We start from the raw sequence: 144,179 nt of genomic DNA, 5'->3' as shown, positions 1-144,179 counted from the left end.
CAACACCTAGCACAAACGCACTATTTTTCTGGTCGGGCGTCGCAGTATAGCACTCTACTCGTAAGCAATCAGTCATCTACAACCACATATTCTACAGGTGCAGCACGTTTGCTCTGTTTTCTGTATGTCTGTAACTCTGGATGTGTTACGGATGGCTCCCGCTCCTCACTGTTGATCTGACTTATAGTTCGAGTGTGGATCCGCCGAGCGTTATAACAAGAGTGATTTTGGGATGCGGATCCACAGCACATCACATGTGGTATAGGGATCCAAGGTGGATCAATCACGCGTTGCGGAGACGTGTTCTGTGGTGCAAATTGGATCCACCAGTGGAAAGATGCAGTAAAAATCAACCGGATGAAATTAGCGGAGCTTTTATAGTTCGTAATTTTTCTGTGATGAGTGGTACAGAATAACGATGATTGAATGTTTGAGTGATATACGGGAATAGATCCTGAGGGACTGCAGTACCTGTAAGATGTTGAGTCTTCCTAATTTTCACATTAAGAAACGTCACTGTAACTGTTCGTGTTGCCTTTCATACTACGTCATGTTGCAGGAGCAGGCTTCATTTGACTTTGACCTTACACACAGTTTACCATTGGGAGAGCTATGACAACATGTTACCATTTTCACCGAATGGTCAAAACGTGCTCATGTCGCATTAAATCAGCTCGTCTGTTTCCCAAGGTCTTAGATATAGTGCTCTCTGACATCCATACAGGTCAGACATAAACTGGAATGCCCGCATCTCGTGGTCGTGCGGTAGCGTTCTCGCTTCCCACGCCCGGGTTCCCGGGTTCGATTCCCGGCGGGGTCAGGGATTTGCTCTGCCTCGTGATGGCTGGGTGTTGTGTGCTGTCCTTAGGTTAGTTAGGTTTAAGTAGTTCTAAGTTCTAGGGGACTGATGACCATAGCTGTTAAGTCCCATAGTGCTCAGAGCCATTTGGACCATAAACTGGAATGATTACATGGCCTAAGCTGAAGGGAAGATGGGGCAGAGACTTAGGAGCAGTTACAAAATGCAGATGGACTGTATAAAAAACAGTGTTCCTCGAAAGGAACGTCCTGTTCCTGACATGGATCCCCAGTTGTCCTACTTGGCGAGTGTAATCCGACTGCTGAAAAAAAATATTGTTCGCCGTGCAAAGTGACCCTCATGACAATTTAATTAATTAGGCTGTCAAATTGATATCAATGACGTGCCACTTGGCGGATGGAAGGGATGGCTAGGGCAGCATGGAATGATTCTTGCAAGTGTTATTTTTTTTCGTTGCGGCGACATCTTTTAACAAAATTTTAATTTTCCATCTACACATGACGAGACAAGCTGTCAGGATTTGTTTCGTAAATACTAGTATGACATAGAATAGCACTGGGAAAAGGGGATCTGTCATAGTGTACAAAATAGCTACGTTCTCTTCAGTTACATCTTCTCGTTGTAGAACGTAAAATGATTTTTTTTCCTACATGTAAGCCAATGGCATGAAAGATCGTATTTCTAATGATATTTATGTGCATACGTTTATTTACAGACTCTGAACGCAAGAGATGTTCTCAGATCGTGTAATTTGTACAACAAGCTGGGAGAAATTGCTTAATATAGGTGTTTTTCTTTGGAGTTTAAATTCTTGCTTTTTCTTTACTCTGATGACGGTTTCGAAACAACAAGCACATTCTGTCGTGATCGGTAGTTCTCGCATCAAAACGGTTGAAGTGATTTTATTCCTGATTTTACCCAGAATGGGCATGTCTCTGCTGATTATTTGTGATCGATGGTGGTACACTTCGTTGGACGTCACGAAGTAATGAGATGCGGCTGCTGTTGTATGTAAAATCTGTACCGATTTTGCTCATAAAACAAAAAGGAAATGAGCCGGCCGGTGTGGCCGTGCGGTTCTAGGCGCTTCAGTCCAGAACTGGGCGACTGCTGCGGTCGCAGGTTCGAATTCTGCCTCGGGCATGGATGTGTGTGATGCCCTTAGGTTCGTTAGGTTTAAGTAGTTGTAAGTTCTAGGGGACTGATGACCTCAGATGCTAAGTCCCATAGTGCTCAGAGCCATTTGAACCATTTTAACCAATCCTTATATATGGTTTAGAGACATGTGTCCTTGGAGTCTTTCGCAGCAGCATGACTGCATAAAATCTTCTCGGTTTTCAAGCTGTGTCAATTCCAATAAAATTTTCGAGCTTTCGATGGCTAGTTTCGCCATCGTCGTCAGGAGTAAAGCTATTGACTGCTGTGGCTGTCTTTTCGTTCCTTTACTGCAATTTCAACTCTCCATCTAGCAGCAACATGGGCGCTGGTCTTCAGCTTAGAGATTTTACAATGGGACAGGAGGACATTTAAGACAATGAAAAGGAGAAACATGGTGGATCATAGATATAAACAAGGGAGAACATAATGGGAGCAAGTATACAAAAAAACGGCGTGACTGTAAAATTTTTACACCAAAATCATATGCTGTTAGAATTAAAAGACAGAGCCAGACACATGTCAAAGTACAGCAGGAACATGAAAAGTCTCATAACAGTTAAAACGGCCACAAGGTGGGTGGTGCACCACTGAAAAAAACTGATATCAAACTATATACTAGTCGAGCACATGATTGAGAACCATACCACTTGACACTTTAGCACTGCACAGTACAGAACACCGACACAGCACACATGATGATGAATAAGATCTGGGAGATATGTGAGAGAAGGAAATGTGGGGAGGGGGAAGGGGCGTTGCTAGAAGAGCATGAGAGAAGGCAGATGGGGGATGGGGTGTGGGTGCACCAAAAAGGCCGAGGAGGGTAATGATGGGAGAGAAAAACAGACAATGTGTGAATGCCAAGACGCAGGGGGGGGGGAAAGGAAGGTGGAAAACCTGCTCAGGGGAAGGAGAGGAGTTAGGGTTGTTTTTTTTTTTTTTTTACTTTATTGTGTTTTCATTCCCTGGCCCCATATTGGCAGGGGAGGCCTGTCAGTGGCACAGTCGACTGCTCTTCATCTTCAGCTGAGTGATAGTAAAAAACAAAAAGGTGAAACAATACACAAGACAGGTGATAAAAGGAGGACATAAGAAGAGAAATAAGGGGAGAGAAAGACTGATAAAACACACACTTACTCAGAAATGTTGATTTTTAGGACAGTTAAAGAAAGGTGTACAGAAAGAAAAGAACAGTTAGCAGTGTGTGTAGCACATAAAATTACACTGAAGTCACACACACAAGTTAAAAGTTGGCTGCAGTGAAAACACATCAGAACAACTACACTTTAAAAAATCACTGCATGGGACAGGGAACAGATGGCGAAGGGTAAAAACTGCCTGGAGGAACCTACCGAAGTAGGGGTGGCCAGAGGGGAGGGAAAAGAGGGAAGTGGAGGGGATATTGGGGGACTGGAGAGTGAGATGTGAAAAGAAAGGGAGTTGTGGGAGGGGCGCATCAAGTGGCAAGAGATGGGTGGGTAGGGTGATGGAAAGGAAAGGAAAGACAGGAGGGAGCACAGAGACACAGGGGGGCACAGGAAAAGGAGGGGGTGTAGTAGGTGAGAAAACCGCTCAGATAAGGGAAGAGGAGGGGGAGAGAGCCGTGAGGATTAGGAGGGAGGAAGGTGGGGTTAGAGTTCGTAGGAGGGGTAGAGATCAGAGCGAAGCTCATCATCCTGGCAGGGTAGGTCACAGATGATCTGCATTGGGACAGAAGGCAGATACAGAAGGCTAGGCAGAGCAACTGGCGTTCAAGGATTTGGAGGGCTTTATAGAATCTGAGAGGAGCGGAAATTCAAGCGACGCTGGCACAACAAATAATGGGGAGGATCAAACATTTTTAGTTGTGAAGGATGGTGGAAGGATGCAGTCCCCATGTCTGGCCGGACAGGAGTTATGTGGGGTGGAGTCTAATGTGGGCTTGGATCGTTAGGAGATGGTGAGTCTAGGAGAGGTGACTGCCAAGAGTGAGCCCAAAGTATTTCAGGATTTACCATCAAGATGGAGAAGGGTGGTAAGCTACCATTCTTAGATGTTTTAACTGAGCAGAAGGCAGGAGGCCGGTTCTGTCATTCAGTGTACAGAAAACCGATGCATGCTGATCGGTATTTGAACACCGGTAGTTTTCACCACCCTGTACACAAGAAAACTGTCCTGAAACACGTTAATATATAGAGCCAAAGATATTTCTGATGATGGCTACCTACAGTCTGCATTGCGGCACTTGAGGCATGTGTTCAGGGAGAAATTGCAATTGCTTTCCAGTGTCACAGAAGAAGGACGCCATGTGAATCGGCAGAAGAAGCCAAGTCAGCGGCTTTCCTGCCGTTCTGTGGGGCAACGAGCAGCAAGTTAGGACATGTACTGCAGAGACATGGATTGACATCAGTGTTGTCGCACAAATCGCACAGTTGCAGAGCGTTGTACCGAGCACAAGCGATGTACTAAACAAAGGAAATTGGACAAGTCGGCCGTATCTGAGCATTGCCTCGAAAACGCACACAAAATACAGTTTGAGAACACAAGAGTCTTGGCTCCTGTTTCAAGATACTGGGACACCATTATAAAAGAGGCGGCTGAGACTAGAATGAACAGCCCAACCCAACGTACCCCACAGCATAATCGTGCCCTAACCGGCCTGCACCTTGTGAGTGGAGCATGTTTCGTCTAGGTATTCACCTGAATGACGACATGTGAGGACCAGCCATCGACCTGGTGTAACAAGAAATGCGATTCATTCAATAAGCGACACGTTTTTATTGAACCACGGTGAAACCTCAGTGATTCTGTGTCCACTGCAGTCATAACTGACTGCGTCGTTGAGTCAACATAGGAACACGTACGTGTCGTGAGATGTGGAGCTTCATGTTCAACAATGGCCTTTGAACGATCTACACTCGTGCCTACCACAGATCGCAGCCTAACCTTGATTACACAGCATGGGATCCTCCCACCCGTACGTTTGTGATGAGACATGGTCCGTCCAACACCATATGGCGTACTCGTTATTTCACAATCCTACAACCACTTTCCATAGATGCTTCGCCGTTTCAGAGATTCTAGTTGCTTACCGCTGGGTCCTAACAATGTGCCCTTCATCAAAACCGCTTATATCAATTTCCGCATTTGCGGTCCATAACTTCGTTATACGAGGTGCATTCAAGTTCTAAGGCCTCCGATTTTTGTTTCTCTGGGCTGGAAAGAGATAGAAACATGCGCATTGTTTTAAAATGAGGCCGCGTTCATTGTCAATACGTCCCAGAGATAGCAGCACCATACGGCAGATGGAATTTTACCGCCAGCGGCGAGAATGAGAACTGTTTTAAATACTTAAAATGGCGACGTTTTCCTTACTTGAACAGCGTGCAATCATTCGTTTTCTGAATTTGCGTTGTGTGAAACCACTTGAAATTCATCGACAGTTGAAGGAGACATTTGGTGATGGAGTTATGGATATGTTGAAAGTGCGTTCGTGGGTGCGACAGTTTAATGAAGGCAGAACATCGTGTGACAACAAACCGAAATAACCTCCGACTCGCACAAGCCAGTCTGACGACATGATCGAGAAAGTGGAGAGAATTGTTTTGGGGGATCGCCGAATGACTGTTGAACAGATCGCCTCTAGAGTTGGCATTTCTGTGGGTTCTGTGCACACAATCCTGCATGACGACCTGAAAATGCGAAAAGTGTCATCCAGGTGGGTGCCACGAATGCTGACGGACGACCACATGGCTGCCCATGTGGCATGTTGCCAAGCAACGTTGACGCGCAATGACAGCATGAATAGGACTTTCTTTTCGTCGGTTGTGAGACGTGGATGCCATTTTTCAATCCAGAAACAAAGCGCCAGTCAGCTCAATGGAAGCACACAGATTCACCGCCACCAAAAAATTTCGGGTAACCGTCAGTGCTGAAAAAATGATGGTGTCTATGTTCTGGGACAGCGAGGGCGTAATCTTTACCCATTGCGTTCCAAAGGGCACTACGGTAACAGGTGCATCCTACGAAAATGTTTTGAAGAACAAATTCCTTCCTGCACTCCAACAAAAACGTCCAGGAAGGGCTGCGCGTGTGCTGTTTCACCAAGTCAACGCACCCGCACATCGAGCTAACGTTACGCAACAGTTTCTTCGTGATAACAAGTTTGAAGTGATTTCTCATGCTCCCTACTCACCTGACCTGGCTCCTAGTGACTTTTGGCTTTGTCCAACAATGAAAGACACTCTCTGTGGCCGCACATTCACCAGCCGTGCTGCTATTGCCTCAGCGATTTTCCAGTGGTCAAAACAGACTCCTAAAGAAGCCTTCGCCGCTGCCATGGAATCATGGCGTCAGCGTTGTGAAAAATGTGTACGTCTGCAGGACGATTACGTCGAGAAGTAACGCCAGTTTCATCGATTTCGGGTGAGTAGTTAATTAGAAAAAAAATCGGAGGCCTTAGAACTTGAATGCACCTCGTAATGACTGCCCATTCGTCTCTCTTCCGCTTACATTCTTTCCTCACTGCGCCACGAGCTCGCAGCATCACCAGGAGGCATTCAATCTCGCCGTGGGCAGTAGACATAATGTTTTGGCTCATCAGTGTATTGCTCCAACTCTTTGCAATGTACGGAACAATGTACTGTTTATACTTTTAAATCGGTTTTCAAAACAATTCTTCTTTCAAAATAGGAAATTTGCTGTAAGTTCTATGGGACCAAACTGCTGAGGTCATCGGTCCCTAGGCTTACACACTACCTAATCTAACTCAAACTAACTTACGATAAGGACAACACAAACACCAATGCCCAAGGGAGGACTCGAACCTACGACGGAGGCAGCCGCGCGAATCGTGGCAAGGCGCCTTAGACCGCACGGCTACTACGCGCGGCAATTCTTCTTTCCAACATCCCATCAATAAGTTTATTTGATTGTGGCACACTAAACAAAAATATGTTCTACAAATGAGAAGAGGGTAACGTTGTGTTATATTTTGGTCTGGCTTTTGGCAGATGAGTTCGTTGTGATTCCATGTTAGCACCACCTCTCAAATTACGTTCAGAATTGAAATATAAATTTTCTTTTTGAGACGTAGCGTCATTTGAAACTCGTGATGTGATTTCTTTGGGTACTTTGTGTCTGTAGTTCGTTGTAAGCCTCCCTTGATAAGACTACCCATACTCGGGAGAAAGGGGGAACTCTCCCGCCCGCTCCCTCTAGCTAGATCTCAGAAAAAGGAAAGAAAGTGGTGTTATAAAGTGTTTTTCTTTCAAGAAAATGTTTTAAAAGAGTCGGTATGGTTTTTAACAGGGCCAGAAATGGAACTTTTTATATCCATTTAAAAGTAGCCACTCATCATCCAAAATATTAAAGCACTCCGTCTTCAGGCCACAAGTGGCCCACCGGGACCATCTGACCGCCGTGTCATTCGCAGCTGAGGATGCGGATAGGAAGGGCGTGTGGTCAGCACACAGCTCTCCCGGTCGTTTTCTTTGACCGGAGCCGCTACTCTTCGGTCGAGTAGCTCCTCAATTGGCATCATGAGGCTGAGTGCACCCCGAAAAATGGCAACAGCGCATGGCGGCCCGGATGGTCACCCATCCAAGCGCCGGCCACGCCCGACAGCGCTTAACTTCGGTGATTTGACGGGAACCGGTGTATCCACTGCGGCAAGGCCGTTGCCTCAAAATATTAAAAATACTCAATATCTCCAGGTATACCCCCCCCCCTAGCCCCCCCTCCCCCCATCTTCAGTCTATTGTACTGGCGCCCTTGTCCCTTGGTTATGAATAGCAATACATGAGAAATATTTTTAAGTGGGTACAACGTTGCTTCAATACTTAAGGTTGATGTTGAAGGCAAAAAAATCTTTCAGTTATCTCTTGACATTTTCTCCATAAAAAATCGCCATTGCGCTACAATTACATGAGCTCTCATGTAGTCGAATCTAGTGCCTCTTCCGAAAATTTTCAGTCCGGAAGCTCGGTGGGACTGCACAGACCAGTCTCACAGGAAATTACTCCCTCTTTTAACTTCGGAAATCAGCAGCATTTAATAAACAGTTTCAGATTCTAGATTTAAAGTCTGTTGCTATCAGCCATTAGCAATCACTGAACTCTTACTTTGTTCATTCATCTTGTAGCACTAAAAAACACAACGAAATGCGTCGTTTTATTATATATTTATCTGATAGTGTCGGCAGTCTTCATATAATGGAGGAATGTATAGGTTCTGTTTGCTGCGTTGTTCTTTTGGATGCTGCTGTAGCGTACTTCCGCGTGTTAGCAGAGCCAGTGGGTAAAGAGCAGCGTTAACTGAACTGGGCCGCGGCGGTAGTGTAGCTGCAAAGGCCTTCCGCCTACAAAGCGATTTTATGTTGCATTATTTTGTTAAGCCGTAAAGCAAGTAAAGCAGTGATCAACCCGAAGGTTGCTTTAACACTGCAGTGCTTTATTGCACATTGTTCTGCTATAGGTAAGGTGCTCTTGCTCCTTCATCCGTCTTACACAACAGGAGACCTATAGATCAACATGTACTTCGAAACACGGTGCAACTTGACCTGACAGTCTGGAACGTAACGCACTGAGCCACCGGGGCACGCTAATGTAAAAATCATTAATAACTTATTTAGCAAATAGAATTTGAGCCGGCCGCGGTGGCCAAGCGGTTCTAGGCGCTTCAGTCCGGAACCGCGCGACTGCTACGGTCGCAGGTTCGAATCCTGCCTCGGGCATGAATGTGTGTGATGTTCTCACGTTAGTTAGATTTAAGTAGTTCTAAGTTCTAGGAGACTGACGACCTCAGATGTTAAGTCCCATAGTGCTCAGAGCCATTTGAAACATTTTTTTGAAATAGAACTTGCACTGAGCTAAGGAAGCAAACACTAGTACAAGAATTAAACAAACAAAATGAGGTGGCATCGTACGTCTTTCGTTATTTAAGCTACGAATAATGAATAACGGATAATAATTTGTATTCACAGAGAGGAATAATCCCTTTATCAAAAATGGTTCAAATTGCTCTGAGTACTATGGGACTTAACATGTGAGGTCATTAGTCCCCTAGAACTTAGAACTACTTAAACATAACTAACCTAAGGACATCATACACATCCATGGCCGAGGCAGGATTCAAACCTGCGACCGTAGCAGCAGCGCGGTTCCGGACTGAAGCGCCTAGAACCGCTTGGCCACAAAGGCCGGCTCCCTTTATCTGTCAATAATTTATTTGTGAATCAGTTCATTTGAATGATCTCTTTATTCAGATGATAATCTACGTAGCAATTTATTCGAATAATACCCATCTCTGATCAAACTAGATGCATTCTGGAAGATCGTTTCTGACAACATCAACGCTGCGCTCGCCTCATGTAAGCCATAAAGTCTGCTACTGCAAAGCACTAAATCTCCATCAGATAATCAGTGGAGTAAGAGAAAACTACAGAATGATGCATACAGTAAATCTGAACTATTTCAAAGGGTCATAATTTCCCTCCAAAAGATCTTAGTAACGGGAAAGCTGTTTTAATGATATCAGTAACTCTGGGAGAATCACAAATACTGCCCGTTTTTGGCAAGTTGATTGTTGTTTCTACGCATAACATCCTTTATCCTTCCCCCGACTCGTGTTAATTCGTTCGTAGCCCCGCCGGGAGCGTCTTGTGAAGTCTGTGGTGTGTAATTCAGGCTGCGTGACAACGAAGAGCAAATTAGTGATTCGTTCGTAGTCTTTAGTTGACAGAAACAGGCAAGACACACTTCCAGAGCGGGTTTTTAATGTGAAAACGTACTGGCAGAAACTCACTGGTCTCGATACAATGGACATTTCGGAGAGAAATCAGTGTGCACGATGTTCCAAAAAAGGCACCAATTTTATTGATTGTAAGAAAACTGGAGAAAAGTGGTGTACTAAAAGTGGCAAACGAAGACCATCATTGAGTGCAGTGGCTACTGAATATCAAGAACCTCGGGGAACTTTCCAAGGAAATTGTTGCTTCGATTGAGCCAGGGGACTGGCATTTCAAATGGCACATATCAGAGAGCTCCGAATAAATCGGCATTGCGACCATACAGAGTGTACATACAGAGTTCACACACATGCAGCATTGCAAGAAATAGATCATGAGAAAAGAATGCTTTACTGTCAGTGATTTCAGAGGTTTCTTATTCATCATCCCGGCGTTATCTACATAACTTGGTTTACAGATGAGACAAGGTTCCATCTGTCAGGTTACATCAACACCCAAAACAACAGATACTGAGCTAGTGTAAACCCCCTATCATCCACGAAACACCACCGCATGGAGAAAAGCTTGGAGTGTGATGCGTGGCATCAGCTTTCAGGCTTGTTGGCCGCATTTTCTTCGATACAATTGTAGACACTGCACTTTAAATATGGAAATAATCAGCATCCAGTTGCATAACAGAAATTTAATTTCTTAACCGGTTTCAGGCACTTACATTACACACTAGTGATGTCATTGAACAAATTTTAAGTTCTAATATTCAGTTTCTTTTTTTCAATGAATCAATATTTTATCCTATTATTAAAGATGGACTTCACAAGTTTCCAAGTCCACTTGTCATAATGTTCAATTGTAGTCACTTTCATGTACGCAAAAACGTATTTGGGTATCACCTAATTGGCGGTACATTCCTTATTATAATTAATGTGGTTGGAGATCTTGAGAGTCTTCATTGTGTTTTTCCGGTACGGATAAATGGCTCTTTGCGTCTGGCTTAATGTCAAGTTTACTATTTTATCCATCATCTTCAGCAACTGTAGTTGCTGAAGAAGGTGGATAAAATACCTATACTACAATACAGTTTTACCTATACTACAATACAGTTTATACGGGCATTTTCAATACATTTACGGAGAAGATGGATGACGTCTTGGGTAAAATATTCCAGAGGTAAAATCTTCGGCGGGGACTACTCATGTCGTCAGGAGAAACTGAATTGGAGTTCTTCGCATCGTAGCATGGAATGTTAGATTCCTTAATCGAGCAGGTAGGTTAGAAAATTTAAAACCGCAAACGGTTAGGTTTAAGTCAGATTTAGCGGGAATTAGTGAAGTTCGGTGGCAGCAGGAGGGGGGCTTCTGGTCAGGTGAATTCTGGCTTAATAACGAATAAAAAAATAGGCACGCGGATAAGCTACTATGAACAGCATAGACAGACCCACTATCACAGCAAAGACAGACACGAAGCCGACACCCACCACAGCAATACAAGTTTATATGCCAACTAGCTCTGCAGGTGATGAAGAAATTTAAGAAATTTATGATGGTTTAAGGGAAATTATTCAGATAGTCAAGGGAAATAAAAATTTAATAGTGATGGGTGGCTGGAAAAGGAAGAGAAGGGGTAGGGGTGAGAAAGGAAGAGAAGGAAAAATTGTACGTGAATATGAAATGGGGGAAAGGAATGTAAGAAGAAGCCGCCTGGTAGAATTTTGCACAGAGCATAATCTAGCAAGTGGTTTATGAATCATGAAAAAAATGGTGTATACGTGGAAGAGACCTAGAGATAACCGAAGGTTTGATTATATGATGGTAAGACAGATTTTTCGGTACCAGATTTTAAATTGTAAGACATTTTCAGGGGCAGATGTGTACCATGACCACAATTTGTTCGTGATGAAATGTAGATTGAAACTAAAGAATTTGCACAAAAGCGGGAAATTACGGCGATGAGACCTGGATAAGTTGAAAGAACCAGAGGTTGTTGAGAATTTTAGAGTAAGTACTGGGCAACGATTGACAAGAACAGGGGAAAGGAATACGGTAGAAGACGAATGGGTAGCTTTAAGAGATGAAATGGTGAAGGCAGCAGAGTATGAAATATGTAAAAAGAACAAGACCTAGCAGAAATCCTTGGAAAAAACAGAAGATATTGAATTTAATTGATGAAAGGAGAAAATGTAAAAATGGAGTAAATGAAGCAGGCGAAATGGAGTATAAATCTCAAAAAAAAAAAAAAAAAATGATATTGACAGGAAGTGCAAAATAGCTAAGCAGAAATTACTAGAGGACAAATGTAAGGACACAGAAACATATATCACGAAGAGAAAGATAGATACTGGCTACAGCAAAACTAAAGAGAGCTTTCGAGAAAAGGGAAGCAGCTGGAGCTGTATGAATATTAAGGGTTTAGATGGAAAACTAGTCCTAACCGAAGAAGGGAAAACTGAAATGTGGAAGGAGTATTTACAGGATACGTAGAACGGACATGAGATTGCAGGCAATATTAGAGGAATGTGAAGAGGACATAGATCAAGAGGAGGTGGAAGACATGCTACTGCGAGAAGAATTTGACAGAGTAATGAAAGACTTAAGTGGAAACAAGGCCCTGGGAGTAAACAACATTCCGTCAGACCTAGTGATAGACTTGGGAGAGCCAGCCACGAAAAAACTCTTCCACAGACTTAAAGAAGAATATAATAATTCCAATCCCAAAGGAAGCAGATGTCAAAACTACCGAAGAGGTGTGAAAATTACAGAACTCTCAGTTTAATGAATCACGGCTGCAAAATTCCTTACAGACGAATGGAAAAACTGGTAGAAGCCGACCTCGGGGAAGATCAGTTTGGATTCCGTAGAAATGTTGGAACAGGTGAGACAATACTCACCCTACGACTTATCTTAGAAGAAAGATTAAGGAACGGCAAACCTACGTTTCTAGCATTTGTAGACTTAGAGAAAGCTTTTGACAATGTTGACTGGAATACTCTCTTTTAAATTCTGAAGGTGGCAGGGGTAAAATACAGGGAGCGAAAGGCTATTTACAATTTGTACAGAAAGCAGATGGCAGTTGTAAGAGTCGAGGGACATGAAAGGGAAGCAGTGGTTGGGAAGGGAGTGAGACAGGATTGTAGCCTCTCCCCGATGCTATTCAATCTGTATATTGAGCAAGTAGTAAAGGAAACAAAAGAAAAGTTCGGAGTAGGTATTAAAATCCCTGGAGAAGAAATAAAAACTTTGACGTTCGCCGATGACATTGTAATTCTGTCAGAGACAGCAAAGGACATGGAAGAGCAGTTCAACGGAATGTACAGTGGCTTGAAAGGAGAGTATAAGATGAACATCAACAAAAACAAAACAAGGATAATGGAATGTAGTCGAATTAAGTCAGGTGATGCTGAGGGAATTAGATTAGGAAATGAGACACTTAAAGTAGTAAAGGGGTTTTGCTATTTGGGGAGCAAAGTAACTGATGATGATCGAAGTAGAGAGGATATAAAATGTAGACTGGCAATGGCAAAGAAAGCGTTTCTTAAGAAGAGAAATTTTTTAACGTTGTGTATAGATTTAAGTGTCAGGAAGTATTTACTAAAAATACTTTCTGAAACTATTTGTATGGAGTGTAGCCATGTACGGATGGACGATAAATAGTTTGGACAGGAACAGAACAGAAGCTTTTTAAACGTGGTGCTACAGAAGAATGCTGAAGATTAGATGGGTTGATCACTTAAGTAGCGAGGAGATACCGATTAGAATTGTCTAGAAAAGAAATTTGTGGTACAACCTGATGGAAGAACGGATCGATTGGTAGGACACATGAAACCTCCCGTTAGAAAAATTATACAAGACTGTCCTTAAACTGACACATAATATTTTTAGCTCAACGCAATCTGACTTTCAAAAATCGCTACAAAAAAATGGCCCTGACTAACATTAACCTATACATTTCACAAATCGCTTACCTCACAAAAATCTTGGTTACTCGAACTACTGCAATACAGCGAGCGCCACTACTGCCAGCTAAATAAAAGATTCAAACTACGGAAGGCACTAACTACTGATAGGGATAGTTAGCGAATGAAAGATTTTAATAGAGAACAAACAATGTATTTACCTTAATATCATAATATATATAGCAGTTCATGACATCCAGTCTTACAAATTTCAAAACTCCGCCATTTCTTTCCCCACATCCACCACTGCTGGCGGCTCACCTCCAACTGCGCAACGCTACGCGCTGTTCACATCCAGCTGCCCAACACTACAATGGCAGACAACAATGCAAACTAGCCACAGACTGCACACAGCACAGCCAGTGACTTTCATACAGAGCGCTAGCACACAGCACAGCCAGTGATTTTCATACAGAGCGCTACATAACGTTGCCAATAAGAAAACATAAACAGCCTACTTACATGGCCCCCATGCTCCCCACAAAAAAATTTTACTAATTGTTTTGGGCAGTGGCCAATAATGATTTGATAAAATTTTTCATAATTACAATAACAAAGATATCAAATGCACACACTTATTGATACATTGTTCGCCAAAAGCTAAAATTTTCTCACAGTCCATAAAGACAGTCTTGATCATTCATCACAGTAAAATTGCAGTGTTTTTCTCAAAGTCTGAGCAGTAAAAGAAAATGCACACAGAAGTAGTGGATTTCCATGCAGTCTTGAAGAAGTAGTGTTGTCCTTCCAACGGAAAGACAGTGCTGACTCTCGACATGCAGACAGGTAATGGGCCACAACAGAGCAAACCCACAGCAGAGTCATTTGACGTTTTGAGGAATATTGGTAGGTAGGTCATCACAGAGTAGATCCACTGTAGTCCTGGTAGAGATTACGGTATTGGTGGGCCACCAGAGGTGCAGACCCACTGTAGTCCTGGTAGAGATTACGGTATTGGTGGGCCACCAGAGGTGCAGACCCACTGTAGTCCTGGTAGAGCTTGTGGTACTGGTGGGCCACCAGAGGTGCAGACCCACTGCAGTCCTTATAGAAATAATGGTACTGGTGAGTCAGCAAAGGTGTAGACCCACTGTAGTCCTCGTAGAAATAATGGTATTGGTGGGTCATTAAAGACGCAGACCCACTGTAGTCCTTGTAGAGATGGTCAGCAGCCATCTGTTGTGACTGTGCAGGTACACAATCACCATTGAAGAGTCTTGCGGATAATATAGCAAGTCCATAACCACCACTTGTGCACTCACAAAGTTTTTGGAATTGTCCTTAAAACCAGCAATGATTTTTATCCAGTCCCATGCTGAATTATTAACACACGTGCAAAAACTAACAGTCCCTACTTCTTACATATTGTCCATATACTATGACCAACCTCCCCCCATGAACCATGGACCTTGTCGTTGGTGGGGAGGCTTGCGAGCCTCAATGATACAGATAGCTGTAGCGTAGGTGCAGCCACAACGGAGGGGTATCTGTTGAGAGGCCAGAAAAATGTATGGTTCCTGAAGAGGGGCAGCAGCCTTTTCAGTAGTCGCAGGGGCAACAGTCTGGATGATTGATTGATTTGGCCTTGTAACACTAACCAAAATGGCCTTGCTGTTCTGGTACTACGAACGGCTGAAAGCAAGGGGAAACTACAGCCGTAATTTGTCCCGAGGGCATGCAGCTTTACTGTATGATTAATTGATGATGGCGTCCCCTTGGGTACAATATTCTGGAGGTAAAATAGTCCCCCATTCGGATCTCCGGGCGGGGACTACTCAAGAGGACGTCGTTATCAGGAGAAAGAAAACTGGCATTCTACGGATTGGAGTGTGGAATGTCAGATCCCTTAATCAGGCAGGTAGGTTAGAAAATTTAAAGAGGGAAATGGATAGGTTAAAGTTAGATATAGTGAGAATTAGTGAAGTTCGGTGGCAGGAGGAACAAGACTTTTGGTCAGGTGAGTACAGGGTTATAAATACAAAATCAAATAGGGGTAATGCAGGAGTAGGTTTAATAATGAATAAAAAAAGTAGGTGTACGGGTAAGCTACTACAAACAGCATAGTGAATGCATTATTGTGGCCAAGATAGACACGAAGTCCACGCCTACTACAGTAGTACAAGTTTATACGCCAACTAGCTCTGCAGATGACGAAGAAATTGATGAAATGTATGATGAGATAAAAGAAATTATTCAAGTAGTGAAGGGAGACGAAAAGTCAATAGTCATGGGTGACTGGAATTCGTCAGTAGGAAAAGGGAGAGAAGGAAACATAGTGGGTGAATATGGATTGGGGGGAAGGAATGAAAGAGGAAGCCGCCTTGTAGAATTTTGCACAGAGCATAACTTAATCATAGCTAACACTTGGTTCAAGAATCATAAAAGAAGGTTGTATACCTGGAAGAATCCTGGAGATACTAAAAGGTATCAGATAGATTATATAATGGTAAGACAGAGATTTAGGAACCAAGTTTTAAATTGTAAGACATTTCCTGGGGCAGATGTGGATTCTGACCACAATCTATTGGTTATGAACTGCAGATTGAAACTGAACAAACTGCAAAAAGGGGGGAATTTAAGGAGATGGGACCTGAATAAACTGAAAGAACCAGATGTTGTAGAGAGTTTCAGGGAGAGCATAAAGGAACAATTGACAGGAATGGGGGAAGGAAATACAGTAGAAGAAGAATGGGTAGCTCTGAGGGATGAAGTAGTGAAGGCAGCAGAGGATCAAGTAGGTAAAAAGACAAGGGCTAATAGAAATCCTTGGGTAACAGAAGAAATATTGAATTTAATTGATGAAAGGAGAAAATATAAAAACGCAGTAAATGAAGCAGGCAAAAAGGAATACAAACGCCTCAAAAATAATATCAACAGGAAGTGTAAAACGGCTAAGCAGGGATGGCTAGAGGACAAATGTAAGGATGTAGAGGCTTACCTCACTAGTGGTAAGATAGATACTGCCTACAGGAAAATTAAAGAGACCTTTGGAGAAAGGAGAACCACTTGCATGAATATCAAGAGCTCAGATGGAAACCCAGTTCTAAGCAAAGAAGGGAAAGCAGAAAGGTGGAAGGAGTGTATAGAGGTCCTATATAAGGGCGATGTACTTGAGGACAATATTATGGAAATGGAAGAGGATGTAGATGAAGATGAAATGGGAGATATGATATTGCGTGAAGAGTTTGACAGAGCACTGAAAGACCTGAGTCGAAACTAGGCCCCCAGAGTAGACAACATTCCATTAGAACTACTGACAACCTTGGGAGAGCCAGTCCTGACAAAACTCTACCATATGGTGAGCAAGATGTATGGGACAGGCGAAATACCCTCAGACTTCAAGAAGAATATGATAATTCCAATCCCAAAGAAAGCAGGTGTTGACAGATGTGAAAATTACCGAACTATCAGTTTAATAAGTCACAGCTGCAAAATACTAACGCGAATCCTTTACAGACGAATGGAAAAACTGATAGAAGCCGACCTGGGGGAAGATCAGTTTGGATTCCGTAGAAATGTTGGAACACGTGAGGCAATACTGACCCTACGACTTATCTTAGAAGAAAGATTAAGGAAGGGCAAACCTACGTTTCTAGCATTTGTAGACTAAGAGAAAGCTTTTGACAATGTTGACTGGAATACTCTCTTTCAAATTATGAAGGTGTCAGGGGTAAAACACAGAGATCGAAAGGCTATTTACAATTTGTACAGAAAGCAGATGGCAGTTATAAGAGTCGAGGGACATGAAAGGGAAGCAGTGGTTGGGAAGGGAGTGAGACAGGGTTGTAGCCTCTCCCCGATGTTATTCAATCTGTATATTGAGCAAGCAATAAAGGAAACAAAAGAAAAGTTTGGAGTAGGTATTAAAATCCATGGAAAAGAAATAAAAACTTTGAGGTTCGCCGATGACATTGTAATTCTGTCAGAGACAGCAAAGGACTTGGAAGAGCAATTGAATGGAATGGACAGTGTCTTGAAAGGAGGGTATAAGATGAACATCAACAAAAGCAAAACGAGGATAATGCAATGTAGTCGAATTAAGTCAGGTGATGCTGAGGGAATTAGATTAGGAAATGAGACGCTTAAAGTAGTAAAGAAGTTTTGCTATTTGGGGAGCAAAATAACTGATGATGTTCGAAGTAGAGAGGATATAAAATGTAGACTGGCAATGGCAAGGAAAGCGTTTCTTAAGAAGAAAAATTTGTTAACATCGAGTATATATTTAAGCATCAGGAAGTGGTTTCTCAAAGTATTTGTATGGAGTGTAGCCATGTATGGAAGTGAAACGTGGACGATAAATAGCTTAGACAAGAAGATAATAGAAGCTTTCGAAATGTGGTGCTACAGAAGAATGCTGAAGATTAGATGGGTTGATCACATAACTAACGAGGAGGTATTGAATAGAATTGGGGAGAGGAGGAGCTTGTGGCACAACTTGACTAGAAGAAGGGATCGGTTGGTAAGACATGTTCTGAGACATCGAGGAATCACCAATTTAGTATTGGAGGGCAGCGTGGAGGGTAAAAATCGTAGAGGGAGACCAAGAGATGAATACACTAAGCAGATTCAGAAGGATGTAGGTTGCAGTAGGTACTGGCAGATGAAGAAGCTTGCACAGGATAGAGTAGCATGGAGAGCTGCATCAATCCAGTCTCAGGACTGAAGACCACAACAACAACAACTATGACCAACAGAAACGTGTGCAGTGAAATGGAACTTACAAGTTAATAATATGATGAACTGGTGTCAATTACAATTTTACAATATAAAAATACAATTACAAAGGTATAAAATACATCATTAAAGAACATAACAATACAGATAACATTTGCAGTACAAGCTTTACAAAAGAATCGAAATAACATATACGTCAGTGTTACAGGAATTATGACATGAGTACATACGTAAAAGATCAGAATAACTTTTGAAACATCAACTTCACACATGAGCATTAAAACAAAACAGAATAAATAATGTCTAAACATCTTTACAAAGAAAATAACATATTATCAGAAAAATTCTACAACATAACTCTTATTAGGTAAACATATTAAGACAGGAAAAACACAAATTCACATAGTGTAATAACACAAAAATACAGGACAGGGTTTGTTTTCAGTGTGACATTTGGTACTGCAGTCCACCCCAAAACTTCATTCCATATACCTTTCCTCTTATTTCAACATTTGTTTCCACCAAAAAAATTCTATCCAAGCACTCTTTCTGTATTTCAATGTTCACACATTTCTTACCTCATTATTTATTTACCATTATCTTACCTCATCATTTATTTCCAAGAGAATCCCACCTAAACCTGTTGTCTGTAAACCCTACTTTTTTGGTTCATATCCTCTTTCAAAATTCTTTTTTTGACCAAACCATTTTCTTATAGCTTCTCAATGCATTTCTTCCAATTCATCACAGTTAGTTTCTTATATAGTCTACCCCCTCTTAAGCTAACTTAAATCTACTGAGCTCAGATGCTAAACTAAGGGATGAGGCAATGCAGCAGCATAAAACAATTAATACAAACAGCAATAAAAAAATGGAAATTGTCAAAGCAAGCTGCAGTAAATCTAAATTACCAAGCAATGCAACATTACAACTAATATGAGCCAATGTGCAGCAACAAGAAAAATAAATCAGTAGTAAAACTAGGTTAACAGAGCAATACAAAGTGAAATTTAGCAGCACTATGCCTGGCAAATAGCAGCAGCAAATGTAATAACTTATACCTAAATATGACAAAGCTCAAGCAAAAAAAAAATATTACAGTATAAATGGCCATGTTTAATATCTATATCACATCTTAACACTAGGGTGATGCATCACCGTAACTTACACTACTAAATAAGTTACCCAGTCATAGCCAAAAATTATGTATGCAATTCCTGTGAAGGGAAATGTCTTTTTGTGCTCCCTCGTTTTTTTTAAGTAGATTATAAAATGGTTATTTACTGTATCTGTAGGCATAAAATATCTATATTAGTACATCTATTAAATTTAATTTTAACCAATGTTGCAGTGCAGCTAGAAACTAGATATTAAACAAAATAGGCAAAGCAAGGCGTGAAACATCATTCACTAGCCATATGGCATTTCATAATGCAGTAAACAATCTTTCAACTTGCAAGGCAACAGATGTGAAACGTTTCTCATCATTTCATTAGGCATTTTAGTAAACATCATAAATTACGAGCTCCACAGTATAATCATATGTTTTCAAGTTTGAGCGTGTCATATTTGTGATGCTTTCTACAAAGAAATGTCAATAGCGAGGATAATAGCCCCCTTTTTTCTCCACCTGTGCCTGTGCCTGTGAAAGGCACACACTAATGGCTTATTTCCAGGTGACTGTCGTGCAGCTGCCCACGTAATGCGTCGTGCCCACGACGCATGACGTGAAGGTCACATAACTTTCTTACTGAAATATTTACGACACCAGTTTGCATTACAGTGACAGTCTCATATAAAAAATTTCACAGGTCGAGAATTTGCGTTGCAAATGTGTAGAAACAAAATCCTATGAATATAACAGTGTTCAAAAAGTTTTCGTTGGCATTGTGATACATTCGCACATTTACACACATTTCATAACTCTTAGAGTACGATTCTTGGTTTCCAACATCCTTTTGCACAAATCAGAGTCCCTAACCACTACTCATTATTCATATACGTATTCGTTGACACTTCTTCAATATTTCATCAAAATAAATACGTAGCATTATCAAATTCCTCATTTATGGTAGCATCATCTTATTGATCATAAACATATCTCAACAGCATAATACACATCGTCATCATAAAAATAACATCATAACACCTCAGTCAAATCTCAAAAACGTCGTAGCTTTCAGCTATAATGTCAAAACCCAAAAAAAAAATTTTCTGCTCATTTCAATAGTGTCATCTACCTCAAACGTACTTTAAAATCATGCTCCCTTACCAAATATATCATTCAAAGCTCTCATAATATCACAATGGTTCCGAAAAAATATGAGCAGTTCACAAAGTACAGACAAAATACAATTTCGTAAGTGTGAAGTTACCCAAATGTGTAATTGCGTAAACATGTGTCCCTGATGTAGTAAAAAAAATGTTTGTCTCTCAGTTAAATGATCAGATAGCTGTGTAATTTGTGTGTTAGAGAAATATGGTACCGATGTGTAAAGTTGTATAAACAAATACCATATTAGCTAGGGCTCCTTGTGCTTGCCAAACACATGGTACGCAAAGTAGGCGTGTACCCCCTGAGGATTCATGTGATTATACCCTCAGGTGTTACAGATTACAGCAATGGAATGAAATGTGTCACGGAAAACCTTTGTATCATTGTACTTCAAATATCTTTAAAAATAAATGATTTAAGTACAAAATTAATCACTCAAATACGTGTACTGTAGCGCTAAACTGTGCGTCTTGTTGTAAGATAATCTCTGTGTAAGTGTCGTAGTTATCGTCCTCCGAAAGCTAAGTTCTGCAGAAGCCAATGTACTTCGTTATGATAAACAAAAGTGAAATGCTTTGCGTATAGATATCTTAGTTATTACATTTATTGCCATGATGAAGAAAGTACTGTGCTGTAACGTATTGTTGTGCTATGGAAAAGGCAGTCTCATTGTAGCTATACCACAAAAGTTACTACTAAAACATGTTTTACTTTCCAGAATAATACAAAAAAACTGCAGATATAAAACAGAAATACCTCAAAAGCAACATTGTAAATTGTCACTCATTAGTAGCGTCGTGATAAAATCGTGTAGCTGTCACATAAACTAACCACTGTGTCATCTGGTATCTCACAGAAAGTACTTTAAATCGAGAATATATTTTCAAGTAAACCAAAATGTTGCATTAAAATCTCATTAGCAGTATATGTTCTAAGTATGTTATAGTCGTTACGTAATCATGCAACTAACAAGGAAGAATGTACACACACAATAACACTGTGACGTCTGTTCACTATAACAATGCATTCGTAATTTCTGTTTAAATAAGTTCTCTTGGTTCTTGATTGGATATTTAACTTGATACATTGTTGCATGGTAACAGTTTCTAAGTCTGACAAATCATACTAGTAATGTAAAGTGAAAAGTTATATGGCAAAGACAAAGTTAAAAAGCAGATTATGTTTCAATAAACGGTTCTACATGTGAAATGTGGTGTAAACCTTTACTCTTCCTAGTATGCAGAGTTTCAACTTCAACGCAATTATCATGTTGTATACGTCGGTAAGGAATGCTAAAATTTTTCTCAAGGCTAGCGTCTATTTTATTTCTCCCTGAGCCAGCCGGCGCACGTGGCTGCCTGCGGTGCGAGTCATTGTCTGTCTCTTTGTTGGCGCGCGCCGTTATTGGGATTAGGAGACCTAACTTCTACAAATTCACCTTGACGAGAAGGTCCTGCCCTGTTTGAAGCTCGCCAGTTCTGATGGAATTCAGATCTGTCGTTTTGTCGGTAGTTTACATAGTTTCTTGTTTGTCGGTCATGTGGTGGAGAATTTCTCCCTGAATCGTAACTGCGTGGTGGACCGTTGCGTCTGAAGTTATTCTGTCTCCTTTGATAATAATTATTTTGGTTCCCATATTGTCTGTTTCTCTGATTGTCTCTGTGATAGTCATTACCGCGGAGAGGTGATCTTTCCCTGCAATTATTACTACTCTGCCAACGGTTGCCAAACCGGTGGTGTCTGTTTTGGTCACGATTTATGACGTAAGAATAGCTTTGTCGTGTATTATTTCTGTCATCGCGGAATTGTGACAGATGTGACCTGTAATTGTTGTGCTCTTGTTTTCGCATTCTGCGATTGTCAGTGTCAATTTCCAGTTCTTGTAACAGTCCCTGAAAAGCTTCAATGTCATCTTTGCAACGTCCTGCCAAAATAATACGTCGTAAATGTTCAGGTAGTTTGATTAAGCAAATGCATATGAGTTCTGAGGGGCTGTACGGGTTTGACAGGTACTGATTCTTGGTCAACATGTCTTCAAAATATTTCGCAAGACTGGAAAATTCAGATTGTTCGAAATGTTTCATCATTATGATGCTATGTTTTACTCGGTCTTGTATAGCTTGAGACCAATATGCTGAGGGGAAGGCATGATAAAATTCTCCTTCACTGTGGCAATCGCAAATGACCGATCGCATTCTTACAGCTGGTTCATTCTCTAAATAGCCACACATAAATTCTAATCTGTGCTCTACTGACCAGTTGGGAGGAAAGCAATGAGAGAATTGATGGAGCCACGCTTGTGGATGAATGTCGTTGCCAGAATTCTTAAATGTTTTAAATTTACGTGTAGTAATGAACAGCTTATAGTCAAAATCATCATGTCGGCGAGTCGCATATCGGTCATTGTTACGTCGTTTCGGCGGTTCCATTTCAAAATTCGTTGCACCTTGCCAATTTCTTTCATAATTTCCGAAATGCGCTGTGTTATTATTTTGTGGCTGTTCCGTATTTCTATGTCCCTCTTCCTGTATTAGAGCGCGAGTGTCCTCTGAAATACGTAACTCTTGTATTACCTGCGTCAGCTGATCTTGTACTTCCCGGATTTCTCTTTGGTGTTGCGTATTAATTTGATTCTGATTTTGTTTGAATTTCCTAATTTGTTCGCACTCTTCTGTGTCATTAAAGACTACCAGTTTTGTGTCATTCAGATTATCATCTACCTTCGTAGATAAATTATTTAGCTGATCTGAAAGTTCAACTACTTTCTCTGATAATGAAGTAATTTCCTCCATGATTCTTTCTGAACCAATTTTCAGAGTATCTACTGTGTCCTTTAAGTTTTCCTGAGTTTTGGCAAGTTGCGTAACCGAATCGGTAGATGAAACTGAGTCAATTTTAGCTTGCAAGGTCTCATGATTTTCATGAAAAATAGTTTGCAGTTTTTTTATGGCTGCTTCGTGATTCTGTAAGGCATTTTCATGCCGCGAAAAAATAGGTTGAAAATGCTCACAAATTTGTGTTTTTACGTCATTACAGACCTTTTGAGATTTCGATTCAATGTTATGTAACTCAGTAGTTAAATCTTCACGTGTTTGTTCAAGCGTAGTGTCTAACTTCCGAAGATTTTGTTCCATTGTGTCTAACATTTGAAGCTTTTGCTGTGTTTGTCTCTGATTTTGTTCCATTGTGTCTAACTGTTGCTGTGTTTGTCTCTGATTCTGTTTCATTTGTTGCATTAATTGCAATAATAATGTATTAGTGTCTGGAATCTGTTCCTCTATGCTTTTCGGCAGTGCATTTGCACCGGCAATATTAACATTTTGACAAGCAGAAAATGTGTTTTGACTTATTTGAGGAAACGGTGAGGACCCAAAACCTGAATCTGTAGTATTTGCAAGATTGTGTCCTGTCATTTCGGATTCCTGAGGCGAGCTGTTGCCGACCGATCGATCGATAATGCATCCCTGTTCACTAATTGTTTCACTGCCTACACCATTATTAGCAGCCCGCTCCATTCCCCTATGCACAATTACCAAATTACTACTTCGGACATTAGTTAATTCATTACTCGGCGGCACTAACACACTGCTTTCGTCTTCACTGTCATTTCTCAGTTTACTTTGGAGCCTAGTATTACGTTTTTCACACGCCATTATTGTCACAATATTTCCCACGACAACACAGAGAAGCACCATTTGAAGAGCAAAATAAGAAAACACATTAACATAGCACTGAAAATAATATCTAGTTAATTGTAAGCACAGCTGCAAAATACTTGGTGCAAATCTACATGCATGCCAAAACTGTTTTACTGTACAACAATGAAAGACTGCAACTACAAAGGAGATTCTCTCTACAATTAAGCGCTAGCAATAAACAAAAGCTACACTAATTAAATAAACTACAAGAAAAAATCAGAAGATTCCAGTGAGGTATCCTCGGCTAAGGGTCGACTCATGAAACGTCCCCTTAGAAAAATTATACAAGACTGTCCTTAAACTGACACACAATATTTTTAGCGCAACGCAATCTGACTTTCAAAAATCCCTACAGAAAAATGGCCCTGACTAACATTAACCTATACGTTTCACAAATCGCTTACCTCACAAAAATCTTGGTTACTCGAACTACTGCAATACAGCGAGCGCCACTACTGCCAGCTAAATAAAAGATTCAAACTACGGAAGGCACTAACTACTGATAGGGATAGTTAGCAAATGAAAGATTTTAATAGAGAACAAACAATGTATTTACCTTAATATCATAATATATATATAGCAGTTCATGACATCCAGTCTTACAAATTTCAAAACTCCGCCATTTCTTTCCCCACATCCACCACTGCTGGCGGCTCACCTCCAACTGCGCAACGCTACGCGCTGTTCACATCCAGCTGCCCAACACTACAATGGCAGACAACAATGCAAACTAGCCACAGACTGCACACAGCACAGCCAGTGATTTTCATACAGAGCGCTAGCACACAGCACAGCCAGTAATTTTCATACGGAGCGCTACGTAACGTTGCCAATAAGAAAACATAAACAGCCTACTTACAGACATTCTGAGAGATCGGGTGATCACCAGTTTAGTACTGGAGGGAAGTGTGGGGGGTAAAAACGGTAGAGGAAGACTAGTAGATGAATACAGTAAGCATATTTAGTAGGATGGAGACTGCAGTAGCTATTCGGAAATGAAGAGACTTGAACAGGATAGAGTAGCATGGACAGCTGCAGCAAACCAGTATTTGGACTGAAGACCACAACGACGACAACATTCCCAACAAGATGGACCAACGTGTCACACGTCCGACGCTTCCATACAACTTATATCCAGTTTTTTGGTGATCGAATAATCTCAAAAAAGTTTGTGGCCCTCGAGATCACCTCACCTAACCACCCTCCCCCCTCCCAGATTTCTTCTTGTGGGTTATCTTAAAAGTGGAGTGTACAAGAATAGACCATATAGACCATGGAGAACTGCAGAACTCCGTGAGGGCATTCCTGACGAAATAAGCAACACTGGCGAGGATAAGCTTCACAGAACATCGTTGAATAGGATAAACAAGTACAATTGTGCATCGATGCTGATGTAGGGCGCTTCCAACATTTCTTATATATATGTATGTACTTATGTACGTTACCTCCAAATTGTGTATTATTATCTCCCAAAATCGCAACAGTGTCGCATAATTGGTTCAGATGTTATGACTCATTAAAGTACTTCATACAGATCGCACTGCATAATTCTGGTGAAGTCAAATTCCTTTTTGGGCTTCATTATCGAAGGGTCCATGGGGATATTTTATTGGTTGGTTTTTGGGGACCAGACTGCGACGGTCATCGGTCCCTGTAGATTTTATTAATCATATACTAAGTATCAGTTGAATAATGTACGGAATCACATTATTTCCGCTTTCAGCTTCAGCTGTCAGCTTGGAAAAAACTGTACAACAAATACCACAGTGAGCAGCTGCCCATCGGACATCTGAGAATGAATTTTGCACTTCCTATGTCGCTGGGGCCGCCTGCGTCGTCGGATGGTGCTCATAGCGTTGCTACCACGAGCATGATGCATGCACAAAATGTATTTTCCTTTTTTAGTCTTCAGTCTTCTGTCTGGTTTGATGCAATCTGCCACAAATTCTCTTCCTGTGCCAAACTTTTCATTTCTTAGTAGCATTTCCACCCTACATTCACAATTATTTGTTGGATGTATTCTCAACTGTCTTCCTCTACAGTTTTAGCATCTATAGCTCCCTCTGGGACCGTGGATGTCATTCTCTTATGTTGTAACACATGTCCTATCATCCAGTAGTAGAGGATCACTAGGCATTTTGGCTCAGATTCTGACATCAGCACTTTTTTGGCGTCAGGATTCCAAGAATTGTGACATCATTGTAGCCAGATACGTGCACCAAAGCCATGACACTATCACTCCAGGATTTCTGACATTATCACATGCCCAAGCCTGTCACATCATCACTTCCAGAATTCTGACACTATTGCATCACTGCACTGTGAAGGCCACCCATAGCGTGTGCTCTCCAGGCTCTAGTCACACAGCAGCCTTGATGGGTACAATTCATGTGTGCACGGTGCCTATGATACTCGATACATGCATCTCAAAAACAGCACTCCCCCCCCCATGCCAGAGGAGCTAGTCTGGGACCAGAGACCGGGTCCCAATCCATTTTTGCTTGTCAGCAATCATGGCTGAAGAACAGACAAGCGAATTATGTGCACCTGCGAGGGTATCTATGCTTTCTGTTGCCTTCCCACAACGGGGCTTGTGGCAGACCAAAGAAAGGATAAGTGAAAGGCATGATAGGATAAGGCAGTTCCTGGAGATCAGTGTTAAAAATGGCAAAATAAGCCAGGCTGCGATCCTAACAGTAAAGAATGAACTAGCCTCCTTGGCTATCACCCATGCAAAGCTCGAGGGGTGGGTTGAGGAACTAGAAAAAGGAAATGAAAGGCTGTGCAAGCAGCCAACCAAATCACGGACTGTTGTAGTTGCTCAAGCTGCACCAAGAACTCAAACCACCAGAGAGACAACAGTTAAGGTGTCGTAAAGACCAGACACAGTCGTCTTCCTGAGACCCTTGCTTCATCAAAACACAAAAAAAATTCAAGGAATATTCACAACAATTATCAATCCAGTTAAAGAAAAAATAAAAGTTAATAAAGTTAATGCAACCAAAAACGTTGTGATAGTAGACTTAGCAACAGAGGAGGATAAAAATAGTCAGCAATCAAAAATTATATAAAGCTGTCAAACGTAAACATCCCAAAAAGAAAAACCCACTTGTTATCTTGTGTGATATTCCAGTTACAATAGACCATAATGAGCTATGTGACACCATAAGACCCCAAAATTTTGATGACATTAGTACTGAAGAGTTCAAAAATGAATTCAAATTACGATTTAAAACCGGACTTAGAGAGAGAGATGTAGTTCAACATATAGCCGAAGTATCCGTTAAAATGTGGAAAAAAACTCATGACTATGGGCAAGATCTAGATTGATTTCCATGCCCTAAATGTGTGGGACTACTTGGTAGTACCTCAATGTCACAACTGTGGAGATTTAGATCATATTCGTAAGTACTGTGGTCAGAAGCTGGCTTGCTCCAGGTGTGGAACAGAACATCACATAAAGAGAAGCTGCATCATACCAGGAATTTGTATTCCCTGTACTAAGAGGGGTAAAAAGACATGAAATGCTACGGCAAGAAATTGACCCACATATACGATGCTGGAGCAGAGATTGATATCAAGGACTGATTATGGCTGAGGCCACAATGGCATACAGGATGCCAAAACGAAGACCCCCATGCAAGAGGTGAAGGGATGTGGAAAGGGCAGCAAGGTTCAAACAATCTCTAACCTCAGCTGCAGGGAGTAAATCACGAAGGATGGAAATGGTGGACGCTTGTGTCCAGACGGACCCTTGGGAACAAGCGGCCACTCCCTCTCCCTACTGCTGGGGGCCGAGATTGCCAGAAAAGTGGGCAACACAAGATAGGCATCCTGTTGTAGTGGGCTGACTGGTGTTTGTACAAGAAAACTCTGCACCAGAACAACCAGTACAAGTTACCACAGTCAGCAGTACAAATGATAACACAATCCTAGGCCAACTACTAGTCAGACAATTGGAGATTGATCTTATGAGAATCTATCTAAATCTCGAACATTCCATGCACTTGTCCCACCTGGAGGAGCCAGCTGTCCTGACCACAGCACTATGGCACGTGGTGTGTGTAGAGTACAAGTATGGGCGTAAAGTCACCTTCTTGGCCACAGAGGCTGTTGGCAGAATATAGTTGAAGACTATGAATCTCCTCACAGACTTTGACGCCCTGTGTGATCTTGTGAAGAAGGTTTCTGAAAGACGAAATGAAACATTCGATATAGATGAAATTTACACTCAGTCCTATCTAACGGAAGAATAGCTTTCCATTGCAGAACGACCTTACTGGAATCATATGTCCATACATATTTCCCACGACGAACAGCAATACAGATAGGACTGCTAAATGCACTTGACAGTAGGCTGCTCATACAGGAGCTTTGGAGGGTGCTGGAGGAGACAAGCCTTGACGTGCTCTATCTACAGGAGCCATACTCTCTTGCAGAGAAGATAGCATTTCCCACTGTAAATTGGGAAGTAGTAGGCTTTGGGGATGCCTCCATCATAGTAGTTCACAAAGCGTTAAGAATCATGGTGCTTTGACACTGTAATGTTGTAAAGCTCCATTCGCCAGTAGGCATCATATATCTGGTTAATATGTGCTTCCAGTATGGACCCAACATAGAAGTATACCTTGACCAACTCGTGCAGGTATCGACAGCGCTGAGGGGGTGGCAGACATGACAGCTAAGTCCCCCCAATGGCACAGTGGCATGCGGGATGAAATAGACGGAAAAATGGAGGTCCTTACAGTTTCTTATCGCTAATAGGCCAGGAACTCCCCCCTCACCTGTCCTGGCGGAGAGGCTGAGGGCACGAACATCGACATCACGTTAATGTCAGCAAGTATTGCTGGCAATATTCGAAATTTGATGGTCATAGATAGGGTCACCACAAGTGACCACAACCTAATCACTTCCATGCTGTCTGGCTGACAGTGCTGCTGGGACATAGGGTGGGAAGCGCAGCTCAACTATAGTGGAACATACCGGGAGCACCTTGCATGAGAGTTTGACGCCCTGATATGGCCGGAAGGTGACGAAGACGTCAACAGACACACCGAAGAACTGGTGAGTGCACTCACCAGAGCGATGAAGGCAGCTGTACCAACAAGGAGGAGAGCTGTAGTGGTCGCTCCGTCGCCATGGTCTGCAGAACTAGGACAGATGCGTCAAAATGGCGAGGGGGTACTACCAGCTAAGTGTCGTATGGAAAAACAAAAAAAAAAAAGAAAAAAACTGTTCGTTTCCAATCCACACACAGCGGTTTCACCTCTCCATACCTGTACGGAGATCAAATCATGACCAGCAGCGTGCAATAAACGCCACATTGTGACACCTGCTTTACAGTCAGGGCATGAGCTACTCTCTGTGAAGCAAACATTGGACCAAATCCACTAGCGAAGGTGTGGCATGACTGGTTCCTACTGCGCGCAGTGTGGTCATGTGTGTAAGTTGGCAGCCTTGCGCAGAGCGCCGTGTCTGTCGGCGCCGACCCGCCGCAGCCGCGGGCCGCTGTCCGCCGCTCAGGGCAGTCGCTAGATGTCTGTTGTGAACGCAGCGGACTGTCTCCGGCCCCACCAACACCGAACAACGCGGCGTGCTTTCCCGCCAACGTTCGCCCACAGCTGTCGCAGTTGACAGGTGAGGGTTACATTCTCACGTTCGACCATAAACATAATAGACTGGCGCTGACGTCATTTTCGTGGCTCCAACATCTCTGGGCTAAAGTCACGTGAATGTTGGCAAAACATGGTTGTTTCGTGTTGCGCTTATGGCTGTACTCAGCGTTTTGTCGGGGGAAATGGCATTACATTTCACGTGTGTTTCTATGACAGTGCAGATGCGTTTATTGGAATCTGCTGAAGTGACTTTTATATGTTTTTTACACTTGAAATAGAGGATCACGTAAATTAAAGTGTTGAAATTGATGCCTGTAAAGTCAGACTCATATTACATTTTGAAAAATATCTGTGATAATTCGGTTACAAAAGTAAGTACAACTGTTTCTCGTTCCTACTCATAGGTTCCCTAAGGATGAAAACCGAAGGCAGCTTTGGATACAGGCCCTGAAACGGAAAAACTTTAAGTCATCTGCACATGCGCGCCTTTTTGTATATACAAGTGAGATTACAATAAGGTAAGAGCACCTATAGTCGACACATGAAGAGAATTTTTTTCTACCTCCTAATACTATTAAACAAAGTGTATGTTCCAAAATTATTTTCTGAAACTTCAAAGTCTAACCTTTCATCTAAAAATCATTTTTTTTTAACTGATAGTTTAAACTTTTCTAAAAATAGTGGGAACTGAACCTTTGAAGTGCACCGAAAATTGATACTCTAAAATGAACCTGCTCCTAAAGTCGACAATTTTGGCACCTCTGGTTGACATAATTCCCGTATCCCATTTTCTTTTATAAGTGACTAGAGCTCAAAACGCGGCGAATCCAATATTTAAAGTTTTGACACGAGCCCACTCTTACTGTTTAAAAGAATTTTAACTACATTTTACTTTAAGTGATAGTTTATAGTAATTTCGTCCCGCTGCCCACCAGAGGGGCGTTCAATGTATTTGTTAGATTTTATAAATGGTACTGTGAACAAATCCAGGTCAAATGTAGTTCTGACATAATTTTTCGCAAATAAAAAATTAATTTTTGTTGGAAGCGTTTGGCAGTAAATTGAGAAATGTGGGTAAAATACGATACAAACATAGGATGGCAGACTGCTGATTTGGAATCCCGCCACGTTTTGCCAACAGTCATGTGGTTTATGTTGGAGCCACACCAGCCCTATAGCGTCTGCACTGCAAGGCCAGTCTACTAGTATCTATGGTCGAAGATTCTCACGCTGATAACTGACAATCGCTATGACGCCACAAAGCGCGGCGAATTTAGAAGGTAAAAGAACATCTTACAGTCTGCCCAAAATTACTTTAGCATTGATACTTCGGCAGGAGCATCTGGATGCCCGGAACAGAGTTGCCATGTCCGGCAAGGAACATACGCGTAATCTTACATTTCATTCAACTCGCGCGAACAAGTGAATTATTCTAACTGCGTCAATGTGTTCTGGGTGAGTTACACCAAGTTTTGATTTTAGTTTTATTCACGACAATAAATTAAGATGATATGGGGACAGCTTACGAAAGTGCATTTTCTCACGACGTTACCGGATTTTCAGCATATGGGAAACTTCTTTGTTACTGAAGTTAGGTGAATAGATTATGGGAATAAAATCTTTAGAATACACAATCTTTTCATATGTTCGAATGATAATTTGAGTTAACTATGACGCACAAGTCTGCTCACGAAAGGTCGCTGTAGGTTTGTAATGAAATATTTTTTCTTACCCGCCTACTTAAATCTAACACAACAAAAGATGAGATTAAGCGTGGTTATTACGGAGGAAAAACTTATCTTACACTGATCGATTTATATTGTTTAGTAAGAACAAAAGCTATACAAATAACAGGGCCTCTGTATTACAGCAGTCATATCGTAAACAGTAATACAAATTTTCTGTGATACACACTGAATTCCTGAGATAAACTTCCTTTAGAATTAGTTGTTATTAAAGCCTTATTATTAAAATTTCAAAACATATGACGACGTAATTTTCTTATGTAGGTACTTACACACGTAAACTTCGAAAGCCAAACATGTAGCTGGATCCGCCTGTGGTCCATTGCTACGAGGATAGCGAAAAAACTCCACTGATATCACTCTCGTCGCTATGACAGACTCTCGAAGAGCCACTGTCTCAGTCGCTGTTGACAGTTAATGAATTTACTACCTCCTCCATCGAATTTTCCAAAAAAATCTTCATTTACCATCCTCTTTCCATGATGCTCAGCGTTTGTTTAGCGGCTTTCTTCCAATCATCAGCGGTGACTTTCCAGACAACTTCTCTTGTGAACGTTTCGACTGTACAGACGGCAAAATTTATTATTATGCCTAGCAATGTTATCTTTTATTTGGGCCCTTAATAAATCTGTTAGGTTGAAATGGCAGTGATAGGGTGGTAGCCTAACTACAGAATGTTCATGTTTTTTTGCCAGTTCGTCGATTTCATATAGTTAGAACTGTGGTTTATGGAGAGATAGTTTTTCCAAGGCTCCACTTTCAAAGACACTATGAAGCTGAAGCCAATCACTCGTGCCCCCTTTCGGTTTGCCATTGTAGGAATGGTAAGGAGATTTCTCTAGAACAACTGTTGAAGGTTTCCCAAGGTTTGGCATTAGTGAACCTACGAATCACTTTGTAATTGAACCTTGGATCATTCCTTCGTGATAACCTCCAGTTTGCTTTGGTTTAAGAAGCACGAGACTGTTTGGGAAAAAACCTTGGAAGGTTCCTGCATGAAGAAGAAGAATGAGTCTACCCCCACCTCCTGCACCCCCTTGCCACAAGGCAGTGGCATTGTTGCTGTAGCTGTCTCCTCTGCCGAGGTCCGCTTGAAAACGCGACCAGAATTGTCCTACGTTTCGTCAGGCTACAACATTTCGTCGATATTTATGCTACAGACGTCCCTTAAAAGTTGGGATCGCCATGCAGCTGTATCAGCTGTATCCTCCCTCTCCATCAACAATTCACGACCATTGTGAAAGCCAAGGTTGTGCAGAACTGTGGACAAGGATCTGCGACTGCCTTGAACAAGTCCTGTTTCTAAGTGTGGCCAGTAACTTCCTGAGCGTTGGATGTTCCTTGTACGATAATAATGATAAACATGACGACCAGTCGCATCCTCTGCAAACAAATCGATATTTGTCATCCTGTTATTGGAGCGACGCTTTTCCGCAGGGGTGAGAAGTTTCGGTGGTTCTTCAGCTTCCTTTTCATTGTCAAACATTCAAACATATCCTTCCCAATCTTCACACAAGTGTTTTTTTTTTTTTCTATTCGAAGCTGCAGCAATTCGTTTGATCACTTTTGTAACGGAGAGCAGCGGGCCACCGTTTTTTCATTCTCAAAGTAGACACGTAACGCGCAAACCAATTCTCTTGACTGCTCTTACATGCCAATGTCCTGGCCAAGAAAACGGCTTCGAGCTTTTTCACTTAGAATTTTCGACGAACTTCACATTGACATTGTTCAGTACCACACGACGAATAAAGGAAACGACGAATAACAGAAACCACTGACAACCGGAACAACGAATAACTGTAACAACGAACAAAAGAATATATCCTACAACTGTAAAAACGAATAATCAGAAAAACACAGGGTCCAACAATCACACAGGACAGCAAGCTGGTCGCACTGCAAGCAAGAAGTGTTGTAGTGTGGGGTATAGGTTTGGCAATTTCGGGAATTTGCTGTAGCTTTAGATAGCGTGGTACTGGCGGAAAGTGGCCCTGTTCTGCTGCATTGGCTTCGCCCCCCCCGCCCTTCCAACGACTTTCGTCCTTGCTGTCAATCATGTAGTAATTTGGACATGCTATAGTACCCACTTCTAACCACTGTTTGTCTACCCGACTACCCGATATGCTTCACACTCGTCTTGAAAGTAATTAGCACGAGTTGAGGAAACGTCAGACCTGCTATCATTTTATGACAGTCATGAAGTCTTAGGGTACTCACTCTAGTCTAAACTTCCTCATTTCGACCAAGCTTGAACTTCCAGCTGGTCAGTTACCTCTTACCTTATTGGCAGTAAACAGACCTGTGTAACTAAAATATTGAAATATTCTCTCACAATATATCATCTGCTTTATGCCTAAATCAGTATAGTCTACGAAATCGTCTTGAGAGATTCAGCAACGGTTAGATTAGATTAGATTAGATTAGATTAATACTAGTTCCATGGATCATGAATACGATATTTCGTAATGATGTGGAACGAGTCGAATTTTCCAATACATGACATAATTAGGTTAATTTAACAACATACTTAAGTTAATATAACAACTTTATTTTTTGTGTTTTTTTTTGTTTTTCTTTATTTTTTATTTTATTTTGTTTTTTTATTTTTTTTTCTTAATTTATATCTAAAAATTCCTCTATGGAGTAGGAGGAGTTGTCATTCAGAAATTCTTTTAATTTCTTCTTAAATACTTGTTGGTTATCTGTAAGACTTTTGACACTATTTGGTAAGTGACCAAAGACTTTAGTGCCAGTATAATTCACCCCTTTCTGTGCCAAAGTTAGATTTAATCTTGAATAGTGAAGATCGTCCTTTCTCCTAGTGTTGTAGTTATGCACACTGCTATTACTTTTGAATTGGGTTTGGTTGTTAATAACAAATTTCATAAGAGAGTATATATACTGAGAAGCTACTGTGAATATCCCTAGATCCTTAAATAAATGTCTGCAGGATGATCTTGGGTGGACTCTAGCTATTATTCTGATTACACGCTTTTGTGCAATAAATACTTTATTCCTCAGCGATGAATTACCCCAAAATATGATGCCATATGAAAGCAATGAGTGAAAATAGGCGTAGTAAGCTAATTTACTAAGATGTTTATCACCAAAATTTGCAATGACCCTTATTGCATAAGTAGCTGAACTCAAACGTTTCAGCAGATCATCAATGTGTTTCTTCCAATTTGATCTCTCATCAATGGACATACCTAAAAATTTGGAATATTCTACCTTAGCTATATGCTTCTGATTAAGGTCTATATTTATTAATGGCGTCATACCTTTCACTGTACGGAACTGTATGTACTGTGTCTTATCAAAATTCAGTGAGAGTCCGTTTACAAGGAACCACTTAGTAATTTTCTGAAAGACAGTATTGACAATTTCATCAGTTAATTCTTGTTTCTCAGGTGTGATTACTATACTTGTATCATCAGCGAAGAGAACTAACTTTGCCTCTTCATGAATATAGAATGGCAAGTCATTAATATATAATAAGAACAACAAAGGACCCAAGACTGACCCTTGTGGAACCCCATTCTTGATAGTTCCCCAGTTTGAGGAATGTGCTGATCTTTGCATGTTACGAGAACTACTTATTTCAACTTTCTGCACTCTTCCAGTTAGGTACGAATTAAACCATTTGTGCACTGTCCCACTCATGCCACAATACTTGAGCTTGTCTAGCAGAATTTCATGATTTACACAATCAAAAGCCTTTGAGAGATCACAAAAAATCCCAATGGATGGTGTTCGGTTATTCAGATCATTCAAAATTTGACTGGTGAAAGCATATATGGCATTTTCTGTTGAAAAACCTTTCTGGAAACCAAACTGACATTTTGTTAGTACTTCATTTTTACAGATATGTGAAGCTACTCTTGAATACATTACTTTCTCAAAAATTTTGGATAAAGCTGTTAGAAGGGAGATTGGACGGTAATTGTTGACATCAGATCTATCCCCCTTTTTATGCAAAGGTATAACAATAGCATATTTCAGTCTATCAGGGAAAATGCCCTGTTCCAGAGAGCTATTACACAGGTGGCTGAGAATCTTACTTATCTGTTGAGAACAAGCTTTTAGTATTTTGCTGGAAATGCCATCAATTCCATGTGAGTTTTTGCTTTTAAGCAAGTTTATTATTTTCCTAATTTCAGAGGGAGAAGTGGGTGAGATTTCAATTGTATCAAATTGCATAGGTATGGCCTCTTCCATTAACAACCTAGCATCTTCTAATGAACACCTGGATCCTACTATATCCACAACATTTAGAAAATGATTATTAAAAATATTTTCAACTTCTGACTTTTTGTTCGTAAAGTTTTCATTCAATTTGATGGTACTACTGTCTTCCTCTGCTCTTGGTTGACCTGTTTCTCTTTTAATAATATTCCAAATTGTTTTAATTTTATTATCAGAGTTGCTGATTTCAGACATGATACACATATTCCTGGATTTTTTTAATAACTTTTCTTAATATAACATAGTAGTTTTTATAATTTTTGATGGTTTCTGGGTCACTACTCTTTCTTGCTGTCAGATACATTTCCCTTTTCCGGTTACAAGATATTTTTATGCCCTTAGTAAGCCATGGTTTGTTACAAGGTTTCTTACGAGTATATTTAACTATTTTCTTGGGGAAGCAGTTTTCAAATGCATTTACAAAAATGTCATGAAATAAATTATATTTTAAATTGGCATCAGGTTCACGGTACACCTCATCCCAGTCTAACTGCTGTAGGCTTTCCCTGAAATTTGCAATTGTTAAATCGTTGACTGAACGTACTACTTTGGAGGACTGTTTAGTATTGCTGAATGGAGCTATGTCATGTATTGTAACTAGCTGTGCACCATGATCAGAAAGACCATTCTCAACAGGCTGAGCATTTATCTGGTTAAACTTATCTTGGTCTATAAAGAAGTTATCTATCAGTGAGCTGCTATCCTTTATTGAAATGAAAGACAATTCTAATTTATTGCTCCATTTCAGCTGCACAGTTTCAGTTAGATTATGTTTCGATCGCTCTGAATTATTTGTGATGTAAAGCAAAAACTAAATACGTACCATATAATATTTTCCGATAAGTAGAAAGGAAAAAAAATTGAACATAAAAATAGATTTTACCTAAGTTGTTGCGTCAGCAACTCGTCTTGTCTAAGCAGAACCACATATCATAGGGGCCCTATGTTTCGCAACTCAGGTCAGTGTTTTAAATAGGTATATATTGGAGGTAGGGGTGATGGTGTGGCAGGGGGGGGAGGGAGATAGTGGAAGATGGATGATTGAGGGGAAGGGGAACAAAAGCACGGTAGGGATGACGGGGATGTAATGAGTTTAACAAGAGGAGTCGTGTTAAAGTTATAGAACATATTTAAAAAATTCTCCTTGAAATACTAGCAGTGTAGGGCAATGCGTATGTACAATGCAAATGGCATAAAATAGTGAAATTACAAAATGGAGGGAGGGGATCTGTGAGTGAGCAAGGAAGGCAAAGGAGGGAACGGGAAGGAATGGATGGTGGCAGGAAAGCTATGCGTTTAATAAGAGAGGCCCTTGTACAAAAAATTGCTAAGTCCATTATGTAAAAAACCTTCTGTTTAAAAAACAGAGATACTCCCGTAAAACTGTAGAAGGTGGATAAAATAATAGTTTACAAAAGTCGAATTAAAGTAATGAAAACTGAATTTGTATCTTAAGATAGTCAAAGTGAGATTGAAACTATAAATTCATAAGGTCTTTCTCAGAAAATGTAAAAAATATGCATAAAAATTGTTTCGTTAAAATATTAAAATATGTTTTCTAAGTGGCTGCAAATCATGTAACTGAGGTGGGACTGGCGTAACAGCACGGTAGTCACATAATGGGATGTGGAAAGCCACCTAAAAACCACAACCAGGCAGGTGGGCACACCGACCCTCGTTAATCCGCTGGGCGGATTCGCCCTGGTGCCAGTGCACCTTCCCTCACTGGAAACGTTGCTTTAACACGCAGGACTATCCAGGCGGGCGAATTGAACACCTTGGCTGATGGATACAAATGTACAAGGGCTATCCAGAAATTGACAGACGTTTAGAAATAAAAATTTAACAATATGTAAAAACCAAATTTCATTATATGCATGTCAAAGGTACACTCAAAAGCTGTCTTTTTTTTTTTTTTTTTTTTTTTTTTTACTTCATCGCCATTCAAACTGAGGCACTTATCATACCATCGCACAAGTATTGCAATACCATCACTAGAAATCTGTCGCCTGTGATTGCTACCACTGGTTTGTACCTGCGTGTGGTTCGGAGGCCGAGCGGTTCTAGGCGCTACAGTCTGGAACCGCGTGACCGCTACGGTCGCAGGTTCGAATCCTGCCTCGGGCATGGACGTGTGTGATGTCCTTAGGTTACTTAGGTTTAAGTAGTTCTAAGTTCTAGGGCACTGATGACCACTGCAGTTACATCCCATAGTGCTCAGAGCCATTTGAACCATTTTGTGGTTCGGAGTCAGTATCAAAACATTGTGAGCGAGCCATGTCTTCGTTACTGGGAAGAGGCGGTAACCGCTCGGCGCCAAACCCGCGCTGTGTGGTGAATGATCAGACGCCTCCCATCCAAAATTCTGCAGGAGTTCTCGGGTACGATTGCCTGTGTATGAACAATCGTAATCGTGAAAAATGCAACTTTTGTGCTAAGTTATCCCTGACACTTGTTTTCTATCGCCCACCTTAATTTTGTCAGTGTTTGGCAATACATCTCTGAGTTAATTCTTTTGCCACGTTCAAGGATGTTAAGGAGAATGACGGTTGCCCGCATTTCATCGACTGCCTGTTTGTTCCACAACTGACACGCTTCTCCCAAGTCTCAAGTCTCGTCCCCAGTTACGATACGATTGATAATTTTGTTACCGTTCTTCTCTTTTTTTGTGGTCTTCGGTAAGGGTTTTGGGAGCCCATGTAGCACAAAATTTGCGAAAACCAAGCTTCTCCGCCACGATTTCATGCAGCAAACGCCGCGAAATTTTGGAAAAATGTTGCGAAAGTGACGTAATCGTGAAACGACGATTTTCACGAATTTTATCGTTGATTTTCATCACTAGTTCGTCAGTCACAAGGCTAGACCCACCACGGTGGTCCTCAACGTGACATTTTTAAAATCAGTCCACTGTTGCCTCACTCGGCTTTCACCCATTATTCCTCTTCTTTACACTTCACAAAAGTCGCGATAAATTTCAATTGGTTTGCACTGTTTTGCCAACAAAAACATAGTCTCAAAACACACCCCACAGTTGGTGGCTTACCTGTTGCAACGCAGATATTAACAAGTGACAGGAAGCGAAGTAGCAGAAACAGAGACCACACACTGCCACTGCTGGATGCACACTGACAATGAGTGCAGGAACGTTACGGCACTAAGCTGGCGGCTGTAGCTGCGCCCGCCGTAGCGACAGACCAAAACGTTTGTTGCTTTCTGATCAGCCCTCGTACAGTCTCATTCTTGGCCATTAAAATCATTCTTATTTCGTTGACCTGCGAAATTAAACGTAAAATGCATTGCTCAGGCTGTGACTCGATTGCTAAATCAAATTTATAAAACGGTTAAAAGCCCAGTTTCCTATAGGCACCACTTCCTCTGCCTCTGGCACTGATTTGTATGTGTGAAAAATGTCAAGTTTTGCCTTTAAACCGTAGGTCACCCTGAAGTTATCAGTTGGATATTGGAGAAAGGAAAATGAATATCCCAACGACCTTGCCCAGTAAATCGGTTTGTTATTTAAAGTAAATTCCAGATCCTTTAGTTAACACTGCTTCCTTTATGTACATGTAAGTACAACGGCTAGATAATGGTGTTTGTTTGTGCGCACTGACGCAAAAAATTTGTGCGACATAAACGAAAGTTGGCAGGCGTGTTTCTATGTCTGAAAGACGAAGTCTATTCAAATCTCACCCCAGTCGCATAAGAGTGGCGCTAGTATCGCCACAATGACGATGCAGATCATGTTTGCTTTAAAAACATCCTGTAACGGTCGTGAGCGTTAGTTGCCGTTGAGATTGGACGTGGTTAGTTGATGTTAGTCAAGAATAACTTTAAAGTGGCAAAGACGCCATCATCAATACCTCACGGAGTTTGAACGAGGTCATGGAATAGGCCTACGAGAAGATGGATCTTCCTTCTGTGAATCTGCACAAAGACTTGGCAGGAATGTAGGCACTGTACATGATTGCTGGCAATGGTGGTCACGAGAATGTACAGCCACAACAAAGCCAGGTTCCGGACAGCCACATGGCATGGGAAGACCTCGGTGTGTGGTGTACAGCTCTGGCGCGCAGTACTGCACCTGCAGCAGCAGTGTGAGCAACAGATGGCACCACAGTTGTCGGACGTCCGCCCTTTGTATCTACATAGCGAGTGTACTAATATGTGCAAACTTATCTAACCCAGTATTGCCAATTTAGCGACTTTGTCGCTAGAAATGGCGACTTTTGCCTTCGTCTTAGCGACAAAAAAAACTTTTTAGCCACAAAAATTATGTAGCGACTTATCTGGCGACTTTTGGAGTACGGACGACTTTTGAAGTACAAATCAAAACTATTTTGGGCCAGTATTTTCACAAACAAAACTAAGATTTTAACTATAGAATGGGTACTAAGATCTACTAAGTTAAATTAAGTTCTTAGCAGATCATGTAGCATTGTTCAGGATTTAGTAAACCTGAATGTGAGAATCGCCTACAGAGTAAGAAAACCCTGACTATAGAACAATTCATTATTCATTACCCACTAGCCTGTTATCGTCGACAGTGTATCGATCCATAATTCTTCAACTTTTGAACTCCCTTTATTTTTCGAATTGACAAAAAACATACGTAATATTAAGTATAATAAAATACATTTCTGTCGAGCAACCTCTAATTTTTCGAAATGTTAACTCGCAGTCAAATTATTACCACATGCACAGTGGTAGCACAATAACAATTCGCTGGGGTTATCTCAGACATTATTACGTTTTAAACAATGAACAATAGAACTGATATCGAGTTACCGAGTGAGTAGATTGTTTCATGACCTCTAGTTCACCTGAGTTTTAATGTATTTTCAGTGATTATAAATTGGTGAAACTTATGTTGTGGTGGCTTATATAATGGATTTACTGCAGAAGAAGAGGCAGTACGCTCAAAAATATCGGGATGCGTGGGAAGCAGAACCTGAATTCAATGGGTGGCTGAAACCAGTCGTTGGAGACTTATCAAGGCAAGATGTCAAGTATGTGCCACAGAGTTTTATACTAAATTGTGTGATATTAGAAAGCATTCGAAAACTATTAAGCATAAACAAAAAATTTATTTAAAAAAAAACACAAACCACTTTACCTGTGAAAATTGTTCCGAAAACTACAGTCAGAATAGCAAGCACAGCGGAAGGCGCCATTTCTTTATTTATTGCTGAACATTGTTCTATTTTATCTGTAGATCATTTAGGAATACTGTGCAAGAAGGTGTTTTCCGCTGATGACGGCGCTAAAAACATGCAATTACATCGTACAAAGTGCACTAACATTATAACTGAAGTTTTGGCTCCATATTTTACACAATCATTGGTTGAAGATATAGGTAACCAAAAATACAGTGTACTAATAGATGAATCCACAGATGTATCAATATCTAAAATGCTACGTTTCGTTATACGGTTCTATAGTGTAAACAACCAAACCATTAGATCAGCATTTCTCAAACTCACTGTAGTAGAAACAGCAGATGCAAGAAATCTGGCTGCTGTTCTTGTGAATTCTTTGAAAGATGTCAAATTTCCATTCGCTAATACGGTAGGGGTTGGCACAGATAATGCTTCTGCAATGGTTGGAATAAACAATGGGCTTTTCGAACAACTCAAGAGAGAATATGGTTTGAAGCATTTGGTATTGATCCGTTGCATTTGTCACTCTCTTCAGCTTCCAGTTTCGCACGCCTCAGTGAATACCATACCCAGAAACAGAGTTTCTTGTGCGGGAAACCTACAATTGGTTCTCCATTTCACCCAAAAGACAAGAGGAATATAAAAAGGATTATGAGATAATAAATTGTCAAAAACTTCAAGATAATTGTTACACTGCCGATCTTTTGTACAAGATGTATTGTGACGACTCAAATCATCTTTACATGTTTTACCTTAAACGTGCCTTAAAAGACGTACAAATAGCAATAAAAGCTTTTGAAGGAGAAGACAATGACCCCACTAAATTACTAGATACACTTGTATTTCTCATGCAGTCACTCGGACAAAACATAGTATTTCCAACAGTTGATTTGTTGACAACACCAGTTCCAAGCGAATGCATGTACGCAAAACCGAACCTTGGCTTTATGAACAGAAATTGTCTGAGTCAGGTTTGTCTGAAGAAAATATATTTGAAGAAGAGACGCATTCAGTTTAGTCTGAAACTCATAAAAGAAATTCGACAAAGACTGCCAAGTAACGTTACGATCCTGAAAAAAATGTCAATTCTGAATGTTGAAGAAACACTAAAAGTGAATAAAAATAATGCTGTAGCGGATGTAGCCAAAGAATTGGGTTTTAGTGGCGATTTCATAGACGGTATGCTGCAAGAATGGCACAATATCAACTTCATTAGGTGGAATAACACTACTAACACAGTTCGATTTTGGAGTGAGGTTTTGCAGTATAAAAATGCCGCAGGGGAGAATCCTTTTTCTTTGATTTCACAGCTAGCAATGACTGTTCTATGCCTACCGCATTCAAATGCAGAAGTGGAAGGAATATTCAGTTCTATGAACATTATAAAAACTAAACAACGTAACAGATTACCGTTAAAGACAATTAATGGTTTGATAATATTGAGAGACCAGTTGAAGAAACAAAATAAAGATTGTGCATCTTTTGACATACCGTCAGACGTATTGGAGCTTATTGGAACGAACAAAAGTTACTCTTTTGCGACAAAACCAGTCGAACTTCAACATCATCTTTTGAGTGACGTGCAACCCTCTACATCAACTACAGTTCTGTCAGAGCATGAAACAGAAGAGTTATTAGATCTTCTGAGTGACGACGATGAATAGCTCACATACCGGTATGTATATGCTTTGTAACCTAATTTGAGTTCTTGCTTTTTTTTGTTACAAATATAGTTGTATATTTCTAGTATATTTGACTACTGTGATTGAAACAACAATTTATGTGTTGCGTCAATTATGATAACATGTTTAGTTAAACGTTAGCGTATTTTATATGTCTGTTGTTGCAAGTGATGCATCATTTAATTAAGACAATGTAGCAATTACGTATGAGACAATTTTTATTAATATTCCATTACTCCTCCCCCCCACCCCCCACTGGCTTATTGCACCATTCACAGCACGAAATTTTCAGTACAACCCTAGTAAAATCAGTTTTAGCGACTTTCTAGCGACTTTTGATATTGAATCTAGCGACTCAGGTTTTTTAGAGTTGGCAACACTGATCTAACCACTGAGCGCACAAATGGACAAAACATCTTAACAGTCTTCTCAAGCCCAGGGTGTCAAACAGACATTCTAAATAAAAATGAGCCTGGCCCTGTAGGGCAGCTAATATCAGGTGCGGATCGTAACAAACATCATTAGAAATACTGCTGTCACGTACCTAGAATGTATGAATTAATAAAAATGAAAGTTTGCAGTCTATTCTAGAAAGACAACACAGCTATTCCCTTTTTTCTTCTACATATAATTTATCAACTGCTGCTTTCAGGCGTCAAGTGATAAACATCAAATCATGTTCAATTACTTTTGACACTCAGTAACAAAATATTTAATTCTTGGACATATTGAAATGACGATTATTAAAATTGTTATCTCTACACAAGAAAAATTTTTACCACAAGAAAGAATGATTTTTAAAAATCCTCATTTTCTCATTAAAATCTACGTTGTCGCAGCTGGTCAACGCACTGAGTTAATGGAGAACAAATTTACTTATTGAACCAATGAAAAAACTCTCATGTACTCATATACTCAACGGTAGGTTAGTACCCTAGCTGTTGATATTCAATGGTCAAAGTGTACACAAGTTGGAGTGAGCAAAATCTAGACTCAACATTTACTGTAGCCTAATGCGTGAGGGTACATAACCAAGTGGTATCTGAAATGGCGTTGTCTCCGTGTTGGATCTGAAACGCTAATTGCCTACTCTGGTCTTGACTGAATTCACTCAGTTGCAACTTTCCTGCATTCTATAGAAGGGTAATCTTTCCCTAGTCGAAATAATGGCTATTGCACACTCGCTATGTGTTGCAGAGACATGCACAGTTTCTTTGCCCGCAAATACTCCTGCAAGAATATTTAAGTACCACTTTGCTACCTGTCGCTATGATACGTGAAGCATATCTTCTGCACTTTGAAGAAAGCAAAACTCTCAATGCCCTCACTTATTTCCACACACTTGTGCACTCCATCGCAAGATGAGAGAGAGAGATAGAAAATTTAGGTCACAAAATGCTTTTATATAATGAGGATCTCCCCACTGTGTCGACGGTTCAATCATGTGTCCGGCTATCCTGATTTAGGTTTTCTGTGATTTCCCTAAATCGCTCCAGGAAATGCTGGGGTGGTTTCTTTGAAAGGGCACGGCCGACTTCCTTCCCTATCCTTCCCTAATCCGATGAGACCGATGGCCTTGCTGTTTGGTCTCGTCCCACAAACAGACCAACCCAACCCACTGTGTCAAGTCTGCATCGCCAAGTATGGCTTCAGCCAATCACCATCTCACTAGAGGTGAATACATTTTTATTTTTCTTGCTGCGTCGCAGCCTAGACCTGTTAATGACGTGCAGCCATTTACCCTTGGTCCTGGCCTTGCCTTATTTACGTTAAAAGCAATAATGTATTGCTCTGGCCATCTCCCTTCAGCGCTGAAGTTCGCCATTCTCTTGGTAAATGAGAGTTTTACGATATCATTAACCACCTGCTAGGTTTGTCTCCAAAATGCATTTCACTTTAACTTGTTTGTTCATGCCAGTCCATATTGGTAGAGATTGTTTCGTTAGTTTTTGGTACATGAGATTAACTGAGCTGCAATTGCCTTTTGTTAATATTATAACGTAATTATTATTTTCTGAGGATCTCATACTGTATCGTCCTGTTGTTATGGATCAGGCTCATGTAAGATCTGTAAGATCCAGATACCTTGCACGTGCTGTCCCTTCCACATTAATTTTGCTCTGCTGTGATCAATGGTTGAGGCATTGCTCATCGCAGTGCAAAATTATAAATTCAAGTAATTTAATTATTGTCCAGCTTCTTGTCTAACTTTTGCTAGATGATATCGCTTTAACATTACATTTTGATTTGAAATGTATTGCTTTACATGGCATTTTCTATTTAGATGATTATTATGTGGCTTTCTAGTCCTTTATAGATAGTTATGTGAGTAATCTTACAACATTTTTCTCTAGTACTTGTGGGTAAATTCTATTAAAATGGTTCATCTACCCTTTAGATTCTCTCTTTACAATAACTTCAGGCATTCCACAACCCTCAAACATTCATGATATTAATGACAGTGAAAGATGAGTGAAGTTAAGGAAGCATTCGTTTCTCTTATATCTACTCTCAACACTTAAATGGTACATCAATACTGAAAATTGTCGTGATAAAGAAACATTTATGTAGTTATGTGGACATTATATATTCAAAATAGTTAATATTTTTGCATATTTCCATACACATTAACACAAACTTTATATTCATTGACATTATTTATCATTAAAAAACATATGTTTCCAAAATATCTACAATACACTAATTCTTATTAACATATATTTAGATTGAATGGACAGTTACAAATTACAAATGAAATGCAAAATATAAACTGTGGTACATTTATAAATATACTTTAACAGTCTACAAATCGAATTGCATAATACATATGAAACAGAAATTACAAATTCTCAGTGGTACTGGTGCGACTGAATATTTACAAGCATCTCAGCTCCTTACAGAAGTGATTATCTTTTGTACTCTAAAATATTACTATGAATTTGTCACACTCATCACTTTCTTTCTTAACGCACTTTACACTTTAAAATTTTGGCTGGGTTTGCTTCCCAATGCTGCTGTCGATCAGTGGCGGTTGATGCTGCTAATCAGTTGTAGACTCTCCATGATGTTGGTGATGACTATCGACGTATACAGTTCTGAGTGTTCGAGCACGAATGCCTTTACATGGTCGATTCCATGTTGCACTGTTTTAATGACAAACTGCTCGTCCAAGGAAATGCGACAATGTGACAACATAGTGGCATAGTCCTTTATTGGTGTAGTTGCCATCGAGGGTGATACGGGTAGCCCTTCAATGGTTGTTGCATTTTGATGTCCCCATTATGCGTACTATATTTGATGATTTGACTGTCTTTGGTTGGTTTGATAGTTAGAATGAAATAACTGCTATGGTTTTGTTGAATATTGCTTTCTGTTGCTTCTGACAAATCTCATACTGGTTTAAGATATATGATTTAGAAAGGATTCTTGCTGTCTTCTGACCTCGTCTTGGGACCCTTTCTTCTCTTCATTACTTGCTGTGTCTTCATGTCTTCTTTCTTGGAACTTGGAACTTCTCGGGCATAGGGGTAGTATATGTTATTCAACAAACGTTATTTGGAAGGACTACCAGTTATGTTGTTAAGAGATATGGTCAAGTCTGAATAGGTAATAGTGGAAGTGATGTATCTGTTTTCAGTTATCAGCTTCTCCTTCTGGAATACTGAGAGAAATATTCTGAGTATATTTTTCCAGGTAGTTGTACTAATGAGCTGTTACAGGCGGTCTGCTATTGTGCATCACTGCTAATGGGTTCGCTTGGCCTTCCTCGCAGGTGTGCGGCCTTTGTGTCCCTCGCTGCTACTGGGTTTTCCCATCCCCTCGCTATTAGGGTGAGGCATGGGACAATATTCTTCAGAATACACCTGGCTTGGTCAACTCTCACATTCAGACCATAGCTACCCGTCGACGTTCTGCTTCTGTCATCAGCTTGGCTTCCTTCCCCAGATGATTGTAGTGGTGTTGTTTGTGTGCCTTCTTTGTTTCATTTGTTTTACAATGACTTTTGCTTAATGTTACTACTTACAAGTTTCTTTATCTAAATTTACTATGAGCTTTACATTTGAACATTTACATGAATAATACAAAATGAACGTTTAAATAGCTTTTTTTTCAGTACCTTACATAAGAAATTAAAATATCTCTGACACATTAAGTTACTTCATTTTATAAAGGTTCCTTTACTTCTTGAATGAGCATGGATTGATGATGCGTAGGTTAGTTAATTAGTACACCATGCAATTTGTTTTCTTTTTTTTTCTAACCTACTTTGATGACTTAAATGATTAATATTACTGTAATTATTTTTAATGTTTACATGTTTGTTGCTCATCCAGTCTGCCTCTTGAGATCTGCTGCTACCTGAAACATATCTACATTTCTTTGCTGTATCATCTGTGATCCATTTATATTTCAGTTTTCTTGGCTATTTGCCGTATGACTGCTGTAAAAATTATCATTCATTATAAGCCTTAAGGTGGCTGATGTGATGTAGTAGACCTATATTTTTTCCCATTCTTTGGTTCACCAATTCTACCACATTTGCATGGATCCCTTACAATATGAATAAAATTATTGGCAAACCTGTTTTCCTTTGTTAGATAATAAGTGAGTTCTAACAAGAACCAACCATCGCATAGTGAATACCCGTGTGGACACACCTTTGTCTGCTCTAAGCTTCCTTTTTGTAGGTGATCGTTCAATGTTCCCAAGTGCTAATTTTATTATCTGCTGGTGTGATGGTCTTCTGGACGGGAGGAACTATACAACTTCTCTTACCTTATCCACTGGTCTTTTCTTTTTGAGCAATGTGACTCGTGGTGTTCGTGTAATACTATGCGGTATTTTGTTAATAATAGTCTGTAAATGATGTAAATTGGCATTTTGATGCACTTCAGTAAGTTTTATAGCTTGATCATACTTTTTATTAGTTCCAAAAACACCTTACACTTTTAGAAATTCTGTCATTTTTAAAGGCTATAAACCATAACGCAAAAGTGCTATCAGGTGTTATGAAAATATATTACAGACATAGCATATATCACAGACATAGCATAGTGAGTGGAATATGGATTTCTAGCTTACCACTGCTACTTCAATCATATAAAATTGTTCATTAGATACACTGTATCTTGTCAAGATTCTCAGTCACTGGGCTATGACTGCAGACGACCGACGCGAGGACCTCTGCTAACAGTACGATATCGCCTGCAGCGCCTCTGTAAGGCTTGTGACCATTTCGGTTGGACTCTAGACGACTGGAAAACCGAGCCCTGGCTGGCTAGATGAGTCTTGATTTCAGATGGTAAGAGCTGATGGTAGGTTCGAGTGTGGCGCAGACCCCATTAACTCCTTGACCCAAGCTGTAAACAAGTCTCTGTGTAAGCTGGTGGTGGCTTCATAATAGTGTGGACTTGGTCCTGTGGTCCAGCTAAAATGGGAATGGCTGGGAATGCTACTTGGAGACCATTTTTAGGCATTCTGCGACGGTATTTTTACAGATGATAATGCGCAATGTCACTGGGATACAGTTTTTCATGATTGTTTTGAAGATCATTCTGGACAGTTGGAGCCAATGATCTGGCCAGCCACATGGCCCGACATGAATCCCATTGAACTTTTATGGGACATAATCTAGAGGTCAATTCGTGCACACAATCCTGCACCGTCAGCACTTTCAGAATTACACAGAGGTCTATGGGAGCAGAATGGCTCATTATTTCTGCAGGGGTTTCCAACGAGGTGTTGAATCTATGACACGTCGAGCGTCTGGACTACGCCGGAAAAAAAGGAGGTCCAACACGATATAAGAAGGTATCCCAGGACTTTCGTCACATCAATGTCGTTGGACTTTTCTATCCCTTCGTGGTGCAACACCTGACTCGTGCTTCACTCGTTTGAGGAACGTAATGAAGAAAAATATGTTTAATTCTGTGGCCTCCAATTTCAATAATAGCAATACGTTTTTAACATATTGAACTCAGTGAGTCAGTAATTAAAGTGTGGGTTATTACGGAAGTGTTTAATATGAATGGTAATGTGAAATCAAGCATCTGGTCTTATTGTTGCTTTCGAGTGGTTGCCAATGTCTAAAATTCTCTCATACTCCTATAAGCAGAAATTTTTTGAAGTATCAGCATCAACAATTACACACCAGGAAACGTCACTCATCCAGAAAACGGCTTTTAGGACTTCCTGTACATAATGGTTTTGCCAAATTATGCTTCAGACTGGGTACTTGTGGGACAGAAATTTTTTCTAAGGCTGAGTACACACCCATAGTACCCAACTTTCACAATTACCGCCTTTTTCTTCGTAATAAGACTTTCGTGTCTCTCGTTCCACAGGTACCGCTGCCAACCGTACGTGCTGTTAGTTTTACCTCTGCCAAATGAAGGAACTCCAATTGCCACTGCTCGTGCGGCAGTCCGTTTCAAGAACTCTCAAATATCTATTTATACGTAGAACGTATACTGCTTTGCTGCTGTGTACTGTGATCTTCATTACTTGGTCGGCTGCTCGTTTCCCCAAGCACACAATGTGGCTGGAAGAGCGACGCATCGTACCTAAGCGAGGGGCTGCCAATATATTCTTCATAGAGACAACGTGTGCATTTCAGGTAAGTACCTCCATTTGTAAATGAGGGAAGTTTGTACATCCGTGATCCTCTACAGATTGCCAAATCTGATCGTACATTGCCGTTGATAAACGTAAGCCATCTACGCTTCTGAGAGGAAATTAAGAGGGACAGTCAAATGAAAACCGAACGACCGTCACAATGGGACCGTGGAATGTTTCCATTCAAAAGTAATCACCACACGTGTTCAAACATTTGCCACTGGGAGACGAGAAGATCGGTTGCTGTTTCGAAGACAGAAGGCGGCCACCGGCAGATCCACAACCGCACGCACTCTCGCACTTCTTCGTCCCACTGCAACCGACTCCCAAGTAAGTTTTTCTTCAGGTCGCTGAAGGTGTAAAAATCACACGGTGAACGATGGATGTACGGAGGATGTTGCAGTGTTCTCCAACTAAACTTCTTAAGCGTATCCTTCGTCCGACTGGCATTGTGGGGGCGGGAGTTATGGTGGAATAGGGTGATTCGTTCGACAGCATACAGACAGCCGGAGGGCAAACGGCAAAGCCAACAATGGAAGCAACCCACATTTGCCCACCAAAGAACTCAAAACCTTTTCACGCGTGTTCCTTTACGGTCACGATGGCCTTCTCCTTCGATTTCAGGGGCCCTCTGCTCGTTGAGACCCTCGAGTGTGCACCACAATCAATGCGCAGCACCATGAGGACTTGCAGAAAATGCGACGCGCATTAAAATCAACACAGGGGAAGCATCCTGTTGCACGATCACGCGTCCCTCCTCTCTCTCTTCGCCAGTCGGATGAAGGCAACGCTTCAGTGACTTGGTTGGCAAACACTGCAACATCCTCCGTACAGGCTGGATCTTTCACCATGTGATTTTCACAGCTTTGGTGACCCGAAGAAAGATAAGCGTTGACGAAGGCTTCAGTCAAATGAGCAACTGCAAGAACTGGTGCGGTTGTGGATTCGTCAGCAGCCAACCTTATTCCACGAAACAGAAATTCATCGTATCGTCTCCCAGCGGGATAAATTCTTAACATGCGTGGGGACTATTTTGAATGGAACTGTTCCATGGTCCCATTGTGGGTATTCGGTTTTCAGTTGACTGCTCCTAATGCTTTGTTAACATTCTCACTCAAGCTGTCAGTCCAGTCACATTCGACTGTAACGGAAATTCAGATTTTGGCATTATTGTACACGATATAAGTATAGGAATAAATAATACTAGTTCTCTTAGTGGTATGACAAAACATCAAACATTTTAAAATACTAACAGTTTGTTCTACGTGGCTTCATTTCACTGATTAGTATGAATGCGGTGAATAGCCCAAGTTTCATATAAAAACATTCTTCTAGTCTGTACAAGCTGATTGCCATTAAGTTTTGATAGCATTCAATAAAGACAAATTGTCGTTTTTACCAGAAGAACAGAAATTTTAACCCTTACCTATTGACACAACGAAATAAAACAGGTAAAGGAGAATACAACGTTAAATATTTGGGACTACGAATAGATCCTCCCAATTCAGAAAAGCAACATCAAACACTTAACGAAGCCTGGCAGTTCGATTATATTTGTAGTACACGTGATTGCCGGCATTGTTGAATTAAAAAAGGAGATAATTTATTCAGCATTTCTCCATGATATACTAAGTTACAGAATCGAATTTTTTTGGAAGCTATACTTGAATACAACATTTGCAGTGCATACATGCTTGTTGCATGAATAGCATCTGGTTAGCCACCTAGTCCGTGATTCATGGGAGTTCAGTCCCCGGACTTTGGGAGAGGTGGAGGGAAGAGGACAGAGACGCCGTGGCACGACTTCAAGGATGAAGCTCTTAGAAAATACGATAGCAACAGGATCTAATACGACGACAGGTGAAAGCTGGAATGAATCCACTTCTTCCGTGCTCCGCTGGAGGACGAGGAAGAGGTGATGAACAAGCATATGGTGTTACAGCCGCACAACAGCTTGATATTTTCACGTGTTTTCATTGACACGGATATTTCTTTCCATTTCAACAATAATTTAAATGATGACGAGCAAGGCAGAGCAATGTCTTACAATAATTCAAGTGTTTAACATTAAAACTGCAACCAACTGATTCCGGGTTGCACATGTCAGCAATATGTTTGAAGTGTTCTTTCGCTACAGTAATCTTAAAAGCGTGAACTGAACAACGTCAATTTCCGGGCATTCTTAAATCAGAGATTTCCGACTAAAAAAATTAATTTTAACATTTTCATGTGACATTGTTTCACAAATCTTGAAGTTATTCTATTGCAATGCACGTAGTTGACTGCACATCGTCCGCAGCTCGTGGTCGTGCGGTAGCGTTCTCGCTTCCCGGGTTCGGTTCCCGGCGGGGTCAGGGATTTTCTCTGCCTCGTGATGACTGGGTGTTGTGTGATGTCCTTAGGTTAGTTAGGTTTAAGTAGTTCTAAGTTCTAGGGGACTGATGACCATAGCTTTTAAGCCCCATAGTGCTCAGAGCCATTTGAACCATTTTTTGACTGCATATCTTTGGTGTCTTTAAGCAAAACAAGAGTGGAATACATAAAATTTGAGTCGTATGATTCAAGAAATAAAAAAAAAAAATACGAACCTATAAGGAGAGACGATGGCAGGACATCTGTTAAGACATGGCGGAATAACTTCCATGCTACTAGAGGAAAAAAAAAAAAAACTGTTCTGACAAGTTAAAAGTTTCAAGTATTATTATTCACATGCCTTGTGAAAGTAAGATGAACACGTCAGGAAATTACAGTTAAGGGGAAAGACATCTAATGCGACCGTTGATAATTTCGATGCATTGTGAAGTTCATATGGACTTTCAAAAGGAATGACTACGAAGTGACATGCAGAGGTGCAGTTACTCGTATAATTCATCAACACCTGTATAAACAGTTTCCAGCAACTACACTAGCACAGGCTATAGTAATCATAAATATGTGGCCTGTTGACTCTAGGGAAGCATCGTGTGGGTCAGAGTCTTGTTTAATTAAAGCGAGCTCGGGGAAATTTTTGCCCCTCTCTATTCTCCATTATTTATAGAATAATTTTTATTCCGCACACATTCACAGGCAGTAGAGCTGCAGAACTTGTGACGAGGGCGATCTCGAAAGTTGTCGTGGTAGTGGGAATTTATCTTGCTGGAGTTGGAAGCTCCTGTTGTAACACTTTTTCTTCGCCGCTCGTTTGTGCTAGCCCTGTTCGCTATTGTAGTTGGATCGACGAATTTCTGGCTTCATAGAGAAGGGGGCTTTTGTTTGTCCTGAAGATAATGCACCTGTCTTACCCTAATCCTCCTAAATTTTATGGTGACTGTTTAAGCTTTCTATAAAAAAAATATTGTCTGTGGGTGAGAAAGCTGAATATATTGATTTCAAAAACCTTCTCCTCATGTAACGCGTACTTCAGATATCATGTTTAATTGCTGAGCAAAACTGACTGTTGGCTGACTCCGTGTTGCGCATGTGAACAGTATCGAGAAACAAAATTTTAAACTTAAATAAAAAAAAAAAAAAAAAAAGGTCAATCCATCTAAATTCCAAGGGAAACTAATTGTGTGCTCAATGAACATTATATAACTAAAACTCAGTACCTAATTACATTATGAATGTTGCATGATATGAAATGCATTAAACACTGTTGCAGAAGCAAAGAAACAAACGTGCCAAATTGAAACGGTTCAAAATAGTTCAAATGGCTCTGAGCACTATGGGACTTAACATCTGAGGTCATCAGTCCCCTAGAACTTAGAACTACTTAAACCTACTAACCTAAGGACATCACACACATCCATGCCCGAGGCAGGATTCGAACCTGCGATCGTAGAGGTAGCGCGGTTCCAGACTGAAGTGCCTAGAACCGCTCGGCCATACCGGCCGGCCAAATTTAAACGGACGCAAAATCTCAAAGACTGGCGATCTTTTACAGAAGCTCGAAATTTAGCACGGACTTTAATGCGAGATGCTCATAATAGTTTCCCCAACGAAACCTTTCTCGAAACCTGGCAGAAAATCCAAATCGATTCTGGTCGTATATGAAGTACGCTAGCGGAAAGATACAATCAATCCCTTCTCTGCGCTATAGCGATGGAAATACTATCAACGACAGTGCTGCCAAAGCAGAGTTACTAAACACAGCCTTCCGAACGTAGAGGTAGATACCCTTGGAATAGTGAAGCAACATAAATCACTTAACATAAGCAAGTCTTCCGGTCCAGACTGTATACCATTTAGGCATTGCAGCGTATGCTGACACAATAGATCCGTACTTGATAACTGTATCCAAACGTTCGCTCAACGAAAGATCCGTACCCAAGATTGGAAAGCTGCACAGGTCACACCAATTTTCAAGAAAGGTAGTAGGAGTAATCCACTAAATTACAGGCCCACATCGTTAACGTCGATGTGCATCAGGGTTTTGAAACATATATTGTGTTCGAACATTATGAGTACCTAGAAGAGAACGGTCTATTGACACAAAGTCAACACGGATTTATAAAATATCTTTCTTGTGAAACACAACTAGCTCTTTACACACATGAAGTGTTGAGTGCTGTTAACAAAGGACTTCAAATTGATTCCGTATTACTAGATTTACGGAAGGTTTTTGACACTGTACCTCACCAGCGGCTTTCTGCTGAAATTGCGTGCTTATGGAATATCGTCTTAGTTATGCAACTGGATTCTTGTCAGAGAGGTCATAGTTCTTAGTAATTGACAGAAAGTCATCGAGTAAAACAGAAGTGATTTCTGGCGTTCCCCAAGGTAGTGTTATAGGCCCTTTGCTGTCGCTCTTCTACACTAGCGTTTGTGGAAATCGCAACACCAAGAAGAAATGCGTGAATTCAATTAATTTAATACCACAGGTTAGGTACATGACAAGTACCAAATGATTACCTTTTCAAATCTGTACACATCCTTTGAGACCTGCTATTCAGCTTGTCGTGTGGCCACACATGCGCTCCAATTAGATCTGCTACACGCCGTGGCATTGAATCAATAAGGTTCTGAATACGTTCCTGAGAGATTTCCCTCCACGCAGTTTGTATCCAAGCCCACAAATCCGTGACACCAGATACTGGAGGATCGTGACGCTCCATGTGCCGACCAACCATATCCCAGACATGTTCAATGGGCGACATGTCTGGCGAACGTGCATGTCAGGGAAGCAATGGTACCCGTCCCTCTTCGAAGAAGGCCTGTACGTCCCTCGCAATATGTGGCCGAGCATTGTCTTGTTGAAATGTGGCCTGTGGAGATGCCTGAAGCAGGAGGAGTACATCAGGCTCCACAACCTCCGTTAGGTACAAGGTGCTGGTCAAAGTTCCCGCAATACGTACGAGGCGAGATCGGTTTTTGTAAACAGTGGCGCCCCAAACCATCACATCTGGGGTTTGTCCGCTATGCCGCTCCACAATGCAGCCTCTAGGTTGCACTCATCACGGTACCGCTGGACACGTATGCGGCAATCACTCTAAGCCACGTTGAAACAGGACTCATACGAAAAGATTACACGTTGCTACTCAGCACCCCAGTGACGGTGTTCACGTGCCAATTGCAGTCGGAGGAGCTTGTGGTTTCTGGACAATGGAAGCCGACGTAATGCCATGCATACAACCAGTCCAACCTACAGCAGACGGCGACGAACCGTCGATGCAGGCAAGCTCACACCTGACGCAGTGGTTCAGCGACGAGCCAATACTGTGGATGAAGCTGTACGGCTCGTAGTGTCCATGAGAGCAAGATGACGGTCATCCCGCGCTGTGGTCATGTTCCGTGGTCCAGTTCCCGCTCATCGCTGTGTACGACCTTCCTCTATCCACTGCTTCCACACACGCATCACTGTCGTAGCAGCATGCCCTGTGCGAGCTGAAATGTCACGGTATGACAACCCCATTTACCAGGGATAGATCATTCTGCCCCGTTCGAACTCGCTCACACTCCGTTATGGCTCCCTTCGATGTAGGCGAGGCATACTGGCACTCGCTATACTGTTTCCACCTTGGGTTACAGCTCTGCACTGACTACACTAGGCCCAGCACCGACCCTGTCGGACCGACACGAGAGGTCTCTGCTCGGCCTACGTGTACTCCATCTCGCTCCAAAACGTATCACGTATTGCTTGCACACCCGTCACCACTTCCACCAAGTGTGGTGCTGTTCGGGTAATTCCTTCTCGGTGTTGCACTTTTCAAAAATGGCAGTGTATATAAACGGTTTAGGAGATAATCTGAGTAATCGTCTTAGGTTGTTTGCAGATGATGCTGTCATTTATCGAATAGTAAAGTCATCAGAAGATTAAAATAAATCGTAAAACGATTTAGAAAATTATCTGTATGGTGCGAAAATTGGCAGTTGACTCTAAATAACGAAAAGTGTAACGTCATCCACCTATTACCACCTCCATAAACACCACCTCCTCCCCCATACCCAGTGTGCCTTCCGACCCTCCTTCTCCACCAAAGACTAACTCCTTAATCTCGTCCACCTTCTCTCCCAACTTAAATCCTGTCGCTCCGCCATTTTTGTTTCCCTCGACCCCCAAAATCCCTACGACAGCGTATGGCGTCTGGCGTCCCAGTCTCCTCTTTAAACTCCAAACATACTCCCTGCCTATCAATTTTGTCTGTCTGGTCGCTTCCTTCCGCTCACGCCGACCTTACTATGTAACCCTCCACTGCACCAACTCCCATATCTTTTATCCCACTGCTGGCGTCCCCAGGGCTCCATGCTCTCACCTCTATCTCTTGTACACAGCCGATATGCCAAGCCACCCCCACCTGCCCACTTCCTCCAACATGCTGATGACACCGCCTTCCTGGCTCTCTATCCTACCATTCAATGGTCCCAAGGCACCCTCCAAACCCACCTTGACCAGTTCACCATTTGGTGTAAGCAGCGGTTCATTCATGTCAACCCCTCCAAAACCCAGGCAATCAGGCCACCCCACCCACTCTTTGTCTCCATGATTTATAGCTAACCATTTACGGCCATCCCACCCAGCTCACACCCACCCTGGGATACCCTGGCCCCACCCTCGACCATCACCTCACCTGGGCCCCTCATCTCCTGACCATCCAGCAGAAAGCCCATTTCTGCCTCTGCCTCCTGAAACACCTGTCTGGCTGGACAAGGGGATTACATCTTTCCACCATCCTCAACACCTACAAATCCTTCATCCATCCTATCCTCTGTTATACCAACATTGCCTGTGGATCTCCACCCCCTCCCCACGCTTTTATAAGGCCTTCCAAATCCTAGAATGCCATACGCTCTGCCTTGCCATCCATATCCACTTTGCTTCCCCCACACAACTCCTGTATTACCTCATCCCCTTCCCTCACCTCCTCCTTTTCCTCCAACACCTCTACATCCTTTACACTGTCACAAGCTTGATCCCTCCCAACCCCCCCAACCCAGTGTTGTGCCTCTGTCGCTGTATCCCTCCCTCTCTCCACCTCCACACCCTCCATCTCCTTCATCAGCGCAATTTCCAGCACCCCTTCCCAGATGTTGAACTTCACCATGACGTCTACCCTTCCTACCAACTGTAGCCTGGCCTTGTTCCCTCCCCAGGGACTCCCTTTGCCTCTCCCCTACTTCTCCCAAAGCAGATTTTCCTCCTCCTGCCCGTGAGTCCCTCCACCCTCTCCTCGACTGTTTTTCTCTCCTGTCCCTTCCTTCCCCAGCCCCCCTTTCGCGTGCCTCCTACCTAATCCCCCTTTCTTTCCCCCCCCCCCTTCTCGCCTCCTTTTCCCTTCTTCCTTGTCCCCCACTCTTGGCAGATCCTCCCAGGTTTTTATTCATTCTCAAGTGTGCTGCGTTAGTGGTGTGTTCAGTGCCGTTATCCAGAGTTATCAAGTCATGTGGTTTTAATTGTCTGCTCGACCTGTATATACACTCCTGGAAATTAAAATAAGAACACCGTGAATTCATTGTCCCAGAAAGGGGAAACTTTATTGACACATTCCTGGGGTCAGATACATCACATGATCACACTGACAGAACCACAGGCACATAGACACAGGCAACAGAGCATGCACAATGTCGGCACTAGTACAGTGTATATCCACCTTTCGCAGCAATGCAGGCTGCTATTCTCCCATGGAGACGATAGTAGAGATGCTGGATGTAGTCCTGTGGAACGGCTTGCCATGCCATTTCCACCTGGCGCCTCAGTTGGACCAGCGTTCGTGCTGGACGTGCAGACCGCGTGAGACGACGCTTCATCCAGTCCAAAACATGCTCAATGGGGGACAGATCCGGAGATCTTGCTGGCCATGGCAGTTGACGTACACCTTCTAGAGCACGTTGGGTGGCACGGGATACATGCGGACGTGCATTGTCCTGTTGGAACAGCAAGTTCCCTTGCCGGTCTAGGAATGGTAGAACGATGGGTTTGATGACGGTTTGGATGTACCGTGCACTATTCAGTGTCCCCTCGACGATCACCAGTGCTGTACGGCCAGTGTAGGAGATCGCTCCCCACACCATGATGCCGAGTGTTGGCCCTGTGTGCCTCGGTCGTATGCAGTCCTGATTGTGGCGCTCACCTGCACGGCGCCAAACACGCATACGACCATCATTGGCACCAAGGCAGAAGCGACTCTCATCGCTGAAGACGACACGTCTCCATTCGTCCCTCCATTCACGCCTGTCGCGACACCACTGGAGGCGGGCTGCACGATGTTGGGGCGTGAGCGGAAGACGGCCTAACGGTGTGCGGGACCGTAGCCCAGCTTCATGGAGACGGTTGCGAATGGTCCTCGCCGATACCCCAGGAGCAACAGTGTCCCTAATTTGCTGGGAAGTGGCGGTGCGGTCCCCTACGGCACTGCGTAGGATCCTACGGTCTTGGCGTGCATCCGTGCGTCGCTGCGGTCCGGTCCCAGGTCGACGGGCACGTGCACCTTCCGCCGACCACTGGCGACAACATCGATGTACTGTGGAGAGCTCACGCCCCACGTGTTGAGCAATTCGGCGGTACGTCCACCCGGCCTCCCGCATGCCCACTATACGCCCTCGCTCAAAGTCCGTCAACTGCACATACGGTTCACGTCCACGCTGTCGCGGCATGCTACCAGTGTTAAAGACTGCGATGGAGCTCCGTATGCCACGGCAAACTGACTGACACTGACGGCGGCGGTGCACAAATGCTGCGCAGCTAACGCCATTCGACGGCCAACACCGCGGTTCCTGGTGTGTCCGCTGTGCCGTGCGTGTGATCATTGCTTGTACAGCCCTCTCGCAGTGTCCGGAGCAAGTATGGTGGGTCTGACACACCGGTGTCAATGTGTTCTTTTTTCCATTTCCAGGAGTGTAGTCCATGTTTGTTCCGTGCTAAGCCATATGTCACGTAGCTGTTTTAATCGTTCTGCGACTTTTTATGCTCCAGCCGTACTTTTCCTGGTGCCTTTTAATCCATACAGTGTTTTTTTCTTGTGTAAAATGCTTTTTTAGATTTTTACCTCAATTTCACAGTCGAAGCTTTTTGTATGCTTTCTTCTGTTATGTTCCGCCTTTTTTTCTATGTTCCGCCGTATTTTTCTTCTTTACATTGTTTTAAATATCTTCCTTTCTACTTGTGATGTGTCTCAGCTGATGAGCAGCGCCTATGCTGCTGCTACCCCTCCCCTGATGGGGAATTGCAAGTACAGTAAAGGGAAACAAAAATCATCCATATGAGTGCTAAAAGGAATCCGTTAAACTTGGGTTGCACGATAAATCAGTCAAATCAAAAAGGGGAGAGAGTCTCACTGAAATGTTACAGGATTTCGAGTGGACATCATGAAAACAAAGGAGTTTTTCGTTGCGGCAGAATCTTCTCCCGGCCGGCCACTGTGACCGAGCAGTTCTAGGCGCACCAGTCCGGAACCACGCTCGTGCTACAGTCGCAGGTTCGAATCCTGCCTCGGGCATGGATGTGTGTGATGTCCTTAGGTTAGTTAGGTTTAAGTAGTTCTAAGTCTAGGGGACTGATGATCTCAGATGATAAGTCCCATAGTGCTTAGAGCCATTTTTGAATCTCCTCTGAATGCGAAAATATTTTGTTGACGCGGACCTACATACAGGGAAACGATCACCATAATAAAATAAGGGGAATGAGAGCTCGCACCGAAATACAGATGTGTTCGTTTTTATTCGCGCAGTGTAAGAGTTGGAACAATAGGGAATTATTGTGAAGTTGGTTCGATGAACCCTCTGTCTAGCACTTAAATGTGATTTGCGGAGCAATCATGTAGATGTAGATCAATGTTTGACTTGGAATATTCTCAAAAATAAATTACTACTTTACTCGGAAGAAAATAACTATTTGAAATTACCAACACTGTTTACCGAAAATTAATCTGCTTGCTAGCACGATAGCTGACATTCCTGACTACACACCGTTTGCTCAAGAACACAAGATGCGCACTACCCTGAAATAAAAGTGACTTTCCTCTTGCTCAGCATGCTGTTTTTATGCCTGGCTTACTGATGTTCTCGAAAGCAAATACATTTCAGCAGATGCGGCAGCTACAGGAAAATAAACTACGACTGCTCACTGTTGGCACTCTTATTGCTTGTTAGAAACGATCTGTGACTTCGTGTTGCGTAAGGTACAAATCACTTGACAAAAAGTTTACTGGGAAAAAGACTGCACAACATAGGAAGACTAACAATTACAAAATTCTCTCATCACAAAGAAACTACAAACATACCTTTCCAATTCCTCCTTCTCCATCAATATAAAGAACAAGAAAGTATTATAAGTGAGATTTTATCTCCATAATAAATCGTTCCACATAATTTCTCCCAGATTCACAAATAACAGATCTCTTTCTCTGAAAAACTCAACTGTTCGCTATTGTGCTTCAATAAGAAAGTGTCAGCATTGCACAACTGACTGGGAAACTAGTCAACTGCAAATAAAACGGAACGCAGAGACCAGGATCTTATTCACTACTCCCACAGTGCGCTCTTTCATCTTTACCCCAGTGCAATAAAGGTGAATTATTAGCTGAAAACATATGAGAATCATACATGATTTTTAAGGAACTTTGTGGCAGACGGGGGCGGTTGGAGGGGCGGGAAATGGTCAACGAAAATTCCTACGTCCCGCCTCTGTTTCTGATTGGCTCGTGAAATTGGTAGTCGATCAGCTGTTCCAATCAATTGTTTGGGTCTCGGAATCCTTCTGATAGTCGTTGGATGGCTAAAGAGTATTAATTACCGACTTTGGGGAGTGATAAGACTAACTTACTCTCGTAACTCAAAGTAAGGCTGATGACGCCTATTTAAACTAGTTTTTGATACAGAGCAGTGCAGAAAATTATTTCAAGCCCGACAACCAACGATTCCAATTGCACCCTCGGAACAACACGACGAGCAATTTGTCTTGCCTCGGACGCCGCTCATCGCCAGGAAATTGTGGATCCACACCGCGGCCGTTACTGTGACTTCGCATTGATCTGAGGCACGGGCGAAAGAAATGCTTCACCGTAGGCGTTTCACTCCTCGTTTGCTAAATATTTTCGCGTTTTTAAAAAACTGCCTTCTATAAAACAACTTATTCTTTTTCCTGTTCCTCACCGAAACTGTTTTCACCACCAATGTATTATCCTCAGTAGGTATATTTTGATTTCTTAACAAGAATAATTGGAAATACGGAATTCTACAAATTTAGTTGTTTTTATGTGTTTTTAATTGTAAATAGGAATTCTAGACATTGAGTTGCTTTTATGGGTTGACAGAATTTATGTTCCCCGTCTTATTGGATATCTTAAGTGTGTCTACTCACCGAAACTGTTTTCACCACCAATGTATTATCCTCAGTAGGTATATTTTGATTTCTTAACAAGAATAATTGGAAATACGGAATTCTACAAATTTAGTTGTTTTTATGTGTTTTTAATTGTAAATAGGAATTCTAGACATTGAGTTGCTTTTATGGGTTGACAGAATTTATGTTCCCCGTCTTATTGGATATCTTAAGTGTGTCTACTTGTAGTTTGTAATTATGTACACTGTTTAATACACTTTTTTTCACTTCACTCTCCCCTGGTATCACATAGTTTCGAAAAACAATACGAGATCTATAAAAACTTATGTTCCCACATTTTTCAACAGCTACTTTGTTGTTGCCACTCACTTGAAGATGACACGTAGCATTTTCGAGTAAAGAATAAACGAAATGCATCATATTTTGTTTTAAAAATCCACACGAGAATTTTATTGTAGGATGTGAGGTCCACCAATTATGCAAAACACCGTTTTTCTCAGTACCTAAACATGTTTCGGCACCACTGTACCATCATCAGGGGGTTTTCGTTTTTATTTATTTTGCAATGTGAACTATTTTGTTAAATGATTATAAAATTATGTGCATTTTTAGTTGCAGATGACAAGCTAGCTCTAGTAATTGACACAAAAGTGATCCAGAGAATTCATGCACACCAAATGTAAAGGTATTTACAAAACGAAACGATCTGTTGTTTGAACTAAAAATTCACATAATTTTATAATCATTTAACAAAAATGTTTACATCGCAGAATAAATAAAAACGAAAACTCCCTGATTATGGCACAGTGGTGCCGAAACATGTTTAGGTACTGAGAAAAATGGTGTTTTGTATAACTGGTGGACCTCACATCCAACAATTTTAACTGCAAACGCGGGCAATACAAGGAGCTGCAAATCAAAAGACGAGAATTTTATGTTTTTCGACATAATCTCCTTCGACCTTAGTACATTTCACGCAGTCGTATTCGACTGACTGTTCCATGTCTCACATATTCTCAGTCGGGCACTCACAACTGTTACTCCGATTGTTCATAATGAATAAAATCCACCGCAATTGTAATTTCCAAGTTCCTTTATTTGGATAAAGGATTTCAGGACAAACGCCATTTTAGGTGCTAATTTACTGCGAATGACGAAATGTACAAGTCACTTGGAAACATTATCAGATTTATCCAGTAGTTTGAGAGAGCCTGTGTGGGTGAGGCACCGAAAAATGTGGGGTCAGCCAGTGAGACTCGAGACAAACAGTCTCTGGCAGCCGCATGTCGAATTCACCCAGCATGACCTGTATACCTGCTACAGTTGTGCTTATCCACGTTTCACTGTTACATGAAATATAAAGCCGAGTAATCGAGCTCAGCTGCATTCAATCCGCCTCACACAAAACAAGTTGAAACGCGCAGCACGAGCGTTTGCCACGTTACAATAGTGCACAACTATCAGACCGCTCAGGTTGGCAGCAGTCGGATGGTAAGGACACGAAATGTCGAGGACAGAGCCGATTTGTAACAAGCACTATTTTGGATGTCTTCGGCTAACTGTTCGTGAAATAAATAATCCACAAAGAGAAGTTTACTTACTTCAGCCGGCCGGTGTGGCCGTGCGGTTAAAGGCGCTTCAGTCTGGAACCGCGTGACCGCTACGGTCGCAGGTTCGAATCCTGCCTCGGCCATGGATGTGTGTGATGTCCTTAGGTTGGTTAGGTTTAATTAGTTCTAAGTTCTAGGCGACTGATGACCTCAGAAGTTAAGTCGCATAGTACTCAGAGCCATTTGAACCATTTGAACTCACTTCACATCGTCTTGCAGACTCGTAAGCGATACTTAATAATTGAAAAGAATTTTCGACAAGAAACTTTTAACATAGAATACATTGACATCTGAGGTTAGGTTGCGTTCAAAAACGAGTAGTCATTTTGTGTTTCAGTTACTAAGCCGATCGATTCTAAGCAAAATTACGGTCAAATTTTGTGGTCTTTTGACGATTTACTTAAGATCAGTCGTACACAAGATCGGACTGCCTGCAATAAACTACAATACGTTACTATAAATTACAGATGTAAACCTAGGTACGGGGTACCCTGCGCCGTGCACCGTATGGTGGCTTGCGGAGTATGTATGTAGGCGTAGATGTAACGAAGCGAATGTTAAGTCACTCGTGAAATATTGTCGTTTGACAGACACGTTCAACTGACTTGAACTTTCCCATAAAAAAACGTCAAGTCGGTGTGTACTCACATTTCCCGAAACCGTCTATCGTGAGTGTTGGTGTCCACACACAACAGACGTACTGCAAAGTTAAATTATAATAACAATGGGTACACCTGCTCATGGCGAACCACAAATATCCTATATTTCAACATCATGTCATTCAGCCTCACTGCGACTGGTCGGATATGATTTTCTCGTCCACGACGCATAGCCCGTTAGTGCATTCCGAGGCAATCTTGTCCCAATAGTAACAACTATTTAATCGTAACTGCTGCCTTCACCAATATTTCATTCGCACTGTCAAAGGAAGAGTGGTATTGATACTGGCAGCGAACAGTGAAATGACTGTATGCTTACAATTTCATAGGGCAGACGCCTCAATTGTCCATTATTAAGAGTAGGGTTGCCAGTTTAAATTGATAAAATCGCCAAACATTGCTTGGCGAAAGGATTTGCAGAGCTGAGGACTATGAGTGAACACAATAAAACACCTAGAAAAACATAAAAGTTATATTTATTATTGCTAGTTACAGCTCTCAACAAATTTTTGTGAGCCTTAACTTTTTGGTAATAGCACGTTGCAAACTTCAAATTGCAATGAATGAATAATTCTACTTTTCCCGTATCGACATTCAGGTTCCTCTGCTGTGACCTTCCGGATGGTGGTTTTAAAATTTAGACTTCTTAAAACGCTATTTTAACTCTTTTCTGAGCATTTTGATTTTTAAGGGTAAAACATAAAACTCTCAAGTGAATAAAAATCTTTTATGCATGTTTTATTAAGTTAAGCATTATTCCTCAATTTACGATATGTTGCAAAAAAAAATACAATAAGGTAAACACACGTAAATTTGAACTACAGCGTATTGAACCATACAAAAGTCTTAAAAGCTTTGGCTTAAACTTCATATTATTGTCCAATGTTTTCAGAGGATTTAGTTGTGCATCCCTTCTCTCTCTCTTTTCTTGTAGTTGGTTTCCATAGCGGAGTGCCGCCCATGAAGTAGCTAGGATTCTAAGTGCTTTGGAGAGTCAAAACGAGTCAGTGGTGGGCCCTTACACTTCAAAAAAAGTAGTGAAGATACAGGTTTTGTTAACAAAGGGGCTCCGCCGTCAATAATGATCAGATCACATTCAATAGATGACACTAGGACTGTCTTGATGATAGTTGTAAACGGAATCTAATTTCTGGTTTTCTGTCGTCTTACGTACTGATACGAAGTACTGATGCGAACCGTCACAAACCAAGCACTGACTGCAAGTAAGGCTGACAGTTACTGCACTATATAGACACGAGCACAATTAAGTTATTTCGTCTAATCGTTTAAGAGAACTGGACTGGAAGAGTGCTACAACTCCACAGAAGATGACGAAGAGTCAATTTTCCACCAGGCAGTATATGATTGGGTCACTCCACAACAAATGCACACTATTTTTTTTAAATCCATCTTTTATTCTACTTGTCTGAAAGTTTTACAGTGTGTAGATACATCCTTTAGGAACAATATTTTCATTTCTCCACATAATTTCCACTCCTCCCAACTGCCTTATGCCATCTTGGAACCAGCGCCTGTATACCCGCACGGTAAAATTTTGGACCAACCTGTTGGCGCCACTGTTTGCAGCGTGCATAAGGGAGTCATCATCTTCAAACCTTGTTCCACGAAGAGAGTCTTTCAGTTTTCCAAAGTGATGATAGTCACTTGGAGCCAAGTCAGGACTGTAAGATGGGTATTTCAGTGTTGTCCATCCGAGTTTTGTGATCGCTTCCATGGTTTTTTGACTGACATGTGGCCGTGCATTGTCATGCAACAGCAAAACATCCTGATTTTGAAGATGTGGTCGAACACGACTCTGTCGAGCTTGAAGGTTCTTCAGTGTCGTCACATATGCATCAGAATTTATGGTGGTTCCACTTGGCATGATGTCCACAAGCAAGAGTCCTTCGGAATCGAAAAACACCGTAGCCATAACTTTTCCAGCAGAAGGTGTGGTTTTAATTTTTTTTTTTTTCTTGGGGGAATTTGCATGATGCCCCTCCATGGATTGCCTCTTCATCTCTGGTGAAAAACGATGGGGCCATGTTTCATCACCCGTCACAATTCTTTCAAGAAATTCATCTCCACCATTCTCATACTGTTCCAAAAGTTCGTTGCATACCGTTTTTCTTGTTTCTTTGTGAGCCACTGTCAACATCCTGGGAACCCACCTGGCTCAAACCTTTTTTAACGCCAACACTTTGAGTATTCTGCAAACACTTGCTTCCCCTATCCCAATGTAGCGTGACAATTAGTTCACTATGATGCATGTATCAGCAGTCACCAATTCGTTAACTCTATGCACATTGTCTGGAGTGTGTGCAGCACGAGGCCTGCCGCTGCGAGAACAATCCTCAATATTGCCGTGCCCGCTTTCATCACGTAACCTGCTTACCCACCGACTAACTGTACTGAAATCGACGGCAGCATCTCCATACACGTTTTTGAACCTCTTGTGGAGGTTTCTCACTGTCTTGTTTTCACAGCACAGGAATTCTATGACAGCACGTTGCTTCTGACGAACGCGAAGTGTAGCTGCCATTTTGAAGACACGCTGTGACGGTACCACTCATGGGAAAGGTTGAACTAAGTTTGGAAACAAGCGCGAAGGATGTATCTACACACTGCAAGACTATCACACATGCCGACTGAAAACTGTATTTTTACGAAACCTCGTAGATCAGTATGCAGATATCTACGTAGATTCTGTCCGTCTCATTTCTTGCTTCAGTATTATTAGTACCTAATAGCCGGCCGCTGTGGTCTAGCGGTTCTAGGCGCTCAGTCCGGAACCGCGCGACTGCTACGGTCGCAGGTTCGAATCCTGCCTCGGGCATGGATGTGTGTGATGTCCTTAGGTTAGTTAGGTTTAAGTAGTTCTAAGTTCTAGGGGACTGATGACCACAGATGTTAAGTCCCATAGTGCTCAGAGCCATTTAGTACCTAATATCTGTGTTCTGTGTGGTGTTAACACGTTACGTGGAGAATTAACACCTTCGAAGTGTAGCTGTATATTGTGTCGCCAATAATTTATAAGGCGTGCTGCAGAAGGGTCAGTATAATGTGCATAACCTTGTGGAATCGTGTGTGGTTGCTTCTTGTGACGTAGTAGGGTGGACAGAGTGGGTACTCGCTCTCCAGTTTTCAGACGCGCAAAGGAGGGACGTGTCTGACAACATTCTGACAATATGCCACCCTCCACCCAATTATATCCCAAAAACACACTTTATCCCTTGATACCGCTCAACTGCACGTCGATGCCGTATCCATGTTTAACAATCTTTACAGTGCGGAAGCGCTCTAACGGAAGCTCTAACGGAACCGCTCTAACATGGATGAAAAGGTTCTAGAGCAGAATCACGATTTTTTTGGGGGGGAGGTGGGATTTCATGTGCAAAAAGTACGTTTTTTGAGAGTTGTTTGATGCGTGACAATTCTATGTTTCAAACACGTGCGAATCGCTTCAAATTTTGTAAGAAGTTAGATAAGTACATGTAATTAATGGCCGTCACATTGTTTTGTGAAAGTTTTATCCTTTCCACCGACAGAAGCAACGTGTTTCGAAAGACAATATCAGAAACCTATATCGGATCAGAGTCAACAAAAATATACATCGGTTGCCAAGTATGGCGGAATAATGTCAGAATTACGGTATAGTAAAATTTCGGAACCGACATGAAAACTGCTCGTATCATAGCATAAAAAGCAAATATGTCCTGGGCAGAGTAATGGACGTAAAAGGAACTAGTTTCAAAGACATTTAAATGAAAGCATCTTAACATATTTGCGCTTTTTTTAGGAGGTAATCCTAATCCCCAGTTCAGTGAGCTCTCTTAACTGCAAAGTACTGGCACAACTGCGTCTTGTAATGTATAGGCTGAAGTCACTGATTCTGTGCCAAAAATGCGGATGGTTCACCAGCCACAGTAAACAGTATATACGCCGTAACGCCAAGAAACTGGTATAGGCCTGACTATTCGAATACAGAGATATGTAAACAGGCAGAATATGGCGCTCCAGCAAGCGTCTGGCGCAGTTCTTACGTTGCTGTTGCTAGGATGGCAGTTTATCAAGATTTAAGTAAGTTTGAGCGTCGTGTTATAGTCGGTACGCGTGCAATGGGACGCAGCATATCCGGGGTAATGATGAAGTGGGGATTGTCCCGTACGACCATTTCAAGAGTGTACCAGGAATATCAGAAATCCGGTAAAACATCAAATCTCCGACATCACTGCGCCCGGAAAAAGATCCCGCTAGAACGGGACCAACGACGCTTGAAGAGAATCGTTCAGCGTGCAAGCTTCAGCAAATTGCTGCAGATTTCAATTCTGGGCCATCAACAAGTGTCAGCGTGCGAGCCATTCAACGAAAATCATCGATATGGGCTTTCGGAGCCGAAGACCCACCCTCGTAGCTTTGATGACTGCACGACACAAAGCTTTACGCCATGCCTGGCTGGACACGTCAACACCGACACTGGGCTGTTGATGACTGGAAACATGTTGGCTGGTCGGACTAGTCTCGTTTCAAATTGTATCGAGTGGATGGACGTGTACGGGTATGCAGAGAACCTCATAAATCCATGGACTCTGAATGTCAGCAGGGAACTGTTCAAGATGGTGGAGGCTCTGTAATAATGTGGGGCATGTGCAGCTGGAGTGATATGGGACCCTTGATACGCCTAGAAACGACTCTGACAAGTGACACGTGCTCAAGCATCCTGTCTTATCACCTGCATCCATTCACGTCCATTGTGCATTCCGACGGACTCGGGCAATTCCAGTACGACAATGCGACATCGCAAACCAGAATTGCTAGGTTCTAGGAACACTCTTATGAGTTTAAATATTTCCGCTGGCCACCAAACTCCCCAGACATTATTGAGTGTATCCGGTTGCCTTGCAGCGTGCCGTTTAGAAGAGATCTCCGTCCATTCGTACTCATCCTTATTTATGGACAACCCTGAATCATTCATGGCAACAGTTCCTTCCAGCATTACTTCAGACATTTGTCAAGTCCATGCCACGTCGTGTTGCGACAGTTCTGCGTACTCGCGGGTGCCCTACACAATATTAGGCACCTGTACCAGTTTTTTTGGCTCTTCAGCGCAATATCATCTGAATTAAAAGCATATATATAATAGTTAAAAAAGTTTTTCTGAGGGACAAAATACAACGAAGAGCTAGTTCCCTTCTTTTACCTCCATAAATCTGCCCAGAACATATTTCGTGCTATGAGAGGAGCGTTGTTCATTCTGGTAAACATTAACTTTATGCCATTAAAACTATATTTTTAGTAATAATCTCCGATTTTTCAATTCCCTGGAGCGTGCAAACAGTTGATCATAGAGAAAAATGAAAAAAAAACCTTTTTGTATCAGATATAACGTACTTCAGTTTTGCATTGGGACACGTTTTCGCTAGAAGCCGTTGTTTTGATGTTATTAAAGGGAAACGTAGAAAAGTGAACTTAAAATGCATCGCCACCCAAGTGCTCATTCATGTTGGTCAGGATTTTTAGTATGTTATTCGTGGCACTGTCCGCTATCACTAAAGCAAAATTTACGACTGTAGTACTTATTTTTCCTATTCGTCTTTTGCTGACTTCGTTGACTGGGCCAATAGGATAAGCGGCATAGACAAGTCTGCAGAAAAAAGAATTAGTAAGACTAGTCGATAGGGACGGAGGTTACAAGCTCAGTACGGTGCGGAATCCCGTGACAGTGACTGCACAGTGATAACGCGTCCAGCGTATGACGTCACGCGACTTGGGTCATACATGTCCACTTGCGCGCTCTGCTAGCCCCGCCATGGTACTCCGCCGTCCCTTGTCTGGGAGAGTGGGCGGTCGTCTCTCATAGAAATGAGAGGATTTACGCAGTGTCTGGCCATTTCTCCAGAAGATGACGTGTTCCGGAATTTCATTGCTGCCACACCGCTAGAAGTTCGAAAGCTTTTCTACTTTCCGGCGATTTGCGTTCCGTGCAGTAGCTTGGTGCCTCGTACTGTATATTGTCGTAGATCTATTGTTCTCTCATTGATACGTATCTATTCAGAATTCTGTGTATTACGTATCCAAGGTTGCAGTGACTCGTTCCACGGCAGAGTCTTTGTGCTTCAGATGCTTCCAGGGAAAGTGAGGGTAAAAATGTCTTGCAATACATAAAGGAAGAAAAAATAAGATGACCAACGATATGTTAGCCAGGTGGCAGCGCCGAAACGAAAAAAAATCTTCACGTATTTGCCATACCTCAGTAGATTTTTTTTCTGTCCAACGAATCCATAATGGATTAGCGTGGCACAAGTAAACAGTGGAGGATGTGTATTTTATGGCTAAAATCCGTCGACTGTATATCAATGTTTCAAGGTTTTAAGTCAGATATGTATTTTGAAGCAAAAGCTGCGTCATTGGGATTTCTAAGATTCAAATCAGTCTTTCCGCCATGGTCTGAAGAAGGAATCGGACACTCTAGTATCGATACTAAAAAATATGCTCGCTCGTAAAAGTAATGTACAGTGCTATAAAACATTTGCATACTGTGAGAAACCGTTCACTGATGACCCATTGCAAAATCCCTCCAAGTAATCTAAATTCCATTGCGCATAAATTGTCAACAAACATATGTATGAATACAATGACAACAAACGTTCTACGTGACCAAATGTTTTCTTTTAAGGTAAATCTAGTCTATAGACCTGATACATAGAAGAAAATAGTCTACGGTTAAAGACGAAAAACTGCATAAATCATAGTGAAAGTGGTCGTACATAATTTTTTGTAATCAGTTAATTTTTGAAGGAGCAAAAGAAGATAAGCTAATGTAAGAGTAACCCCTAATTACTCGACAACACTGAGAACTCTGATATCTGTTTTTTGGATAATATGTGCTTTCGCAGCACAGTTTTATGGCTAAAATTTTTAAAGATTCTACAATATCCAGTTTTTGGCTTTCGTTTTGTACATGTAGGAGCTATGAGTCGTTTTGAATAATGTCGGCAATGTGCTGAGTTTCAAGCAAGTGGGCAGTTACTACAGATTTGTTTGACTTTTGGAAGTAAAACGCTGCAAGGTATTTTTTAAACCTGATTCTAACACTCCTTCCACTTCGACCTGTGCATAAATGGTCGTAGTTGTGGCAATTCATCTTACACATTCCAAAATGTGCTAACTTGCCCGATTCTTTTGGTTTGTTTAGTGTCCGAAATGATAGATTTTTATGTAACAAAAATTTATACTGAATTTTTTGAAAATGATTGCTATTTTACATGGCAGGTCATTGTTGTAAACATTGTGCAACTCTTTTACACAATTTTTGATAAAGGGAATGTATTTTGTGTGAAGCGTACCCATTACTTTTTGCATTTGATAACAGTGTTTATTTCACATTTAAAATCTATTAAACATGACTATAATTCGATAACTCTCTATATCATGGATCTGAAAAAAGCAAGTTTATTTGAATTGGGATGGCGTCGTGTGTTATTTGTAACAGCTTGTGTGCTGGTAGGTTTCCTGTATGCATCAACGCACTATCTATTAACTCTGTTCCTAATATTGGGGCAGAAGGAATTAATTGTCTATTTATATTCATATCCTATAAATTTAATGTTCTCATATTGGGAACTGAACAACTTGCATATATTTTCAATGTCTGTCCCTTGTGAAAGCATTACTGTGTCATCCATATATCTACGGTAATACATAATACTTTTAGTCAGAGGATAGATAAAAGAACTTAAGGTTATAGGTCTCTAATGAAACAACATGCTATGCTAACAAGCTGGATAAGCTACAGACCATGGCTAGACCATTAGTTCCACTTACGTTCAACCATTAAATTTAAAATAATTATGTTTTAGTTCTAATTCTGAGAGATCAAGTAGTTCTGTAATTTCAGCACCAGATTTTTTTTAATGCTTGTAGGCATTTTAATTTATAATTTATGTAGTGACAGTAGGAAGTATTTGTAGAATGGTGAAGGCTCTAATGACGATAAAAAAAACTGACACTATCCCATTTCAAAATAAACTCTTACTGCTGGCATACAATCTTGAATGGCGGCACAATGAATTTCACATATATTACGATAATATCGATGGTATCGTTTGTTTTTGGTGTAGCAGCAAAGGCACAATATGAAAATGTGACCTGGAACCAGGGAATAATTGTGAAACTGAATTTTTCCATAGGGCATAACTGATGAGTGTGTTATTTAACAAATTTCACCGTATTCAAAGATAGATTACATTTACAGCTTATTTACTATCAGATCTGAAAAACGGATGTTCTGCTAACGACGACCTAGTAGTTCATGACTGAATATGAATTTAGATCGTCAACGAGATACACCTCCGCGTTACGTTTGGAAACAAAGTATTAGTGTAACAATTATAACTAATAAGGCCCTGTCCTGCAGAATGCTGAAGAAGTACGGGCACAGAGATATTCGGACATCAAGGTTCGCTGAGATATGCGGGCACCACCTGTGTCAGGTTATTTGGGCATCTATCTCTCGATAGGAGGGAAGACCTTCCTTGAACTGGCGGTGTGTTCAACTCTCCGCCTTCAAGCCGTCGTGTCCATCTCTTTCCCTACACCGCCAGTACATAAGCCACCTCCACATGATCAGTGTTTATTAACAATAAACATAATATATTGACACCATCAGTAGCTATATCAGTTTTTTTTTCATTTGGACACTCGACTTAGGTAAAGCAAGACGTCGAAGAACGATTAAGCGTTTGCAGCCATTTTACTAACTGTGACAGTAAAAAACAAGCAAAGCGAAAAAATGGATACGTCAATGGTTGAAAAAAGAGAGACGTATTTCATGTTCATTAGCTCACTGAAATCCGATGTCTCTCGCGGCTTAAGAAAGATTTTTAGTGATGTCACGGGAAACAGCAAACAAAAATGTTAATTAGAGAGAAAATTTCAATTGACAAAACGTTAGGAGTAACTAAAATTCCTGGTGACAGGACGGTCTTTTGAATGATGTTTAGTGCTATAATATCAGCAAGCATAAGCAGTATAATTGCATCAAAAGCTGCAGAGCACTTATATCTGTCGTGCAATAATGTCTTTAGTTACTTAATGAAAAGTAAAGAAATTTCTTTTATGTTTTGTGATTATTATTTCACATGTGCGAAGAATAATGCTACTGTAGAGAAATACGAAAACACAAAAAGTAGGGATAAAGGTTTGAAGCGTATATAGATTTTGATCAGCACATAATTAAGTATAGCTATAGGTGTGTGCCCAGATTCCTCAACCATTTGTGATAATTTTTTGAGACAATCATGCATTTTGTAGACTAGTAGTTATTATATAAATATAGAGGTACCAGTTTTTCGTAGCTGCAGTGTCAAATAATGCTCTGATTTAAATCGACAAGATAAATTCGTGTTTTAATATTTAAAATGACAGGAATATCTCAAAGAATAATTTGTAAACCACAGTTCGAAGTGAAACGTAATTAATATTGTATAAACTTAAGCTATCTAAGAATCTTGCATTTAAATAAATTCAATCCATTTAGTCTAAGGAATTAGATTTGTATTTTATATTAAATGTCTAGTACAAAGACATGCATGGATGCATTTACTGCTATTTCAGGTGTATTTTAATCCCAAACAATACTTTCTCCTCGTCTGCAGACCAGAAAACATGGACTATTATTTGAATTATTTACTTTATTCATATTAAATACCACAATGTCCTGCCCCTTCCTCGGAAAGAAAGTAAGCACAGAGATCCGTGTTTCCGCCAGCATGACGCTCACACAACTTTTGAAGCAGGTGAGAGGGGAGAAGCGACATTGTACCTTCTTCTACGGACTTGGTAAATCCTTCCGCGAACTGGTTGTGTCCGCAAAACTTTGGTGTAATGCCTCATTTTCAGTTATCCTAACGAATTTCCTTAATCTTAAGCAAAATAGACCGGTTGTCTTATCACTTGTCCTCGCCTTCTAGAGTTGGAAAATTTTAGTCGGTCCTGTCACCTAAGTGCCTTTTTCAGACGAACAAGGACATACGAGAACTTTATGTCAATCTTCGTCAAATATTAACGCGAATAATACTGCATTCTATCTGCTTTTTGTGTCATTGTTTACCAATCTGATACTGCAGTTTTTCCTTCAACATTTTACATTGCGCTGTACCTGTGTGCAGAGGGTGTACCCATAATGAGGAGACGCTATACACAGCATTAGCGAACAAGCGGTAAATAACGTGAAGAAATCTGATCCAATCTGTTTTCATGGTAAACATGTTATGTTAATCAGAAATGCAAAGAAAAGGAATGAGTTTTGGGTACTTGGTTCGTTATAAGCAACTGTATGATGAACTAACTGTAAATAAATCAAAGGAAACTGATGGAATTCCATTTAAGATCAGTGATTTGAGCCTCTTACGTTTTGAGGAGTAAATAACCGTTGAACTGGAAAACTGGCCATTTTAAACCCAAAAATGTCGTTCTGCGGTTAATAACTGGGAAGTTAAAATTTTACTAACCAAAACAAATTATTTGAAGAGCCTGATTTCTAATAATATGGTTCCTGGACTCTATAGTAGTTTTATTTCAATAAACTTCGTTAGTTGGGTTTGCAGATTAACGACTTTAACGTCTTTTTCTTTTGTAGATCTATTTAGATTTATAGTTCATATTTTAATTCCTCGCAGCAAGTTTTTAAAACGATATTTTTCCATTTTGCAGTAAATTCTAACAAACAAAGAATTAACATTACTCTTCGCTCAATTTTAATCCTTCTTCTTATCATTTAATATGTACCGCCTGACAGAAATTAAATGCTAATTGACATTTAACTTGGATAGTAACAGTTACTGAAATCAGTATGATAATTAGAAACTCATTTCCCTTTAATTTTAATGCGTCAAATAGAACTACACGTTTCAGCGCTATTTAGCACGCGGGACGTGTGGCTGGCGCTACAACCTATAGTTCTGTTTGACTCCCAAGGATTGTGTGTCTTTTAATTCTTTGTTTCTCTCGCTGATTTTGACGATGATTATATCCTATCATACGTGGATTACCATGCGCTGTACGGGCTCGTCGTCTGACTGCATTTTGGAGATGCGTTAGTGATGATGCATGGTTCGAATCGGATACCCATCTGTTGCTTAATCAAAAGTTCTATCGACAGATGACATGTTTTTAACCGCACTTATACCTTGGAATTTGTGGCACACGAACTATTAGTGTTATGTTTCTTGAAGATATACCTCCAGGGAATGAAACCGGTCATCGTACATGAAAACACAATAAAGATCTATTGCCGATTTGAACTTTCACTCAGTTTTAATATTGACTGCTTTACCATGTCTTGTTTTAAATTCTTTGATTGTCCTTCAAGTTATGTATAAGTTTTTTAGCTGTGGCTGCCCGACCTGTAAGGTTATTTGTACTTCAAGAACTCTTACTGCTTTTAATAGAACAACTTACTTCGAGTGCTCCACGGGAGACACTGTCAGAATGATATCAGATTGAATCTCCCAAATAAGATGATGCTAAGCCTACCATTTTTTCCCATTAAAATACGAGACAACTGAAAAGGCTGTGATCAACTGATCAATAATTTCTGAAATACTGTGGTAACAGAACTGTAGAGCCAGGACATCAGAAGACCACTTCCTGTCACCAGGTTTGTTGGAGCTACTTTGAGTCAGAGGGTACGTGGTTGAGGGCCACAACACCACCAGTTCACATTTTTCTTGAAAGCCGCAATTGGAGGCTCGTCCGGGATTTGTGTCCTGCAAAGTGGTAATTCCTTTGCTCTCTGTTATTCAGCGTACTATGCGAAGTGTAAAAGCCTTTGCAAGACTAGTAGAGATACCTGTAGAGTGAACCTGCCACAAAACACAGCGTGAGATCGGTTTTTTTCCCTAGTAGGTTTCTGGAAATAGTGAAATTACGCAGTAATTTTCACAATTAACACATGCCGTCGATAGAGGTCCTAACCTATCGCGTTGAAGGCAATTTGCGTGGGGGCTCAGAGTCTAAGTAAGTTGAGTGCAGGGAACAGTAGCGGTTAGCCCGTTTAATGGACAGCGGTATCGGATGAAACATGCAGTAACGGGCGACAGCTACGGTTACATCAGGCGACTTCTCCAGTGGCGGACGCAGATCATCAAGAGTACGACGGCAGATTCTTCGAGTACTCCAGGGCAGCCTTCAATGCTGACTTACACTAAAACTGATGGCATCACCATGGCAGAGGGAACCATCTCAGATCAGATAAGTGCCTGGGAAAATAGAGAGATAGTGTTTGACTCTGAAGTTCAGGCTCCACTTATAGATCTCGCGAATATAAAACAGTCACCTGAAAACGGAAGTGAGCCGGTTAGTCCGAAATCAGAGCGCGAAAGTGTGACTAGTAGGTACTCAGGCAAGGGAAATGAATGTGGGGGAAATATGATGTATCAGCTAATGCAAATGATCCATGGAATGGCAAATAATATCAGTACAATTCGAACAGCTTTGGGTACAATGCGAACTGAAATAGGTTCTGCTGTGAAAGATGAAGTTGAAAAAATTATGGGTAACCTTGAAAAAGCAACTGATGATAAATTAAAATGTGTCCAAGTGACAGACGAAGTTGTAATAGTAAAATTTAAAATCGGATCAGTGGAAAAAGATCTTGGGAAAAAAATGGATGAGATACAGACAGAACTTGGGGGCAAGGTAAGCGACTGTGTAAAAGCTCATAATATCAATATAAATTTAGCAATTAGTGACATTGCCAATCGTGTGAAGGAGAGAAAGAAGTGGGAAAAATTAAAGATAGCATAGAGCCCAGTATCACTAGTGAAAATGAATTTAAAAGACAAATGCAACAGATAAAAAGTGGTATAAATTCGTTAGCCTCCCAACAGGCCACGGCGTTTATCAATATCCCTTGGGCAAATACCGGATCTGTGAAATGTTACACAAATGACGGAAGATATCACCCACTAAATATCTTGGCTGCATGTAGGACGCTTCTGTTCAAAGCACGTTGGACGAAGCAAAAATAAAATATGTTAAACGGCATTTGGAGGGAGGCCCACAGTCTTGGGCGAATGTTAAATGTAGTTCGTGCAAATCGTATGAAGAATTAGAAAAGAGTTTTTTGAATAAATTTTGGATCGAGGATCCAAAATGAATTCTTGAACAGACCGAGTTACAGGTACGGTAATGGGACGATGAGAGGTTTTTGCAAGCGCGAACTTGGCAGGTTTATGCATGTGAAAAATCCGTTGGGGGTTTTAGCGGAAATCACCAGGTTAAAAAGGCGATTACCCGAAGATTTGCAGTGTGATCTTGCCCATAGTCCATGTGGTTCCGTGGACGAATTTCTTGAATTTGTAGAAAAATTAGAGAGGGCTTTGAAGTTTAAACCTCAGAGCAAACCGGGTGGTAGTAATCCAAATGGGAATCCAAATAATCACCACCAAAATTATAGTCATGAGAGAAATGAAAGGAATTCTCCGGGAGATAGTAGCTAGAATGAGTAGAATGGTCGGAGAACGAGCAGGAGTGATAACTTCCGTGGACGGGATCCGAGTAAAGAATGCAGATTTGAGGGGAGTAATTCGGGTGAAGTGCAGTTGCATAACAACCGGTCGGGAAACATGTTTGCAACATCTCAGGTCTGAGGATGGCGATCTAAACAGGCGATGAAAAGGACCGGAGATAATGGTAATGGTAGAAATGTTGATAGGTTTGGAGAAAGGCAAAAAACTTGTAATATGGAGTATGCGAAAGAGGAAGGCTATATATACGTCGCTGTTTCAATAAAGGCGAGCGCGAACGGCGGAAGCATACATATGTGAGACATTTAAGTAAAGGTAATGGGAATAAATTTGCGGGGAATGATGTAAGTTATGAATGTGTAATGAATGAGTGAGTGATTGGTGACGAATGGAAAGATTCAGTGGTTCAAAAAGAAGTTGAAGAGGAGAGGAATTTTGTGAAAGTAAATTGTGTGGAGAGTTCTGAAGAGGTATTAGCAAATAGTAGAAATTGCAGTAAGGAAGGTGTTGTAGTAACAAGTATTTGTTGAGTCGGTGAAAAGCGTAGATGTTAGTGAAGGCGGCGTAGCTTTGGTCTCACCAGCTGCAAGTGAGGGTGATACTAGTAGACTGGCCTTGCTGTGCAGAAGCTATAGGGCTGGTGTGGCTCCAACATAAACCATGTGACTGTTGGCAAAACGTGGTGGGATTTCAAATGAGCGATCTGCCATCCTGTGTTTGTATCGTATTTTACCCACATTTCCCAATTGACTGCCAAACGATTCCAACAAAAATTACTTTTTTATTTGCGAAAAATTATGTCAGAACTACATTTGACCTTGATTTGTTCACAGTACCATTTATAAAATCTAAAAAATATATCGAACGCCCCTCTGGTGGGCAGCGGGGCTAAATTACTATAAACTATCAGTTAAAGTAAAATGTCGTTAAAATTCTTTTAAACAGTAAGTGGGCTCGTGTCAAAACTTTAAATATTGGATTCGCCGCGTTTTGAGCTCTAGTCACTTATAAAAGAAAATGGGATATGGGAATTATGTCAACTATAGGTCCCAAAATTGTCAACTTTAGGAGCAGGTCCATTTTAGAGTATCAATTTTAGGTGCACTTCAAAGGTTCAGTTCCTACTATTTTTACAAAAGTTTAAACTATCAGTTTTAAAAAAATGATATTTTAGATGAAAGGTGAGACTCTGAAGTTTCAGAAAATAATTTTGGAACCTACATTTATTTAATAGTATTACAAGGCAGAAAAAAATGCTCTTCATGTGTCGACTATAGGTGCTCTTACCTTATTATAATCTCACTTGTACACTCCTGGAAATGGAAAAAAGAACACATTGACACCGGTGTGTCAGACCCACCATACTTGTTCCGGACACTGCGAGAGGGCTGTACAAGCAATGATCACACGCACGGCACAGCGGACACACCAGGAACCGCGGTGTTGGCCGTCGAATGGCGCTAGCTGCGCAGCATTTGTGCACCGCCGCCGTCAGTGTCAGCCAGTTTGCCGTGGCATACGGAGCTCCATCGCAGTCTTTAACACTGGTAGCATGCCGCGACAGCGTGGACGTGAACCGTATGTGCAGTTGACGGACTTTGAGCGAGGGCGTATAGTGGGCATGCGGGAGGCCGGGTGGACGTACCGCCGAATTGCTCAACACGTGGGGCGTGAGGTTTCCACAGTACATCGATGTTGTCGCCAGTGGTCGGCGGAAGGTGCACGTGCCCGTCGACCTGGGACCGGACCGCAGCGACGCACGGATGCACGCCAAGACCGTAGGATCCTACGCAGTGCCGTAGGGGACCGCACCGCCACTTCCCAGCAAATTAGGGACACTGTTGCTCCTGGGGTATCGGCGAGGACCATTCGCAACCGTCTCCATGAAGCTGGGCTACGGTACCGCACACCGTTAGGCCGTCTTCCGCTCACGCCCCAACATCGTGCAGCCAGCCTCCAGTGGTGTCGCGACAGGCGTGAATGGAGGGACGAATGGAGACGTGTCGTCTTCAGCGATGAGAGTCGCTTCTGCCTTGGTGCCAATGATGGTCGTATGCGTGTTTGGCGCCGTGCAGGTGAGCGCCACAATCAGGACTGCATACGACCGAGGCACACAGGACCAACACCCGGCATCATGGTGTGGGGAGCGATCTCCTACACTGGCCGTACACCACTGGTGATCGTCGAGGGGACACTGAATAGTGCACGGTACATCCAAACCGTCATCGAACCCATCGTTCTACCATTCCTAGACCGGCAAGGGAACTTGCTGTTCCAACAGGACAATGCACGTCTGCATGTATCCCGTGCCACCCAACGTGCTCTAGAAGGTGTAAGTCAACTACCCTGGCCAGCAAGATCTCCGGATCTGTCCCCCATTGAGCATGTTTGGGACTGGATGAAGCGTCGTCTCACGCAGTCTGCACGTCCAGCACGAACGCTGGTCCAACTGAGGCGCCAGGTGGAAATGGCATGGCAAGCCGTTCCACAGGACTACATCCAGCATCTCTACGATCGTCTCCATGGGAGAATAGCAGTCTGCATTGCTGCGAAAGGTGGATATACACTGTACTAGTGCCGACATTGTGCATGCTCTGTTGCCTGTGTCTATGTGCCTGTGGTTCTGTCAGTGTGATCATGTGATGTATCTGACCCCAGGAATGTGTCAATAAAGTTTCCCCTTCCTGGGACAATGAATTCCCGGTGTTCTTATTTCAATTTCCAGGAGTGTATATACAAAAAGGCGCGTATGTGCAGATGGCTTAAAGTTTTTCCATTTCAGGGCCTGTATCCAAAGCTGTCTTCGGTTTTCATCCTTAGGGAACCTATGAGTAGGAACGAGAAACACTTATACTTACTTCTGTAACCGAATTATCACAGATACTTTCCAAAATGTAATATGAGTCTGACTTTACAGGCATCACTTTCAACACTTTAATTTACGTGATACTATATTTCAAGTGTAAAATACATATAAAAGTCACTTCAGCAGATTTCAATAAACGCATCTGCATTATCATAGAAACACACGTGAAATGTAATGCCATTTCCCCCGACCAAACGCTGAGTACAGCCATAAGCGCAACACGAAACAACCATGTTTTGCCAACATTCACGTGACTTTAGCCCAGAGATGTTGGAGCCACGAAAATGACGTCAGGGCCAGTCTATTATATTTATGGTCGAAGGTTTCGGCGGAAAGCGTCCATGTTACTAATGGAGGCTTAGCATTGGTCTCGCCAGCAGTGGAAGTTAAGAATGTATCTCCGGAGGTACATGATTTCTGTTTCAAGGAACACAGTAACGGTAATTCATGTAATGATGTAAAATCTACTGCTATTGATACTTCGAAGAAAGGAATTTACGCGTTTCTAGTCACAAAGGAAGGTGAAACGAAACATATTCATGAATGTGTTGATCTAAAACGTTTGTCAGAGTGTGAATGTGAGAATGTATGGAAAGTAGAATCGGTGTTAATCTGGATGAAAAGTGTGTAGAAATGGCAGTGTGCGCTGATTTTCGTCCGATCACAGCGGAACGTAGGAAGTTTGGAAGTCCCAAAATTGTACGACAATGTAGCAGCAATTTGTGTAATGTAGCGGTGGAGGAGAAAGTTGTGCACGACTCACGTAAAGTTAATTTGTCAACGGAGGAAAGTAATGTTTCTGATGTGAATTTATGTAGTGATTTGAATGGTGTATCAGCAGATAAGGTTGCTGAGATGAATATTTATGGTGATGATGGCTTAGGCATCGAGGTATTATTTCAGGAAGATAAATTGTTTAACAGTGAATTGATGTTAATTTTGATGAAGCTGCAATTGTCGATATTTTGGAAGGGAAAAACAGTAAAGTTTTGCATGCCGTGGGTAGTGAATCGGCGAAATGTGTGGAAGAATTAACAGAAAATTTTGAGAGGCCTGAAGTAAATGGTGTGGATGGAGACGATTTGTGTAATGCAGTTCGTACAAATTGGTATATGAAGGAGGAGCGTGATTCTAGTGAGACTGATTGGCGTTGGTACGGTAGAACGCTAAGGTCGTTGATGTCGATATGTGGAAACGAGAGGAGTATAAAATCGCTAAGGGTATATAGAGAAAGGGCGTAAGTGGAAAGCTGTTCTAATCTGTAATTAGTGGTAGTAATTTTGGAGGGATAATTTATATGTTTTACTTGGGGATTCATGAGTAATTTGTTAGTTTTTTGCGGCACTGTACATGTGCAAAAGGGGGAAGGTTAGGCACTGAGGGTGCGTGGAGGTCAGTGACCTCGTGGATTTAAGTAAAGTATGTATTTATTTATCCTGTGTATAAGAGTGTGGCAAAGAATTTAGTGGTCAATTTGAAGGGTATTAAAACGGTAATTGTAAGTGCACGCAATTTTAGGTGCGTGTAGGTAGGAAGGATTGATTAAAGTCAATTAAATAGAACTTATGGGGATTTGAGCTTAATGAGATTCAGTCGACTGTCTTGTGATTTTGTTCCTAAAGTATCGTTTTCCGCTGGAGGGAATCTTTTGCGAGAATCCTGGTTGGTTTTGGGAAATGGTTTGTCTAGGGGTTTGTACTTTTGGTTTTCGTTGTAGATAGATTTGTCACGATAAACGGTGGAACTCGGAATTCTGAGGCAGACACGATTTTTGCGAGGCATTTGGTCAAAAGGCTGATGTGAGTTGATCAATACTTCGTGCTAAAATCCGTGTGAGCGTGCGTAGTGCGACGGGAAACTTAGCGCAAGAAGGCGCCTTAGCGCCGAGTGAGTGGCACAAGAAGTGCTTAGAAAATCGCACGAAAGTAAAAGTGCATTTAAAAAAATTTAATTCTTGCCCAAAAAATTATTTATGCATAACTGAAATGTGGGCATTTATTTTATATGCTGTATCGTTCATAAGTTGTGCTAGTTGAAGTTCATTGGGAAATTCATGCTAGATTATCCATAACTAAAATGAAGGCATTTATTTAATATGCCGTTTCGTTCATAATTTGTGTTCGTTTAAGTTATTTCGAAATTCATGCTGCTCCCACACCACCACAAAAATCTTGAAAATACTATTGGCCTGGCGTTTTAATCACTTAATTCTGTTCTTTGAAATTTGTTTTATATGTCCACTACTGGCCATTAAAATTGCTACACCACGAAGATGACGTGCTACAGACGCGAAATTTAACCGACAGGAAGATGATGCTGTGATATGCAAATGAGTAGCTTTTCAGAGCATTCACACAAGGTTGGCGCCGGTGGCGACACCCACAACGTGCTGACATGAGGAAAGTTTCCAACCTATTTCTCATACACAGATAGCAGTCGAGCGGCGTTGCCTGGTGAAACGTTGTTGTGATACCTCGTGTAAGGAAGAGAAATGCGTACCATCACGTTTCCGACTTTGATAAAGGTCGGATTGTAGCCTATCGCGATTGCGGTTTATCGTATCGCGACATTGCTGCTCGCGTTGGTCGAGATCCAATGACTGTTAGCAGAATATGGAATCGGTGGGTTCAGTAGGGTAATACGGAACGCCGTGCTGGATCCCAACGGCCTCGTATCACTAGCAGTCGAGATGACAGGCAGCATGGCAGTAACGGATCGTGCAGCCACGTCTCGATCCCTCAGTCAACAGATGGGGACGTTTGGAAGACAATAACCATTTGCACGAACAGTTCGACGACGTTTGCAGCAGCATCGACTATCAGCTCAGAGACCATGGCTGCGGTTAAGCTTGACGCTGCATCACAGACAGGAGCGCCTGCGATGGTGTACTCAACGGCTAACCTGGGTGCACGAATGGCAAAACATCATTTTTTCCGATGAATCCAGTTTCTGTTTACAGCATCATGATGGTCGCATCCGTGTTTGGCGACATCGCGGCGAACTCACATTGGAATCGTGTATTCGTCATCGCCATACTGGCGTATCACCCGGCGTGATGGTATGGGGTGCCATTGGTTACACGTCTCGGTCATCTCTTGTTCGCATTGACGGCACTTTGAACAGTTGACGTTACATTTCAGATGCGTTACGACCCGTGGCTCTACCCTTCATTCGATCCCTGCGAAACCCTACATTTCAGCACGATAATGCAAGACCACATGTTGCAGGCCCTGTACGGGCATTTCTGGATGCAGAAAATGTTCGACTGCTGCCCTGGCCAGCACATTCTCCAGATATCTCACCAATTGAAAACATCTGGTCAATGGTGGCCGACCAATTGGCTCGTCACAATACGCCAGTCACTACTCTTGATGATCTGTGGTATCGTGTTGAAGCTACATGGGCCACTGTACCTGTACACGCCATCCAAGCTCTGTTTGACTCAATGCCCAGGCGTATCAAGGCCGTTATTACGGCCAGAGGAGTAATATGCAGAATCTATGCACCCAAGTGCGTGAAAATGTAATCACATGTCAGTTCTAGTATTATATATTTGTCCAATGAATACCCGTTTATCATCTGCATTTCTTCTTGTTGTAGCAATTTCAATGGCGAGTAGTGTACTTGTATGAACTGAAGGGTGCTGGCAAGCCAGAATGTTCAGAAGTGGAGGTGTGTGAGATAATGGGCGAGTTGCAGCGCCCTGGAAATACTCTTTAAGTTCAGAGTTGGCGTGGCCGCGCGAAGCCCTCTTGGGGGGGCCCGCGGCTCGGCGGCAGCCACGTGGTGCCGAGCGTTAGCCGGGGTCCAGGGAGCGCATGGCTGGGAATTCCATGCTGACGCTGTGACAAGGACTGTACTTTGTGTCGATGAAGGAGATTTGTATGCCGGTAGTGCCAAAGACTGCGGACTTTGTGAAACATTACAGGCAGACATTTCACGGTTCATATAGAAATTAATAGCAGCCAGATAAATCATGATATCTCAAAAGAAACATAGGTACATTACCATTATTTGCACTACGCTTCTGATGGGTAGTCAGATTTTCAATACCTTTATTAGTTTAAAGTTTAGTATCTGACAATAAATTATACAAGTAACACCCAGCAAGGAATTTCTAAAATCTAAGCGGCTCATCCGATTTTGTCAGTCGACGTGTCTTTCTAAAGCTGTTAGTGTAGACCTAAATTGGTATAAATTACGGGCATGTAACTTGAGTAGTACATGAATTATTGGAGGTCAAAGTGGCTTATTACTATCGATCGCGTCAGGCCACAAGCACTCCACAGTTACACGAAAAAACTGTAGCAGCAAGCTTATAAATATATTTATTCATCTATGTCTTTGTTTATATCCGATATATACTATGCATGAAGAAATTGGTTAAATATTTGCTGTGTTTTAGAAAACACAGAGACATTAGGCTACTGGCCTACCTTTTGCTTGCTATTTCTTCGATATATGCTTATTTGATTTGTTTATTTATTTAATAATGTGTGCTAGAGCGTCTTTATGGTCCAGCCATGGGGATATTTATTTAATTTCAAGTTATTTAAATGTAAATTCAGTACTTCGTATGTGTTTCAAAATGTTTGTGAGTACATTGGCTTGGAGGCACGGAGGGACTGCTGTAGCCAATCACAGCGCTCGTTACTATAGGAGGCGACTACCGAAGTGAATGGAGGGGCAGTTTGGACCGGTGAAGAGCGAGCGACGGTCGCGCATGAGATATGGAGGTGCTGGACGCGATGGCGCGACTGACGCACGGTTGCAGGAAGACTTGGACAGTGGGGCAGTTTGCGCGTGGTCACGTGAGATAGAAATACTTCGGAGTGCCGACTTGTGATATTTCTGTGGTTTCTACAGCGAAGACGTAGTATGCGTTTAGAAGTGAAATCTCGCGAGTTATATTGTTGTTCATAACTAATTACGTAGACTAGGAATCTATTGTTTCCCTGTTATTCGGCTTACATTTTATTTAATTACTAGACCATCGACACCAATAAGTGTTTTGCAGAAATATACCGCATTCTTAAAAGTACTTCTACTATCGTATTCATCATTTAAAGTCGTTTAGATAGCACCTGCAGATTTTATTTAATTGCAATATTTCATTTATAAATTACTATGTTTCAATAAACATTCGCAATTGCCGAGTGATAGGAACGTTTGACCATTCGATTCATGTGTATATTCATATGGTACCCTGTAGGCTCAGTAGTATTTGGCTTGTAATGCGGCAACTACGTATCCCAGCCCCTAGACAAAGAAACCAGCCAATACTTTTAATATTTCAACTTTGAGTCAGAGGGTACATAGTTGAGGGCCACACCACCACCTCACCTTTATTTGAAATCCCGCATGTACCATCGCACTTTGCCTCAGAACGTTTATTAATACCCTCATTGAAGTTCAAAACACTTAAAAATCCTTGATATTACTAGAATTTTGTTTGTATTTTTTCATGTGAGTGAATTTGCTCACATAACTGCTCACGGCGTAGCAATCTATGTACAACACTGTACATGAAATTCTTAAATTACACTTGAAAATCATTTTAAAGGCAATTATGCTCTATCAGAAGTTTGGTATAGCGCATGATCAGTAACGATTCACTTTTGAAATCAAAGGCTTGGTTCTTGCTTTCTTGATTATGAGATAGAGTATGTATGCAAAAGCTCCCTCAGCTACAGCAATGTATCCTCTTCATTTCCTGGAGTTTCACAGACTATACTTTTACAATTTTCCCATCTTCGTAAAAATTGCAACTCATGACTAACACCATATAGAGCACATAGCAGGTTCTACCTTTTTAACCAGGACTCTTAGAGTAAAGTATTTTTCCTTCAACACTTTAAATGTTCCATCTCATCTATTAGGAACTTCTTCCTTGGAATTATTCATGTAATTTAATTTTTCAGCTGCACTCGTTGAAAATATTCATCAGACATTGTTGCACTATAGATTTCTACAGTGTTTGCTCTCTGAACCAACGGTACACTTGAGTTTATATCACTCCATTACAGATCCGTTTTCAAACTGGTCCAAAGAAATAAACTGTAAACTTAATTCTGCAGCTGACTGTGACTGACATTTGCAAAAACCTGGAGATGTTCGAGCATTTCCACCCTCTCAGTAGAAATATTAAAGTACTTGTGGATTTTACAAATGGTATTCTCTGTGTCAATAGCAGCTCCTCGGTGGTTTGCCGTTTGGCAAAGTCGCTTATCATAGTGAATTTCTGCATCTGCAGCGCATATCTTCGCTAGGGTAATCTCCCATCCGTCTCTGCTATGCTTGCATATTTTTCTTGCTGCGTCAAGTGCCCTTAATGCCACCAGGAGGCATCCAACCTTGCAGTGGTCAGTGCTCACAATGACAGAACGATGGCTTTCACAACCGCATGAGATTGCTGCTGGTAAACCTTTCAGGGTGTTGCGACGTCGTCCACGAAACTCTTCCGCTACTAAAGTGTCGTCCAGAACTGGGCTGGACATCTTCAGAGGCGCTGTTCCTCCATTGAGTCGGCAATGGGGCAACAACGTCTCTGAAGGTGCCCAGCGCAGTACTGGACGAGACTTTAGGAAACGAAGAGTTTCGTGGACCACGACCTTATACCCCGAAAACTTACCAGCAGCAGTGGTCATAACATTTTGGCTGATCAGTGTATGTGCATAGGGACTTCACAACCACTGCTGAAAGGGCAGGTTAGTGTCATCGACGAAATCGTATACCGCTGCCACGGCAACACATGCGAGGCCACTACAATCGAACTGCCAGTAGGATCTTTCTTGACCAAGGAACAAAGTTTGCTAGTAATACCATTCTGCCCTAATTTTCGGATGTTGCAAATCTGGACTGGGGAAAGATCCACCAATTAGCGAACGCTCATATAATCGCCAGCTGAACGGCAGATTATTCAGGAGGAAGTGGAGAAGATGCTGCAAGATGACATCATTGAACCTCCAGTGTCCTTGGTTCTCTCCAGTGATACTTGTGAATAAGAAAGATGGCACATGGTGTCGCTGCAGCGACTGCCAACGACTGCACTAAATCACCAAGAAAAAGTCTGTCTGCTTCGATATTTTAATCGGATGACGTGTCTTCGTTACCTGGAGACATCGTTTATCGAAGACATATAAGGCGACTGACAACCATGATGAAGTGTGCTCAGATTTCAGGTGTCCGCCTAATCCGGGTAGCCCAAGGAATAAAAATATTGAGACACATAGTGAATGTTGAAGGAATCATTCCTGATCCAGATAAAATGAGTAGTCAGAGATTTTCAGACTCTTAGTCACTGTCATGATGCGAGATGTTTACCAGTAGTGTGCTCGCAATATAGGCGATACATAAAGGACTTCCGTGCCCTTCCAGGAGCTATTTCAGGGAGAGATAAAGTTTTCCTGCATCGAGGCGCAAGACAAATACTTCCTTGTCAGTAAAGAAGCCATGACATCATTTCCGTTTATAGTACTGTGTCACGAGACAGAACTTCATTCGGGCGATAGCTGTTTTGAGGTAGGTATAGTTCTAATACAAATTGAGGAAGATGCTGCAAACTGAAAACGTACGCTTCCAGAGTACAAGTCCGAGAACAACTTATAACGACCCTATCACACGCTTCACCATTCGTAAAATATACCGTTTTTCGATCGTCTTATGAGTTTTCAGTCGTGTCATCTATGACACTGCCTCCACCTTGGCTATCTTAAGTTACTTATAATGTTGGACTTGAAACTAAAACAATATAAATCTCTTGAAGATCATTTTTTCGTAAGCTGCGCACTTTTACCATACTTAACTGCATAAGTAGCTCTTTGAAAATTAATAGGCAATCTTGCTTCGCCCAAAGCATTTAGTGGACTAATTATGGGGTCGCTGTGCATCCAAGTTACACACTTCTTACCTTCATTATCGTCCTGATCGGTGAAATTTTCCACTACAGCGGAATGACAGCATACAGTAATAGCGCAGGAACATCCTCCTGAAAACTAATGTATTGTCTGCTATAAACGGTCGCCACATCCTAAAGTGACGAATCTTGGAAAAGTCGGCTTGTTCGTTCAACTTAGGACAGTTACTCAAACTTTTTTTTCATGATGTGATTAATATTTATTATACCAAAAGGAAACCAGCAGACTTTATATTACTTCGAAATCAGGTATTACTTTAAGAAACTTGTAAACAAAACTGAAGAGAGCAGTGGTCTTTGGGTATCAGCTAATTTAATTTGTGAACTTCGAGTGGGAGAATTTAATCATATGAAAGTCAAGCAAAGACTGCTACAATGTCAGCCATCAGAGTTCTGATACTCCTTTTCTTACATTATAACACAACGCCATTGCTTTTAACGGTGCAACTTTGCAGCGGAAATTATTAAAATTACGATTTGATTCAAGCAAATTGAGGTGCTTGAAACGATTTGCTAATGCTTGTTGTAGATCACTGTCAACATATTAACTCAAAACTACTTTTCACAAAGTTTGATAAGACGTGAGTCTCGTTCTCTACATTGATTGCCTTGTCAGATGCAGCACAGATGAAGATGTGATGCTGAGAAAACGCGCATATTTTTCACGTCTCGACGGTAACCATACAGTAGTGGCGAATTTCTTGTGCAGAAGTGCTAGTTATTAGGCTACTTGTTGCAATCCCCTAGGCTGTGGCTAAGCCATGCCTCCACAAAATCCTTTCTGCCAAGAGTGCTAGTCTTGTAAGTCTCACAGGAGAATTTCAGTGAAATTTGGAGGTATTGGTAGAAGTAGAGCTATGAGTCCGGATTTTGGCTCCTGCTAAGAGCACTTGTCCACCGAAGGCAAAGGTCCAGAGTTCGAACCTCGGTCCGGCAACCACAGTTTTAATCTGCCAGGAAGTCTCAATCGTACTTGGGTTAGCAAAAATACTCAAGTCTTGCAGAACGCTCCACAATGTGACCACCCACTTTTACTGCCAGCGTGTTACTCATAGTCCAGTCTGTCTGCAGCACACCTCTTACTAGAGAAAAGGCGCTTCCAAAACGGAAAATGACACTGTCCAGTGGGTCAGCCTACTGCTCATTTCCCATTGTAGAGAAGGAGTTTACGAAACGAAATGACAAAGGGGAGGCACGAACGACCTCAGGCCTAATGGCTGACACACTTCTTTTGCAGAATACTATGCACTGCATAATAAAAATTTATAATAACCTTAAGATTAACTCAGACGGTTCACTTTTCATGTTTGTTTCTATACATACGGCTAGAACAATAGATGAACACACAATATCAAATCATCTTATACATGTTGATTACAACTCTCTCTGTATAAATGTCATTAAATAGTCATGCATCCAGGCCAGAGGAGATGCAATCTCATATTTATAAGGGGGTCATACAGTCAAGTATTTTGTACATTTGACTCGACTTTGAAATCATTGAAATAACATCACTCACACTCTCAACCCACGAAGTCTAATTTTGTTTCCCCTACACGTTTTGGACGCCCTTACTTTTTTTTCATGAACTGGGATATGGTCGCAGATTAAAACAGTGATTTAGGAACTGTAGAAAAAATTTCTTTTATTTACATCGATAACCAAAAAACTTTTGGTTCTTAGACTACCGGTTTCGGCCAGCAATGACCGTCATAAAAAAATGCATCATACAGTTTTCGATGCTGCAAAATCACTAGCAGTCTGCACTGTAACATAATGGTGCGGATTTTTCATCGTAGGTAACCGAAACATCTTCCCCTTAATAATTTATTTACATCACTTAAAATCATCAGGTGGCACTATTACAGTTAAAAAGACATTGTCTCATATCTTGTTTTGGTTTTAGGGCATTCACTCCCCCCCCCCTCCCCCTTGGGAAAACAGAAAGCGAAAGCTAAAGAAAACTTTATCTTAACGTGAACTAGCCGCCTGAAGATGACCCTGTCGGTTCGAAACCAGTAACGGCGCTATTTAAATAAATAGCATTGTAAAATTGGCTGGTTGCTGTTGTCTTCTATGTAAGAGTCAACATATACTTTGTACACAGCCACGGGTTCAGAATGTCAGTTGTCGACAAAATAGTATTAAGCTTACCTCCCCAGGTACCGAGAAACGTTCACGCTTTTACCATTACCTGCTTTCTGCGTAATTGTTGTGGTGTTCAGTTAATTTTGTTATTTCAAATAGGTCAGTGCAGATTGCTACGTGTGGTCTGAAATACGTGCGCAGGCGTCAGTCACGACCTACAGTGATGATAATGTAACGTAGGGGGCTTATATTCAGAATATTGTTTTTGGAACGCCACGTATATTTTGAGCGATAGTAAATGCGTCTTAAATATACGTAGCGTGACTGAATCTCAATACACAGGCAAAAGGTTATTTATTATTAATGGAAATATTGCGCTCTCATTCAATGAATGAGAGAGTAACCTGCAACTAACCCAGCGATAATATAGAGCATGAAATGATTTCTTTTCCCAGAAATTTAATCTGATGTTACACAGAAAGAAAAAATGGTACAAGCACCTGCGTATTTTTTTAATAATTGTAAATAATTTCTTTAACTTGATCTCTTTAAGAATTGAGTTAACTTTTAATCCTTTGAATCAACCTAAGCCTTACAGTGTTAAATTTCTAAATAAGTTTCGTAGTAAAAAATATTAACTAACTTTAAGGTTGAAAATTGACTGTAAAATTTCATAAAAGCACTTGGAAGTATTTTCCTTTGCGATTGTAGCTCACAAACACTGAAATATTCTTTAGCACATGTAATGGCGTACTCAGCGACACCGGTGCAGTCGAAGCCGGATGGGCAATCGACAGCAATATTATTATTATCTTTAAATAAATTTCACGCGGAGGGAGGCGTATTTTTGAAAGGATAGGATACTTTCAATAAACAGTAAATACTAACATTAAAGCTCATACAGACAGATAGCTATACCTACATTGATCAACGAGAGAGGTAGAACAAGCAGGAGAAAAACAGAGAACAAACAGGGGCGAGCAACATGGCTCTTGTGTATATATATATTTCACTTAAAGTTGAAAGTATTGAAATATAGTATTCTTCATCTTTTAGATTAATGGAAAATATTTACAATATTTATCACATAATATTATCAGACTCGAGAAAATGATATAATATTACATGCATTGTTTTCTCTGTTTACATTTCATTCACATCAGTTGAATAAATTACTTCACACATTAGACAGACTTCCTGGTGACGCCACAACTTTTACAAGATGCAAAAGAAACCTAACGAAGACCAACCTCAACATTGAATATAACAAGAAATGTCTGTCAGCATGGATAACACCAAACTACATAAAAGTGAAGATTAATTCTAAGGCCATTACCGCCAAAGTAGTTGAAGCTAAATGTGAAATCGTATGCAGTATAAAAATAAAGAACTTCTCAACAAACAACTGTACACTCTACACTTGCAACTTGGAAACTGCCTCCCCAGCCTACAGTTCTCCTACATCTTACAATACATTGAAGACATCACTGAAAAAGAACATCAGAATATATTGTTTAGGCATAAATAAAAACTTGATGCTCTGAAAATGAAAAAAGGTAATCTTCCCCCCAAAAACGCACATGATAGCCAATAAAACTTTCAAGAAAGGACTACTAACTCAACTAACATCATTTTTACAAATAATGAGCTTGCTCTCATAAACAAAGGTCTAAAACATAACACATAGCCCAGACTTATTGCCTTATTGCATCTACTAAGCTTACATATGATGCTGCAAAATTAAATTCCAGGGAAAATTAGTATTCAAAGCCAATAAAATAATAAGACACCTCAGAAACAACAGTTCACACAGAAACAGTGACCTATACATTCTAAATTGTATCAATTCTAAACATTCTGAGAATAAAGCTTTTATAGTCAAAGCTGATAAAAGGAATTGTACTGTGATAATGTATGAAAATGTTGAGAATACAATGCAATAACTGAATTATATTTTTATCCTACTTGTATATCTCAGGCCAAAATTAAGAAAACACTTAAGAATTGTAACCAATTGGGAAGTACGTGACTGCATTTCCATGAACCCCACTGCACTTCAGCTCCAGTCACCATCTAATACCCATAAGGAGAACTGTCCTATCAGGTCAACTGTGAGCTTTAGGAACAGCCCATCTTATATAGGCTAAATAACAAACTGCTTGCTCTGCTGAATACCAAATGTATTTTTGAAAACAAATTGTCTATTAAGAACACTTATGAACTCATTGACAAAATTAAATATGTTTACATTCCACCGAAAGTCAGATTTTCATCACTTGACATGGTAAGCCTTTATACTAACATCCCTAAAGAGGAGACCACAAATATAATCAGAAACAATCTACTCAAACATAAGAAACTAAGCATGGCAGAAATCTGTAAGTTCATTGAGTTACTGACCTTGGTACTGTCATACAGTTACTTCATTGTTACTAACAAAATATACAACAAGGAAGATGGGTTGGCAATGGGTAGCAGCCTTGCTGGAATGTTTGCAGATATTTATATAAATCACTTAGAGCAGACGTTTTATGAAGCTAACAGCAAAATCATCTACTACAAAACATATGTTGATGATACAATTATACTTTTTGATGGCACCATAGAGAAAATAGACATATTAGCAACAAATCTGAACAGCATACACAAAAACATTAAATTCACAGTTTTACATTAGACAACAACAGCATCAATTTCTTAGACTTAAAATTAGCAACAAAAACCAAAGCATCATTTTGAGATCTACAGAAAACCAGAATCCACTGATATATGTATCAACAACTCACCTTGTCATCCAAACCAGCATAAGATGGCGTATTTTGGATGCACATTGGATTGCCTACATAATATTCCACTTGAACCAGTTCAAAGAGAAATAGAAATCAATATAACTAAAGCCATTGCTTCGAACAATGGATACAGCCCTCTCATAATAAACAAATTATCACAAAAAATTCAAAAACCTTTAGCCAACAAAGCTGCACTCCAGACAACCCCGCAGCTAACATAAGAAACAGTAGAAAACAGCGGAAAATATGTTGCACTACCTTTCTTAAGGTGTATATGCTATAAAATAAGCAATCTATTTAAAAACACAAACATTAAGATAAGCTTCCACACAAACAACAAACTCCAGCAGATAGCAGTTCACAACTTAAAAAATAGTAACCCCCATACAAAAAAATCTGGCATATACAAACACAGCTGCAAAGCTGCCCCTCTTACTATACAGGACACATTGGGAGAAGCATTGAGACTCAGTTCAAAGAGCATATAGATGCCATATATCTTAACAACATTTCAAAATCCACATTTTCCATGCACACAGCTGCTAAAAATCATGGAATAAGGATTATTGAAGGTCATGTACAAGTATTGCAACATTTTGAGAAAGGTAGCTTTATGAATTTGCTTGAAGAGACAGACACATATACACATAAAAGCAAATCACCACAAAATCTCGTCAATGAACAGACCGAGTTAGCCATTGCAGCCCTTCTTCAAAATTTCAGTCACTTGTTTCCCAATTTAAAGCAAACAATAATAACATGCAGTCACTAACCCAACATAAAATAGTGAATAATAAATAACAGCTTGCAGTACCATGCAATACCTCCAACTAGCTATAACTAAAAATCAATGAAATGTCCACTGTTGCAATTTTATTTATGTCTATCCATCCCAAAAATTTACAGTGCTTCCAGTTTATGCCATACTATTTACATAATATGTCCATAGTTGTAGTAATATTTATTTATGTACATCTGGCCCTTATCATTTACTTTGGTTACAATGCATACCATAATATTTACGTAATCTCACTGCAGTAAAACTTTTACAAATTGACTGCTTTATTGTTTTATCTTAATTTTAATCTGTTCTCTTTTATACAAATGGTAAGTGATGTAACATTAGTAATTTGTAAATTCCTACTGTCACATACATGTACATAATGAAATATCTCTGAGACTGGAAGTCTGTGGCATTGTTAGGGTTGTAATATCGCCAGCCTAAGGACCAAAAGTTTTGTGGTCATTGATGGAAATAGAAGTAATTTACTATGCGAATATTTCGGAATGGGAAAGATATGGTGAGATATCGGGATTATTTTTCGAGTTTGGTTCAAGAGACTTGCAGTTGACGATTTGAAATCCAAGTTTTTCCCTTATCTCCTCCATTTAGACTTCGTATAATACTACGAATTGGTGAGTGCAGTAGAGAAAATGATGCAACTGAAATCAAACAAAGTACTTTAAACTCGTGAAAGAGCTGTAGACATTGAAACGCCCCCTTAAAAAATTTTGTAGTTGACAGTGCTGGATAACCTCTTACATTATTTGATTTTCAAACAGCTGGGCAAAAACTGAACGTATTCAAACAGTTTTCTCTTTACTTATTCTGATCATCACTAAACTGACAACAACGTATTTACCTTAATAGTGTTCAAAAGTCATCATATATATATATATATCAATTCATGACGTCCATCTTTACAAATTTCCTTTTTCTGGCGGTCACAGGTCCAGGTCGTCCGCTTATAGCAACCTCTCAAAACTCATCTCTCTCTCCACATCCACCACTGTTGGCGGCTCACGTCCAACTGCCCAACGCTACGCACTGTTCACACCCAACTGACCATAGCGAATATTCCAACAATGCCAACTATCCACAGACTGCACACAACACAGTCAGTGATTTTCATACAGAGCGCTACGTGGCGTTACCAACATAAAAACCTAATCAGCCTACTTGCAACATGTGTGAAGAAAAAGTATTCTGCAAAGAAAAGGTAAACGTACGTTTTTCATATGCTGCCTATCATTGACTCCACTATTGTACCTTAATATGCAAAAACGACAATCAGACCAATACGACTGATTCAGAGATGATCTACGCTTCTTTGACGACGAGAATCAATTGAGCGCGTTACTGTGAACAATCAAAACCTCTAGTGGGCTTAGAAATAGCGTCACAAGGAGCCTTCTGACGCTCAGTATTTATTGCAGAACACTGAGTATTTCGCAACAATATTAACGGTCTGAGAGCGGTACTGACGGTCTGCGCAGGATACTGAAAGAGACTGCAGAGCTTTAAAAATGTTGACGCTCGCTTAATGTGTTACATAATACATTGTTCCGTGTAAGGGCTGGTATTGCGCGGCTTCCTGATTTTTGGTCGTTTAACCAAGTGATACAGCGACGCCATGTCAATATGAGTACATAAGGAAAGACCCATGGCAGGATTCTTTAGCTGAAATGCAGTGAGTAGAATAGTTTGATTATAAACTTTACGCTTAACAGTAAACAGCTGTAGAAATATACGACGAAATTGTTGAAGTGTAGGGACATAACACTGCCGAGGCTTATTTGTTAGTTTCAGAACCATGAATTACGTATTGCAGAAGTATATAACGGCATACTTACCGATCCTCTACAATAATGTATTTTACATTTTTCATGTTTATAATTCGCTTCCAGGATTGTCGAAAATGGAATCCTAAGAGTATATGAACAATATCTTTCCTAGGGGGTAACGTTGTTCACGGATTCGCTAAAGATTCGTAGTTCATCCATAAGTTACTCCGATAGCCATCTGACTCTCCTGCATGTTATCTTAGCTTGTTAATATGGCCGTGTGTGGAACGCCTTCCAAGCCACTTTTTCGCACATCGTCGCTTCCTCTTGCTTTTCTTCTTGCAGTGTGCAACGACTGCAGTCGCATTACTGTACATGCTATTTCTACATCCTCGTGCGCCGATATCTTCGCTACGAAGGCAAGGTTCTGCTTTGCTAATCGTTACCTCTCCCTCTGGGAGGTAACAGTTCTTTGGGACTCTTAATTACATTCGACGCCACGGTTACGATTAGCAAAAATTTTTATCGAATGTCTGATGAGGTCTAGAAAAGCCGAAACGCGTCACATGTGAAGATTACATATATCTATCTTGTGCAACCAAGACTGTTTTTTCTGTTCTAAAGATCTGTTACGGTTGCTGTATGAGTGCCACTGTGGTAGCCATCGACTGGAGTGGTCTTGATTTATCAGGGGTCTCCAAACTTTTTAGTCCGCGGGCCACATTGACTCCTCCACGAAGTCATAAGGGCCAAGATCTACCTAGTGGGATTAAAGCACCCTAGCACTCCATGATCACCGTAATTTAAGGCTAAAGGAAAGATGAAATCGCAAAAATCTACTGTTGTGGGAATAGCTAGCACTGAAACGAACTACGATTTTTATTTAATTACATAATTTTGATTGGTGGACGTACCTGACCGAAATTCTGGCGTATTTTATTCTGGCGAATTTCACCGACATAAAAGTATGTCACTGCACATTCTTCACGAAAGCGTCCAACAAAGTTAACGAAATCTCAAAATCATTGTTAGCAACACTATTAGTGCAAGACGTAACAGTGGTAGAATATGTCAACGCATTGTTATTTCAAGCGACGCAACAATAAGTTTAGTTACGTAGTCTTGTAGCGAGTAGCAGAGCCAATGTCGCGGTGTATTGGTCGCGATAGGCTTCGAAACTCAATTGTTTGCAGTATATTTGGCAAATATTTGGCGGGTCGGGTACAGGGGATGTCCGGCCAGCTAACGCGGGGCCGGTTTTGCCGGCTCTCGCGGGCCGGTTTCAGCCCGCGGGCCGTAGTTTGGAGACCCCTGATTTATTAAAATGGCCGATAAAGTGACACAGGCCAAATCTGTGACTCTAGCGTTTACTTACCGGCATCTATAACACACGACTGAACCACAACCTTAAACTGGAATACAAATCCGTGCTCATGCCTGGACTAATGCTGCACTGCAACACATAAGCATCAAAAAGGATTCTCTCGTAAACGGAAGCTGAACGTGCTGCACACAACAGACTTTTAACAAGGCAGTGGAAGGAGTAGACGCATTCGCAAGCAACTAAATGTTAATTACGTGGAAACCGGAAATACCTACGGCGGCGAAATCAGCAGCAAAGACGGAATTAAGGCATCTAACTGTAGGGGTGAAGAGCCTCTGTTCGTTATTATTTGTACAGAGCTGCTCGCACTGTACGTTTCAGGACGTTCCGTGGTCGGGACTGCGCCCACGGCAGGCGTGCGCCGTGGAGTCTGCGGTGCGCCACAACCCTGGACGACCCATCTACGTGCTGCACACGTGTGCAGCGCCCGCTTCAGGCGTGTGGCTGCCGGCGGGGGCCACAGCTGTGCATGTGACGACGGAGGAGTTCCTACGCGACACGCCGCTCTACACTCCACTCATAGAGAACGGCGCCCTCGCCGCCAGCAGGTGGCCCGTCCACCACGCCTCTGACGTCATGCGGCTCGTCGCGCTCTGGAAGTACGGTGGCCTCTACCTGGACCTGGACTTCGTCGTACTGAGGTGAGGAAGCGATTATGTAGCTTCAGCATATCGGCAGAATATTACATCCTCTCATATCTTTCAAATTACTGGACAAGGATGGCGGAGACCATGAACATCATAGATTTAGGGACCCCCCCAATTCCCTCCTCAAGCCAGCAGTGACTAGACCACGTGACTGCTAGCCACGAAATTCTGACGCCTGTAATCGTATGTAGCTTATCTAACGGCCAATATACCGTGGTTGAAGGAGGGGTTTCGTAAAAGTACTTGAAAGTTTTACCAGAGTCCAAGTTCTTACGAAACTCCTACAGTTTTTCTGAACTGCGCTATGCGCTACTGGAGCACCTCCCAGTGGCTGGCTTGTGTAAACACTGTACGATGGTTCAAATGGCTCTGAGCACTATGGGACTTAACTTCTGAGGTCATCAGTCCCCTAGAACTTAGAACTACTTAAACCTAACTAACCTAAGGACATCACACATATCCATGCCCGAGGCAGGATTCGAACCTGCGACTGTAGCGGCCGCGCGGTTCCAGACTGTAGCGCCTGGAACCGCCCGGCCACCCCGGCTGGCAAGCACAGTACGAAACAATTGTCTATATGGAGCGGAGAAGCACCTTGCCAATACAAATGATGTATTTCGAAGTTTATTGTGGCACTATACACTGAAGCAGCTTCATTTGGATTTGGATGAGTGGAGTGTAGAGCGGCGTGTCGCGTAGGAACTCTGCCAGCACCACGTGGACAGTTATTGTTTACGAAGGACGTAAAACTAGCACAATACGATTAACTGATAATAGAACAGTGGTAGACGAAAAAGAACAAGAATTGCGATTTGTGCTAAATGTAAGTTACTAGCTGTGGATTAAGATATGCACCAAAACAGAAGAAAACATCACAGGTGGACGTGTTGGAGGACCAAGTGTTAAAGCTGCGAAAAATAATCTTGAAGATACACATGGTGTTGATTTTAACCTGGGACTACTAAATATCTCAAAAAACGGTGCGCCGTACGAAAACAATGTTCTAGACGAAAGGTTAATAGTAGTGAAGGGACTTCTGTCTGTGCTACAACTGACCATCTCCTGACCACACCTCCTGCTTGTGCGGGGTTAACTTAGTGTTTTCAAATGGAAACATCTCCCTACTCCGCCCTCAAATTTTTACTCTATATTCGGATTCTTCGCAGAAAACGACGTTCGGCTTACTCAAACCATTGTTTTCCATTCGTGATAGATGGTACTGTAATAGACAAATATCAAGTGTGGCTGTTTTTGCAATTAAGAACCAACGCATTTCATTCTACGTTTCATCTGCTATGTAAATGTAAGCTAATGGTTGATATTTATGTTCAAAATTTACTTTAGTGTTGCAAATTTGGTTGTACCGTACAAAGTCTTGACTTAGACAGTCCTCCTCCTGATGGTCGAAGGACAGGCAGCGGAGGTACTGGGCTGGCAGTAGAGCAGATGTGAGGGTTCCACCCGGTGGTGGTGCAGGAAGAGTTTTACCCTGTAGTGGAATAGACAGACGTTCGACTGTGTCAGCTGCTGAGGCCGCGAAATTGCAAGGTAGGCTTCCCCGTTTCGCGTAACCAGACCCGCCAGGTATTGAACCCATTGTATTCTGATGTATGTAACCCTTGCATGACATCTTCTGATCAATAATGAATCGGCACTTTTTTTAATTATGACACTCATTGTAGGTGGTCAGGGAGAAGCATATGTTTGGGGAAGACGTGTGGTTCTGTGTTAGTAGTAGGTGGTGTGCTAATTGCTGTGAGGTTAGCGTTACGCAGTAGCCTCTGGCTATCAATGGCCTGATGGGCTTTACTTGTGGTAATGAAAGCCGTCTCTTGTCAAGATGACAGTGGCGGTTTTGACCTGACTGTTTGACCTGACTGGTTAGGATGGTTGCCAAGGATTTCCTGGTAGTATTGGCTAGGAGGTTAGAAATCTTCAATTCATTTTTTGTGCGCTGTTTCGAGTTACTGGAATGATCATGGGGAGGAAAAAATGGGAAATTTGTGGTAAGGTCTTATGGGACCAAACTGCGGAGATCATCGGTCTCTAAGCTTACACACTGCTTAATCTAACTTAAACTGACTTATGCTAAGGACAACACACACACCCCTGCCCGAGGGAGCACTCGAACCTCCGACGGGGGGATCCGCGAGAACCGTGGTAAGGCGCCCGAGACTGCATGGCTACCCCGAGCGGCCGAACGTGGAGAGGAGAACGAGGGTACCTCTGTGAGTGGATGTGAAGTGTGGCGGTTTAGAGGCTCCAAATGTCGTCTTGCCCTGGCAGTCTGCGGATCGTGAAGCTCTGTTCTGCTGCTTTTCGCCGTTTTAGAGTACTGGATGATGTCCGTAAAGTCTATTATCTTTCGCTGTGGTATCGATTTGGCATCGTACTTGTTGGGTGTGCCGGCTTAGGTGGCTCTATAGTACATGCCCGCGGGTATCCAGCCAACTACTGACGCCTAGAGGAAATATTTCTTTACTCTGCGCGGGAGGGGCCGAGAGGGTGCTCTGCAGCAGTTTAAACATTTGAGCTGCACACGACGAGTCGTTATCGCTTGTCGCTGCGTCTGCAGATAAGCGGTGGTCCGTGCGAGTCACGAGGCAGACGCTGGGCGGCGCTATCTGCAGTTAGAGGGTAGAGAGCCTGTATACAGTGAGAGGGACCACAGGTGAAGTTGCCCGTGATTGGCTGATTAGCTTTGGCAGAAAAATGGCGCCAAACGTATCTCGCGCTTCCTATGTTCGCCGTGCTTTTGAGTTGAATTGAAGTTCAGAGGACTTTTGGAAACGATTAAAAGGTATTTGAATTATTGAGAGACTTGTTATGCGTTGTGCATGCACGTTAGATTTAGTTGTAAATCGTTTTTAGTACGTAATTAGCGTTTGCGATCTTAAATACGAGTTGAAATAATGAAGCGTTTTGTGATGAAGCCGGTAGGCCTACGTGTTTGAAGTAAACACGTTAGTAAATGTACAGTATTGTTTTTGACATCTGTAATTCGTTCTGCAGACGTTCGTAAACGATGCCAGGTTGTACTGCATTTGGTTGTTCCAATAGAGGCGAAGGTGGATTTCGCATGTTAGCATTTCCACGCAATGAAGAAAGACGAAAGCAGTGGGCAGTCGCAGTCAACAGGGCTGGCATAAATCAAACAGGAGCCTTGGGGAAACCAACCAAGTACTCTTATCTATGCGAAGTAAGTCGTTTTTGCATTTTACTATATATAAAACAACTTGCAATATACATAGTTAAATTTGAAAGCAGACCTGTAAATTGGCTGTGTGAAAATTATTATGACGCATTATTGTTATAAACAAATGCATTTAACGAATGATTTCGCCATACTGTCTTGTGCTTTTGATTCGGTGAGTGTGTACTCCCCTATAGGCCATTCAAAAGTCCCGCCCGCAGTTTGGCAGAAAAATGGCCGCCGTATCGTCCGGTTGGCCACTCTCTCCCTATACAGGCTCTCAATTAGAGATGTGAAAATTACCGAACTATCAGTTTAATAAGTCACAACTGCAAAATACTAACGCGAATTATTTGCAGACGAATGGAAAAACTGGTAGAAGCCGACCGCGGGGAAGATCAGTTTGGATTCCTTATAAATGTTGGAACACGTGAGGCAATACTGACCTTACGACTTATCTTAGAAGAAAGATTAAGGAAGGGCAAACCTACGTTTCTAGCATTTGTAGACATAGAGAAAGCTTTTGACAATGTTGACTGCAATACTCTCTTTCAAATTCTAAAGGTGGCAGGGGTAAAATACAGGGAGCGAAAGGCTATTTACACTTTGTACAGAAACCAGATGGCAGTTATAAGAGTCGAGGGACATGAAAGGGAAGCAGTGGTTGGAAAGGGAGTGAGACAGGGTTATAGCCTATCCGCGATGTTATTCAATCTGTATATTGAGCAAGCGGTAAAGGAAACAAAATAAAAATATGGAGTAGGTATTAAAATCCAGGGAGAAGAAATAAAAACAGAGGTTCGCCGGTGACATTGTAATGCTACCAGAGACAGCAAAGGACCTGGTAGAGCAGTTGAACGGAATGGACAGTGACTTGAAAGGAGGATATAAGAAGAACATCAACAAAAGCAAAACGAGGATAATGGAATGTAGTCGAATTAAGTCGGGTGATGCTGAGGGAATTAGATTAGGAAATGAGACACTTAAAGTAGTAAAGGAGTTTTGCTATTTATGGAGCAAAATAACTAATGATGGTCGAAGTAGAGAGGATATAAAATGTAGACTGGCAATGGCAAGGAAAGCGTTTCTGAAGAAGAGAAATTTGTTAACATCGAGTATAGATTTAAGTGCCAGGAAGTCGTTTCTGAAAGTATTTGTATGGAGCGTAGCCATGTATGGAAGTGAAACATGGACGATAAATAGTTTGGACAAGAAGAGAATAGAAGCTTTCGAAATGTTGTGCTACAGAAGAATGTTGAAGATTAGGTGGGTAGATCATGTAACTAATGAGGAGGTACTGAATAGGTTTGGGGAGAAGAGAAGTTTGTGGCACAACTTGACTAGAAGAAGGGATCGGTTGGTAGGACATGTCCTGATGCATCAATGGATCACAAATTTAGCATTGGAGGGCAGCGTGGAGGGTAAAAATCGTAGAGGGAGACCAAGAGATGAATACACTAAGCAGATTCAGAAGGATGTAGGTTGCAGTAGGTACTGGGAGATGAAGGAGCTTGCACAGGATACATTAGCATGGAGAGCAGCATCAAAACCGTCTCAGGACTGAAGACCACAACAACAATTAGAGGGCTCCGCTTGGAGCTGCTGTCGGCAGGTGCCGCTTATGATGGCGGTGAAAGCCGCTCAATTGGCGCCCTGCATTGGCGGTGACAGGTCGCGAAGGTGGGTTACGTCGCTCTGATCGGTGTGTTGATCGGTGCTGCACGGAAAAACCCTACCCGGGTGGATTTTGTGGGGAGCTAATGTATGGATAGAGAACGTTATCAGATCGAAAATTTTTCACATCACTTCTTTATTTTCAACACGACTATTTGCTTCTTAGTTCGCTTGCGACCGGCCGCGCTCTCACCCCTCGGACTGTCACGCACGAAGCGGAGAATCGATTATCCGAATCACTCAGTATATGCTCTACAGGATGATTCAGCTGTCGCTTTAAGCAACCAGCAATGTTATATGTGGCCTTGAAAAAGCAAGCGCGACGTTTTCACACTCTGTCACTACGCTACAGAAAAATTAACAAGGTTTTTTTTTTTTTTTTTTTTTTTAATTTTGTTGTTGTGGTCCAGAGACTTTTGATGCAGCCCTCCATGCTACTCTATCCTGCGCAAGCTTCTTCACCACCAATAACTACTGTAACCTACATCCTTCTGAATCTGTTACTGTATTCATCTCTTGGTCTCCGTCTGCGATTTATACCCTCCACTACGCCCTCCAGCACTAAATTGGTGATCCCTCGATGCCTCAGAACATGTCCTACCTACGGATCCCTTCTTCTACTCAAGTTGTGCCACAAATTCCTCTTCACCCCAATTCCATTCAGTACCTCCTCACTACCCATCTAATCTTCAGCATTCTTCAGTTGCACCACATTTCGAAAGCATCTATTCTCTTCTTGTCTAAACTATTTATCGTCCATGTTTCACTTCCATACATGAATACACTCCACACAAATACTTTGAGATTTCTTTTCTCCAGTAATGCTTTCCTTGCCATTCCCAGTCTACATTTTATATCCACTCTACTTCGACCATCATCAGTTATTTTGCCCCCAAATAACAAAACTGATCTACTGCTTTAAGTATCTCATTTCCTAATCTAATTTCCACAGCATCACCTGATTTGATTCGACTACATTCCATTATCCTCGTTTTGCTTTTGTTGATGTTCATCTTATATCATCCTTTCAAGATACTGTCCATCCCGTTCAACTGCTCTTGCAGGTCCTTTGCTGTCTCTGCTGCGGTTCTAGGCGCTTCAGTCTGGAACCGCGTGACCGCTACGGTCGCAGGTTCGAATCCTGCCTCGGGGATGGATGTGTGTAATGTCCTTAGTTTAGTTAGGTTTAAGTAGTTCTAAGTTCTAGGGGACTGATGACCACAGATGTTCAGTCCCATAGTGCACAGAGCCATTTTTGTCAAATTTTTTATTTCTTCTCCATGGATTTTAATTCCTATTCCTAATTTTTCTTTTGTATCCTTTACTACTTGTTCAATAAACAGATGAAATAACATCTGGGATAGGGTACAACCCTGTCTCACTCCCGTTCCAACCACTGCTTCCCTTTCATGGCCCTCGCCTCTTGTAACTGCCATCTGGATTATGTACTAATTGTAAATAGCCTTCCGCTCCGTTTATTTGCCCCTGCCACCTTCAGAATTTGGAAGAGAGCATTCCATTTAACACTATCAAAAGCTTTCTCTAAGTCTACAAATGCTAGAAACGTAGGTTTGCCTTTCCTTAATGTATCTTCAAAGATAAGAATTGTCTCACGTGTCCCAACATTTCTCCAGAATCCAAACTGATCCTTCCCGACGTCGGCTTCTACCAGTTTTTCCATTCGTCTGTAAGGAATTCGTGTTAGTATTTTGCAGCCGTGACTTACTAAACTGAGTTCTGTAGTTTTCACACCTGTCAATACCTGCTTCCTTTGGGATTGGAATTATTACATTCTTCTTGAAGTTTGAGGATATTTCGCCTGTCTCATACATCTTGCTCACCAGATGGTAGAGTTTTGTGAGGGCTGGCTCTCCCAAGGCTATCAGTAGTTCTAATGGGCCTTGTTTCGACTTAGGTCTTTCAGTGCTCTGTCAAATTCTTCAACATTATCATATCTCCCATTTCATCTTCGTCTACGTCCTCTTCCATTTATATAGTATCGTTCTCAAGTACATTGCCCTTGTATAGATCCTCTGTATACTCTTTTCACCTTTCTGTTTTCGGTTATTTGCTTAGAACTAGTTTTCCATCTGAGACCTTGATATTCATACAGGTGGCTATCTTTTCTCCAAAGGTCTCTTTAATTTTCCTGTAGGCAGTATATCTTACCCCTAGTGATATGTACCTCTACATCCTCACATTTGTCCTCTATCCATCCCTGCTTAGCCATTTTGCACTTACTGTCGATCTCATTTTTGAGACGTGAGACAAGCGCACCTCCCTCCAATACTACAACAAAGGCTTAATCATTCGTATATCAAACAATTAAATATTATATGTGGAGATAGGAAATCACGGGAACAACTGAAATAGTGCTTCACTTCACTGCAATTTGTATTTATTGTAACACTTGATAACAGACGAAGAAAATGTCACGCGTTACACTTGACAAATAATAGCACTAGAACAATAATAAACACCTGATTCAGTTTTCTGCACTTTAAAGTTCAACAGGCGAACACAATTTAAGTTCTCCCATAAATATAAATTTGCGCGTAGGCGCGTTAAACAACTGGTTACGAAACAGTCACTTATAACATCGAGGCAGACACACTCCATTTAAAGGGAAAATAATTAGCAAGTTCACACATTGAATAGAACATTAAGGTGCATAACAGGAAAGTGCACCGTCCACAACACTTTACGGCTACAGTTAACCTCCAGTAAGTTCCTTTCTTTACAATGTGATATTAAGTACAGCTCAATAGTAATAAAAAAATTACACGATTAAAACTGCTGTTGTTGTTGTGGTCTTCAGTCCTGAGATTCGGTTGATGCAGCTCTCCATGCTAATCTATCCTATGTAAGCTCCTTCATCTCCCAGTACCTACTGCAACCTACATCCTCCTGAATCTGCTTAATGTATTCATCTCTTGGTCTCCCTATACGATTTTTACCCTCCACGCTGCCCTCCAATGCTAAATTTGTGATCCCTTGATGCCTCAGGACATGTCCTACCAAACGATCCCTTCTTCTAGTCAAGTTGTGCCACAAACTTCTCCCCAATTCTGTTCAATACCTCCTCATTAGTTACGTGATCTACCCATCTAATCATCATCATTCTTCTGTAGCACCACATATCGAAAGCTTCTATTCTCTTCTTGTCCAAACTAGTTATCGTCCATGTTTCACTTCCATACATGGCTACGCTCCATACAAATACTTTCAGAAACGACTTCCTGACACTCAAATCTATACTCGATGTTAATAAATATCTCTTCTTTAGAAACGCTTTCCTTGCCATTGTCAGTCTACATTTTATATCCTCTCTACTTCGACCATCATCAGTTATTTTGCTCCCCAAATAGCAAAACTCCTTTACTACTTTAAGTGTCTCATTTCCTAATCTAATTCCCTCAGCATCACCCGACTTAATTCGACTACATTCCACTATCCTCGTTTTGCTTTTGTTGATGTTCTTCTTATATCCTCCTTTCAAGACACTGTCGATTCCGTTCAACTGCTCTTCCAAGTCCTTTGCTGTCTCCGAGAGAATTACAATGTCATCGGCGAACCTCAAAGTTTTTATTTCTTCTCCCTGGATTTTAATACCTACTCCGAATTTTTCCTTTGTTTCCGTTACTGTTTGCTCAATATACAGATTGAATAACATCGGGGAGAGGCTACAACCCTGTCTCACTCCCTTCTCAACCACTGCTTACCTTTCATGCCCCTCGACTCTTATAACTGCCATCTGGTTTTTGTACAAATTGTAAATAGCTTTTCGCTCCCTATATTTTACCCCTGCCACCTTTAGAATTTGAAAACTCTAAATTGGAAATTGACAAATCTATACTCAAAGGAGTCGAACTCCATCGAAACACCCCAAAAATGCCAGCTTAATGGCTACCTAGAGTAATACGTATAGCATGCTTATAGATTGACTTGAAAAAGGAATAAATAACACATACACGGCTTCTGACGGCCGACAAACTGTGTTGGGCTATTGAGCAGTGATTAATTTAAGCTAGCCACATTAGGTTAGCAGCATATTTAAAGACAAGCGTCGAGCAAGAGCCCTGGTCCGAAGGTAATGGAACCAGTACTAATTTACAACTAACGACAGCACTGAAACAACTGATGACAGGTTGACCATTACCGATGTGGTGTACTACGGACAGTCAATAGACTGAACATTCAGCTGAAACCCAAGTATAATGCTGAGGGGCGAAATGCCCCACCCGAAGCATGTTTAGGGCAAACACCTAGTTTGCGAACGAAACAACGATGAAACAACAGGATTATGTTTCAGCCTTCAGTACAAATGCCAGAGCCCCAGTATAGCCTTAACTCAAGGAAAGTCTAAAGCACACTAGTTTCTGGCTCAATTAAAGTTTCCAAAACAATCAAAACTAGCAGGATTCCTTTACCCGGCAGACGTGCCAACACTTCCGTTCATACCGTAGAGTCAACTAGCGCAACATAAATCATTATCACATTTCAGATAATATTTTAAAACAACATACTTAAATCCCTTTGTTTACCACATACCTTAATTAGGTAACAAGTTAGGCTCTGTTACTGATGCCACGCAAATGAGGTAGCAAGTTAAGGTCTACAGTTCTACTTTGCCATTTAACACGCGTCGTGACGAGGAAAGAAAGAATCCAGCTAATTAACTGAATGTCACTGCTTGGATTCAGTATTTGACGATGCGCTTAAAATCAACAGACAGAGGTGAGACTCGAGTTGACACTCGCAAGCAGCACACGCAGAACACGAGCGTAAGGCGAAGATTAAATAACTGCTCCTTGTTCAATCATTTACACACCGACGAAACAATCTTCGCCGAATTACTGCAGACGTCGGAATCCCCAGTTGCTTGCCAACACGTAAATAATGGTCAAAACGTCTTACTTTAAGTCCGATGACATCCATAGGACAGGAGTTTCAATGGACAACCAGGCCTCATCCCCTTAGATCCACCTGCGCCCAAGACAGTAACATTGCTGCTATCACGGCTTTAACGATGCATCACACCTGACACGAGTCATACCAAACCATCAACAAAACGGCGTGGCCTCCTGCACGCTCCCAGACGTCCGCAGAGTCCCTCCTTCCGACCGACGCTCTCCCGCAAACAGCAGGCAGCCGGCCGCAACAACGCCACAGCGCCCTCTGGCCAGGGCAGCAGAGCGCGAAGCGGGAATTTCAAAAGGAACGCGATACAAACAAGGAGAAAACGCTGAGAACCAACCGTGACATTTGGTCACGGATCAAGACGTTTGTATTCCTTTTTGCCTGCTTCATTTATTGCATTTTTATATTTTCTCCTTTCATCAGTTAAGTTCACTATCTCTTCTGTTACCCAAGGATTTCTACTAGCCTTCATTATTTACCTACTTGATCCTCTGCAGCCTTCACTATTCCGTCTCTCGAAGCTACCCGTTCTTCTTCTACTGTATTTCTTTCCCCCGTTCTTCTCAGTCGTTCCCTAATGCTCTCTCTGAAACACTCTACAACCTCTGGTTCTTTCAGTTTATCCAGGTCCCGTCTCCTTAAATTCTACATCTACATTGATACTCCGCAAGCCACCCAACGGTGGCCTTTTACAGTTTCTTCAGTCTTCAGAAATGGTTCAAATGGCTCTGAGCACTATGGGACTCAATTTCTGAGGTCATTAGCCCCTAGAACGTTGAACTACTTAAACCTAACCAACCTAAGGACGTCACACACATCCATTCCCGAGGCAGGATTCAAACCTGCGACCGTAGCGGTCTCGCGGTTCCAGACAGTAGCGCCTAGAACAGCACGGCCACTCCGGCCGGCTCTTCAGTTTTAATCTACAGTTCATAACCAATAGATTGTGCTCAGAGTCCACATTTGGCCCTGGAAATGTCTTACAATTTAAAGCTGTGTTTCTAAATTTCTGTCTTACCATTATGTAACCTATCCAAAACCTTCGAGTGTGCCGGCCGGGGTGGCCTAGCGGTTCTAGGCGCTACCGTCTGGAACCAAGCGACCGAAGGTTCGAATCCTGCCTTGGGCATGGATGTGTGTGATGTCTCTTGGTTTGTTAGGTTTAAGTAGTTCGAAGTTCTAGGGGATTGATGACCTCAGATGTTAAGTCCCATAGTGCTCAGAGCCATCTGAACCTTCGAGTGTCTCCACACCTCTTCCACGTATACAACCTTCTTTCATGATTTTTGAACCAAGTGTTAGCTGTGATTAAGTTATGCTTTGTGGAAAATTCTTCCTCTTTCATTTCTTAGCCCCAATCTTTCTCACCTACTACGTTTCCTTCTCTCCCTTTTCCTACTACCGAATTCCAGTCACCCATGACTATTAAATTTTCGTCTCCCTTCACTACCTGAATAATTTCTTTTATCTCATCATACATTTCTTCAGTCTGTTCATCGTCTGTGGAGCTAGGTGGCATATAAACTTTTACTACTGTGGTAGGCGTGGGCTTCCTGTCTATCGTGGCTATAATAATGCGTTCACTATGCTGTTCGTAGCAGCTTACCCGCGCTTTTTTATTCATTACTAACCCTACTCCTGCATTACACCTATTTGTCTTTGTATGTACACTCCTGGAAATGGAAAAAAGAACACATTGACACCGGTGTGTCAGACCCACCATACTTGCTCCGGACACTGCGAGAGGGCTGTACAAGCAATGATCACACGCACGGCACAGCGGACACACCAGGAACCGCGGTGTTGGCCGTCGAATGGCGCTAGCTGCGCAGCATTTGTGCACCGCCGCCGTCAGTGTCAGCCAGTTTGCCGTGGCATACGGAGCTCCATCGCAGTCTTTAACACTGGTAGCATGCCGCGACAGCGTGGACGTGAACCGTATGTTCAGTTGACGGACTTTGAGCGAGGGCGTATAGTGGGCATGCGGGAGGCCGGGTGGACGTACCGCCGAATTGCTCAACACGTGGGGCGTGAGGTCTCCACAGTACATCGATGTTGTCGCCAGTGGTCGGCGGAAGGTGCACGTGCCCGTCGACCTGGGACCGGACCGCAGCGATGCACGGATGCACGCCAAGACCGTAGGATCCTACGCAGTGCCGTAGGGGACCGCACCGCCACTTCCCAGCAAATTAGGGACACTGTTGCTCCTGGGGTATCGGCGAGGACCATTCGCAACCGTCTCCATGAAGCTGGGCTACGGTCCCGCACACCGTTAGGCCGTCTTCCGCTCACGCTCCAACATCGTGCAGCCCGCCTCCAGTGGTGTCGCGACAGGCGTGAATGGAGGGACGAATGGAGACGTGTCGTCTTCAGCGATGAGAGTCGCTTCTGCCTTGGTGCCAATGATGGTCGTATGCGTGTTTGGCGCCGTGCAGGTGAGCGCCACAATCAGGACTGCATACGACCGAGGCACACAGGGCCAACACCTGGCATCATGGTGTGGGGAGCGATCTCCTACACTGGCCGTACACCACTGGTGATTGTCGAGGGGACACTGAATAGTGCACGGTACATCCAAACCGTCATCGAACCCATCGTTCTACCATTCCTAGACCGGCAAGGGAACTTGCTGTTCCAACAGGACAATGCACGTCCGCATGTATCCCGTGCCACCCAACGTGCTCTAGAAGGTGTAAGTCAAGTACCCTGGCCAGCAAGATCTCCGGATCTGTCCCCCATTGAGCATGTTTGGGACTGGATGAAGCGTCGTCTCACGCGGTCTGCACGTCCAGCACGAACGCTGGTCCAACTGAGGCGCCAGGTGGAAATGGCATGGCAAGCCGTTCCACAGGCCTACATCCAGCATCTCTACGATCGTCTCCATGGGAGAATAGCAGCCTGCATTGCTGCGAAAGGTGGATATACACTGTACTAGTGCCGACATTGTGCATGCTCTGTTGCCTGTGTCTATGTGCCTGTGGTTCTGTCAGTGTGATCATGTGATGTATCTGACCCCAGGAATGTGTCAATAAAGTTTCCCCTTCCTGGGACAATGAATTTACGGTGTTCTTATTTCAATTTCCAGGAGTGTATAACCCTGCATTCACCTGGTCAGAGGTCTTGTTCCTCCTGCCACCGAACTTCACTAATTCCCACTATATCTAACTTCAACCTACCCATTTGCCTTTTTAAGTTTTCTAACTTACCTGCTCGATTAAGGGATCTGACATTCCACGCTCCGATCCGTAGAACGCCAGTTTTCTTTCTCCTGATAATTAGAAATTTAATGTAGTTAAATTTTTTAGTAGGATACATTTTCGGTGGTGGCGAAGCTTTTACAGTTATCCAAGAAAAACACACGAAAGTGACCTTCAAACGCATCTCCACACCACACTCATCCCTCACCAATCAGGACTTCTAGTTCAGTATGCTGTTCGTGGTACTCTTTCTTATCACTGTACTAAAATTTCCGACTACACGAACTGTTCCCAAAATTTGACCTTTTTTAATCTCTGTTGACTGGGCTATTACACGACAATCATAGTCTGACACTTCTTTAACATTATTAATTTAAACGTACTCGTGAGGATAATGACCTAAAATAGACCTTTGTGATCGTTATGCTAAAATTAATTACGTTGCCAATTCAATCCAAACTTGACCCTTACAAGCAAAGTAATTCCGTGGTCAGGACATCTGATGAATACAACGATGTTACTGTTTATTTAAAACTTTTAAAATTCACAAAATTAAGAGGTAAAATTTACACAAACGTCAGTTTCACACTTCGAAAGTGCTCGACTAAGCTGGTGGCGTAATCATGAAAAACAAAAATAGGTCGAAATTGGGAAATAATTCGTGCAGACGCGAATGTACAGCCGTATGAGGGAGTGCCATGAACAACATACTGGAAGTCCTGAGCGGTGGCGCTGGTTGTCGGAGTGAGGGTGCGTTTGAAGGTCACTTTTGTACGTTCATTTCGAATAACTTGAAAAGTACGGCCTGTAGGGAAAACTTGTCACTGTAAAAAATTTTAGTAGATTATATTTCCTACAAAAAAAGTTCCTGTTCATTATTTCTGTAGGACTAATAGTTTGTAAATATCGAGTGAGAGAATTTGACAATTTTGCGAGTGGTTTTTGAAGCTCAGATACAACACAGCAGGTTGCATAAAACGACAGCGGTAAGGGCAGCTGAAACATCCTGTATATACTGAGTGTTCCAGCAGGAATGGTAAATATTCATGGATATGACAGGAACTATCATTCGAAGCAGAAAGGCTATTAAAGGTGGGCTCTGAAGTGCATTGAGCTGACACACACAGTGCACAGTGGTTACGGTACTAAAAGCCACACCACAAGTTGGGAAACGAGGCCAAATTTCTAATAGTTTACTGTCGAGTTGAGATTTTCACACACAAATGTTTTACTCATGTCTTACAGAAACTAACAGTGCGGCAATAAACAACCTTTTAAACACGCCGCTAACTGCAATCAAGTAATTTATAGCAATACCACAATTTAAAAAATTTCTTTTTTTAAAAAAACACAAGCTAGCCTTGCGGTAATAAACAGCCTTTCAAAACACACCGCTCACGGCAATTAAGTAATTTATAGCAATACAACAATTTAAAAAATTTAAAGAACATTAATAAACAGGCTACTAAAGTAAATACAGAACTTTGTTAATAAAGTACGGTGAGATAGTGAAGCTACCAACACCGCCATTAAAAAAATCAAAGGCCTCACCAAACACACGATTAATGGCAATAAAGGAATGGAGGAATTTAGAAAGTTTTTAAACAAAAGTGTCCTGGAATATCATTAGAACTGAACAGATATGACGGACCCGTGTAAGGCGGCCACAAATCACCCACTCAGGGATGCTCAGGCTAGGCAGAATACTGACCAATTTAAATACGCCCGTAAACACAATTGCCACTCTCAGGCTGGTCACTGCACCGACTTTTAGCCAGCGAAAACTTGTAATAAGATGGCTTAACTTGCTGACAGAATTAGAGCTAATGAATGAGCGACCACATGATCAACCAACAAAATGGTTCAAATGGCTCTGAGCACTATGGGACTTAACTACTGAGGTCATCAGTCCCCTAGAACTTAGAGCTACTTAAATCTAACTAACCTAAGAACATCACACACATCCATGCCCGAGGCAGGATTCGAACCTGCGACCGTAGCGGTCATTCGGTTCCAAACTGACGCGCTTAGAACCGCACGGCCACACCGGCCGGCTGATCAACCAACAAGAAGCAAGAATTTACTCATAACACACGACAGAATAGCGAAACAATTAAAACTGCCAAAACTACACCTCCCATCGGGCAGTAACGAGAGGAGGAGGAAAGGTCACTGTCTTCAATTACACCGGTGCCGGGGACAGGAAACCCGATCGCCGGAGGCCACAAGGCAGAAGAGATACTGGTTACGCAAACTTATCACTTAATGATTAAACCTTCCATTAACGTAACTTGCAATTATGCTCGAACATGCAGTACACGACCTCCGAGGGCAAGGATCCCCACATCCGATCGCGCACACGTCGCCAGTGTACCCAACACGCCACGGTCACGCGACAACACGCTCTGTCACCGGAGTTCACGTCTTCTCCGCATCGTGGACGGGTAGTGACCGCTCCTTCCTGTTAAGTGTCTCCTTTTTCAACTCCAGTGTTAAAACGGAGGACTTAAAGAAGCTTGTTAACGTCCCACCAAGGTGAAATGAACGGCAACTACTGGTAGGGCGATTCTGTATACAACCAACCGGCGGGGAGCTCTTCCGTCAACTCCACCCTCTGGTTACACACAACCGACATACATCACGTGGCGACTCGGTACAACCGGACACGCCTGGTCCGCGCTGGCGAACCACACTGCCCTCCCGTGTCCACCACACTCTCTCGAGCGCACGCCTCTACTTCCGTGCCACCACACAAGTTACAACCGGTCAAAGACCTCACTTCCTCCATAGCAGTTTCCCGGAAGCAAACGCAGATATCGATAGCAGAGGGAAAAGACAACCAAGCAGCCACTTAATGACAGACAACGTATCAAACAAACATGCCAGGGGAAGAAAAGGAAAACCAACGCAATGTAAATACAAGGTGTAGCACGAGTCGATATACGGCTCATGCATATGTTGAGATAAAGGAGCAGAGATAAGAGCACTTCGTCTCTAGAAGAGATTTACTTCAAAGCAGCGAAGATCAACAAGTACTGATAGCTCTTAAGGTATGCACTTTTGAGCTCATGTTTACTAGACATTTTTCCTTGATGTGGCCTGTACTCCCACTACTTAAAATATGAAAAGCAAAGATCTTGCAGTAGAAGAGATTTATGAAGCTAAGGAAGTTGTCGTAGCTTCTTAGGGCATGTTTACTAGAGTATTTTTGTTTTGAATGACCGTTCCTGTCATACACCTGAATACTGACCATTCCACCTGGATCACCCTTTATATATACACGCTGCACAACGCAACTAAAGGATCACTTTTCAAGTAATTGTGCCCAAATTCGAGGCATAAGTTTGAAATTTGGCTCAGTGGTCCTACAACCTTCCTCCGTAACGGTGAAAAAGCGTCATAATCGCGATCCGGCGTTTAAGTAGCGCAGATTTTTTTTGTGGCCTGGAAAAAGTTTCAGACACACAGTCGCTCGCAATCGGCACGAAAAAACCTCAGAATGTGGCATAAAGGGCGTAAATGAAACCACCTCTTCCCTTGGGGTGTTGATACCCACACATTAAGGCGTCGAAAGCGAAAGTTCCCAGTGTGATGAGCAACAGAACAACGTTCGTGACAACGTTCAACGGTGATGACATACCCCGGACGATGCAGCCCTTGGTTAAGTACATCGTGGGGCAGCAGCTCTGTCGAGCGTGACCTGCCCATTTTTCAGAGTACAGCGACCGCAGATTCTGCTCTGGGGCTTTCACTATAGCTCTGGTCAGGGGTACTGGCTGTTAATGCGCTGTTGCCAGATCGTGAGTCACATGCACTTAATAGTCTGATAGATCCCTGTTACTCGTTGTAATAGTTACTACTTTCGTTTAAACTCAATGCAAATTCTTTTTTGCGGTGAAATATTGATTCAGGCTACGACTGTCACATCGTTATGTAAGCAATGTACATTATTTGAGTTTAAAAACATTTTAAAAACCTTGTCATTCATTTCGTTATTTGCAATCTACAATGTGTAAAATAGTTATAGACAATATTATGTATTATACACACATCAAAAAACTTTTGCATCACCCCAGTTTCCAGAACTCCTGAAGATAGACGTTGACTGTGGATATTGTACCACAAACACAGTCCCTTTGACTGTCCAGAGATGTCACTAAACCCGCCCAAAGATATAAATAAACAACCATGCATGAGCAGCGCCTACTAGACGGAGGGTGTCCAACAGCTGATCAGTTCCAGTCCTTTCACCAGGAAAGAGGTACACGGCTCGTGTTGTCTGTAGTTCGACCTTGCCTAGACGGCCAATACCGCGGTTAGCTCGCGTCCGCATTCTTACTTTGTGCCTGGAAGGGCTCTCAACAAGGGAACTGTCCAGGCGTCTCAGAGTGAACCAAAGCGATGTTGTTCGGACATGGAGGAGATTCAGACAGACAGGAACTGTCGATAACATGCCTCGCTCAGGCCGCCCAAGGGCTACTACTGCAGTGGATAACCGCTACCTACGGATTATGGCATGGAGGAACCCTGATAGCAACGCCACCATGGTAAATAATGCTTTTCGTGCAGCCACAGTACGTCGCGTTACGTCTCAAACTGTGCACAATAGTCTGCATGATGCGCAACTTCACTCCCGATGTCCATGGCGAGGTCCATCTTTGCAACCATGACACCATCCAGCGCTGTATAGATGGGCCCAGCAACATGCCGAATCGACCGCTCAGGATTGGCATCACGTTCTCTTCACCTATGAGTGTCGCATGTGCCTTCAACAATACAATCGTCGGAGACATGTTTGGAGGCAACCCTGTCGGGCTGAACACCTTACACACACTGTCCAGCGAGTGCAGCAAGGTGGAGGTTCCCTGCTGTTTTCGGGTGGCATTATGTGGGGCCGACGTATGCCGCTGGTGGTCATGGAAGGCGCAGTAACGGCTGTACGATACGTGAATGCCATCCTCCGACCGACAGTGCAACAACATCGCCAGCATATTGGCGAAACATTCGTTCTTCATGGACGACAATTCGCGCCCCCATCGTGCACATCTTCGAGTGACTTCCTTCAGGATAACGACATCGCTCGAATAGATTGGCCACCATGTTTCTAGACATATACCCTATCGAACATGCCTGGGATAGATTGAAAAGGGCTGCTTATGGACAACGTGACCCACCAACCACCCTGAGGGATCTACACCGAATCGCCGTTGAGGAGTGGGACAATCTGGACCTTGTGGATAGTATGCCACGACGAATACAGGCATGCATCAGTGCAGGAGGACGTGCTACTGGGTATTAGAGGTACCGGTGTGTGCAGCAATCTGGACAACCACCTCTGAAGGTCTCGCTGAATGGTGGTACAACATGCAACGCGTGGTTTTCATGAGCAATAAAAAGGGCGGAAATGATGTTTATGTTGATCTGTATTTCAATTTTCTGTACGTTCCGGATCTCGGTGATGGAAAACTTTTTTTGATCTGTGTATGTTTACATGGAATGCAAATGTACGTAAAACAGTGACAAAAACGCTTATCAGTGTAAAAATAATGTAACTGCTGGAATTTCAAACAAATTACGCATTGACAAAACAGAGTATCTGGTCAACACCACACATTATACACGCACTAATGTTAGCTATAAGATCGCTGAAATCTAGATCTACAATAAAACGTGATTTCTGCGTGACTGGTTGCTGTAAGTACATATCTTGTTTTCCATATGATTTTCCTGATGTTGGGTACTAGCCATTGTGGTAAAATTCATAGACTGCCCACTTGACAAAATCTTATCCAAGTCGTTTAGTTTAGTTAAAGAGCTCTGTTGTTTAATATTTTTCCTGGCAGAATCGAACTTTGGGGGTTTTTTCACATGACACACGTAGTAGATAGTTCTTAAACCAATGACACAAGCTGCAGCACAAATAGCCTGTACGTTAGCAAGGCTTTTTCTTACAGTGGATGATTTTTTCTGTAAGATATCGCAGTATTTCTTGATATCATAGCCGTCGATTATATGCAGCTTCAGCGAATCTTTCCTAACGGGTTTCTATGTAAATCCTAACACTTCACCGTCATTATCTACAAGATGTTTTAAATATTTATGGACGTTGTGAGTTATGGATTAGCTTTGCCACCGAAATTTGTAGCCTTTTTCAGTCGCACTCTTGCTGCTGTCAGAGTGTATAGTGTTGGGGCTGTTTATAAACTCGACCCATGTGGCACGGTGCTAATCTCTCTTTCTTGCAGCTTTTCCATTTTCATATGATACAAACTTCTCCACTCAGAAAATAAATTGCACTAGTCATACCACAAAACACACTTTTTTACGTTAGTTCAAACTGCCAAAACTAATAACTGAAGAACTGGAATGGAAAACAAGAAACGCTCGAAAATCTATACATCGTCACGCTATTGACATTCTACTGGCGCTCGAACTTTGCAACTACGGACGATGTGTTGCCATTTTCGAATGTTAGAGAGAGGGAGTTACGCGAGGGTAGGCACAAGTGCGGCATCACAGAGCTTGCCAGTATCCGCCAGTATGCCTGCCCAGTTGACGAAATTCGAACATCGAAGTAGCCAAGGCGATTTACGCTTTGTCAGCCCTCCTGTGGCGTGATAACGAGAGGGGAGGGGGGGTTGGGGGAAGGGGGTGGAGGGGGCGGAGAGGGCAACATTGACATACATGCTTGAGTAAAATGGCAAAGGATTCTTCTAAAATTCCCCAGTTCGACATGAGAACACCCTCGGTAGAAATTACGCACCTTTCTTGACCAAATTAGAAGTGTACCTGTACAGAGACCTCGACACCCATTAAGCTAAGGTGCTAGAGCAGCAGCGGAGCGCCATTTAGCTGAAAAGGCATCGAAGGTTCTGCACAGGTACGCTTTTAATGTGATCAACAAAGTTATGCCACAGGCACCAATGGTCTTTTAGAGGGACCTTTTGCCATTTTATTCACGTACTTGTCAATGTTGTACACCCTCGTGATCACGCCGCAGAATGGCGTGAAACTTGAGTGCTAAAAAGGAATAAACACCCTTCGCTGCTTCAGGTTACGTACGCATTTCTTCGAATGGTTTTGAACGGTCTCTGGAAATTCCACACTTTTTACCTAAGCTAAATTAGCGATCGTGCTACACTCCAAAGCGATCACATCACGTCCTACAGGGCTGCAGGCCCTCGATGGTCTTAGAGAAGGGCTGAATCATCTGAGAACTGCCAGCACTGTCGAACGTTGTTTGTCAAGAACGTCATCTTGCTTCTTATCACACTACGAACTGTCGTTTTCGTCCGCGAAATATATGGGAATCAGCGCCCCAAGGGAAGGGGTGGTTTCTTTGATGCAATTTATGTCACCTCCTGAAGCCTTTTCGTGTCAATTAGAGAAAGAAGAAAACAACACACTACGAAGGCGTTACGCAGATTGCTCACAAGCTAATAGTCATACAGGTAAAATTGCAAAATTTTAAACTTTGGCGGCCAATGGATGAATGTCTGATGCTGCATCATAATTTTACCTCGCAGCTGGCAAGAATAGGTACCAGGGGACATGTCGTTACCAGAGCATAAAGGCTGTGCGAATTTCGTTCCATGTATTGGACGGTTAGGCGCGTGAACAATGTATGCATATGTCAGAATTTGAGAAAGGACATCTAGTTGGACTCGAAGAAGCGGGTTGGAGTATCCGTCGAAACGCTCGACATTTGAATAGAAGTGATGCCACTGTTCGACGATGTTAACAGGAATGGGTGAACCATGGCTGAACACAGTGTCAAGAAGAAAGCATGGACCCAGAGAGACGACAGACCACGAGGCCCAGGCAATCGTTAGATGGGCACTCAGAATCCTGATTCATGATTGTCATCTATCCGAAGTGCAACTGATGCTTCAGTGACCACAAGGACCATTAGGCAGTTCACAGAAAGGGAGGTGAGCTCACTTCTGCCCTTGTATCGACTACCATTGACCTCCGTACACAAACGAGCCAGTTTTCAGTGATGTCGTATACAATCGGACTGTAATCTCACTGACTGAAATAGAAGTGTCTTTAGTGATGAGTCCTGCTTCGAAATGATCCCCTATGACCAGCGGAGACGCCTGTGTAGAAGCTCTGGACAGCAGTGAGACACCAACGTGGCTGTCACCCACCATACGGCTCGACAGGCAGAAGTGATGGTCTAGGGTGCCATTTCATTTCGTAAGAGAACCCCTTTGGCTGTCATCCTGTTGTGTACATAGTTCCACATAGTCAGCGTGTACACAACTTTCCCACTAGAGCGCGCCCCGCTAAGCACAACAGCGCAGGCGCAGCGCTCGTCCATTTCCGCACTACGAGATGGCGCTGCCTTAGAGACGGACCAAATTCTGCTTCCGCCGATCCATGTATTAATATGTAACGCAGCCAATGAGATTGCTGCTAATATAGAACCTTTTCTCCTCGCGTATCACACTCACGCAGTGATACCTGAACGTGCGAGGTATTATAATGAATGTACAGACCTCCGATTAGTCAGTCTGCATTAGTCTGTACCAGTCTATAGCCAAGTTTCAGTCTGCGCCTAATAAGATTATCATATTCCTGTACATAGCCATGAAGATAAATGAATAGACACTTTGTCAAGTATCAGAGATATGTGAGGATAAGATTAACATGCCAAGACCAAAGCAACTTCAGATTGTCAATTGTAAACAGCATCCAGAATCAAGTTACGTAATGTCTATGTTATTTATTATTTTAATAAATGTGTGTGAAAATTAATCAAGTTCTGTTTAAAGTTGGTCACCGTCAATCTACTACTCTAAGCATGCAAGGGGCATTTCTATCGTCTGACCTAACGGCAGAAGATAAACACGCCACGATAAGACCACGAGACATATTGCTGACACTCGCCTACTTCTTTAGAGCGACAAGTCAAATAATCTGATGGTGTGTGTAACGAAGGTCTTACAGTACGCACACCACACATCCGCAGCACCCTTGCAGCACAGCAGCGGTACCTCGACGGTGCTCCACACCCCGTGTTGTTGCTCTTCACGGCAAGCCAATCAGGACTTACATTTCATCGAGACAATGCCCACCCGCAAACAGCGAGAGTTTCTACTGCTTGTCTTCCTGCTTGTCAAACCCTACCTTGGCCAGAAATTTCACCGGATCTCTCCTCACTTGCGCAATTGAGAAAGTTTGGAGTATTACGGGCAGGGCACTCCATCCAACGTGGATTTTGACGATCTAACGTGCCAGTTGGACAGAGTTTGGCACGATATCCCTCAGGAAGCCATCTGACAATTATGTCAATCAACACCACGCTGAATAACTGCTTCTATAAGGCCCTTGGGTAAACCAACTAGTTTTTGACGTGCTCAATTTACAAATCTCTTTCTCTTGAAGAGATCATCCAAATTCTCTGAAATTTTAATAGTTTATTTGCGTGTACACGTACATCACATCTACCGATGTCCATTCCATTCCCACAATTCCTTCGTTTCCCTTTTTCCTCTTAAAATATATGTACATACAGACTTATATCTCACGAAAAACTACAAAGAACGGAACTTGTCTAGCTTGAAGGGGGAAACCAGACGACGGTATGGTTGGCCCACTAGATGGCGCTGCCATAGGTCAAACGGATATTAACTGCGTTTTTTTAGGTAGTAACCCCCATTTTCATTACATATTCGCGTCGTATGTAAAGAAATATGAATGTTTTAGTTGGACCACTTTTTTCGCTTTGCGATAGATGGCGCTGTAATAGTCACAAACATATGGTTGACAATTTCAGACGAATAGTTGGTAACAGGTAGGTTTTTAAATTAAACTACACAACGTAGGTACGTTTGAACATTTTATTTCGGATGTTACAATGTGATACATTTACCTTTGTGAACTTATCATTCCTGCGGACGCATGCTGTTACAGCGTAATTACCTGTAAATACCACTGAACCGTGATTTTACTTTCAAAACTTATTCTTAAGAATTTACTGTATTTAGTAGCGATTCGTCAAGAACATTAATACATTTAATCACACTATGTGAGCGTGGAAGTAGTTGCCAGGGAGTAACTGATGAAATCAAAATGAAATTGCTTTTAACAAATGGGGATTTTATTCCTAAAAGCTTTTATTTTTAAGAAACAGATTTAAAATTATAAGCAGAAAGCACCCTCTAAATATCAAGTTACAGTTCATTCAGAGGCAGAAAGAAACAAAATTTAGAGTGTATGAGCTTTCGGGCTGAGAATCTTGCCGCTCCCTTTTGACACGGCCGTAGTCACGACCGCTCACAACCTCTGGAAGACTACACAGGTGCAAATCTGCAACACACCAGATTACCTTAAGGTAAAAATTTTAACAATTGACACAAGCACACAAACTATGCACCCCGTAGGAGGGATGGAAATGGTACAAAACACTAAAATTAAAATATTAACTTGCCACCGAAGGTGCAACTTGATTTTAACTTCAAGAAAAGTCTTACGGTGGAAGGGTGGCAACTTTATATACTAAAATGACCATTTAAATAAAAGCCTATGAAATGCAATCTTACATAAATTATACAAGGTTGGCCAAACATGCTCTACAGTACACATATACCGCCTCTCAAGATGATAGGAAAGATAAAAACATATTTCAGGAATTAGGCCGTTACACTTCAAGCAATAAATTCGTTAACACACCGAATCCGACAAACATGACAGAGGCAGCTATTAACGTACGGCAGATTGATAGGGCGATTACCGAACAACCCGAACCACAGGTTGCTCTAACCCGCCCCTACTCCACAGGGGAAAAATGGACCACCCAATTCATAAATAACCACCTTCCCGCTGGCGGGCAAACGGAGAAGAATGGTGGGACGACCCCAAAACAAAGCGGCTGGTGACCTCACCAAGAAAACAAGTAGAATTTAACAAGTAAATGAAACAACATATCACCAATCACTTAACTTTTAACAAACTGCGATTTCTGGCGAAGACAATGGCGCAGCACCCCCAAAACGCTGTCCCGAACCGTTCGCTGCCAGCTGCTTCAATGGACGCAGGAAGGCGCGCCGATCTCCCGTCTCACGGCGTCGCAGCTCGCACCGACCCGACCGATGTCGTGGGTTGACTTCTGTTGCTCTCGTGTCGGCCGCGAAGCCACTACCCCTCGCTTTACGACGCGGCCCCCTGGACTGACGTGGCGACCTGAAATGCGCCGACGCTCAAGGCGGACAAGTCATCTTGTGTCTCAGTGCGCGACCGACCAACCGATCGATCCAACCGCCAATGACCGTTGCCTGAGCAACTCGAGCAGACTGGTGGCCTAACGCGCAGACGCAGGAACTATGTCCCCGACCAGGCGACCACTCCTTGAGTTCTCTCACTGCGCCACAAATTCGGACGAGAGACAGACTAGCAAGCTGGGAGACTGACCCCAGACTGACTCCAGACTCACCCAGACTCACCAACTGGCGAGCTCATAGCGCCCCTTAAACGCACGTGAACAGGCAGCCTTTCCCTTTTCCCACCAGAGGAAGACACCAAAGCTGCGACTGTCACAGCGGCGCCACCGCCAGAAACGGAGGACGACTGCTTCACACTACGCACTGCGGCGCACTCTTCAAAAGAGTAATTTTTACCACGGCTCAACCACATTAATGCAATAAAAGCTCTAAATGATACCCGTCAACCTCAATGCATTTGGCAACACGTGTAAAGACATTCCTCTCAACAGCGAGTAGTTCGCCTACCGTAATGTTCGCACATGCATTGACAATGCGCTGACGCAGGTTGTCAGGCGTTGTCGGTGGATCACGATAGCAAATATCCTTTCCCCACAGAAAGAAATCCTGGGACGTCAGATCCGGTGAACGTTCGGGCCATGGTATGGTGCTTCGACGACCAATCCACCTGTCATTAAATATGCAATTCAATACCGCTTCAACCGCACGCGAACTTTGTGCCGGACATCCATCATGTTGGAAGCACATCGCCATTCTGTCATGCAGTGATACATCTTGTACTAACATCGGTAGAACATTACGTAGGAATTCAGCATACACTCCACCATTTAGATTGCCATCAATAAAATGGGGACCAATTATCCTTTCTCCCATAATGCCGCACCATACATAAACCCGCCAAGGTCGCTGATGTTCCACTTGTCGCAGCCATCGTGGATTTTCCGTTTCCCAGTAGTGCATATTATGCCTGTTTTCGTTACCGCTGTTAGTGAATGACGCTTCGTCGCTAAATAGAACGCGTGCAAAAAATCTTTCATCGTCCCGTAATTTCTCTTGTGCCCAGTGGCAGAACTGTACACGACGTTCAAAGTCGTCGCCATGCAATTCCTGGTGCATATAAATATGGTACGGGTGCAATCGATGTTGATGTAGTATTCTCAAAACCGACGATTTTGAGATTCCCGATTCTCGCGCAATTTGTCTGCTACTGATGTGCGTATCAGCCGCGATAGCAGCTCAAACACCTACTTGGGCATCGTCATTTGTTGCAGGTTGTGGTTGACGTTTCACATGTGGCTGAACACTTCCTGTTTCCTTAAATAACGTAACTATCCGGCAAACGGTCCGGACACTTGGATGATGTCGTCCAGGATACCGAGCAGCATACATAGCACACGCCCTTTGGGCATTTTGATCACAATAGCCATACATCAACACAATATAGACCTTTTCCGAAGTTGGTAAACGGTCCGTTTTAACACGGATGATGTATCACGAAGCAAATGCCGTCCACACTGGCGGAATGTTACGTGATACCACGTACTTAGACGTTTATGACTATTACAGCGCCATCTATCACAAAGCGAAAAAAGTCGTCCAACTAAAACATACATATTTCTTTATGTACTACACGAATATGTAATAGAAAATGGGGGTTCCTATTTTTAAAAGCACAGTTGATATCCGTTTGACCTATGGCAGCGCCATCTAGCGGGCCAACCATAGCGCCATCTGGTTTCCCCTTCAAGCTAGACGAGTTTCGTTCTTTGTAGTTTTTTCTTTTGATGCTTATTTCGTGAGATATTTGGCCCGGTCTCTATACACATATATATATGCACAGTCTGTATAAAAGAAATACAAAAACACAATAACATTTTAAACCAGCCATGGTTCGTTGCCAAGCTGATTTTGGAATTTATTATTCACAGAGACCTTTCACAGATGGGTGAAAACTGGATTGCAGCAGAGAGCGCTTCTTCGATCGCCAATGGTGCAATGCATATGTCTTTACGGCCGGGCTCAGCAGGTGAGGAGTTGGCTAATGCCTACATGGAAAGTCTTCGGACGGACTTCAATGGGCAGGAATGGACGTCCAACGGCGGCGCAATACTCAAGAAGTTGCTGATTCGACGTTGCAACGTCAACAAGGTAAGTCAAGAGCACAGAACCACATTACACCAGTTCAAGCGTTATGACCGTCACTCTCTCTCTACATATCCGTCTACAGTTTGCAAGCCAGGTTACAGTCTTTGACAGAGGGCGATTTGTTTACCCGTGCGAATGGTTCACCAGAAGAAAGAGTGCTGGTCCGCTCTGAGTCGTCAGTCTGGTTTTATGAGGAGCTCCACGAATTCCTCTCCCATGCTAAAATCTTCATCTCAGAGTATCGCTTGCAACCTACGTCCTCAATTATTTGTTGTATATATTCCAGTCTCTGGCTTCCCTTACAGCTCTTATCCTCTTCAGCTTCCTCTAGTACTGTGCAGGTTATTCTCTGAAGTCGAAACACAGTCCTCCTGTCAGTGAACTGCATTATGCAGTAGACCTCCCCAGTTCTCAACAGTCCACCTAATGTTCAACAATGAGCACTACATCATAAATGCTTCGAATCTCTTTTTTTCTGGTTTTCGCACAGTTCATGATTTACTACCAGACAACGATGGGCTCCAAATGTACATTCCTAGAAATTTGTTCCTCAAATTAAGGCCTATGTTTGATGCTAGTACACTTCTTCTGGCCAAGAATGCCCTCTTTGCCTGTGCTAGTCTGCTTTTTATGACTTCCTTGCATCGTCCATCTTGGGTTATTTTGCTTCTGAAGAAGCAGAATTCCTGAACTTCGTCTACTTCGTTATCACCAGTTTTGATATTTAGCTTCTCGCTATTGTCATTTATGCAGCTTCTCATTATTTTCGTCTTTGTTCACTATACTCTCAGTCCATATGCTATGCTCGTTGGATTGTTCATTCCACTGAACGCCTCCTGTAACTCTTTTTCACCTTCACTGAGCGTGGCAATGTCACCTGCGATATCCTTTCGATTCCATGCTGGGTTGGGGATTTTCTCTGCCCAGGGACCGCGTGTTTGTGTTCTCCTCATCATTTCATACTAATCATCATCATCATTCGTGACAGTGGCTAGATTGGATTGTGAAAAAAAATTTGGACAGTGTAAAAATCGAGACTTCGTCCGGGCGCTGATGACCGCGCAGTTGAGCGCCCCACGAAACATCGACATCGATATCCTTTCAGCCTCAATTTTAATGGCGCTCCTCAACGTTTATTTTATTCCTGTCATTGCTTTTTCGATATATAAATTGAATAGTAGAAGCGAAGGACTGCATCATTGTCGTACCCCGTTTTTAATCGGAGGACTTCTTCGTCTTCCAGTCTTATTGTTACCCCCTGGATCTTGGAAATATTGTATGTTACCCGTCATTCCCTACCGCTTAGTCCTACTTTTTCTCAAAATTTCGAACATCTTGCACAATTTTTCTCTATCGAAAACTTTTTCCAGGTCGATAAATCCTAAGAACGTGTCATGATATTTCTTCAGTCTTGCTTCCATTTTGAAGAGTACCGTCAGGTCTACCTCTCTGGTGCCTCTACCTTTCTGAAAGCCTCCGTAAGCTTGAATCTCTCTAATTACATGTTCATGGTCTTCCCTGAGATATACATAGGAAGAAGTAATATATTGATTGACCCATCTAGGAATGTACGCTCTCAGAACTTTAACAGTAAACCACACCGTCATACGGAATGCATCTGTTGAAGTGTCTGTAACTGGACTTGGCTGTGCATCTCTTTGACACTTTTGCAATTACTAAATAGACCTGTAACGAAATGCGCTGGCGATTTTTGTACCTTCTCTCTATCCTTTCCTCTATTTCAGATCCTAGATTGCTTAGAAAGAGTTAAGTACTGGTTGAACGGCGGTTTGTAAGCTACCTCATTTGTTGACGGATTACAATTCCTGATGATTCTTCCAGTAAATCTCAGTCTGGTATCTGTCTTAAATGCTATTAGTTTTATGTGGTCGTTCCACTTTAAATCGTTCCGTTAACACACGTTCTTAGATGTATTATGAATGTGACTGCTCCCAGTGATCATTCTTACAACTTACGAACGCATGGACTCACAGCAATACTAAGTAATATAATTTTCTTGAAAACCGAGCCGTGTCAAGTGGATAAACGTTCACAAGTTTTTGCACGAGTGTTCCTGGGTATTGTTAAGTGCTGACATCTGCCACTACTTGGAATCACGTTGTGTCACGTGTCTCACAGGAACACTCTTTCTCTCTCTTATCCTCTGTTCGCCTAAATTACTAAGAAACAGTAGGCCAGTGGTGCCGCCCATAACATGTTTTCCTTTTACGACTTGCTTTCCAACTGCTACAAACTACACACCGAGCCGCATGTTTCGCTTCTTAGCAGCTGATACAAATATGTAAGATTCCATGGCTGCTGAAAACCAAGTATAAGTTCTTCTGCATATACTGCCGTGTTACCTGATAAGCAACTAGCTGCTACTTGCAGCGGAGTTCCCATATCAGCAGTTTTGTTATGATAAGGATGGCAAGAGCTACTATAATTATGTGTAATAACATCAGCTACCCTAACATGCCGGCCCTTTTCGGTAACTATAGCTCATGATGTCCACCCCCTCTCTCCCCATTCCACTGTTCCAATGCACGATGCCGTGGTATGTGCTACATCACTTGCCGTGCATTGTCTGCAGAGGGGTGTGGGCAAGAACGCTCATCTATGCATCGTGCTGTTGATGTAGTTACACATTAAGTACTTATACCTTCAAATGGTTAAAATGGCTCTGAGCACTATGGGACTTAATTTCTGATGTCATCAGTCCCCCAGACGTTAGAACTACTTAAACCTAATTAACCTAAGGACAGCACACACATCCATGCCCGAGGCAGGATTCGAACCTGCGAAAGTATTAGGGAATGACGAGATACGATTGAAGTTCATTAAGGCTACAGACACAGCAATAAGAAATAGCTCAGTAGGCAGTACAATTGAAGAGGAGTGGACATTTCTAAAACGGTCAATCACAGAAGTTGGGAAGAAAAACATAGGTACAAAGAAGGTAACTGCGAAGAAACCATGGGTAAGAGAAGAAATACTTCACCTGAATTGATGAAAGAAGGAAGAACGAAAATTCAGATATACAGAACAAGTCGCTGAGGAATGTAATAAATAGGAAATGCAGGGAATGGCTGCATGAAAAATGTGAAGATATCGAAAAAAAAAATGATTTTCGGAATGACTAATTCAGCATACAGGAAAGTCAAAATAACCCTTGTCGAAATTAAAAGCAAGGGTAGTAACGTTAAGAGTGCAACGGGAATTCCACTGTTAAATGCAGAGGAGGGCGCGGATAGGTGGAAAGAGTACATGAAGTCCTCTATGAGGGTAAAGATTTGTCTGGCGTGATGGAAGAAGAAACAGGAGTCGATTTAGAAGAAGTAGGTGATGCGGTGTTGTAGTGAAAATTTAAGAGAGCTTTGGAGGACTTAAGATCAAATAAGGCAGAAGGGATAGATAACATTCCATCAGCATTTCTGAAATCATTGCGGGAAGTGGTAACAAAACGACTATTCACGTTGAGAATGTTGAAACGTCCCCTTAGGAAAATTATTGAATTACTGTGCTGATAAACCCCTTACGTTATTTGATTTTCAAGCAGCTGAGCAGAACTGAACGTAATCAGACATTTCGATCTTTACTTATTCTAATCAACACTAAACTCACACACAATATTTTCAGCGCAACACAATCTGACTTTCAAAAATTCCTACAAAAGAATGGCCCTGACTGACAATGTATTTACCTTAATAGTGTTCAAAAGTCATATATATATACAGGGTGAGTCACCTAACATTTCCGCTGGATATATTTCGTAAACCACATCAAATACTGACGAACCGATTCCACAGACCGAACGTGAGGAGAGGGGCTAGTGTAATTGTTTAATACAAACCATACAAAAATGCACGGAAGTATGTTTTTTAACACAAACTTACGTTTTTTTAAAAGGAACCACGTTAGTTTTGTTAGCACATCTGAACATATAAACAAATACATAATCAATGCCGTTTGTTGCATTGTAAAATGTTAACTGCATCCGAAGATATTGTAACCTAAAGTTGACGCTTTAGTACCACTCCTCCTATGCGTTTCATAGGACGTGGAGGACGCATAAATTGGCCAGCCCGTTCTCCTGATCTTACACCTCTGGACTTCTTTCTGTGGGGTACGTTAAGGGAGAATGTGTACCGTGATGTGCCTACAACCCCAGAGGATATGAAGCAACGTATTGTGGCAGCCTGCGGCGACATTACACCAGATGTACTGCGGCGTGTACGACATTCATTACGCCAGAGATTGCAATTGTGTGCAGCAAATGCTGGCCACCACATTGAACATCTATTGGCCTGACATGTCGGGACACACTCTATTCCACTCCGTAATTGAAAACGGAAACCACGTGTGTACGTGTACCTCACCCCTCATGGTAATGTACATGTGCGTCAGTGAAAAAGACGAATAAAAAGGTGTTAGCATGTGGACGTAATGTGCTGTTCCAGTCTCTTCTGTACCTAAGGTCCACCAACGTTCCCTTTGGATCCCTACGTAATTCGGTGCTCTCCGATACACACGATCGAACAGCGGAGGAGTGGTACTCAAGCGTCAACTTTAGGTTACAATATCTCCGGATGTAATTAACATTTTACAATGCAACAAATGGCACTGATAACGTATTTGTTTATATGTTCAGATGTGCTAACAAAACTAACGGGATAACATTAAAAAAACGTAGGTTTGTGTTAAAAAACATACTTCCGTTCATTTTTTTATGGTTTGCATTAACCAATTACAGTAGCCCCTCTCCTCACGTTCTGTCTGTGGAATCGATTCGTCAGTATTTGATGTGGTTTACGAAGTATATCCAGCGGTAATGTTAGGTGACTCACCCTGTATATGTCAGTTCATGACATCCAGTCTTACAAATTTACTGTCTCTGATGGACACACGTCCAGTTAATCCGCTCTCAAAAGTGCACCATCTTTCTCCCCACATCCACCACTGCTGGCGGCTCACCTCCAAATGCGCAACGCTACGCGCTGTTAACAGCCGACTGCCCAACACTACAACAGCAAATTCCAACAATGCAAACCAGCCACAGACTGCACATAGCACAGTCAGTGATATTCATATAGAGCGCTACAGGGCGTTACCAACATAAAAACCTAAACAGCCTACTTACAATGTACGAGTCTTGCGACATACCAGCTGACTTTCGGAAAAACATCTTCTACACAATTCCAAAGACTGCAAGAGCTGACAAGTGCGAGAATTATAGCACAATCAGCGTAACAGCTCAAGCATCCAAGTATAATATACGAAAGAATGGGAAATAAAACTGAGGTTGTGTTAGATGACGATCAGTTTGGGTTTAGAAAAGGTAAAGGCAACAGGGACGCAATTCTGACGTTACGGTTGGTAACGGAAGCAAGAATGAGGAAAAATCAGTACGTGTTCGTAGAATTTGTCGACCTACAGTAAGCGTTATACAACGCAAAATAATGCAATATGTTCAAAATTCTGTGCAAAAATGGGATTAAGCTGTATGGAAAGAAGGATAATATACAATATCTACGAGGGCGTGCTAAAAATTAATGCCTTCGAAATTCTTGTGTGAAAACTTCTTCAGCTTTTTAAATAAAATGGACACTTAACATTCTACGTCTCAGCACTTCGTGTCTGCATATTTGCAGCCCTCTGCCGCTAGAGGACACCAAATTGTAGCATTCAAGATGAGGTGTATAGCGTAATTACACTCCTGGAAATGGAAAAAAGAACACATTGACACCGGTGTGTCAGACCCACCATACTTGCTCCGGACACTGCGAGAGGGCTGTACAAGCAATGATCACATGCACGGCACAGCGGACACACCAGGAACCGCGGTGTTGGCCGTCGAATGGCGCTAGCTGCGCAGCATTTGTGCACCGCCGCCGTCAGTGTCAGCCAGTTTGCCGTGGCATACGGAGCTCCATCGCAGTCTTTAACACTGGTAGCATGCCGCGACAGCGTGGACGTGAACCGTATGTGCAGTTGACGGACTTTGAGCGAGGGCGTATAGTGGGCATGCGGGAGGCCGGGTGGACGTACCGCCGAATTGCTCAACACGTGGGGAGTGAGGTCTCCACAGTACATCGATGTTGTCGCCAGTGGTCGGCGGAAGGTGCACGTGCCCGTCGACCTGGGACCGGACCGCAGCGACGCACGGATGCACGCCAAGACCGTAGGATCCTACGCAGTGCCGTAGGGGACCGCACCGCCACTTCCCAGCAAATTAGGGACACTGTTGCTCCTGGGGTATCGGCGAGGACCATTCGCAACCGTCTCCATGAAGCTGGGCTACGGTCCCGCACACCGTTAGGCCGTCTTCCGCTCACGCCCCAACATCGTGCAGCCTGCCTCCAGTGGTGTCGCGACAGGCGTGAATGGAGGGACGAATGGAGACGTGTCGTCTTCAGCGATGAGAGTCGCTTCTGCCTTGGTGCCAATGATGGTCGTATGCGTGTTTGGCGCCGTGCAGGTGAGCGCCACAATCAGGACTGCATACGACCGAGGCACACAGGGCCAACACCCGGCATCATGGTGTGGGGAGCGAACTCCTACACTGGCCGTACACCACTGGTCATCGTCGAGGGGACACTGAATAGTGCACGGTACATCCAAACCGTCATCGAACCCATCGTTCTACCATTCCTAGACTGGCAAGGGAACTTGCTGTTCCAACAGGACAATGCACGTCCGCATGTATCCCGTGCCACCCAACGTGCTCTAGAAGGTCTAAGTCAACTACCCTGGCCAGTAAGATCTCCGGGTCTGTCCCCCATTGAGCATGTTTGGGACTGGATGAAGCGTCGTCTCACGCGGTCTGCACGTCCAGCACGAACGCTGGTCCAACTGAGGCGCCAGGTGGAAATGGCATGGCAAGCCGTTCCACAGGACTACATCCAGCATCTCTACGATCGTCTCCATGGGAGAATAGCAGCCTGCATTGCTGCGAAAGGTGGATATACACTGTACTATTGCCGACATTGTGCATGCTCTGTTGCCTGTGTCTATGTGCCTGTGGTTCTGTCAGTGTGATCATGTGATGTATCTGACCCCAGGAATGTGTCAATAAAGTTTCCCCTTCCTGGGACAATGAATTCACGGTGTTCTTATTTCAATTTCCAGGAGTGTATGTCGTTGGTGTAGAACAGCGTGCTGTAATCGAGTTTCGAATTCGAAGAGCTCGTCCACATTTGGAGCCATTGTCCTTAAGCAAGAAAATGGGATCCCACACACGCGCACTTCCACACTTGCAACAATCCGATGCTTTGGGTTCACTGTCGTCAACCATCTACAATACAGCCACGGTTTTTCCCCATCTGATTTTCTACTTGTTTCCAAAACTTAAACAATACCTTCGGGGTCTTCACTTTGGTAGTGATGAATCCGTGCAAGGAGAGATGAAGTTGTGGTTCCGTCAACAAAGCCAAACATTTCATCTGATCCATCGACATGAAGAATGTTTGTCTATTGGAATAAAATGTTCCATCGAAATACAATGGCAGTCGCGAGGTCGCTTAGGGCCAAGAGCCGGCCGCTGTGGCCGAGCGGTCTTAGGCGCTTCAGTCCAGAACGGCGCTGCTGCTACGGTCGCAGGTTCGAGTCCTGCCTCGGGCATGGATGTGTGTGATGTCCTTAGGTTAGTTGCTTTTAAGTAGTTCTAAGTCTAAGGGACTGATGACCTCAGATGTTAGCTGAGCCATTTGAACCATTAGGGCCAAGAACTGCATCAAACCGCCTCCACCGTCACACTAGACGGCTAACAGGCCAAGGCGGGCACGGGTTGGACACGAAAACAGATTCGCGCCATCTGGCAAGAAGTGATCGAACTACAGACAAGAGTAAATGAGACATTGCATGAACAATTTAACACTACAGGCAACAACAGCAACTAGTGCATGAAATTTGCGACTTGCTGTAACGGTCTTATTTCACAAAAGAAATATAGTTCAAAAACTGTACGTAGAATATATAAAAATGGAAAGGAATACGATATTTAAGAGTCTACATTAAGGAGAGTAAAGCATTTCAGACCATTTTTTGTTAGCGGCTCTATACCTTGAAAAAAGTTTTTGTTGTGTAATTGCAACTGTCCGTTAAGGACGAGGCTGTCCTTGCTAGTGAATCTGCTTCAAAAATTCGAATTTTTTTCCGTCTTAAATCATTATTTTGAGTTTTTTGAACAAAATTTTAGTTGAATGAATCGATTCGGACATTGGGAACATCTTTAAAAATTTAAATATATGTCGGTACGCGGCAACGGCCGTGTTTCCGCTGCGGTTGGATGTCAAATGGCGTCATTATTATTTTGTCACTTCGAAGAGATACACTGCGTAATTGTTTTTTGAGTTGGCAACCCTGTTAGCACACATGCTTTCCGATGCTTTTTTATTTCTTTTTGTATATCTATGGTTTTCGAGAGTTGTTTGTGTTTAAACTTCTGTACGTTGTTGAGTTGTTGGTGCAGTGTCATCCTCGGAAGTCGTTATGCCTGAAAAAAAGTGTTTTGGAACGGGAATATGTAAGTTTTATGGTAATCAGTTTACTTCGTTGGAAAGTAGAGGCTGTTAATTACATCCACAAACCAACTGGATGTTATGTCGACTCCGCCAAGTGCCTCAAGACAGAAGCTAAAATATTTGAATACCCAGTGATGTTCCTACAAAATATGTTCAAAACACTGTAACGGAATGTGCTTCCATAATTGCTGAATTGAGTGTTTTATGTTCGCTTCTAAAGAACGCTGCTGTGTGCGCGCTTTGTGGAAAAGGTGGTATTAAAATCGCCGAAGATTCTGAAGGCAGGAAAGGTGTGACTAGTAAGTTAAAAGTGTTTTGTGATCTCTGTGGGGTAACTAAAACTGGGTATTCTTCTGGATTGTGCAAAGGAAGAGTTTATAACACAAATATCAGACTTGCATATGGAATGAGGTGTGTTGGGAAGGGTAGAAAGGCAGTTCTAACATTTTGTGCTATTATGAATTTGTCCCCACCTACAAGATTTGATAAGTACACACAGCTACTTCTTGACAGTCTTGGTCAAGTGAGTACTGTGTCTGTGAAGAAAGCAGTAGAAGAAACTGTGTCATGCAATGAAGGTGACACTGATATAGCTGAAGCCTTTGATGGTACATGGCAGAAGCGTGGTCACCTATCATTGAATGGTGTTTTCACCGCAACTTCCCTACAAAATGGAAAGGTGGTTGACATAGAATGTATGACAAAGTACCGCCATGGTTGCAAAGGAAATAACTAGGCTCATGTTTGTGTTCAGAATTTTTCTGGGTACAGTGGTGGAATGGAATTAGAGGAAGTTTTCAGAATATTTCAAAGATCAGAAGAGAATTATGGTGTACGGTATGTGAAATACCTTGGAGATGGAGGCCCCAAAGGGTTTGCAAATTTGTTGGAAAATATACCTTATGGAAGAACTGTAAAAATTGAAAAGTTAGAGTATGTTGGTATTTTCCAAAAGGGGATGGGCACAGCTTTACATAAGCTAATAAAAGACATGAAGGGGAAAAGCTCAGTGATGGCAAACCAATTGGTGGTCAGCGTCATCTTACTAAAGAAGAGGTGGACAAACTGCATCTCTATTGTGGTTTAGCCATAAGAAGGAATCGAACAATATTGAGGCCATGAAGAAAGCAGTATGGGCTACCTTCTTTCATAAAACTTCTACAGATGACCATCCACAGCATGCTCTCTGCTCTCAGGTGAAGACGCATGGTGTGGATACAGAAAAGCAATAGCAAATGGTGAGACTTATGCACACCATCACTCCCTGCCATTTGAGGTACTGGAAGCAATTAAGCCTATATACAGAACCTAAGTGACACTAAACTATTGTCACGGTGCTTACATGGAAAGACACAAAATGTTAATAAATGTTTCAACCATCTGATACGGGAACGCCTGCCTAAAACTGTGTTTTTTGGTTTCAATACCATGAGATTAGGTGCATTAGATGCAGTTATTTGCTTTAGTGATGAGGCAGTTGGCACATGTCATGTTTTAGAGTTGTTGGGACTAACTTCTGGTTTCAATATGAGACAAACACTAATGGCAATCGAATCCTTGAGAGTGACCGAAGGCGAAAAATGGGTTCTTGAGGCAACTAAATACACCAGAATAGCACAAATGAGCAAAAAAGGAAGAGAGAAGATGAGGAACACACAAACCAAGAATATTATGCAACCGGAGGGTTTTAAGAACAACAGAGGTGAGTAACAGATGAGATGTACCATTAAACTGAATTTCCCAGGAATCAAATTTTCTGAGATGTTTATTTTATGCAAAAAAAAAGTTTTTCAGCTTCAGGTCTGAAATTGTTTTGTGATATTTCAGGCTACCATTTGGAGAAAAGTAGACTACAGATACCAGCTTATTATCACCAGGAGGAAAAAAATATACCCTTATTAATTATAAAAATTACCTTAATTTTAATTGTCTAATTTATGTATTTATAGTGTAAAAACTATTCAGTGAAATCATTTGATTGTAGTCCACTTGTTAGATAATAATGTCATAAATGTGTGCATGAAGTTTTAAGCATCTAAGAAAAGTAGATAATAATTCAATAGACTTCAAACATGGACCAGCCAGAAAAATTTTAAATTACTGACCGACGTAAGTTTTTGTATAATAAAGGTTATTCAAAACTATTCTGATTATTCTTATACCAAAATCGTCATCCTTAAAACACTTTCACTGTCCTAAAATTTCTTTGTATTCAGAGTTCGCATTATGTAGGTAGACCCTCATGAACTTTATGAAAATTCTTACTGTTTTTCCAGCTGTTCACTGGCAAGTTACCTTAAAAATCTCTAGCTCTTCTCCTTCATTCTCCGAGTGCAAGATTTGGACGTCTCTTACATCTTTCGGATTATGTCCTTTGATTAACAAATTGTCAGCGAAAGTTGAATTATGAACATTGGTGTCTTTTTTGCCGAGAATGTGTTCGTTAAATCTTGTCGAAATAGCTGGGCCTGTTTGGTCTATGTAATAGGCAGGACAACTGCCGCAAATAATTTTAAAAACACCAGAATTCTGCAGAGGGGAAAGCGCAGGTTTCAAGTTATATATGATGTTACTTTTTAAAGAATTATTAGTGGAGAAGGCTACTCTACAGTTTTATTTATGTTGAAGCAAACGCTGGATCCTGTAAGAAATTGAACCCATAAATGGTACAGCGATAATTTTTTCTTTTCATTAGGTTCGTTATTAGAACGGCCTAGGGTGGTAACTCTCTTATTGGGTTTCCTATTAAAATACTATCTACTATAGAAGGATCATAGCCATTATTGACAGCAACAGTTTTAATCAGATTGCTTTCAGAACTGAAATTTTCAGGAGAAAGTGGAGTGAATATTCTAGATCTCACTCTTACAATAGTAGACGACAAAATTAGCTTCAGTATCTTCCGTAAAGAAACCAGTTCTGATCAAATTATTCCATTCATATTAGTACACCTTCATACTTATAATCTGGCCTTTTTTTCATTCAGCTATTCATAGAGCCATCTCCACCCCCTATCTCTTCTCTATCGATTCCTGTTCCATATTTTGTCACATATTCTCCCTCATAGAGACCTTCGATGTGCTCTTTCCACCTACCTGCTCTCTCCTCTGCATTTAGTAGTGGAATTTACGTTACGCTCTTAATGTTACCACCCTTGCATTTAATTTCACTGAAGGTTTTTTTTTTTTTTACTTTCCTATATGCTGAGTCAGACCTTCCGACGATCATTTATTTTTAGATTTCTTTACAATTTTCATGGAGCCATTTCGTCTTAGCTTCACTGCACTTACTATTATTTCATTCCTCAGCGGCTACTATTTTGTATTCCTGAATTTCCCCGAACATTTTTGAACTTCCTTCTTTCATCGATCAACTGAAGTATTTCTTCTGTTACCAATAGTTCCTTCGCAGTTACCTTCTTTGTACCTATATTTATCTATACAAATTCTGCGAGTGTCCTCTTTAGAGATGTCCATGTCCCTTCACTCTAACTGCCTACTGAGCTATTCCTTATTGCTATATCTAGACCCTTAGAGAAATTTAATCGTATTTCGTCATTCTTTAGTACTTCCATAGCACACTTCTTTGCGTATCGATTCTCCCTAAATAATCTTATAAACTTCAGCCTACTCTTCCTCACCACGATGTTGCGATCTGAGTCTATATCTGCTCCTGAATATGGCTTACAATCCACTACTTGATTTCGGAATCTTTGTCTGACCATGACGTAATCTGACGGAAATCTTCCAGTATCACCCGGCCAAGTATATCTCCTCCTCTCGTGATTCTTGAACAGAGTACTCGCTATTACTAGCTGAAATTTATTGCATAATTCAATGAATCCTTCTCCTATCTCACTCCTCGTACTAAGCACATATCCTCCCGTAACTCTTTCTTCTATCCCTCCCCTATAACCGCATTCCAGTCATCCGTCATTATCAGATTTTCATACCCCCTTACATACTGGTTAACGCGTTCAGTATTCTCGTATACTTTCTCTGTCTCTTCATCTTCATCCTGATATGTCAACACACATAATACATGGTTTCCTGTCGACTATGATGAGAAAAACCATATCACTGAGCTGTTCATAGGTACACCCTATCTGCCCTACGTTTCTGTTCATAACGAATCCTACTCTCTTTATAGCGTTTTCCACTGCTATTGATGTGACCTTCTACTCAATTCACCAGTAATCTTGCTCTTCTTTCCATTTCCCTTTACTGGCCCCCACGATATCTACATTGAGTTCTTTTAGTTCCATTTTAAGATTTTCTAGCTTGCTACCATGTTTAAACTTCTGCACTCCATGCCCCTACTCGTAGGACGTTATCGTTTCGTTGGTTATTCAGTCATTCTCTCATGGTCACGTCCCCATTGGCAGTTCCCTCCCGGACATCTGAATGGGAGAGTATTCCGGAATCTTTTGCAATGGAGAGATCGCCATGATATTATTTTTCATGTACAGGACACATGCCATGTGGATAACACATTGCCGGCCGCGGTGGCCAAGCGGTTCTAGGCGCTTCAGTCCGAAACTGCGCGACTGCTACGGACGCAGGTTCGAATCCTGCCTTGGGCGTGGATGTGAGTGATGTCCTTAGGTTAGTTAGGTTTACGTTGTTCTAAGTTCTAGGGGACTGATGACCTCAGATGTTAAGTCCCATAGTGCTCAGAGCCGTTTGAACCATTTTTTGATAACACATTATGTGCCTTTAGAACAGTGGCCTCTACAGCTTTCTTCATCCTCATACCCTTGATCACTGCTGATCCCTTCACATTTAGGGGCAGTTCCCCACCCCAATGGCAAGAGAGTGCCCTGAACCTATGTCCGCTCTTCCTCTCCCTTTGACAAGGTCATTGTCAGAATGAGGGTGACTTCTTAAGCCGGAAGTCACTGGCCGTAACACTAATGATTTTTATTCAGAACTTAAGTGGTGGCGGGGTTCGAACCCAGGATCGGGGACGTTTTGATTACTAATCAAAGGCGCTACACCTAGACTATTGTATATAAAGGCAGTGGACTGGCAGGACTGTAATTTATTTATTTATTTATTTACTTATTATTTATTTATTTACACGTCAAGATCTGTAGAACCAAATTGAGGAGCAAATCTCCAAGGTCATGGAACATGTCAATACATTTACCACATAAAAGTAATAACAGATAAAAATAAAATGATTATGAACCCAAAAAAGTGAATCCATAAGTTTAAGTAAACGCAATCAACAATACAACAAAAATCACCTTCATTTTTCAAGGAACTCCTCAACAGAATAGAGGAAACTCTTCAGTTTAGATTTGAAAGCGCGTGCTAAGGTTCTTGAATTCGAGCCATAGCTTACTGAAAATGAAAGCAGCAGTATACTGCACACCTTTCTGCACAAGAGTTAAGGAAGTCCGATCCAAAAGCTCGTTTGATTTCTGCCGAGTATTAACAGAGTGAAAGCTGCTTATTCTTGGGAATAAGCTAATATCGTTAACAAGAAATGACAGTAAGGAATATATATATATATATATATATATATATATATATATATATATATATATATATATATATATATATACAGGGTGAGTCACCTAATATTACCGCTGGATATATTTCGTAAACCACACCAAATACTGACGAATTGATTGCACAGACCGAACGTGAAGAGAGGGGCTACTGTAATTGGTTAATACAAACCATTAAAAAATGCACGGAAGTATGTTTTTTAACACAAACCTACGTTTTTTTAAAATGGAACCCCTTTAGTTTTGTTAGCACATCTGAACATATAAACAAATACGTAATCAGTGCCGTTTGTTGCATTGTAAAATGTTAATTACATTCGGAGATATTGTAACCTAAAGTTGATGGAGTGGAATAGAGTGTGTCCCGACATGTCAGGCCAATAGATGTTCAATGTGGTGGCCATCAATTGCTGCACACAATTGCAATCTCTGGCGTAATGATTGTCGTACACGCCGCAGTACATGTGGTGTAATGTCGCCGCAGGCTGCCACAATACGTTGTTTCATATCCTCTGGGGTTGTAGGCACATCACGGTACACATTCTCCTTTAACGTACCCCACAGAAAGAAGTCCAGAGGTGTAAGATCAGGAGAACGGGCTGGCCAATTTATGCGTCCTCCATGTCCTATGAAACGCCCGTCGAACATCTTGTCAAGGGTCAGCCTAGTGTTAATTGCGGAATGTACAGGTGCACCATCATGCTGATACCACATATGTCGACGCGTTTCCAGTGGGACATTTTCGAGCAACGTTGGCAGATCATTCTGTAGAAACGCGATGTATGTTGCAGCTGTTTGGGCCCCTGCAATGAAGTGAGGACCAATGAGGTGGTCGCCAATGATTCCGCACCATACATTTACAGTCCACGGTCGCTGTCGCTCTACCTGTCTGAGTCAGCGAGGATTGTCCACTGACCAGTAATGCATGTTCCGTAGATTCACTGCCCCGTGGTTAGAAACCCGCTTCATCGGTAAACAAGTACAACTGCAACGTATTCTCTGTTAATGCCCACTGACAGAATTGCACTCGATGATTAAAGTCATCACCATGTAATTGCTGATGTAGCGACACATGAAACGGGTGAAAGCGGTGACGATGCAGTATGCGCATGACACTACTTTGACTCAGTCCACCGGCTCTCGCAGTGTCCCATGTACTCATGTGTGGGTTCATGGCAACAGCAGCTAACACACCAACTGCACCCGCTTCTCCTGTGACGGGCCTGTTACGGACCCGTTTGCGTGCTACGACCATACCTGTTCCATACAGTTGGCGGTAGATGTTTCGCAATGTGCGGCACGTTGGATGCTCTCTGTCCGGGTACCGTTCTGCATACACCCTGCAGGCTTCAGCTGCATTTCGTCGACACTCGCCATAGATGAGTATCATCTCCGCCTTTTCAGACTTCGAATACACCATGATCACAGTTCCTACAACTCTACACTATCACAGACGTCTGGTAACACGGTGTACTACTGTTGGTCTGCGTGCGGAGACGAATGCAGAATGACAATAGCAGCAAGCGCTACATGCGGACATTGCGACAGCTAGATCAAACCACAACAGTGCACTACAGCCACACTCGTAAACACGGTCGTCATCGTAAACATGTCCCTGCAGATGTTGCTCGCCGACCGTGGCCCGTGTTTGTTACAAAACGCAACTGAACGTCGGAGGTTTCAAGCGTCAACTTTAGGTTACAATATCTCCGGATGTAATTAACATTTTACAATGCAACAAACGGCACTGATTACGCATTGGTTTATATGTTCAGATGTGCTAACAAAACTAACGTGGTTCCATTTTAAAAAAACGTAGGTTTGTGTTAAAAAACATACTTCCGTGCATTTTTGTATGGTTTGTATTAAACAATTACACTAGCCCCTCTCCTCACGTTCGGTCTGTGGAATCCGTTCGTCAGTGTTTGATGTGGTTTACGAAATACATCCAGCGGTAACGTTAGGTGACTCACCCTGTATATATACATATATATATATATATATATATATATATATATATATATATATTTTTTTTTTCTCTCTCTGTTAATGCCCACTGACAGAATTGCACTCGATGATTAAAGTCATCACCATGTAATTGCTGATGTAGCGAAACGGGTGAAAGGGGTGACGATGCAGTATGCGCATGACACTACTTTGACTCAGTCCACCGGCTCTCGCAATGTCCCGTGTACTCATGTGTGGGTTCATGGCAACAGCAGCTAACACACCAACTGCACCCGCTTCTCCTGTGACGGGCCTGTTACGGACCCGTTTGCGTATATATATATATATATATATATATATATATATATATATATATATATATATATATATATATATATATATACTGAGAAACCAATGTCAAATACCAAGACTCGTGGACAAAGGTCGACAAGACGATCATGAACTTACCCCACTTATTGCCCAAACCACCTGTTTCTGAGCCAGAAATATCCTTTTAGAATAGGAAGAGTTACCCCAAAATGTAATACCATTTGACATAAGCGAATGAAAATAAGCAAAGTAGACTAATTTTCGTGTCGAACAATCACTCACTTCAGATACCGTCCAATTAATAAAAATGGCAGTATTAAGTCTTTGAAAAAGATCCTGAACGTGGGCTTTCCATGACACTTTACTATCTATCTGAACACCTAGAAATCGGAACCATTGAGTTTCATTAATCGTATGTCCATTCTGTAAAATTAAAACGTCAGGTTTAGTTGAATTGTGTGTTATAAACTGTAAAAACTGGGTCTTACTGTGATTTAGCATTAGTTTATTTTCTACAAGCAATGAACTTACGTCATGCACTGCACTATTTGAAACCAGGCCAATGTTGCACACAACATCCTTTACTACCAAGCTAGTGTCATCAGGAAATAGAAATATTTTAGAGTTATCTGTAATACTAGACGGCATATCATTTATATAAATAAGGAACAAGAGTGGTCCCAACACTGATCCCTGGGGCAGTCTCTCTCCCCCCCCCCCCCCCCCCACTTGACTGTACCCCACTCAGACCCGAAACCACAGCCATTCTCTACATTGTGAATAATAACCTTTTGCTGTCTGTTGCTAAAGTAAGGGGTGAACCAGTTGTGAGCTACTCCCTATATTCCGTAATGGTCCAACTTCTGGAGCAATGTTTTGTGATCAACACAATCAAACGCCTTAGTTAAATCAAAAAATATGCCTAGCGCTCGAAACCTTTTGTTTAACCCATCCAGTACCTCTCAAAAAAAGAGAATATAGTATTTTCAGTTCTTAAACGACTTCTAAAGCCGAACTGTACATATGACAGCATTTAGTATAACATAAAATGATCAATTATCCTTCACCCAAAATGATCAATTATCTTGTGTATACAGCCTTTTCAATAACTTTAGCAAACACTGGTGGCATAGATATACGTCCAAAATTGTCTACATTTTCCTTTTCTCCCTTTTTATAAAGTTGCTTTACTACTGAGTACTTTAATCGTTCAGGAAACGGACCATACCTAAAGGAAAAATTACAAATATGGCTAAATACAGGGCTAACATGTGCAGCACGATACTTAAATATATTGCTAGGCACTCCATCATATCCATGAGAGTCCTTGGTCTTCAGTGATTTAATTACTGACTAGAACTCCCCCTTGTGTGTATGACAGAGGATTATTTCAGACGTCAATCTCGGTAAGGCATTTGCCAAGATAGTTATATGATTCCCTGTAGAAACTAAATTTTTATTTAATTCAGCAGTAACGCTCAGAAAATGATTATTAAACACTGTACATAGATCTGATTTACCAGTAACAGAAATATTTTTACTACAGACTTACTTTATATCATCGACCTTGTGTTGCTGATCAGGCACTTCCTTCACAACTGACCATATGGTTTTAATTTTATCCTGTGAATTAAGTGTTCTGTTTACATACCACAAACTCAGGTGATTCAGGTAGAAAGGTTTCCGACGTGATCATGGCTGCACGACGGGAAGCAAGAGATTTTGAAAGCGGTTTGGTTTGGAAACTTAGAAATTTGTGGTAAGATCCATTGGTCGTTAAGCTTACACTCTATTTAATCTAACTTAAACTAACTTACGCTAAGGAAAACACACACACACACACCCATGCCCGAGGAAGGACTGGAACCTCCGACGTGGGGGACCGCGTGTACCATGACAAGGACCGGATTGGTACTTGGAGCTAAAGGCATTGGACATTTCATTTAGGAAATCGTCAGGGAATTCAATATTTCGAGATCTGCAGTGTCAAGAGTGTGCCAAGAATACCTCTCACCACGGACAACTCAGTGGTCGACGGGCTTCACTTAACCACTGAGAGCAGCGGCGTTTGCGTAGAGTTGTCACTGCTTAAAGACAAGCAACACTGCGTGAAATACCGCCGAAATCAATGTCGGACATACGAAGAATCTACGGTTAGGACAGTACTACGAAACTGGGCGTTAATTTGCTATGGGGAGCAGTCGACCGTCTCGAGTGCCATTGCTAACAGCACGTCATCGCCTGCTGCATCTCTTCTGGGCTCGTGACCGTATCGGTAGGAGCCTAGACAATTGGGAAACTGTGGCCTGGTCAGATGAGTCCCGATTTTAGTTAGTAAGAGCTGATGGTAGGTTCAAGTGTGACGCAAACCCCACGATGCCCTTCACCCAAGTTGTCCAAAAGGCACTGTGCAAGCTGGTGGTGGCTCCATAATGGTGTTGACTATGCTTACATGGAACGGATTGGCACCGCTGATCCAACTGAACCGATCATTAACCGGAATGGTTATGTTCAGCTACATGGAGACCATTTGCAGACAATCATGGACTTCATGTTCCCAAGCAGTTATGTCATGTCACCGAGCCACAGTTGTTGCGATTGGTTTGAAGAACATTCTGGACAATTTGAGCAGTTGATTTAGTCACCCAGATAGCCCGACATGAATCCTATCGAACTTCGTGCACAATATCTTGCACCGGCAACACTTCCGCATTTATGGACGGCTATAGAGGCAGTTTGGCTCAATATTTATGCAGGGAACTTGCAACGATTTGTTGAATCCATGTCATGTCCAGCAATAGGAAGTCCGACACAATATTAAGACGTACACAATGACTTTTGTCACCTCAATGTAAATTACTTGTATCATTTTACAGATGATACAAATCCTATTTAAAGTTGCTTACACCGGTCCTGTTTTTAGCCCGTCGTCCATGTTATTTTTGTAAGATCTGCCCCACATTTAATTGCCTTTCACGGGGCGAATAGACCGTAAGTTATTTCATGCTATCAGGGGTGGAGTTTACATGCATTAGGGCATAACTGTGCCACTCTGCTTCCGAATCGCTATGTCCTGCCTTTCCCCATAAGTTCACTGGTTAAGATGCTTTCCGTGTATCTGCCCTGTAGATAATATATGGAAAAGCAGCAAAAGAGTAAGGTTTCAGGCATCGATGCGTCATTTTATATGTGTGCATGTTTGCAGGTAATACTTATGAGGAACTGTCGTGGTTTCCGAGTTCTGAGGCCGCTGCTGCTGTACCCAGTGCCCTTCGAGAGGTGGAGGAGGTACTTTTCTGAGGAGGACACCAAGAGCACGCTGGCTGTCATGCACCGAGCTTACGCAGCCCACGTGTGGAACAAGGTCAGCGCGGAAGCTGACGTCGTGCCGCAAAACTCAGTCTACGCTATACTCGCCCGCAAAAATTGTCCGAACTCCTTCAGGGCCGCCGCGGGACACTTCTAATAGTGCTTTTCGTTTTTTACAGACTAATCGTTCCAGAAATTCGTAAACCCGATGCTGCCCCAAATTATTCAGATGTACTCTGATGGGCTTCAACTTGTGGCGATACGACATAGACATCTGACCTTCTTGACTTGCCTAATATTCCGACCCTCCATTTGAGAAGTAATGGGCTACTGTTGTGTCGAAATAGCTGATATGTAGTAATTGAAAAAAAATTTATCTCAGGACTCAAATCCAGTACTTCTCAGGTGAAATCTGTTATAGAGGAGTGGTGCGGAAATGGACAAGTGATCAATTTTGAAAGTCCCACCATGTCAACGGACACGATCTAATACGTACGCCAACAAGACGCTGCTTATTCTAATTGTGACATCACTATCAAAACAAAGTAGCCCTCTTCAGCGTTGCCAGGTAAAAACTCTGATTTTATTTTGTTTATTTTCGTTTTAACAATTCTAAGCCCGACGAACCCATCTGTCACTTATTAGAGACGCTCTAACAGTTTTCAGACTGTCACACAGGTAGCATGTTTGTGGCCAGATGCTATGATTTCTTGAAAGTATTACATTTAGCATGGATTTCTGTGACGTTTTAGTGATATACCTTCAGTCACTTACTTACTGTGGCTATGTTATCAACGCAGCAAATTGACCAAACTGAAATAAAAGTTTTGATGAAGTACCCCACTGAAAAAGATTTAAGCTCAACTAAAACTGAAAAAGATTTAGATTTATCATCAGGATTCATTTCCTATTCTTTTAGATGTTAAGAAGTACCCTACGCATCTACAAAATATGATAATCACTCATTCAGCCATATTTCCTTGTGGTTAAAACGTTTGTGATAAAAACTCACAGTTCCAAGCTCAGTGATCACAACT

General features: G+C 42.0%; 1 protein-coding gene and 1 pseudogene across 1 annotated transcript; one reads left to right on the top strand and one right to left on the bottom strand.

The window, feature by feature from the left end:
• Positions 1-7,522: 7,522 nt before the first annotated feature.
• Positions 7,523-7,640, bottom strand: LOC126458927 (5S ribosomal RNA; annotated as a pseudogene).
• A 65,455-nt stretch (positions 7,641-73,095) lies between these two features.
• Positions 73,096-143,299, top strand: LOC126455886 (lactosylceramide 4-alpha-galactosyltransferase-like). Its single transcript, XM_050091646.1, has 4 exons — positions 73,096-73,179; positions 96,840-97,159; positions 123,303-123,522; positions 143,039-143,299. The coding sequence occupies exons 1-4, from the start codon at positions 73,096-73,098 to the stop codon at positions 143,297-143,299; spliced, it is 885 nt and encodes a 294-aa protein (XP_049947603.1).
• The last annotated feature ends 880 nt before the right edge of the window (positions 143,300-144,179 follow it).

Source organism: Schistocerca serialis, chromosome 2, assembly GCF_023864345.2.
Source record: "Schistocerca serialis cubense isolate TAMUIC-IGC-003099 chromosome 2, iqSchSeri2.2, whole genome shotgun sequence".
In the NCBI taxonomy this organism is placed as follows: domain Eukaryota; kingdom Metazoa; phylum Arthropoda; class Insecta; order Orthoptera; family Acrididae; genus Schistocerca; species Schistocerca serialis.
This window is presented reverse-complemented; position numbering and strand designations above follow the sequence as displayed.

Bases quoted from the DNA above. Each gene is read 5' to 3' on its own strand.
- LOC126455886 (XM_050091646.1), top strand. From the start codon at position 73,096: ATGTCCTGCCCCTTCCTCGGAAAGAAAGTAAGCACAGAGATCCGTGTT. The intron at 73,180-96,839 runs GTGAGAGGGGAG...TGTACGTTTCAG, and splicing joins TCACACAACTTTTGAAGCAG to GACGTTCCGTGGTCGGGACT. The intron at 97,160-123,302 runs GTGAGGAAGCGA...TATTATTCACAG, and splicing joins CTGGACTTCGTCGTACTGAG to AGACCTTTCACAGATGGGTG.